The following is a 144,179-nucleotide window of genomic DNA, read 5'->3' on the forward strand; positions in this document are numbered from 1 at the left end:
TATCCAATCATATTCTGGATAAAGTAATAAATGATTAGCAAACTCGTGTGAATTACTATCTCAAAACCACATATGTTTGTAATAAAAGAGACTAGCTGTCCACAGAATCTCTTTAACCCTTTAACCTTCTGCTCCACCATATGGTAGAGCACATTTTGACTCACTAGATCTTATTGAAAACATGTTTTACTTACGACATCTCAACCGTTTGGTAGAGGCCAATATTTCAAAAAATGTGGGGTCTGTTCTTAAAAAAACATTTTAAGATTTTTGTGATTAGTGCCCCAAGGAAATAAAATATATAAAGAATACATTTTTTCATTGCTTTTTTCTTGGTGAGGACGTTAAAGGGTTAAAAGCATTCTCACGTAGATTGTCTACATAACTCGCATGCAACCTTCATCATCGTCATCACCTGGAGTCACTGACAAAAAGTGCAGAAAGATGACAGCTTGAGCCGTTTCATTTTACACAGACTTTGGTCTCTTCTTTGTTTTCTTTCTGCAGAGTAGTGGCTGTTCTTGGGAGGAGAGAAAGCAGTGAACAGTGAAATGCCAACACGCTCTCTATATGCTCCCCCCCCTGGAGGCACTTGGAGGGTGGACAGACGCCAGACAGACATACAAACGCACGCTCAGAATTCAAGAGAGAGAAACTTGCTGTACACTCGTCTGTGCCCCTCTCTGCTTCTGTTTAGGTGCTGCTTTTTCTGTCTCGTCTCTTTTGGCCTTTTACAGTCTCATAAATGCACACTGAGCCGATGGCTGCAGGCTGTTCTTTACCGAACTGTCCGCTGCTTATTGCGTCCATCCCAGAAGACACACCCTTAATCTGCAATGTACACTGAACCTTGAAAACATTGCCATGGGCGAGATGCCAAGCAATTTGAATTGCACTTACGTTGGCTGTGGCTCTGCTGGTGGTGGCTACAGCGCCAGTGTGTGTACGGTATATATTTGTGTGTCGCTGGGGTTTTTTACAGCAGTTAATGTATAATAACTTCAACATTGAGCCAGAAATACAGCCCATTGTCCACTTGGCCTCTCCATAGAAAACACATTAGAACAGAAGGTGTGCTGTAAGGGTAGAGGTTTATCCTCAGCTGGCTACTGTGGTGCATTATTATGATCAGCCAAGTAGGAAAAAGTAAATCTACCAGCCAATGACAGAATGTTTACTGCTTCATGAAAATATGTAAATTATAAAATTATTAGAAATAAAGTGATCTGATTGTTTGTGTGAAAACCAGTTCTCCATCTACTGAAAGCAGATCAGTCATTAAACATTAAATATAAAATGTACATTTCTCTTCTTGGGTCATTTCAGTTGAACCTTAAAGCTGCACTGGTTTATTTTTCTATCCACGAGAATGTGCTCAAACGATGACGTGTGATTCAGAAGGCGAGGCCTGTAGTGCCAGACCCTCAGGGAAGCATCACTAAATCTGCAGTTTTTCTCATTTCTGTGGGGCATTGTAGCCTCTTTTATCTCGTTCTTTTGCTTTTCCTCGCTCATCACCCTCATTTTCAGTTGCAGCAGGCTGCTGCTTTCGTGAAAAAGCTCCGATAAACTGATAAACACTGCACCTTAAACTGCAACTTCATCATCATCAGCAAGGGCAAACGGTCTCGCAGGTGAACAGAACACACAACCTGGAGCATACAAACACAAACAGTCTGATCAGTCTGCATCAGAGTTAGAAGAAGTTTAGACACCTTGTCTTGGTACTTTCATCCGGGGCGGGAGAAGCTTAAACTCTCCGTACAGAGGATGGAGAGGACACTTCGTATTGACTCAACCTTTTGAAGTCGCTCCCTTGTGTTGAATGTGAAATGGGCAGCATAACCCCACTGACATTACTGGCAGCTTAACCTGCCTGCTCTTGTCATCAGTCAGGAAATTAGCAGACCAAGTAAAAACAGAAAAGGGAATGACTGATTCTACCCTGGAATTCTAAAAGGGAGTCATGTGTTTCCCCACATATCCCAAATCAGTTTAGCCTGTGAGGAAAGCGCCGTCGTGCTGACCTTTACGTCTCACACACAATCTGCCCAGCTACCTGCCGCAAAAGAAAATAAACCTAAAATTTGCATTGTGTTTTTCTGTTCTGTCTGACCAGTCAAAGCATCTTAAGATTCACATTCACCCATCCACACAACATTCATACACACTGACGGCAAGGGCTTCCTCGCAAGGCCAGCCTGCTCATCTGTGGGAAGCTTACCGTTCACACACACACACACACTGCCAAGCAAGCAGTTTGGGCTTCAGTGTACCCGGCATGCAGAAAAAACATGTCAAAGTGTACGGGAAACACTCAAATGAATGTTAATGATGCTCCGCGTCTGCGGGGTGTGAAAATGTGCAACTGCGAGCTAACACTGACATATTATCACCTCATAAAGTTGGTGACACGGCAGATGTGCCAGCAATTCATTATACATTTACTCAGCTAACAGACACAGAGCGATATTAGCATTCATTTAGAGTGATGTGTCATGAATGTGTGTCCAATATTCACTTACTTTTTTAGCTAAACTTTGGTGCCCATCAACTTTTTAGTAGACATACTGTATTCAGCTCTTTAGCTGGAAAATACTTCACCATCTAGTCACCAACTTTATCTGGTGTTGGGGAGGGTGCAGTGGATCTGTTAGACGTTCAACTACTGCAGGATACCACACTGATGGGAGCGGTCAGTGGTGGTAATTCTATAGTGAGTTGATAGCTGAAAACCTATAATACTCATTTCTTCTTCTTCTAATTTGCTCTTTGTTATATGCACAGTATGAAGGTATGAAGGCGTTACCCTAATCTCTTTTGCTGTTATGTTTGAAGACGTATTCATCCCGTGCTAGAATTGTAAAGTCACTGAAACAGTAACAACGTAAAAGTAAGGAAAAGTCCAATCTGGTTTTGACTATGTTTTCAGATTCTGCTCTGAGGAATATCACCAAGGTCACAAGTGATAAGTGTTGATTATCATCATGATGAGATGCTGATTATGGAGTGGACTCTCTTCAGGACCTAGAGATGGTGTGCTGCAAATTGGTCTGTAAGAAAAAAGGAATGCCGATCGAGTGACAAATTTACATGGAGGTGGGGACAAAGGGAAAGTGTTGCTCCTGAGGGGAGGTTGGCTAAAAGGAGCACATACTGGCACAATGGCACTAGCAAAATCTCAGGGCAGTTCGTTGGTGAAAAAAGATATCATTTTCTAACCAATATATCTTTACTATTTAGCTAATTTCCCTCACATTTGAGACAGTAAGACATGTAAAACAACATGTTGTATGTAACATGTAACATTGACACAACTAGTCCGGAGTGTGAAATAATGAGCTCAGAGAGGGATGATTTGCTGTTCACTTCTTCCCTTTGCAGCACAGATACAACTACGCCAGTAGCAATAACAGCTGGGTGTTCATGTGTGGTAGCGTGGCTCTGTAAGAGGAAGAATCCCAAATAACGACTGAAATAAAGAAGAACACATGCATTAAACGTGCATTAATATGCACGATGTATTACAATAATCAGCAGTGATGGGATTATGACCACACGTCTCTTCAACCGATAACTATAAACAGAAGAATAATCAAATATTTACAAGTGCATTTCTCTCACACCAATCCAAACACTTGGTACACAAATGGTATCCTCAAACATGTTAGCACTAATAATAAGATACTACTAACACTTACATAACATTTAATCTGTTTAACTCCCACATTAAACAGATTTCTAGAACTGCCTTTTTCCATCTACGTAATATTGCCAAAATCAGGCCCATCATATCCACTGATGATGCTGAAAAATTGGTCCATGCATTTGTCACTTCTAGGTTGGACTATTGTAACTCCTTATTATCAGGCTGCCCCAATAAGTCGTTAAAGACTCTCCAGCTGGTCCAGAACGCTGCTGCTCGTGTTCTGACGAGAACTAAAAGAAGAGACCACATTTCTCCTGTACTGGCTTCTCTTCATTGGCTTCCAGTAAAATCTAGAATAGAGTTTAAAATCCTTCTCCTCACCTACAAGGCTCTTAAGGGTCAGGCCCCATCATATCTTAAAGATCTTATAGTACCGTACTACCCCACTAGAGCACTGCGCTCCCAGAATGCAGGTCTACTGGTGGTTCCCAAAGTCTCCAAAAGTAGTGCAGGAGGCAGAGCCTTCAGCTATCAGGCTCCTCTCCTGTGGAACCTCCTTCCAGTTTGGGTTCGGGGGGCAGACACCCTCTCTACATTTAAGAGTAGACTAAAAACCTTCCTTTTTGACAAAGCATATATTTAAGGGCTGGATCAGGCCTTAGACCAGCCCCTAGTTATGCTGCTATAGGTTCAGACTGCCGGGGGACTCCTATGGTGCACTGAGCTCCTCTATTCTCTCTCCTCCTCTTCCTCTCCATCGTTATGTCTCATGTCAGTCAAATGTCTGCCTCTAACTTGCTATCTTCCCCGGAGCGTTTCTGTGCTTTCTCATCTCTCAGGTTCCTGTGGATCCTGTGGATCCTGGTCCTGGCCCTGCTGATGTGGTTCTCTGGTTCCTGTGGGTCCTGGTCCCGGTCCCGCTGATGTGGTTCTCTGGTTCCTGTGGATCCTGGTCCTGGTTCTGCTGATGTGGTTCCCTGGTTCCTATGGATCCTGGTCCTGGCCCCGCTGATGTGGTTCTCCACCAGCCAATGGATGTGCGTCTGTCCAAGGCTACAGCCTGTCCGTCCTTGGGAGCTGGATCTCTCCTTCACTGTGGTGCTGCCGGAGGTTTCTCTTTTCCCACTGGGTTTTTTGAGTTTTTCCTTCCCGAAGAAGGAGGGTCATAAAGGGCAGGTGATGCCTCGGACTGATCCATCGGACTGATCCACTGGCCTCATCGACTGCTGGACTCTTTATTAGATTGTTTGTTCGCTTACACTTGTTTATTTCAGTGAACTTTGTAAAGCACTATGAGACACTCTGTTGTGATATTGGGCTATACAAATAAAATTGAATTGAATTGAATTGAATTTAAAATTCCTGGCCGAGTGCTTTTTTTTTTAGTGAATCAATCAATCAATCAATCAATCAATCAATCAATCTTTATTTATATAGCGCCAATTCACAACAGCATGTAGAGCAGCACAACATGAAGAGCAGGTCCAGACCAAACTCTTTAATTAAGAGAGAGACCCAACGATTCAGGAATTCAACATTAAGGATTCAAGAATTCCCACATGAGCATCATCAGATATTATATTGAGCAACAGTGGCAGGAAGAACTCCCCTTTAACAGGAAGAAACCTCGAACAGACCCAGGCTCAATGTGGGCGGCTTCTGTAGGGGTCTGCGTTGGGAGGAGGTTGGACAGAGAGAGAGAGAGAGAGAGAGAGACAACACAAACAGCAACCAACGTACTAACAGTGACTGACAATATGTGACTAAAAGATTAGCAGTATGATATTATTATTGAAAAACAAGACGAGACGAGTGTCCGACGATCCGCAGCAGTGATTCATGTAGCAGAGAACCACATCAGCAGTGAAGAACCTACACAGGTTAGTTAGCAAAGCGTCAACAGCAGTGCGAACTTTGTATTCAGCTAAACCATGAACACTTTCACAACGCCAACTGTATGAACGTGTTGCGAATTCAACGTGACAAATGTTTCGATCTGACGCGCTGAGCCAGAAGAGCGGAGGGCCGCGAACTAGCCATCAACGCGGCAGAAGCTCTGAATTCTCAACCACAGTGGTTAAGAGAAGTCTGATAAACGCCACATCAACACAAGGAAACACAGCGGATAAGTGCACAATGTACTTTGAAATCAATCTGCAGCAAAGACAGCGACAGACTGCAGCCTGTGAATACAAACTGAAAGGCAATATCAACACGTAGATATTTTCTATTATGCAGAATTTACTCCACATGATTGTACCAATACTTTCCTTGGCAGAGCGGCAACAATAACAGTGCATCAGCCTCCTGTAGCTCAATAGTATACACAAACACTTAAAGTGCCCCATCTCCACCTATAAGCTTTTATTATGTATATTCTACCATCAGCCACACACACACACAGTGACACACCAGCTGTAGGGATGCTTTTCTGTGGTTTGTAGCAATGAAGAGAGGATTCCAAGTTTCGTTCAAGATGTTTATGTAAGTTCACGAGCTCGGAGTCCAACATCACAGGCATAGATGAGACTAAAGAATACAGGGTAAAGCGGCCGCATGTATAGGATTCTACAAGCGATATCTGGTTTCAGATACACGAGGGGATGCCCCAATATGGACTTGATCTTTCCTTGGACCAACCAGTTGTCCAGACAAAGCGGAGTCGGGAGAGTAGAACGCTGACTTGAGAGTAACATGTATACCATTTATGGTTCAGTGTCATGCCCAAGGACACTTGGCATGCAGGCTTGGAAGAGCTGATGACTGATGGATGGGCCCGCTCCACCTCTGAGCCACGGCCGCCCGCCGTGTGCTGCAAATCAGGATCAGGATCCATAATGTGTGAATGATGAGACCTTATGAGAGAATCCGAAGCACCGCTAGTGCTACGTTCTCATGTGAGTACTCTGATGAGTGAATGCATCCTCTCCTCCCTGAAACAGTAACCTTCGGGGTTTGTGTCCATACAGTGTTTTCCTCTCTCACTGTACGAGCGCTTCGTGTCGTTCCTGTCCGGCACCCTGCCTGTTCAGAGAAAAACGCTGCAGTCTCACAAGTCCTTATGTTCTTGTTGTTCTTGGTGTTGTGTTGGGAAACAGGTGGGGCCTCGCTAAAGGTGATGAACTGGACTGAATTTAATTGGCTTAAAGAGAGAAGCTGACAGATAGCCGAGAGTGTGGGCCAGCAGCCCGCTTGCTTTGACCAGTCAGCCACGCAGGTCTTGATTATTTTTATTAAAAGGTGGGGGTGGGGGGGGGGTGGGGTGGGGTGGGTGCTAGGGTTGTATATTTTTGCGTTGCATTGGCCATAACTGTCAAGTGGTCTTCTGGGAGAACGTCCGGTGCTCCAGATGGCCGGCCCAAGTTTCTGATGCTCCAGGTAAAAAAACAGTTATGCTGCATCAACTGTGTAATTACTTACTGCCAGAGAGAGGGGGGGGGGGGGCACAGCAGGTTTAGATATTATAACTATAGTATATACATTGAAAAAACCAATCACTCTATGGTTTATTGTAAGCATTACAGCCAACCATATATGTGGTTATATAAAATATAATGTAAGCATTATATTTTTTTCATTGGTTGTTACAGGTGTACAGTAACACTGAGCTCATTTTACCTTTTCTGACAAAAGGAATGCCAATGGGAGCAATTAAAAGTTGTGTGTAGACCTACAGTAATGCTTGTAGTTACATGGCAATATTTGAGTTTCGCACAGTCATCCATGGTCCCCAGAGAGCGGATCCAAATCAGTGTGATGTTCTCCTGAGTTTTCCTCCACACTACCACAATAGCATTCACATTTGAGCTTTTGATTGAAATATCTCCATATTTGATGCCACGAAAAAGACATTCATGATTCACTTTGGATCAGTTGTGACTTTGGCGATCTAGTGCCGCCATCAGATCAAAATCGTCTGTGTCCCATTCTGGAGTGTGAGACCAAATACCTAACCTTCCCGTCAGACCCAGCTGCTATTAGTGAATGTTAATAGGCTACCACACTAAACCAAGATCTAAAACACGGTAAACATCATAGCTGCTAAATATCAGCAGATTAGCATCGACACTCTGAGCATCTTAACGTACCTCGATTGGCTTTTAGCTAAAAGTAATGGCGTGTCTACAGCCTCACAAAGTGGCAAGAATGTCTGTAGACAATTAATACGGGGACAGACTACAAGCAGCACTAATGACACCACATTGATCTTGCTATGAGCCTTTGCTTTCCTTTGTATGGTGACCACAAAGTTTGGAAAGTGGGAGCATTTTACTGAACTTCTGACTCCGTGTGAATCGAGTGTGATTTGTTAGTCATGAGACGACTGACTTCGCAGCTGTGCTATTCAAGAAACTCGCGGAAAGTACACGAAACACAAATTCATTTGGGGTCAAGTGTATTTTTCAGCCTAGAGACAAATGCTTTGGCTGTGCTGTGCACACAGACACATCTCAATACACTGATTCCCAGAACAAAGTTTAATCATGTCTTTCCTGCAAAGAAGACTCTGCACTCTCTACCACATATTTTTCATTATGGCTGAGGATGTGGGAGCCCATTCCCTATTAGTAGTGCAATCATCACCCTGGCCCTGGTAAACGCACACACATGCACATGCACACACGTCGGAACAGCTCAGAGATCTTTAATCAGCTGTCTCTCAGCAGGGCTCCTGCTTTGTGATTAGGAAAGCCACTGAGAGTGTGTCAGTATCAGCCTGTGAGTTACAGACTATTACATTATTACACAAATAATGAAACCTTTAACTCTGGCAATTAGACTACAGCAATGAATTCAAATAGAGAAGGTAACTGGAATGACCCAGCCATAATCAACACAAAGAAAACATGCCATTGTATTTGCTTGTATTCCTTTAGGACGTGTGGCCGTATTCGGCATTAATGAGGGGGATCAGGCTGCTCGCTGCAAACCACTTTAATGTCTCTAGAAGGAAATGATCCACAGCGCAGCAGAACTCAAGAGCACACTTTTCTCACTCGTTACGCAGCTCAGTGAAAAGTTCGTGTGATTTACGCTTCTATAGCCGCTGATGTGCGTCCTCTTATATCAAGAGGATATCTCATGTCTCATATCTCGGCTGTAATAGTCAACTCCTGGATGTATTCCCATCACTAGTTTCCATAGTTACAGTCAACATCCTGCACAATTATAGAGAATAAGACACCAGACACAACTCAGATTTTATTATTTACATAAGGTTTTTCAAGCAATGACGTCTCATTGACTGATGTTGTTGTCCTTTTTCTGGTTGCTCCCTTCCCTCCCCTCGCCACAGCAGATGATCCGTTTGTAGATTTTGGTGTTAGTTTTTTACACCGGATGCCCTTCCTGACGCAACCCTTGCCCATTTTTGGTAGCCGGGACTGGGAGGGAGTCGAACCCGGGTTCCCCAGGCCAATGGCATGCGCAATTATCCACTGCGCTACCGGCCGGGTGGTGACGGCCCACAGACTGATACTGGTACTAAATAAACGATGTTTGTATACTACTACTGTTCAACCAATGTAATCCAATGCAGCTCTTGACCCAATGCTTCTCTCTGTACACATGCTGCCCCTTGGCTGTGTAATTCGTTGCTTTGATATCTCTTACCTGATGACACATGTAAGATATAATGACACTAAATTATCTTTTTTTATTGACCTAGATATTGTTAAATTGAAGTTAGACATCTTGAACATTTAGTTTTATGCACAGGTTTCATACTTTTATAATTAGCTTTTAGACTATTAAGTTTCTAATATTAGTTTTTGTACATTTTGGCAAAACATAATACAAAAATGCTCCAACTTGTATTTCTTTGAGCTGAACTATAGCCATGTGGTCAGCACACACAGTGTGGGACTATACGAACCCCTCCACTGTGTTGTTTTTCTTCTTCCATGTCGTCTTTCATTTCTACCACATTCCGACTCTCTTCTTCATCAAAAGGATGGTACTGAGAGATCGAAGATAAGCCGCAGTCGGCTCGTTCTCTATGAAGACCAGTGTGGAGAAATCTGACTGTGTGCTGATCTGTTTCTGTGGTCTTTGCTGTCAGTGAACCAAGTGAGAAATGAGGAGACTTGATGTGTGAATACATATCGGGGGAGGAGTGTCAGCTCAGCGTGCAATCAGCACTCTGTTTCTTCATGCTGCCTCAAGTACTGACACAGAGGACTGTAAATGCCAGAATACATGTGAAACACATGCATGCTTGCATAACAGCAAACACCACAGCAGTGCATCTCAGTTCATTAGAACCACGACCGTAGAGGAGAGCAGCGAGGCCTCCAACATACCAGTAATCACATGATATGTCCCAATACCTGTTAACCTCCATTATGACCTGGAGGGGAGGCCATCTCAGTACTACACTTACAGCTTCGGCAGTTGTTAGCTTAGGTGCTTATGCCCTCCAGAGATTCGTCCGCTCGAAATGCTCGCAGTAATAACACACTCTGAAGTCAACACTTACCAAATTACAAACACTTAAACAGGCAATAAAACACCACGCAGAGGTAAGACATTCAGCATCCACAAGCATTTATTCTGTTCAGGTCATAATTTTACACTGGCCTGACATCTATATCGGTTCACCTGAAGTATTGCTAAGAGATGCTAAGAGTCTGTTCATCTTCTAAACATTACATCCATTAGCTAACACTAAAAACATGCTCGCGAAAGACGCGAGGACTTTGACGAAGAGGGAGTTGCAGCAGTTCGAGCAGGAGATATCTGGATGTGAACGTGGGGCCGGCCTCCCTAGTGAGGAATTGGCAGAATCTCCTGATCTTGTACAGAAAAAATCCACAGGAGCTGCAGCATTGTCAGTGGTGATGAACAGGTCTAAGTGGCATCCCCTCCCTTGAAGCAATACAAGCTCAGCTTTGTCCACGTTGAGCCTTGGGTAAAGCCTTGACATCCGCTGCAAGTTACACAGAATGTCGTCGTATCACAGTATCGGTAGGAGAGGCGTAGTGGAGGAATTCCTGTAACAAGGCTGCGTGGGTTAAACAGAGATCCTCACACCTAGTAGCAGCGACCATCAGGATCTGGTGGTTTAATGTATTGAACAATGCAGACAGGCGCAGTCGGGGAGGGAGTCTAGCAGTGTGGAGCAGCTTCATCTGGTGACTTTATTACCACTTAATGCCTGAAACAGCTACTTCCAATGGCAGAATTTCCCCCTGAGGAAACAGGGGGTCCCCCCCTCTATTTTCTCTACATTTATTACTACCGTGATTCAGATGACAGGAGGCCTGAGCTGATGAAGATGTTGATATGCTTCCCTTTCTTGTACAGAATGACACACAAATGTTCCATAACCATTATTATTGTAACCATGACGGCTAACCTGGAGAAATTAGTCATTTAGCAGAGTGAACAAGTCGTTTTTGTGCCTAAACCTAACCGAACCTCGACCAAAACACTGTCACATCATGAAACAGATGCATTTTTCAACCGTGAACACCGGCCTGCTGAGGAGTATCCGATAATGAGATGCCTCTATGTGACATTCGAAAGGGCATGGAAGTTATTTTGCTTAATGTTGAGTACTTGTTGACTGCACCAAAACAAGGAGAGGAGATGATTAAGGGAGCCTAAGAGGATGAAGTAAGTCTATATACACTTTTGGTTCAGTCAGACAGTAAAGGTCGGTCTTCTTTTTTTACTGAAGATGCAAAAACAACATTACCTTGTGAATGTTTATTCCTTTGTACAACTTGTTTTTTTTCCATCACAATCAAAAGCCTTTTTACACTGCTTTGAGGTATTTAGGGATTACATGACATTTATAGCAACACTCAAGCAGCCCGCTCCTGCCTGTGTTCACCAAAGATTACAGACACGCTGTCAGCCAAACAAGCAAAAACATAGTCTATTTTAAGATCATTGTTACTGAGATCCACTGAAGTGTGCTGCACTGGCCTCACCTGCCCGGCTGTCATCTTCACACACACACACACACACACACACACACACGTTCATAAACAAGCCTGTTTAATTCTCGCAGCTGGCGAAAAGCAGGTAGGTGGACCACATTTTCGTCTTCCTTTGTCACATGTTGTCAGATCCAATAGAAAGTAACTCGATGGTCTGTAAATGTTTTAGCACCGCTCCCTGTGCCTGTGTTGGTACCGACTTCAGTCCTGCGTCTGCGGAGCTGGGAAGAGATGTTTGGGAGCATCTCGTCAGCAGAGCCTGTGCATTGCAGATCAGAGATAATATGTGATGAAATGATAAAGTTGTCCTCTTTCACAAGCACTAACCACCGTTTCTAACACGATGCACGTTGGTATCTTGTAATGATCTGTTTGCATAATGTGTCTGTGTATTTCATTTAGCTGTTTATTAGCTTTATTTTGGGAATGAAGTTCCGTTCATCCATATTTAATGTAACGTTGCTTTGCCCTGTCAGTCAGTGGGGGAAAGTAGCATTTGCCCCCCCCCCCCGGGGGACCGCTGGCCCCTGGTTATTCCACACACAGTGACATGTCTGGCAAAAGCTTCTCTGCCCCATCATTTCTCCTCTTTCACAATTCAGTTTGATGCGTGTCATGATCATCTTAATGCACTGATACTAAGGTTTGCATCAGCCTTATTCCCTCAATAAATAAAATGCATGATAGTGAATGTTTTTCACTCCAAATATTCTAGCAACTGTTTCATGAACTATTGTTGTGATGTGTTTAATCATCTGATCTAATGTGTTAAAATCTGTTCTATCTATGGCATAGTCAGTATACTTATATATATATATATATATAAACAATGGACTAAACTAAGTGAGTACATCAGCTTAAAGCTGCATTAATCAATATTATGATATTAACAATGGATCAAATGAGTTAAGTGACAGTGGCAGCTCCTGACAGTGAGGACTGTCTCTGCAGCATCACTCAGTGCTACTCAGGCTCTCAGCATCTTCCAGCTCACTGCTTTGGTTTCAGGGCCCACAACTATGCTGTTCTGGTACAGTGTCACCGCTTTTAGAGGAGCAGGGTAGACCATGATCAAGCTTTTACTCTCATGTGAAGTGCTCATCGTCAACAATATCATCAACACATTGCACAATAGTGATTCCTATTTTAGAGGGAAGCTTAAGGTCTTGCATTGAAATGGGCATCCCTTTCATTTGTGTAACACATTTTAACAGCAAGTCATAAACCATCAAAGACACACTTGTGTTGTGACAGCCAACCCTGTCAGACACGTCACTGTGCGTAGGATTACCAGAGGCTAGCTGTCCCTGGGTCTTGGCAAGTGCTACGCTACTTCCCTCCACTGACTTTTACAATGTGCAATACATTAAATATGGATGAGCATAACTTAATTCCTAAGATAAAGCAACGAAAAAAAAAAAAAGAAAACTCTTTGCAAGAAGGAATTTTTCATGAAAAATAAAAAAAAACTGAAAATGTAATTTGATCGTGCACTCATTTTAATGAATTTGGCCAAGAGCAAATTCTCCATTTCCTCATTATTTCTCCTTCAAACAGTTAAAACGCTGACGATATCAGATCTATTGAAATCCTCATATTTGAGAATCTAGAACTGGTGAGAGTTGAAGACAATTTATTATTAAAATCCTTAATTACTTTTTGTTGATCAACCAATAGATCAAATCAAAGTGATCACTCTAAGTACTACAGCAATTCTTGAATTGCATTCTCCAAGCAAAATGGCCACAGGGACTAACTCAGACCACGAAGAGGCCGCGTGAGATTTAGTTTCATCGTTAATCATAAATCCCTTGGTCAACATGACCTGCACTCTGACAGACAGAAAAATAGAGAAAATGTGTGTAACATGAATGTGTAATTCATGTTGGATGGAGAGGAGGAAGCAATGACAACTGAGGGAGGACGAAACATTTAGAAAACAACACTCAGCTCATTCAAAAGGAAAAAGGAAACTGATCTAAATTTTTAGGACAAGTGAAACGTTTTCTTCCTTGAACTGGAAATAGTGGATTTCAAATGTCCTCTCGAGCATTCGCACCAATCTGTAGGTTACCGTTGAGTAGAAAACCACTTTCCAACACAGCCCTGGATAAAGAACTAATTTCTGCCAAATAAAACTGACACAGTGTATAGTATGACCCTGTGCAGAGGAAGCTACAGTGTGTTTTTATTGGAGATGGAATGAAGTTTTAAGTTCAGAACAGTTCATGGGGAGCTCAGAGATTCCCAGTATGATTACTTTAACTGAAGTGAACTTTGAGAAATGTACCCAATTTTTCTAAAAAAAAAAAAAAAAATCTAGCGGCACTGATAAAAGAAGTCTGGCTAGGTTTTGTTGAAACTGTCAAATTGATGTGTCTGCGTTGGCACTATGCCTGGCATTCTGAAGATCAGCCCGCATCTAGGCAAGAATTCTTCAGTCACTTCTATTGAACAGGGCTGTGATACTAATAGGGCTGCCACTGAAAGCTGCAATAGGCTTTCTGTCCGTAGTAGAAATCCCTGCAGGCCCTGCCACTGTAAATCATATCTGCTCCATGAGAGTGTTTCTGTGCAGAGACTGTTAACCTTGGTGTGAAATAAGCTGCAGAATGTGAGATATCTCACCATGTAGTGACTAAAGGCCAATGCATGCACGCGGGCCTATAATAAGTTTGATGTGAGAAACACTCTGCAGAGTGTAGTCAGCGATAGCAAGTGAGAACAGAGGGCAATCCAATGCGAAAGTTAAAGTTAAAAGACGGGTTGGATTCATTGACAGCTGACATATTCTGTCCCGTGGAGAGAAATATTTATTAATACACGCATGATACACACAGATCGTAGAAATAAGTTCGGCACAAGGAAGGAATGTGCGAGTCTACGCGGGATAATGTGCTCTGCTGTCTGCTGCTGCCATTTCTAATCCTTTCCACAGGGAACGTCACCAAATATGATAAAACACTGCAACTCCATCAAAGCTTCTGATTCCATTTTCATTTTCTACGCAGTGAGATTTTGCACGGTAGTTTTATCACTTGGTGAACCTTGGGCATTCTGAACTCATTCAACGTTCGACTGGGAAAAAGTCCTAATTTCCATGAAAACTTCACAAAAAAGGCCTTGAATTAATTTTAATAACATGCAGGGAAAGTTAGAAGATACATTCACTCAAGAACTGTAATGAATATTACGTAATAACTTTTGTGTAGTCTGACTGTGAGGGGCTGAGCCAGAGGGCATGAGGAGTCACAGATGGATGCTCAAAAGTGGGGTTTTATTGAACAATTAAGAAACAACAAAAGCTCTGGGCTCATAAAAGAGGAAGTCAGCTTAACGGAACAAAACTCAGGCTATGAAAACTTAGATACACTAACCAGAACTGAGTAGATATATATATATATATATATCTATATGTACACTGTTGCCCATAAAGTTGGAATAATTGTTCAATACCCCCAATTTTGTTAAAGCCTGAATACACAGTTTGCAAAGGTTCATTGTGGTTTAAGTTTCACTGTGATACTTTATTTATCGAGAATAAATCACATTGTCACAATCATTTCATGAGAAGAGGTAAAAAACATTTGATTCCAACTTTATGGGCAACAGTGAATATATATTCCCAAAGTAAGTATATATATATATATATACACACATATATATATATATGATCATACAATAACACTAATCACTAATCATTAAACTGCAGTTACAGCAACACCAGTCAATTTAAATATTTTAAACCAATATCCAAAAAAAGGACAATAAAAAATCCAGTCAATAACAGTTTAAGAAAACTAACTAAAGACAGAGTGAGTATACGGACGTTGTCTTAATGTACAAACTACCAACAGAACTAGCAAGCTCTCAAAAGTTAAATGAACCATAAGTATGGAGGATGAAACCAAGCTGAGCTGAACTAGTTGACCTTTATCTGTTTTCTTATGTCATGCGCATTGTGAATGTGATGTCATCGGGTCACAGGGTCAAAACCAGCCCAAACTTACATAGTGTGAACTACAGAGGACACTTAAGGTGTGTGAGAGCAGGAGAGTTACCCACAAGTTAAATCAGTTTGTGGTTTCTGTGTATGATTTAGGCCCCTCAGCGGAGAAGAGAGTGAGCAAACTGAATCACTGATGTCAGTTATAGAAGCAATATCTATCCTAAGTTTGCTAGCGTTAGTCACCAAAGGCTTCTGGTCATATCAGCCAAGTAAAGCTGTCGTGGTAAAAGTATACATAAGGGTTATTGAACTGAGTGTGAACACTTTGTAACTGTTTATAATTCCTGCTTTTATTTTGCATGATTCACAGGACTTAGTACTTTGTGCTTCCATAAATCCAGTTTCCATAAGTCTCACATGCTTCTGAACACAATGGTTAGTGCACTGTTTGGCTCATCCTTCAGAGAGAGCTCTTTATTTTCTCATAGTTTATGACATTTTATTAAAATTTCACATGTAATGCCGTTCATCGCTACTTTTATTTGAGCAAAGTTTCATCACAAGACCAATCTAAAGATTTTTAGGCGGCGTTGTTCTCGGCATCACCAGATGGGGGCAGCATAGCTCCACTCCACTCCACTCTCTCTTTTTGGTCCTTATCAGGGACAGGGTGACATTAAGGGAAGCAGTTAAAGGTTAAATACTTTTCTCAAGGGTGCTCCACACAGTCCCTCACCATACGGTAAAACCCTCATACAAGAGGCTGCAACCTGCAGCTCACAGCATTGGGGTTGTAAATGTAGAAGGTTGTATTTTCCTGAAGGTGGGGCTGGCAGGACAGTGTCACCACAGTGATACTTAGAGCAGTTTCTAAGTGTGTGTAGCTGCTGACACAGTTGTCTGTCTCGTGTGTACACAGTACATGCCTGCTTGTGTTCTACTAGCTGAAATGAAACCTGCAGCATATTTTACCTACTTTCTTCTCATGGTTCCTGCGGCTCAGTGGTTCCTGGAACTGTTTAAAGCGTTATTACAGCCGGTCTCTGGCTCAGCTGAATCCCCGCATGCATGGATGGCACGAAAAAGCGTCCTGTTTTCATTCCCATCGAAGCCAACTGAGAACGTGGATGCCCAACTTTGATTACCATCGAGTGTTTGATGCTTTGTAAACTCTTTTCATTTGACGGACGTCTCTTTTGTAATTACTGTGTATATAAGAAATAGTGTTTCACATGACCTGCAATTTCACGCCCATATTTCCAGAGGCTTGCATCAGTTGGTTTTACTTTCTTCTCCTGTCACGACATTAGGTAAGACAGCAGTGGCAGCCAATCAGTGAAGAGAACTGAGCATATCACTGGTTTATAAACTGCAAGAAAACATGATGATTTGGAAAGATATTCAAGAGCCCAGTAAGAATGCCTCTATGTTCCCAGTTTGTAAGAACCACTTCCAATAACGATAAGCATGCTGTAGGCTTATGTGCAGCTAACTCTACTGTTGGCCTGGCAACAGTGTAGACAACCATCATTTAGATGCGTCAGGGAGAAGCTTTGCCAGGAAGGCTAGACATGCATGGAGGCCAATGCTCATTTCCTGCCAACAACGACTCCCCAGTTAACCAGTAGGTTCTTCCAGTGCAGTGAACAAGGACATGATCCCCCCACTGATTTCCCAGTGTTGTTGGAAAGAGGACCCAGCCGGCCAGACTTAATGTCTGGCAAGAAAGATTCCGACAAGATGCATATTTGCATGTGTGGCGCGGTTATGATGCAAAAATGCGTCTGTGCAAGAAAATATTTCAACTTGAGCAGAAAATTTGTGCTGATCCCGAGTCTGTTTCATAAATGTGGAGATGGGAGGAAAAGAAAGAGATCCTGGGGGGACAATAACAGAAAGAACCGGAGTATCCGAGTTCACTCAGAGGTCAAGAGGCTGACCTGAACACAGCGGCACCCTCCCCCCCACACACTGCCAACATGAGCTGAAGATTGTCCTCACTTTCTGTCTGAACACTCTTTTACAATTGCCAGGGATTAAACTCCACAAGCATCTACAACTTGCCTTTAAAAATACCTGAGACAAAAGAGAGAATTAATTCAAGAGGACTGCAGTGGGACTTTGGTAATATTTCCCTGGGTGGCTGGAACAAAAGTGTTAACTTTCACACTTTGCGAGGATTGGGTGTTGGGGGTGGAGTACCTTGTTATTCCAGTCTTGTTACTGAGGCAGCATCAGGGCTGCCAGGCTAACTGAGCTGCCATACTTAGTAATACCAGCTGTTGGGCCTACAAGCATGCACTGATGCTCGCTCTCTCACTTTCCCTTTCTCTCTCTCCCTGTCTGCCTCTCTCTCAGATGTTCTCATTAAGGAACAGGAAAAAGCACCCTGACAGCAGGAGCAGCCAACCTTTATTCTGCTTTAAACCATGGGCATCAATTGGGTAAGACCAGATATGTGCACTTACCTTAGCTGACCCTGTGCAAGTTGAAATGTGAACCTGAATTTTTGATTGTCATAACGGGGAGGGCAAAGACTGAGCCGGAGTGACGGAGATCTCGTTAGAAGCCATATGTAGAAAAATAATAGCAGGGGAGAACGTGGCGCTGATGCTCCCATTAAAATGACAAGATGGGTCTAAGAATTTATCATGCTGACCCAATATCACCTCCTGTTAGTCATCACTCATCGCTCCGCTTCCATCCGGCGTTGTAGTTCACGTGTACTGTGGAAAATTTAAAGGAAAACGATACAAAGTGCAGGACTTAAGCAAATTCACAAATTCGTGGCAGTGATATGGGACCACTGAAGTTTCTTGAGCTTTAAGAACTTCCATTAAGTTTTTGAGAGCATGAGGGGAGTCATATTACGCAAAAGCCATCATGATATTAAATCGCGCAAATGTGCCTGTGTTGAGACCCTGTGATGAAACTCTGACAATTACTGATCAACACATTCTGCCACTGTAGCCTCGTGCAGAAAATGATGCCATTAATTGGTGCTATTATTAACAATAGCTTAGTTATTAATTAGCTCTAATTGCGGCCTGGTGACTAGACGATGCTTAGAATCAGATTGAGAAAACCTCAATGGCAGAAACACACAAATATTTCACACATACACATCTTTCCAAACACCACCAAGCTGAATTTTTATCCATTTACCTTTGGTAAAAACTGCCTGATTACACGGTCAAATGATACGAGCAAGGCAGCACAAAAGAAAAAAAAAAAAGGCAGAGATGAAGAAAATTAAAAAAAAAAAAAAAAGAGCAAAGACAGAATAGATCACAGTAATAGAGCGAAAGACAATGATAAAAAAAGATGTGTGAAGAGGAACGCGAGAGAAGTTGGAAGAGGAGAGATGGCAACCAGAGACGGGAGAGAGAGAGAGAGAAGATGAGTGGAGAGGGAAACAACCCACACATGCTGGTGGTGAATAGTGACGGAGAATAAGGCCACGCTCTGCCTCTCTGTCTCTGCTCTGAGGGGGAGGTAGTGTGTGTGCAGCAATTGTGTCCTTGTGTGTGTATACTTATGTACTGAACACGTGTGTGTGTGTGTGTGCGCACAGTAGAAATGTGAATCCTGCTGCTGACTGCACAAACACGTTTGCGTCATCTGCACATTTGGAGAGCCGCCCCCTCCCTTCTCCTGTGTCCTGGGGATGCTGGTTATTACATAAAATACAGGTGCTGCAACGGGGATTAATTTGTCTGCAGGAAATTACACCACAAACATGAGATAGTGACAGATAGAAAGACAATGGCTTGTTTAGCCACAGTCAAGAAAAAGAGGGAGTTCAAATGACTTGCAGTCCGAAATGGAAGGTGTTAATAACGCGGAGTCCACACGTTGTCAGCGATAGACAAGCTGCGAACACTGTCTTCATGAAGCATCGGAAGTGTCCAGCTCAGAGGTGTGTGTGTGTGTGTGTGTGTGGTGGAGCTCATTATACGCTCCAGACATGTACCTAATAGTTTGACCTTCTTGCACGGGAGGCACATATTTGTGAATTTCTATTTGTCTTTGTTGCGTGTAACATTTCTTCTGTGCAGAAAAGAAACACGACTGAGCCAAAGTGCGTTCGCTGGTACGTATTTACAGTCCAGGTCACCCGCTTCTTTATTCTGAGGAGGACGTGCTTTGTGGAGACACGTTATTAAATGCTCTCTCCGTAACCTTGTGCTCCGTATATCATCTTTCCAGATCCTGCCCCGGCCCTTCCTCACAGCCGCTGAGCTTTAAGTCGGCCGTTGCGGAGAGAATCTTCACCTTCGCCCGCAGCGGTCTCGGCAAGGGCCGTTCCTGTGGAGATTGATACAGAGACCAATGTTAGAGCCGCTTGTTTGTCGACGGCTGTCCCATCTACGAGGCGATCTTTTTGCTTGTGCGGCCTGTACAAATAAGATGTCTTGAGTGGATCCACACTAACACCGACCCACCTTACCCGTCCACCCACACATGGACATAAAGAGTCTTTTATAGCGATAACCAACCAACTTAGGGCCACATGAACACTTGCTGTTTGCCTTTTAAGATAAAGGTCTGCCAAAAATATATCTCACTCTAACTCATTTGTAATAACCTTAGTTTATTTTTTCAATGTGTAGACTAATGACTACCGGCACGCCGCTCCGTATTGACAAGCGCGTATAGGCTACAAAAGAAACATCACAAAAACTTTCCATTTGCTTAAACTAATTCATGGTTTACCCTGTTTTAGCCTTGGATTCCATTGTTTAGAAAGGCTGCGAGCATTTTACAATAAATTGGCATCATTCATCCTCTCCGCAGTGATGTAGCCTCTGCTGCTGATGTTAACACACACACTCACTAGTAGAGGGAGGAAGGGCAGGAGGGAATTCACTGAGGTACGTGGCTAATTAGGCTCGACCATTTTTAGCTGGTTCATATCAATACAGCCTCCCGTACTGGGGGATTTTGCTGCACTTGTGGATAATCAGCACTGTAGTCGTGGACTCCGGTAAAAAATACAACCTCACGTCCATTTCAATCTCTTGGCTGTGTCTGCTCGGCTCTGTGCGTGTGTGTGTGTGTGTGTTGTTCCAACAGGCACTAACGCAGACAGGAGAGGAGATAAAGGCACAGAGAAAAAAAAAAAACAAAAAACATTCAGAAATGGATTTGGAGTGGTGGTCCTAGCCTGCAGCCATGCTTTGAATTATCTGTTGGAATTATCGGGACAACAATTTATCCTTCAAATCCAAAATAACACAAATTACTGAAAATCCAGCCCTTTAACATGAACACGCTTAACATCATATTTTCATTTTTTTCAATGATGTAATGTGGTTGTTTATCAAATATTTCTGCTTCGTGGTCTTTAAACATCATTTCCTACAAGCCCAGGTTATTCTAACAGCAAACTCTGTAGTTTGAGTTAGAAGAGAGTTATAGTATAGTATACCCCCAAAACATTTTCCTATCTTTCACAAAGACCAATGAAAGAAACTCAAGAGGTTCCGCTGGCCAGAGATTGCAGTGAAGCAGAGAGGTGAGTGAAATAGCTTGAGGTGGTGACGTCAAGTTCTCTATAGCAACCCGATATAGCAACATCACAGAAAGCATCCAAGCATCCAAAAAACCTCTCAAAGCAGCTGCTGATGTGTAGCTTCAGTATGTTCCAAACAATCCTTTCATTTCCCAATAAATCCAATCCAATCGGATCTTTATTTACTGTTATTTATGGGAGGCCACAATTTATGTCACACTGCTCAGCTTTAGCAGCGCGCTGTGACGCACCTCTTCTCCATCTGAGCCTGTATGGGACGGCAGACTGGACTGTAATATTATACTCTGATATCAACCATACACATACACAGCATTAAGGTGGTCTGTTACTATCAGAGATGAATAAAATCAAGAATGACAGAGAAATATAGATTATTGTAGACAAGCATGAAATGTGATAGTGATGTTAAACGTCACAGGTTGTAGAAGTGAATTGTGCTGCAGATGTTTTGACTCAGAGCTCAGATTAAAACTGTTCTGTCGACCATCTTGGTTGTTTTTTTTTCCACTTGCAATGGCTTCCCACTGGGTAGCAGTGTATGAGATGATGCAGTAGCTTCCACTGTAGTGGCTGACGTGCAACTATGCCATCAAAACTCATGCAGTCAAACGCGCTAGCTACCGCAAAACTCCAGCGAGCGAAGTGAACTAGTTAGCCTTCCAATCTATATCTACTAAAGAAGGGATACTCTGGGATGGGGAATGGGACAGGAAGGGATATTTGACTGCATTCAGTGCAAGTCATCAGAGTCAGGTAGTCACCATAAATGTATTGAATGTTCCAATTCCTCTTGTCACTTGTGTGCAATATTGATGGTTCCATCACTGTTTGTCACCTATGTGCATTACTGCTGTCAGTTTGTATGTGTAATACCAAGGGTTACATTAGCTGCAGTTATGTAGTGTGTGCCAACATATATTCTATGTATAAAGTATACTCAGTATATATGGAAATAAATATATGTTTAGCATTTTTAATGTAGGTAGATCATTTTGACCTGGTCATTTTAAAAGTAGCTCGCGAGCCGAAAAAGTGTGAGCACCCCTGGTGTAGAACCAATCACAGACGGTGTGCTGTGTGCTAACAACAGCATGTTAAGGACGTTTTTTTTTTGTATTGGATCACTTGTAATCTAATCACATTGTGTCAGAATAGCAACTGAGGAAATGCTTTGTTAATTCATTGCCACTGTTTCCTTTGTCATCATCATCATCATCATCATCATCACCATCGTCGTCATCTCCATTATCAGATTATCAGCTCTGCCAGCAGCAGAGCAACAGCTCACTCATGAACTCATTTATATTCCTCGCAAAACAAAACAACTTCTCAAAGGAAATTGCCACATGGAGTCTCATAAAGAGCCAGACAAACAATTTTCAGCATCTATTTTTTTTTAACTGGCATTAGAGAGTGTGACAGCTTTGTGTCTGTCACTGAGTTTCTGGGTTGACATGATTTGTTTCCTGTCTGCTGTGTCAGTATTTCATCAGCTTGTACAACAATGAGTGTGCGAGGCAGGCCAGTACAGTGAACAGCACGTATGGACACGCGGCAGAATACCCACACAGCAATGTACTCCGTCTTCGTTGACAAATCTAAACAAAATGTGTCATTCATTATGACTGTCACAATATCGACTACACCAGCAAAAAGGAAACTTGTTTAGGTTTCTTTGTGTAGTTTAATGGGAAAAAAAAAAAAAAAAGTTTGCAGGCTACAACTTCTGCTCCATTCATTCTTCAGTTCACATTTATTAGATGCTATGTGATATATATCGTTTGATTTGGATTCATTCTCCTGTTTTCGACTTAACAAACTGTTTTCTACAACATTTGACGTATGTTGTGTCCAAAGGCACATGCATGTCTTTAATAACAGGACAAAGCTGAACAATCCTCCTCTAACGGACCTTCCTCTCTGCAGACATTTTGCCTTGTGATGGCAGAAGAAAACACATGTGAACATTAATAACAGCTCAGGTGCTGTGTATTATATATTTGGATTTTGAATGTGTGTTTATTGATATTTTTGTACCTACAGCTTTTATTCATATTTTTATTTTGCACTCTTTACTTCCACTTTTCCCTACTGCAACTGCTGCAGAACAGTTTCCCCCAGGGTAAAGTTCTATATTGTCTTATCTTATTCCTATGCATACATCTAGAGAGTACTGAGTGTAAGAAGAATTGAGAGCAACACCACAGCACAATAATATTTGTTTTTTGTTAGTATCACCTGATTATTTTTCTTCTTTACACTTTTTTGAAAATACGTGAATAGCTTTGTTCCTTTTGCATTGTTAGAATACAGTATTATACAGCATATTATGCATTAATGCAGTTTTTCTCTCTGTTTGAATCCATGTGAATGCAGTAATAAGTACACTGTAGGTGGATGATGAACCCTATAGAATGTAATTTAGAAAATGTGATCATCAAATGATGATCAAAGATCATTACGATTTGATATATCGGCCTTGGCTCCTCTGCTAATTCCACCAGACCAGCTTTAGAAGGTGTGTCTCCTGGTCTCATGCAGCAGATATGTCATTTCACTTCAGCTAACGGCACAGTTCTTTTATAATGTGTCGTAAATCTAAGGAACAGTGTGAAATAAAGACACAACGTCCTGGCAGCTTCCATTGGCTGGCACAATGTTACAAGGGTCAGATAGTGATGCAGCATTAAATGGTCTGATGTCTTAACTGGTGTGGGGGTAGAGCATTGAAATAGCATGTATTCGGCTGTTTATTACCACCTACAAACTACATGGGACTCCCGGGCAGGCCGTGAGGGACATGTGAAGTAGCGACCAGATGTGATCTGACGGTGTCTGGTTTTAGTTTACTACACAGTTTTCTTTTAGCGAGCAACAACTGACCCTGTGAGAAAGTCAAACTACGTTAAATCAAATAAATTAGCTCTCAGTGTTTTGTCATATGCCATTGCATTCGTCTAATTACAGCCTGTATTATCTAATTGAGCAATCACGTTTAGTGATATGCCACTCTAGAAAAGAGTGGCATATCACTACATATAGATTTGCATTGAAAAAGTGGGTGGATAGCAGCAGCAGCAGCAGCCTGCGGTGTACAGGCAGTAAATATATTTTCACCAGATGTCGGTAACAGCCCATGCAATCCACACATGCCAAAATCACACCTGAGCAATGCATGCGACTAGTTTCTCCACACAGGAGGCGTCTTGAAGCTGTCATTACCAACAAAGGCTTCTGTACGAAGTATATAATACATTTTAGTAAGCCTGTTCAATACTTTCTGTGTCATTTCACATTATTACACATAACTTAATTTATGGACATCTATGGTTTGAGTTCTTTGCATGTGTGGATTGGATGGGTTGTTACCAACATCTGGTGAAAACTTCATGTCAATAGCACCTTTTAGAAATAGATTTATATTTACTGAGAAAAATGGTGTTCAATACTTATTTTACCCGCTGTATGAATGAGGTTTTTCCTATTCCTGACACACAACTGATACACAACTACCTATTGTTGAGCTTGTAGACACCAAGTCCCCTTTCAGAATGCCACCCGGCCAAAGATATTACTGTACATATAAAGTACATGTGTGCGCCCTCAAATGTACAAGATCCCACACATTCATTCCTTAGTAACCAACATGCTATTTTGTTGCATGTGAAGCTCTTTACATGCCTTCCAGCGAGGGGTGTGATTAATGACCATTTACAGAATCATGGTTTGATCTTGTGTGTGCATACGTGTTTGCCTGAGTACCATTTTGATGAAGGATTAGAGATGCAGAGGTTGCATATGTGAGAATATATTTCCCTATCTGTCATTTCATGAGTGGCATGCTTTATTTAATGTTTGCAGTGCTTAAGCTTATTCTAATCAATAGCTAGCACCACAGGTCTTTTAACACTGCGCTTAACCCTATTTAACCTGCTTCCTAATCTTGTTCCTTCACGCACTGCCCAAAGGATGAGATTGGTTACCAGCTAATAGACAGCACCTAGTTAACAACTAGACATATAGTCCTGCAGTTCAATGTCAGCCTGTATCTACCTTCTGTAATGTTTTGAAAACACTTAATAGAGAACGTTGGGGTGATGATGATGACAAATATATATTAGTAATAACATGATTTCATTACATGCACAAAGCAATCCACTGCTTTCTTATTCAGCTTACATTTGGAGTTTTTTTCTTTCTTTGCACATCAAGTATATCAACTGTCTTCTCATACCCACATTTTATTTCACCTGAAGTCACACTTCAAATTCCTACTGTCAGATTTTAGGTAGCGTTCGTCGAGATGTCAGTGTTGTTTTGGTTTTTAGACACTAAGATCTGACAGGGCTTGCATGTTAAGTCCTCTCCCTGCAGCAACTGTCTGGTTAACATGGTCAAGCTTAAAGGAAAATGGCAGACAAAGTCATTAAAAGAACAACTCTGATGCGGTAAAATCCTTTGGCCTCCTAGGCGTGTTTGAAGTGGATGGAAATGTTTGGGTGGCGATGTCTGCTGAAATTAACTATCAGACTCTGGGAACATTGCATGCTGGAGAGCTGAGTAGAAGTGTCTTGGCACTTTCAGATTTTCAGTGGTCCAAAAGCCACCCGTCTCCGTGTTTCTCTTTGGCTTAGTTGTTCTCCACAAAGCGAAGCATACTTAATTATTACATGATGCATCGGGCTGGATTCTGCTGTGCACAGACACTCAAGAGTGCAACCTTGGTTGCATATTTCAGTGGGCAATTAATTTTGGATTAACAAGAGCTCAGTGGGAATCTCTCACCCTGAGGCCAGTCCCGAGCTTACTGTGTGTGTTTAAAAGGGGTTATGCAAAACTGAACCACAGTGACAAAATCCAGGGTTAAACTCTGAAACAGAGGGGGCTGGGGTTTGGGGGGGGGAGTTCTGCCCGGTTTTGCAAGACTTATTGATCGATTCTGAATACGGTGATTGATTCTTAATCACATGTCACATTTAGTTTACAGTCATTTCCCTCAGGACTGGTTTAGACCAATAACAGAGTTAAGAGAGAGGGAGTATTAACACACGACTGAAGTGTTAGCCAATAGTTGCTGATTTACACACCCAGCAGGCACGAAGGAACGTTAGCATCCATTTGGAGTTCTGTGTCTGCTCAGATATTTGATTCATCTTAGCTTACTATTGAGATACACCTCGGTCTTTTGCAGCCAAACGCTCCACTTTCACTTTTCACAACGTCTGTCTGCTGTTTGATACTAAGGAGGTAGTGTTCAGCCGATTTATCAGGGCTTTTTTGCTTAGCGTACAGTAGCGGCCTGCTGTGGCTGGAAACAGGGTAGACGAGGGGGGCGAAGTGAAGTTGGGGGCCATAAAACCAGAACAACTAGCTAAAATACACTAAAACAATTTATAGAGCTCAGGGGAAGTGCACAGCTCAGGCGTTCATGGTGTGGAGTGAGGTGCCTTTCTCCCTATTAAGGCAATAAGTCGGCGCACCAACAAAATGATTTTTTATATTGTTATTTTCAGGTAAAATAGTTGCATAATGTTGCTTTAACGGCGAAGAATACTGTCCACTGTCCACTCTACACAGTCGCTCACTGAAAGCCTCTCTTCGTTCTTCAGTTTAACAAATTTACAACTCTGTTAAGCCACAAGCAAAACAGTGGCCACAAATGTAAGGTTACCTTTAGCTCATAACTACTGCTCACTTGGCTCAGAGGCTGTGCTTTATGCTGTCAGCTCGCAGCCTGTCGTGGTCAGCAGCGGTTCTCTCTCATTTTCCGGCTCATTGGGTGTTTGCATGTGTGGCAGGTACGTAGGTAGACAGGCAGGTCAGCCATCCAGTCATTTCAGTCCAAATCAAATGATTGGATGTGTTTTTCAAAGTCCTGTAACCTGTATTAAACTATTTAATTCCGAATTTGGAACCAATATAAGAAAGAAATAAGTTGCGGACCCTGCCTTTAATATAAGACTATTTATTGATGCAGCTTTAAGGACATGCTGTATCATTCATGATACACTATGTTATCCTTCAGCACTCAATAATGCAATTTACAAAAATGAGTGTTGATGTTTCATCACAATCAGCAGTGGAATAATTTTCATACTATAATATGGAGAAACAATTGCTTGTACTTGAGTGGATAAATGGTAATTGCTATCTCTGAGCCTGCATTATGGAAACTTTGATCAATACCAATTGCTGTTTTGGCACATTGATTGATACTGTCGTTAATATTTAATCTGCACTGGGAAACTCCTCTTTACATCCCTTATCTCTTTTATGTCTGCTCTCCAAAAGAGGTATGCATCCCAGGGTTATGGCTCTTCTACATCAATGGCTGTCCATTTGGGATGATTGGTTAAGAAATAAAAGTCACTACATTTACCATCGGCCTGTTCTCAGTGTCAACTGCAATAATGCCGCGGGCTATAAATGTGGAAAACTCTTTGCTCATCTATTTTTCCCAAATGCTCAACTACAGCTCCTCTGGTCCAGTCGGTGAGGTCTCAAGAATTTGGACTCCGTGTAAATGGCTGACAGCGATGAGTTCAGGCCGTGTGCAAAAACGGAGGCATGTTCGTGAAATGATGGATTGCAGACAGAAGTGATTTGTGAGATCACCTGTTAACTGGAGGGCCTGGGATTGATGCCTGCTGGTGTTACACTGCCTATCAAATGAAAAAAGTAAAATCCATCCAGAATTCCTACATGCAGGTATTAATGTGCAAAATACCACATATTTGCTCTTGATACAGATTATCATGATCTACATCTACTTTGTGAGTAAAGATTTAATAAAAGGAAATCAATACGGGGAACAGACCTGTCAGATAGATTCACCTCACCGGTGAACGCTATTGAAAAAAGCGTTCTCACCATTGTAATGGAGATCAGTGGTTCCGTTGCCTTATGTGGTTTGTGGCAGTTCGGTGATGTTTGATTGATAGCGAGCTAGCTCAAACTGGCAGTCCAACAATGAGTTCTTATCTCCTCCTGGTTGTCTATTTAGCAGCGGGCGAAGGCAAAAGGCTGAGGTGTGTTCAAGCACCTGCTCAGAGCTCCAGGAGCAAACCTTTACAATGAGGGGGGGGGCGGAGTAGAGGCGCAATGGCTCGTATATGTGATTACTTGAGCGTTTGTGTTACTGATTTATGGTACAGATATCTAAATATTTATTGTTCATTCTCTATTTTTATGTTATGTTACGTATATATTTAATGTGGCATGTGGTTGTAGTCCCACCTAAGTGGTTTTGCCTGCTTAATTACCTGCAGCCGGGAGGCTATATAAGGCAGCTAGGTGCTTTTAGTTGGTCTTACGGTGTCTTATGGTGTCTGGATTGAAAATAATAAAAAGTCCACATAGGTGTGTTGTATCTTACCTCTGTCTCATGCCTCTCTGAGTGGAATTTAAAGCTACCGCCGGTCAATCCGACAACTATATTGAAATCTCAGCATGAGCACAGGTCAGTCAAACAGGTGTGCACAGCTTAACTGTGTGAGGCTGGAGGCACAGCGAGTGGAATGATAATGTCAGCATGCAAACACTCACAGTGACAGCGCTAACATGCTGATATTTCGTATGTAGCTTTTTTTTTTTTGCACGGGATCATTTTTAATTATTGCAGGCAAGAATGGTGTGAGAAGAAACTGCGACAGTGAACTGTTAAGATTAGCATGCACATGCCATTACTGCCGTTTGTGCAAACCAGCATCAATTCATTAAGGTAAATGCACCGTTTATCGACGCGTTGCTTGAGATTTGCCCCCTTAACACTGCAGTCTTTCACAGTGAAATGTGTGGCTTAGGTCAGTTTTGGGATGTGATCAGCATCTTTTATACTATGCTACTCTGTTTCAGTGGATAAGTGGTACATTCAGTGTGCTGATGGCACTATATGAAAAGTTAGAGGATCATCAAAGTCATTAGGATTGTCTGTATTAAACTGCATTGCACCTCTGCCAGTAGCTGAGTCTGGACCAAAATGATGGACAAACTGCCAGTTGCCATTCCTGTAGCCTAGCAGCTAGTGTGGCTAAAAGTCCATGGACAGGTAAAGTTAAAGCTGTTGCAACAGCTCTGGCCCTCAGCTATACCGCAGTGCTGCTTGAGAGTGATGTCTGAAAAGTTTCTCCTGGTAGCTTAGGGAACTCTTTGCAGAGCTTAAGATATTAGCTACAGGCAATATTTTGTGTTATTTGTTGCAAGCAGGGTTGGATTTACCGCCCCCCTTGCCTCATCATTGAGACAGGGTGAGTCTTGGGGAAACCCACAAGAAAGGGCACCTGTGTTCAATTAACAGCTCTTCCTATCGATTTCTCAGAAGATGCTGTTAGAGGAGCTTCTGCGTGCCAGAGAGGCTGTAAGACTGTTTGTTTGCTGGTGGATGGATTCCAGAAAGAGGAGGAGTGGCTCTACTGCCTGTAGCATGTGCTTAAAATATCATGAATTAGATTTTGTTTGGGTGTAGGTGCTAGGTAACAGACAGAACCTGAAGCGCACTATAGGAGGGAGTTTGAGACCGTGGTCAAACGTTCTGAAAAGAAGAAAAAAATCCTTGCATCATGTTTATTTTGAAATTGTATTGTCATTTTATCATTTCCTTGCAATTGTAGAACTAATCACATATGAACTGTTATCAAGCCCCCCTCACACTGTTTCTCTGCTTATCTCTGGGTCCACTGGGTTTCTAGCATTGAGCTCATACCTCAATAACTCCTACTCCTCCTGCAGTGTAGCTGATAGTACATTTTGATCATGGCACACATGCTGTGTGGCTACAAGACGATGCAGTACTGAACAAGTAATCCAAGCAGGCAGTGCACTTTTTTTTTTTTTGCCTTAAGTGTCTTACAACTATTTCTTTCTTCTTACAGAGGGTGAGAAGGTTGTCTGCTTCCTGCACAAAAAGAGAAAGAAGAATTCCAACTTGTTAATGTGCTAAAGTACATTGTGACCACAGGTGGACTGGCCACGTCCTGCTTAAAAGGCTTTGGTTTGGTCACCCTGTGGGCTCGAGTTGAGTCCCATCACACCAACACACAAAGCCCTGTACCTATTGGCAGTTTTGCAGTAGACTGGTCAGACTGACTGATTCTGGTGTGTGGAGAGGTCATAAAGTCGTTAGAGTTCAAACTTTCTTCCTACCTCTGCTTGGGTAGGCTACATTCAGCTTGAGGAGACTGCCTATGTTGTTCATGACTTCAGCGTAGTGTGTTGACTATACTGATAAAGAAGAATTTGACATCTTTCACAAAAAAAAAAAACTGAGGAACTTCTCCTAAATCTTAGTACTCACATGGCCTCAGCAGGCCTCAACAGGCCCTGCAAAGACTAAAACATGACAAGGGGGTTTAAGTTTAAGTGACCAATGGTTAAATCATGGCTGGATGGCTGTCCTCTGAACTGGTCAACATTAACATCCTCCACCTGAAGGAATGCGGCCACACTGCAAGAACCAAACCCCTCAAGAACCGAAGGAAGAAAGGAGACGGACTGACTTTAACTGATATAATCTACTTAATTAGAAATATGTATCTATAAGTCTGGAGTCAGTATGGAGTGTTGTGTTGTGGTGTTCGAAATGTGCATTTTAATACAGGGAAACAACCAGAGGCAGACATGCCTATCTGCTTATCAAGATAAAAGAAGACGGAGGAAAACGGATGGATGAATGAAAATCGCTTCTTTTATTCTTGGTTACAAAAGAAAACGTGTACATTTATATGTATGTACACACTGTACTTATGTATTTGTTTATTTTGAGTGCAAACCTCCACTGACAAAGAAAATTACTGATATGTGAGAGATGTCCATAAGGGAGGGGCTAAATTTCCCTGCCCTGGCTCCAGACACTGCCCCCAACAGAATATAATCCCAAACCCAAACTTCTGTCTGGGTAAGTTCTTCAGTAGTTCTTCTTGCTTCTTGTTCGTTCCCAGGCTCCCAGGCTTTCTTGCCAAGCTCTTGTTCTTTCTTTTTATGTTGTTTCTTCTTTACCCTCAAATGTGCCTCGGAGCTCGTCCAACGTCCTCGCCATGCAGAGTCTCGGGAACAAAGAAAGTGCAGGATGGCCGACACTTTGCAACCTTCAAGACCTTTTAAGTGCTGCTTCGTTCTGGGCTCTGGCCATCCGTGGGTCTGACTCCACAAATTCAGAACTGAAGAAATGGGCTGCAGGCTGTGTTCTAATTAAAAAAAAAAAATGGCACCACAACGTGCCATCATCCTGATCACCAGCCGCTTGCCAGCTGAGAGAGAGAGAGAGAGAGAGAGTGGGACATGATCAGCTCCAAGAGCATCAGAAAACCTCAGAGAGAAACTGACCTGGGACAGCGTAGGCCTACATCCACTCCTCCAAGTCTCCTCCCCCCAGCACAACTTCTCTGACTCATCTCGTCAGGTCACACTTTACCTTCCTCTGTGCCTTTGGGTCTGATGCTATTGTTTTATTATGAAAGGTTGGGCTCAAAGTAAATGTAGGAATACTTTCAAGAGTTAATTTATCATCTTTGGCTCGGACCTCTCAACAACTGAACTGTGTGCATAAGCTTTCCTGCTCAGTATTGTTAAGGTTCCCAGCCTTATGTCAGTCCCGTGTGGTCCGACAAATGTTAATTGCCAAAGTTCCATTCATCACTTTGTTTGCTATTCTGTCTACGTCAGCTTCAGTTTATTTAAAATGCACAACACCCAAAGACTCTCTGCACACTTTACGTATTAAACATCATACAACATATAGTATTATATAAAACTGGCAGCTGTATTGTGAACAGAACGAAGACCTCGCTTGTACAATGATTTCAGCATCTGAATTTGATAAAATAGTGTATATCTTGACGATGTAACATAAATGAAAAGGCAGAAGTCAAGGAGAATCTTAGACATAATATGCTGTGCTACTCCCCCAGTCCAGCAGCACGGTATGAATTGAAGAACAAACAGGAGTTTATTATACCTCAGACATGAGTGTTGCCAAAAGCAACAAACAAAAGTTCACTTGTAACGAACCTGAAACATCCCTAGCAACGTAAGCTTTAAAAAAAGGACATGATGTAACCTTAATTCATAAACCGACAGGAGAAAAGTGACGCTTCAAATACATTTAGCTAACCTATGGGATTGTTTCAAAACCAGTCTGAAGCTTGGGTTCCTTGCCCCATAGTAAACGTGAGCACCATTTTAATTAAGGTAAAACTGACGGTTTTGTTAGCATGCACCAGCAACACTTTAAATGAGTTCATTAATGTCATTTGATTACATACAAAACCTTTTCGGCTGGTACCGCTTTAAGACTGCTATGTCTTGTCTAGCAAAAAAGGGCCTGCAGCAGTTTGAGAGGAAAACTTTTTATACACATATTTTACATGTACAAGCCAGCAAATGTTAGGAGGAAAAGGAAAGTCCTACGAAAAAGTTGTGCTGTGGGGGAAGATTGTACATCTGAATCATTCAGTATGCAGTTGAGGTTAAGAAGCTGAGCAAAAGTCAGAGAAGTGTGACGAGGAAAAGCCCCCGTTGATGCTTAAACTATATACTTGGTCGTCACGGAAGGTTTCTCTGTATAGATGGCAGTCCGTTAGGGCACCTCTCTTAGGGAAACAAAGATATCCATAATTCTGCAACAACTAGCTGTGCTCTTTGGCCTGAAACTGCAGCCTTCGTGCTTTGGGTGAATTCACTGTTTTGTTTAGAAGGTAATGAGTGATAGCGTAAAAAGTGTTGAGTGATGAAACTGTAAACCTCTGGCAATCTGAGAAAAGATGCGGGATGAGTTCACGGTGAGGGAAAAGGAAACCAGTGTAATGTTAAAAATAACGTGCGAGTATCTATACATTCAGTTAGTTTTCATCAGTGCATCAGTCAGGCAATTTATAAAGGAAGAAACGAGCTGTGGTCAAAGATCTGAAATAGAAGTACATTCATAATTCGGCAGTCCTCCACTTGAAATAGCACTCTAATATAATGACAACTTTGGCATTCGAGCACTAGGCCTCATTAAGCCTCAATATGAGCTGCTTTACTGAAAATTCAAACAAGAAATTAGCGACAAATTTCGAAACCAGCAGCATTAACAGGGGAAAAGAGAAAATGAATAATTTTCATTGGTTAAATTGGCACCGTTTGAGCTGAGCATTATATATATATATATACACACATACATACATACACACACACACACATATACACACACACACACACACATATATATACATATATATACACACACATATATATATACATATATTGGAAAGACAAGACAAGTGGAGCTGCTTGTATGTCTGAATGTATGTCAGCCCACTTCTGCTTCTGTCACAGCTAGTTTGATGACAGACCACCCATGCACCATCTCCCCAAAGCAGGACTAACTCCAGTTGTCATACAGTATATTTGACACGTTTTCCACTCAGGTTTACGTATTACTCCACTCAACCTGACTCTATATTGATTTGAATCCTTTTATCACCTTCAGATTATTTCTGCTACTGTCATGATGCAACATAATACGAGTTAGTAGATGTTTTTCTTTGTTGATAATGCACAAAGAACTCCAATCAACCTGTACACACAGTTAGCAACAAAGCGCCACTTTTTTATTAATATTAGTCATGTTATTATTATACATATATTAACTATTGTCATACTTTTCACTGTTACCATATTGCTCTTTATTAGTCATATTACTATCATCAGTAATATAGTTACTATTATTATGGTTGTTTGCTGTGCATCTCCCCTCCACCCTCTCTCTTTCTTTTCCAACACACACCCAACACGGACCCTGACAGAAAGCCCCCCCCCACCTCTGAGCCTGGTTCTGTTCGAGGTTTCTTCCTCTTGAAGGGGAGTTTTTCCTTTCCGCCTAATAATAATAATAATAATAATAATAATAATAATAATAATAATAATAATAATAATAATAATAATAACAACACATGATGCTGCTCATTGGGGATTCTTGAATCGTTGGGTCTAAACCTGCCCTTTATGGACAGCGTCTTGAGATAACATTTGCTATGAATTGGCACAAAATAAATAAAGACTGATTGACTGATGATAGATGGACAAATCCCCCCCATGTTCACTGCTGATCAAAACATGAGTGATGACTCACAGACTTTGAGCTGAACCTTTACCTTAAAACCTTAAGCTGTTTATTTCATCTTCATAATGATGGTTTTTATTGATGGCAGTGTTAAGTGACATCCTCCTTGCTGTTGCAATTTTAGCAGAAACAAGTCTGTTTTAATCTGAAACTTGCACACAGATCTGCAGTTAAGGAATATACAAACTTACTTCCAAAAACAAGGTTTTCAAATCGGAGTGCAATGATCTTAGTCCTTCTCTGGCCCATGTCAACTGTGAGTTCATGGCCAAATACACGATATATCCTAAGGCTGCTGGGAATACAGTGTTTTGCTCAAGGACACACTGGGGGGGCAACTGCTTTGACAATTGTCAATGTTGCACATTTAGAAAAGCTGCTCATACATTAATGCCAGTGATTTAACGGCTACCAACATGGCTCTTAACCCTAGAGCACTAACGTCGGGTGATTTTCACCCACATGGTTGTGGTCACGTGATTTTCATTGTGTCATTATTTTTTTTCCCCACATTTTTCACTAATTTTATAGGGTCCCCCCCCATGATGCCTTTTTGTATGAGACGTTGTATACGGAAAAGAGTACTTCAATTTGCCATGTATTGTTGTACTTTAATATATTTTGAATGAGAAGTATTTTTTTTATCGGGTAAAATCTACCCGACGTTAGCGACGGTGTGACTGACTGTTAGGTTAGAGTTCTAGGGTTAAGAATGTTACACCTTGTCAGCACCTCTCCTGTAGGACAGACTGATGCCCTGTGAGTGGGCAGCAGTGAATGTCAGAGCAGTGAATACACACACATGACCTCTCTATCACACACACCTTGTGAATAACAAGTTCTTTAATTTGCACCCAGTCAGGGTTCAAATTGGTAGCTGCTTGCTACCTGTGGATTACTTAATCCTAAAAGTCCCTTTGAATCAAATCACTCAATGTTGCTGCTGGCAGGTTAGTAACACACACACACACACACACACTATCATTGATTTCAGTGTCAGGACCAAATACAGAAGAGGTACATTTTGAAATCGGAACAGGCTTCATCAGCTGTGAAGGTCAGCTAAAGGTCTTTCTATCACTTTCTGTACTGCGCACTGCTGAGATATCCCCTAACCTACATTACTCACCCGAAGTCCCTCTGAAAGCATGGAGGCAAAGAGGGATTGATAGACCGATGCAGTTGAGAGCCTTAAAAATCCAATTCCAGTGTTTTACATATTCAACTTCAATAAAATATCATATCATCTGTTTGGGCTTATCTGTGATTCTTTCTGCTACACTAAACTCCAAGTTGCAAACTAATCAGGCTAAAGCAGCATGAAGCCTCTAAGCCCACTGTTCTTCCCTTGGAGAGCACCGCTCCCCGTCTTCAGTATCATGCTGCCCGTGTTCCGCGTTTTAGCGCTGCGGTGTGCAGAGAGCAGGTGACACCGACGGGATCAACAACCCCAAGCTATCGGCGACAGTGGCTCTCACCTCTTTCATGCCCTTGCAGGTAAACACAGACTCACCTCCAGCAACAAAGTGACCCACCAGGGTCGTGTCTGGATTGTTTGGTGCCCTAGGCCAGGCATCCACCGGCACCCTGGGTGGATTGATGTTTTTATTAATATATTAATTATAACTAATTAGCTCTGCATTAGGAAAATATAACCTGCTGACTTCCTGTTTTATAGTATTGTCTCTAATATGTACAGGAGTGTCAGAGTGAATCTCTCGTTGCAGGATGTAGTGTTTAGTCAGTGCTACTACTCAGCTGCATGTCTGAATCCCAGTGGTGAGTTTTATCCTGGTGTTGGATTATATTGTGATGTTGATATGAAACAGAAATATTCTGGTTATTCATCCATATGCAGCACTTTGAGTAAATGAACCGCAGAGGTGACAAAATAAGCAGCAGCCAGCTGCATCAGTTAATGATATAAGCCCCCCTCGGACAGACTTTGCATGCAGTCTCTTCTTATCATCAGCAGTGTGATGCAGTGTGAGCGATGGGTTTATTTAACAATGAAATGCAAGCACATGTGAGACAAACTTTTGGAAGTTGATTGGAAGTCTTTTAATTTCTATTCCTACGACATCTTAAGGCATTAACACCCCAAACTATTGGTTGTGATAACATTGTGCTTACCAAAGTAAGTGCAAACTGAAATAGATCCTCTGAACAGAAGATGATCAGACAGGTTTTAAACAAGCCAACAGATTTGTCAAAGTTATTTGGAAGAGAAATCAAATATAATTTTGTATGCTTGTAAATATTAACATAACATTGGGACACAGACGCACCTCTCTGTACAGTTTATTAATGACTTTTGATGATAACACTGTAACCGTTACCATATGGTATGGAGGCGAATGAAGGACCTAAAGATTCTAGTTTTACCCTAATCATGAAATTTAATCACCACTGAATAATTCATGTTGAAATTCAGTGATTCCAGGCTTGATCCTTGGTTGTCCAGGGTTTTTTAGAATTTAGATTTTTTATATCTTGAATTTGACCAAGCAGATTTATACTTGACCTGATTTTTTTATTTTGGGATTTGAGAATCTTTTTAGTTAACTTTTAAATGAATTTTTTTAACTTAGTCAATTAGTAGTTAACTGCAACTTGAGACTGACTACTGACAATTTCAAAAGGGGGATTCAGATCACATAAATTCTGACATAAGGTTGCTTAAAGAATTCATATCTTTATGGCTTATTTGATGCCATAACTCTTAATCCTTGCCTTTTACCCTAGATGTAGAAGATACAGTACATAATTTTATTTCTTTCATTATAGCATACCTTATATAATGTAAATGTAAACCAACTCGGGCACTTCGGGATGCATAAAGTTCCACCTTATCTATTCCTCTGGTTTTATTTTGCTAAAATAGTTTTCATTCTGTTGATCTAAAATCCTCCTTTTGTTCTTTCTGTACCTGCATTGTAATATTTTCCCCCTCTCTGTACTCCCAACTGACAACATGCTACCAGGGCTTGATTTTATACTGCAGCTCAGATCAGTTCAAATACATACACGACCATTTCTGACATGAGGTGGTGATTGTGTTGAGTGAGTACATACTAATCAATATCAATAGGAGCAGTCCATTCTTCGGCAAATGGTCAACTTTGCAGTATGTACAAAAAATATGAAGCTTTAAATTCTAAAAAAAAAAAAGATGAACAGAGCAGCTAAAAGAATTTCAGCTCTGTTAGAATGAATAAAAATGACTAAATGTTGGAGTAATTAAGTATTCATGTGACAGTGTGCCCTGCCAGGTGCACCATGATGGATGACCTGACTGTGTTGGAGACATGCGCTTCACAGGGAAGAGATCCATTTCGCTAGTATCATATTTCCACAATATGTCCATGTGGTCATCACCTCTTGTTTCTCTCTTCATTCTTATTCCTCATCTTTCTCTCCAGCCTTTTCTTCCTCCTTTCCTGCTGTGATGCCACACTCTGTTGCCCACTGAAGCGGCTATCAAGAGATTGGTTTGACATAAAGCAAAGTAAGCAGTAATGGAACAATGGAAAAATGGAAGGGTGACCACCTGTGGAACTGGAGCATGAAGATGAGCCGGACAGTGGGCTTTTGGCCTTTTTGTCTTATTTGCTTGATTGTCAACGTCTGCAATCAATTGTGATTCATGAAAGAAAGACTGAGCAAAGTCAACGTTAAGTCATGACATACAGTAACTGGTAAAAACTCATGGGTGTCGACATGGAGATGAGTCGGTCAGTGAAAATATTCTTTTCTTTTTTTTTTGGAAAAATGTGAAAGTAAGCAGATTCTGTGCTAGCATACATGTTTTTATAATAAGGAATGGGCTGCTTTGGAAAGGCTTTCTCACACACAAAAAATAATGAATCTAAAACCAGTACACCAATACAGAATATGTCATGGTGAGCTACCAGTGATTTTGGAACACTTTTTCCCATTGTAACACTGGTGGTAGTTAGCTTGGTATTATACAGAAAAGCCATGTAAGCAGGAAAATCTAATATCTGATGCTGCTCATTTGGGGATTCTTGATTCCTTAATTTTTAATTCCTGAATCGTTGGGTCTCTCTCTAATTAAAGAGTTTGGTCTAGACCTGCTCTTTATGGAAAGTGTCTTGAGATAACGCTGTTATGATTTGGCGCTGTATAAATAAAGATTGATTGATTGAAAAGGGTGTCAGGTGTTGTCAATGTTGGTTCCCAGACTGAAAGGCTGTGGATGATTACTGGAAGCATTACCTACCAGTGTAGACCTGGTACATACTGAACTCCAAACAGTATCAGTGCTCATTTTCTGCTCTAAACTCAGGACAGAGCATTTGAACCAGATATTTAGCAGCAATTACCAAACTGCACTGCAGCACCAGTCGTTACAAGGTCATTTAAAATAAGGCAGATGCTATTTGCACCCGCATGTCAGTCGTCAACAACACAATTTGCACTGTGTGCAATATTATATTTGCAATATTTATTTATTTAATCCAAACTATAATCTTCTCTCAAACGTAACTAAGTAGTTTTGGTGCCTAAACCTACTAAACTGTGACTGTGAATAATAAAACAAAACAAAAATATATAAGTTAACTTAGCTGACACATAAATTAACACTGTTTTCTTTTGGTCTCACATGGGATTGAAATCCTATTCTCCTGCATTCAAGTTCTGTAACTAAACCATTCAGCCACCACACCCACATTAACCCGAGTAAGAATTTAATGTTCTTTGTACTGTGCGACTGGATCGGGTGGATATTTGCACCCGGGTGCAAATAGGCACTCTGTTAAAATAATCTCAGCCGAATGTGATTTCCTCATTGGTCTTGGGGGACCGTGCGTGATTGAAGGGCTTGCAGGGTAACACACACACACACACACACACACACACACACACACACAGCTCCTGCACCTCACTCTGGAGGGACGAGATTGGCCCAGCTGACAGTTATTTTCTCCTCGAGGTGCCCCAGCCACTGCAAACAGGAAAACGTTAGCCATGGCAGTGTACCACAGCACTGATTAATCTGGCAAAGATGGAAGACAACACACACTGGCAGGCATCATTGTGTTAGAGTTTGGGCAAATGGTTTGATATTTTCACTGCGATTTGGCCAGGCTTCATTTCACATTTCTGAAACACACACACGACTGCACCAAGCTTTCAAAGGGTTACCGCTGAAGAAAATGGCAGGCTGTTTGAAGTCACGGTTCATCACAGAGACCTGTTGGAGTTTCTGGATACAAATGGACAGACATGGCGCAAACAGCATGACCATTTAACATTCAACATCATGCTGGCTTTTGGACATCAGGAACATTGTGGACGAACGCTGTGCTCTACAAAGAGGATGGAGCAGAGCCTGATTCAGTATTTTCATTTATTCAAATCACATAATCGTCCTCAAACGTAAATTTCCATCACAGAAAAGAGTCATTTCAGGTAAAATCACCTCAGCGCTGAAAGCAGTTGTCTGTGTGGAGAACAATTTAGATAATTTTCATTTATCATCCAGAGAGAAGTGTTGTGACTGGGAGAAACCACAAAGTTTGGGCATATTTCATTATAAATTATAACACAATGACACCGTAATGTGATTCTAATGAACTTGACGCTGATTTTTTTTTTTTTTTTTGACTCAGGACATTGCTACATTTCTTAACAACACAAACAAATACATTTTATTTCCTGGTTTAATTAATGTGCTTGTTAAGCATGACGCAACATGATGTGTTACACGTGATATAGCATAATTGAAAAGATGGCAGGTTCTGATTGAGAAAACCTGTTTTACCCCAAACATTATTTGCTGTTATTTATATATTATTATATTTAATTCAGCTCAAAAATAAGAAACATTGGTGTGTGTATCTTTTCTTATTTATTTTTATTTTTTTACCTGTAATGCAAACAGTTATAGAGACAGAGAAATCAGCTGTGGCAGCAGAGCTTCAGGGTCCCTGTTAGTGACTCAGACAGCTGGCACTGCAGTCATCCAGAAATATTGTAAGCTATAGCGTTTGTCATTGTTGAGTGTAACTGTGTTCACTGTGTGCATACAACCATGGCATGTTAAGGATGAGGTACATTGGTACAAGGAGGAGCCTTTAATGCATTCTAATCAGGGCAAATTAATTGCAAAGGCTGTCCATTTAAGCACATCATCTGCCCTAGCTACAAGCTACAAGGACAAATTGCTGTCTCTCTCTCTCTATTTACTTAGGTTCAATCCTTGAGAAATTCTTTTGTCAGTCTGTGACCACTGGCTGTATGCAACACTATAGCATACATTCGCTTCCTTTGCTAAACAGTGAATGGACAAAGCATGTACGCTCTATTATGGTAGTTCACAGTGAGCTACCATAAAAATTCATTGCTTTTCATTTGTACTATAGAAAGGAGGAACCTGCACTGTCATTCAAAAGCTGCACTTTTACTGCACAAATTCCTTTAGCTATGAGACAATTGAAACATTGATCTATTAGTATTTCCACCATGTCCAACGAGATTAATGATAAAATTGGTCACTGTCACTGCCCTCAAACACTACCTGTATGAGCCTTTTCTGATCTGACACTGTGCCAAGCCTTTTCAAATGGCTAGAGGATCCGTTTCTGAAAGAAAGACTTGTGTTTTTAGTAAAAGTAACCAAGGTCCTGACTTCTGGGACCTCAATCATAGCTACTGTGGTAGTCGTCTTGAACAAAGCTATAACTGGGACGAGGACAGTATTAGTATTTCACACACATAAAGATCAAATTAAGGCACGCGTGCATCGTTTGTTGTGAAAATGAACACATACATGTGTGGTAAATTTGTGGGCCATGTTGTTGAAGAGTGTTCTCCTGCTGGAAATAAGGGTTAACTCACCTCATGAATTATGGGAGAATAGACTTAATTCTGTAAGACCCCATTAGCAGCTCATAAGTCAGTCATCATCAAAACCAAAAACTGAAAATCTAGTCTTTAACAACTTTCTCACTTGTCTTCCAGCAATGCTGGTGTCGCTGTGGTTACACAACTGTGGCTCCCTTATTAAGGCGCACTGTTCGCTGTGATAATGGATCTTGCCTTCGTCGCATCTCAATTAACAAGCTTCTGCACACCACAAATAATTGGCCCCAATATAAGGCTCAATTACTTCCTCAAATTACTTGCTTTAATTACTTACTTGAAAATCAATCACCTTTTTTGATTAAACGTATTTTGAAGAGCAGTATCAATTCCGTTAATATTATCAGGCAACACTGGGGGATTGCGTGCAGCAACTTCACATCACCAGCAGGTAATGCATGTATGTCAAACCCCCCCTGTAGCTGAGTTTGAGTAGGATTTTCTTATAACACGCCATCGGGCAGACATGAACTGTGATTGCAAAGCTTCTGATAACAACTGGTACTCAGAATACCAGTCAAGTGTTTTTAAATAGTAGACTTCTTGTAGGAAGAACCAGATGCAGAATTGTTCAATAACTGAAGTAAATCTTTAGCTGACCGAGCAGACGTACAAAATAGGAGCAGTGAAGGGAGCATCTGGAGACATAAATTATAAGGTAAAGTGTTAGCGGCGCGGTTAAAGTGATTATAGCAGCAGAGTCAGTGTGAACAGTGTACACCAGACTAATATATATGATTAAGTAATGGTAGCAAGTTTGTCTGTATTATTATAAAGATGCAATAGAAATATGATATATATTATGATGGAGAGTCAACATATACATTGTGTAACATATTAACATAATACAGTATAATATGATGCATTATGGGCAGAACGGTGGCACAGTAGTTTGTACTGTTGCCTCACAGCAAGTTGCCTCACAGTGTTTTTCTAAAAATGTTGAACTATTCACTTAACACTATTACACTTAACATTCATTAACGCTACTACATGTAGGATTTGAAAATGTTCAAATGGAATTTGGACCATGCTGGTGTTCACATAATGTGACAGCAATTCATCCACAGTAAGGTTTTGTGGCCACACAGAGATATTCCTCTTTGCTAAAGGTAAAAAATAAGTTAAACAATAGCAATAATATCTACAATGCCGTGTTCTTTGAAAAAAGCTGCTTTATACAGTTTATCACAGCTTCTCTTTCATCGTTTCCTGGAAACACTGCAAGTCGCCCTGTATATGAATACATTCTGCGAGCGTATTCAGTCCTCTGAATCATATTACAGTCACTCCAAAGAAGATGATTAAAACATGCTCTCCTCGTCTGCAGATTGCCGCTGTGTGCGGGAGTTCGCCTCCTAAGTATCTGTGTGACCAATTTCCATTTCATGTCCTGCTGTGACACAAACGGGAATTACTGTGACCTCCCACATTGATTGGCTGGGACATCATTTCCAGGCATCCCATAATTAGGATTGGGGTTAATCCCTCTCTGTCTCTGTCCCCGCTGCAGCCTTTCCTTGCGAGAGCTGACCTCTGTCAAAGATAAGAAGCGCACCTTCCTTGTCTCGCCCTCGTCTCCCTGTTCACACGAACACTTCTGAGCCGAGCTGATAAACCTCTCTTTTGAGGAGGCCGTTTGATGGAACCTCGCCCTCCATTTCTTACTGACTGGCTGTCTCTCAGTCAATCAGCAGCTAATTAAGAATACCTCATGCTGGCTCTCTCTGCTCTGCTATCCTGCCTACCTGCCTGCGTGAATATCTCGTCTGAACATTCTTGTTCACTCGTGGCTGTTAGAAAGAAAGGTCATAATACGTTAAACTTGTAAGGTTGTAAAATCTGGCCCCACGATTTAAAAAAGTGCGTGCATGAGCTTTATTTGAGTGTGTTATATGTGCCAGAAGAACTGACTATTTTTAGCTCAGGTGACAGTTAATAGCTGTGTGTAAATCTTGCAGAACATTTTCAGCATAACAAGCGATATGTAAAGTTGAACGGACACAAACAACTTGTAAGCACACTTTGAAAAAGCCCAGACTCGATTTATTTTATTTATTTAATTTTTTTACCAAGCCACTTTGATTTCTGCCCTGTAGCTCCTTGTTAAGTTGATTAAACTGCCGGAATATGTCACTCAATATCCTATGGTGTAAATATTTATTTCATTTCATCACAATCCATATATTTATATCTATATTTATATTTATATTTATATTTATATTTGCTATTTTTTGTCTTTTCTATTGCTTTGTTCTTTCACTGTCCCTGTTTATATTGTTGCTGCTGTAACAAGAAAATTTCCCCCTATGGGGGATAAAATAAAGAAGTCTAAAGTCTAAAGTCTCAAAAAGCCAAACCTCAGCTGTCATTCAGCACGAGCAACAGAACTGCGCCTGCCTTTTTCTGCTCACACATATCGGAATTTAAGCACTTGAAAAGGCAGCATTCAGCATCATTCCTGTCTTGTTATTCCTTGATATTAAGTTCATTTAAAGGATGGATTATATCCCTCAAAACACAAACCCCAGGCGTAAGTACATCCGTCAGCATGAGCGACAGACATGTGTCTGCTTTTTTCTGCTCACAGCCAACACATCCTCCCTGACTTTACCGTCTGCTTAGTCTCCATTATCTGGAGATGTCGCTGTACTCCTCTTTGCAAAGAAACATTTTGACAAGAGTTTTGAAGCCCAACTTCTAGTGGCCCAACAGCATTCAGCTGTTTCCTCTGCAGGTTTAAAATTCCACGACTGCATATGACGGTTTTTGGTACAATCCGTTCAGCAGATAGAACACATGGGATGTAGAGACATCAGAAGGTGATCCATGAAGATTCCTTTTTAAGAAAAGCTCTGTCTCATTTAGTTATGCACCCAAAACATAACCACATTACATATACAAACAGCCCCTCCACAGGGAAGTGATACGTGTGTGTGTGTGTATGTATGAGCATAACCTTTTTTTCAGGTTTTTTTATACCAACCTTTGGTCCTCCTCCTCCTCCGACACATTTGGATGATGCTGTTGTAAAAGACACGTTTGAAGTGTTTCCACAAAATTACCTGCTACCAGCTGAACAATGTCAACATACAGTTTGACCCTAAATGTTGTCCATTTTCGGTGTGACTGATCGGGCTAAGCCGAAAAGCATGCTCTACCGGATACACAACAGCTGGTGCACTGACAACACACACACACACACACACACACACACACACACACACACACACACACACACTTCCTGTGTAATGTTCAAATTCTTTTGATAGAAACATTTATTCAGTTAAAGGTTATGATTTTGAGATTTTATTTTGAAAAACTTGTAGTGGACACAAGTCTGACTATAAAGAAGTAATGTCAGTATTAATAACTGGGCATTAGGTCATACTTTGGAGAGTGGTTTGTTGGTTCATTGTTCAAATCACAATTTGTCAAAAGTGAGGTCTTTTTATGTGTTGTCCCCTCTCCTGAGCACTTCTCTCTCTCTACCACGTGCAATGAGAGACAAAGCTCAGCCACGGCTGGCTCCAGCTCAAGTTAGCCTCTGCTGGGTGTTTGGTTCAAATGAAAACAGTGCCTCTGGGCCAGACCCACAAAATTGTTGCTTTGGTTGCAGAACAGACTTTTTAAAGCCTGACTAACTTGTCAGCATAGCAATGACAGATTGGCCATCTGGAGCACTATAGGAGTTTTCCTGGTGGGCTGCTTAACAATTGGGGCCGACGCATTGCAAAATATACATATTTTTAAATCACTCCAGCTCCCACTTAAATACAAATAAACAAGTGATGTGTGGCTGGCTGGCCAAGGCGAGTCGGCTGCTGGCCCACTGTGGGTGGGTATTACATCTGTCAGCTTTCTCTCTATTGCTTTTGGTCCAGTCCATTAACTTTACTTGGGCCCCTTTCCCATCTCTGTTTAGTGGTGACTTTTGAAGGAACAGTGGAGTGGAGCGAAATGGGGGAAAAAAAAAGAAAGAAGAAAAAAATAGAAAGATGATGCTGAAAAGAAAAGAGAAGTCCTTTGATGCTGATGCAGCCAAATGTTTTAAAATAACAAATTATTGATCTATTTATTAATTTAAATTGATTATATGAATATACTAACATTAAGTAAATTACTATTATAGTAACATTATATCTTGTATACTGTTTTACATATTCTATACATTACAATTATATACTAATCTATATCAAGCACTCATCTAGGGTGAGAATAGTGTATCTGCAGATGTATACTGAGAAGAACCAGGATAGCAGTGTCACCCAGTTATGATTTCAAGAGACCTTAGTCAGAGGACCAACCCCAGCAGAAGTATGAGAAGTCTGTGGTGCAGACTAAGTGAAGACTAAGTTGCTAAATTGCTCATTTAATGAGGTAGGAAATATGTTTATCTTTATTGTTCAATATTCAAAGAATGCTCTAACAATATGTTTGCTTATAATATACATCCCAGTCATAACTTTTGTTCAGTTACATAGCTGTGCTGCTCTTTCATAGAGTCCTGGACCATTTTTCATTCCCAGTCCAACCCTGCAGCATATCATTGCTCGGTGGCAAGGATTCCAACATTGTCCAGTGGAGTCACACTGTCAGCCTCTGAAGGAGCAAAACATGGTAGTTTTCTGAAAACTGATGTTTTTGCCTGCAGTGTTTGCTCATCTCTGTGCTAGAAGTGTGTATATACACTACAGACAGTGTTCTAGTCCTCAGGTCAATCTGATAATCTTAGACATGGCGATGACAATGAGGAGGACTCTCACACCTCAGTGATCAGCAGCACGTCTTCCCTCTGAAGCAACATTTGCACATGATCACATGGGTGGTTCACTGTGTGCTCGATTTCACAAGTCTCACATGTCTGTTACAGCCACTGAAAGGATGCTGTAGCAAACCACAGAGGTGACACACTGCATGCTGCACTACCCCACATGTATAATGTGCAAGAGTGGTGCCAAATGTAAAATACTGTGCCAAAGAGGTGAATGACACTCTAAGTCTTCTGTATGTTCAAAAAAAAGAACAAAAAAACAAAATGAAACCAAAAAAAATACCCCAAATTTTGAGGTACTTTTACTTCACTTGAGTATTTAAACTAATGTGACTTTATACCTGTGCTTCATTACATTTTGGTGGCAAATCTGTCAGCTTTGGTTACTTTGAATACTTTACTTTGATTGAGATATTTGAAGGTCCCCGGCAGTACACACAGTGGTGGAAATCAGCCCCAGCTTTACAGGCATTACTGACACACATTGATGCATCATTAATCATAATCCAGTGATAACATTTGTTCCATCTGAAATGGGTCACTTTGCATTATGAGTACTTTTACTTTTGGTACTTTAAGCACATTTTAATGCTAAAATGTACACAATATGTTGTGCTGAAATGAGCTTAAATTAATTGCCACAGAGGAAACCTGAAGCTGTAGTATAATATAGTGTAGTATAGTAAAGCTATACGTTATACTAGGAGGATATAACTGGGAAGAAGCAGGTGTGTGGATCAGGTGAGTGAAGCTGGCGGACACAGATGGAGGGAAACTGCTGGCGCAACAGGAAATGACAGGATATGGAATGACAGGTGAGTTAGTGACTGGCAGGTTAAACAGAAAGGAGATGATTTGTTAAAAAAAAAAAAAAGAAGACCAGCTGCATTCTGTTTGGACATGCCAGCATGCTGCTTTTTATGTGGCAGCAAAGGTGGGAAAACTGGACTGTGTGATGTTGAATCATTCTTGGTTGAAAATCAAACGGCAGCAGGTAGAAGCAGCGGGGCCGGCCTGCCTGCCTGTTGGGTGATCAGGAGGTTTAGTCCGCCAGCCTGTAATATCTCAGCCGCTATTGGATGAATTGCTGTGATTATCATGGTCCCCAGGGGATGGACTGTGATCATTTTTATCCCTCAGTCTTTCATGGAGCTCCATCACCGAGTCAGCACTTCAGTTTCCCCAATGCTTTGCTTTACTTTGCAGGCATTTCAGCTCTTAAATTCTTACCAGGATGCCTGTGTGTTGATGGTCTTTCCTTAAATTTTAATTTGCTAGTTTGTCCTTTAGTGGCCCAATGGCCCATGCTTTTTTTTATGCATGTCTATTTCCTATCTGTGTGTGTGTGTGCGTGTGCAGGTGTGTGTGTGATGTACAGCAGCATTAACCAGCATGTCAGATGTTGCTCCCAGCTGAGTGAAGATTTAAAGACAGCTTAATGAACATTGTAATTTCCCTCACTGCTCTGTCAGCACTGCACTCCGTTTCTTTTTACTGTCAGTGTGATGGCGCAGGCTACACACTACTTTTTAATCTCAGTTTTTATGAGTGCAGACATCCCTCTTATCCTAGACTTAATATGCTCAATCATTGATTTTCCTGTATTCCTTCCCTGAATAATGTATAGTCCACCCTCTATAAAGGGACGTCCTGTACCCAGACAATTTGATAATTCCAGAACAAGAAAATAGGCTTCTTAAAGTGCCTCATCGTGTAATAAAGGCATAATCCTTTTATTACAGCAGAATATTGGCGACACGGAAACAAGTACCAATATATAAGTTTAATTGTCAATTATTAGACGTTTACCTCTTGAAGTGTGATGTATCACCGTGCAGGGTGTTTCACACCTTGCTAGCAAGCAAGAAGGAAGCTAGAAAGAGAAATTCAGTAGAATGAACGGGTTCTTCTAAAGAACAAACGATGAGCAGTTTGGCTGGATCACATCCTGACGTGGACAAAGTGAGACATCTGCGGTTATAACGCCGCCTCTACTTCTTCTTCTGCTCTTCTCAGATAACACTGATGGCACAGGCTGCACTTCTGAGCAGAATACAGGTGGAACCAGATGCAGCTGAGATCTCGGTTCATTACCCTGTATTCTTTTTATTTATTCATTTGGTTGGGGAAAAAAACTATTTTATTCATTCAGTATTTTTTATTGAAATTATTTTGTCAGTCTATAAACAAAATGGCAATAATGAATTTCTTTTGTCCTCGTAGGACACCAACTAGCAGGCAGTGTTTGCAATTCTGAATTCTAACTGGTCTACTTGTTAGCATTATTTCCTTATTTTTTGCTGCTGCTGAAAAATCCACTTCTGATACTGGTAGTTTAACAATTTGGGAAATGAGTTTCACTTCACAATGAGTTTTCATTACTTCTTGGTGACAACAGCATGGTGAGAACTCCAAGAAGTTTCTTTGTCCAGCCAAAAAAAATAATCAAGCACATTAACCCTGTTAAATTGTACGAGAAGGCCAAAGGCTCCACACTCACGTTAAATCAGAAACAGTGCCATCTATGCTACGCTTGCAAGCAAGCAACTCTGTGGCACATCTCCGAGCACCAATGAAATCATTTATGGATGCACTGAAATGTGCTAAAGTTTCTTCTCCTTAACAAACAAATGTGGAAGGTCTGTGAGTTTTGAGAACCACTTAATATGAATCCAGTTTTTATTCTTACTTTCATTTCCCCAATAACACAGCACTCCGCTGTCACATGGTTTCAAATAGTCGACAGATTCAAATGAAAACCAGTGCTTTTTGAGGTGCAAATGAAGTGGCCGTAGTCCTGAAATGGTGAGAGTGCATCGGCTGGACTTGGCCTGGGTCCTTTATCTGTGTAATTACAGTGCATATCTCAGCTATTTCTTTTAACCAGTAGAAAAATGAAAATACTTCAAATGCATGTGTTTCCCTGGTGGCGGTACAACAGTCGATTGTTCAATGTGCGGGCTCTCTTCATGTTTTTCCCCTTTTTTTCACACATTTTCTTACTCTGTGTTTCTTTGATTGTCGAGTTGAGTGCCTGCAGCCTGTATCTGTTGTTCTTCTGCTTAATAAATTTGGACGGATAGAGAACACTAAAAAAAAAAAAGACTCTTTCACTGATTCAGAAGTTTGGTGTTCCTTAAAAAAAGGAATAGAACAAAATACTTGGCAAGAATTGTTCTCATTTTGCCTTGGGCAGATAGAACAATGTTTTACAGCTGCTTTTCTTGTCCCTGCATCCCCGTTACCATCCCTGGGCTGGCACAGCGTTTACGGTACAGCAGAGCAATTATTCTCAAATGAGTTATTCGCTTACAACATTTACAGTGAATTAAATTCTCCAATAATTCAGCTAAATAATTGCTCTCCTGTTGTCTGTTGTCTCTCTCTGATGTCTATTTCCTTTCCAGACTCTGTTTGCCTGTCACCCCCACCCTCTGTCTCCTTGTATTTCCATCAGGCTATAAATTGGCTGTTATGAGGTCACACAGGTGGAGTGTGGTTGAGATGAGCACTGCAGTATCTGGAAATAGCCCAAAATGCCCCCACAATGTAGACAAACAGGTCACTGAAAGCCTTTTTCTCTGTTTTTCTATCTTTTCTCTTCTTTTTTCTGTCACACATCTAAAGAACAACCGGAAACAATGTCAATGGAAATCAACAACCCACAGGAGTGCGTGAAATAGTCACGACTTGTAATGATTCAAGGTTTTCCCTCAACACTAATGTATTTCAATTGGATTATCTATCTGTCTGCTTCATGTATTCTGTCAGGGGGACTTTTGTAGGAATTGGGGGCACAGAAGTTGTCATTTCTCATTTCATGTTGTTTTTTTTTTTTTTAACGATAACCGCTGCATTACTCAACATTTAACCACAAGATTTTATCCTTGTTTTCCTCTCTATGTTTCATCACTCCACATCAGTGCGTGGTCGTCCGGAGGCTCCGCTGCTGGTCAACAACCTGTGTTTTGTGTGATATTTATCTTCTGTGTGATAAGTCACCAAGACAACTGGTTAATGCTACGACCATCCACCATTTTAATTCATTTCTCCTTCCACCCTGTTTCACGGCAGTGTTTAACAGTGGAAGTGGCTCGACTGTTTCTATGTAGGTGAAGACGCCCCAATTTTTCTCAACATAAAAACACAACAGTGTCCTTAACAGACTTTCGCTGAGACTTTCAATTTAAATCCTTTCCTCCTCAATTCTTAAAACAATCTTTTTCGTTTTTTCGTGGCGTCATTATCCATGAGCCTAATCAGCTGCTTTGCATTACATGACAAAATATGTATTATTACTATATGATACTATTATATCATTTACATAATAAATGTATTCATAGATCATCTAGATGCAATGTTATTACAAATTCGGCTGTACTAGATATAGGATATATTCAATAGATATATCTTGGTACAAACATATTTTGCTAAATATAAAATTAAATGAGCAACTTCACATTTACATTCAAAGCATTTTCTCAAAAGATACAGGGGTGTTTGGATTTGGCTTAGGGCTGACCAGCAGCAATTCTAAATGGAAATGAAGATATTATAGCCCCAGTCAGATAAAAGAACTTAAAATGAGAAATAAAAAAAAGAAAAACTTTGTGTCCACGAACACGAATCAATACCTTAAATTTGAGGGGCTATCGATTTCCTTTGACATTGTTTCTGTGGTGGTGGCATGTAATGTGTTAAACCTACATGAAATACTGTGTTAACACGTGGATACATCATGCACTTCTGTGAGATCAGTGATTTAGTTGAGTATTATGTTAACAACTTTACTACTTATATTTTCCCCTTCCCACAGCAATAACTAATTTATTTTGCTAAAGCCACAACAGAGAAGTAAACAGTCATTTCCATCATATTGCTTGTGACCACAATTTACCATAGAAGTGTCTGACACACCACACTTTAAGTAATACAATTTTGCAATTGTCAAAAGTTGGGGGGCACATCCTTGTTCCAACAAAATATTAAAACAAGTTAATCAAATTAATTCAAATTAATAGTCAGTCTCACATGGGCAAATTGAATTCTTTTAAAAAAAAATTTTTTATGAATGTACCTCTGTCTTCTACTAAAAGAACACAAGCAGATAACCTCTTCATGCTGATAAAACAGGACTTTATTTATAGCTAAATGCCTGTTTATAAATGAAAAAATACATTAATCAGGATTATACATAATTATATATAAGAAAAAAATAAATAAAAAGTAAAGAATAGGAAAAATGAACCTTAATATAAGAAGTATAAAATGAGAAAGTACAACAGAAAAAAAGATGATCCCATTGATATACACTAGCTTAAAAATCGTGCTGAGGGACTCCAAAAAATGTCCACGGACAGGAATTAATAGATTAACTCTCATGGCTATTTCACAAACCTCTGGGTTCGTAATTTAGTTTACCTTGGATGGAATTCTCTTAAATACAAGGATGTGTTCTGATATTTACTTTTAGTCAGCGGTTGTACAGCGGGGCCGGGTGATGTGACTGATGTGTCTGAGTTTAAATGCTTTTCTTAAAACAGGGTGTAAAGTTGCTCTTTTAAGGTGCAACATGAAATAAAATGTGCCAAATGGATTGTGATAACCTCTTGATTGCTAACTGGCAGATGATAAGCTATATTGCACGTCTGCTTGTCTTTCTCAAAATTGACACAAAACACTTACGACACACACACCTTGATGCCGTGGAAAAGGGTTGACTCAGCTTTCTCACTGCACCTGCTGTGTGTTTAATTGGTATAAGGTTGGAAAAGGGACCACATCCATTGTCTTGACGTCACACCTTTACCTCGATTCACCCAGCAGATTGATTCAATGTGCAGTTAAGATGGGGCCTTGGCAACGTCTTCTTACCCCGGCTGAGACTAAATGACTCCTGAATGCATCTGCTTCTTCTATGGGTGATCTCAAGACTTAGAGGTGATACTTGCTACAGATCATTAGACTATTTGATCTCCTTGAGCACACATAGGAGCTGGTTCAAGGACCAATTACAAGCAAGTAGTTTTGTGAGGAGGATTTTTGTCACAGTAAATGTGTACCGAGGGAGCCAGAGGAGAATATAATTTGGTGAAATAAGTACTGACGTGTTGAGGGCGTGAAGTGTGATGATTCATACAGCTAGGATGCTGCTGCAGCCAGACAAGTGGGGGCAGCCCGAGTAAAACCATGATCCTTGCTATCTGCAACATTTTGTTTTTAAGACGTGCAGGAGTAACTTTTTTTTTTGCCATTTCTGGAGTTTTTCTTTTAAAAACAGGTCACCTCAGTGAAAACTGGCTGCACGACAGAAAAAGAGGACATGCAGAATGTTGTGGAAAAGTTTCGGCAGTGCTCATCAGCACTTTGAGATGTTACTGAAGGATGGCTCTGCTTTCATCACTCCAAAAAAAGACTTCCAGCTGATTATCTTAATGTTTTATGACCAGTTCCCTCTTTATTGGCTCAGGTGCCTTCACATCTTAGGTGCATACAATTTAAAGGTATTCTGTCTAAAGTTGCACCGTAGTTGCGCTCTGTTTGACTGGGATGGACACAGTTTGCCATAATCAATCTTAAACCTCTTCACTCACTGATCTAGTAGTACTGAACTACTGACATTAGCTCATGTAACCAGTGGTTCCACACATATAGCCTGTCTTGTGGAAAGGGTGTGTGATTACAGCTTCAGAGGTGTCTTCTCTGCAGTCAATGGGCCATTTCAAATGTTGTAGCAGGTAACAGTAGAGCTGAAATGGTTAGTTGATTAATGGATTAGTGAAACAACAGAAAATTAAGTTCAGTTTTCTTACTGGTTCCAAATGTGAATTTCTCAGAGTTTGAGGGTCTTTAGACACACCGTACATAATCATTTTGAAAAGACATTAAAAAGTGCATCAATATGTCCCCCTTTAAGTTTTTGTTAAAGGAAACATAGATAGTCTGTCTGTCTGTTTGTCATTTGATTACGCCAGTAACCAAGCAGAAAACACCTTTTCTTCACAAGGACTACATAACACTTAATGTTGCCAGAGAACATGATTTATGTTTCCTCTGAAACATATCAGACCAAATCTTGCAGTTGTATACAAACAGACAGGGTTGAATGTGTGGGTATGGAGGCAGAAAATGTTTAAACAAGTAATGTATAGTAATTAATAATAATGGTAAAATGATGTAAATCAATTATATTTTTCAACTAAAATTGGCCAATATGGATCATAACTCTACAACTAAAAAAATGATTTGCTACCAAGGATATATGACCACGCCCGCCATAGCTGCAGATTAATGTATTTGTGAGTCAGATGGATCCGTCATCACCAGGTTCCAATGTATTTGTGGCAGAACCATGATGGTTCGGATCAATCAACGGTTGGGCTTTAAGTATGACTGCATCAAGAAACAACTGTTCATTTGAAAACAAGAGGTCCTCAAGAGGTTTGCACACGAGCTGTTAAAGCATGAACTGAAGAGCATTTCTTTATTGAAAGAAAGGCAGAGAGGGGATGAGAGGGGTTGATCTGTTTGATTGGAGTTAGCCTATGTTAGATGATGATGGCTTTCCAGATGGTTCTGTGTAAGAAACCATGGCGCATCAGGTTATAAGGTATCTGGCAAGTCCCAATAATGTTGCTACTGAATGTACCAGTAAAATGTTCCCTGACAATCTTTTGTCTTCCACCAAGAAGCCTGAGGCTTGTATTAATCCTACTTTCCAAAAAAAGTGGTATCACAGTATTGATACTCTTGTTATCCTCCCTCACAAACACTGAGAGGATTAGTGAAAAACCCCTCCACCATAGCATCAGCCTGTTTCAAAGAGAATAATAACCTCAGCAGAATTGCTGGCAGCTTTTCTTGGCTTTAAGTTTGCCTTCAAACAAATCTATCATTGATTATTATGGGTTGTTTGTCTTCAAAGAAATGGAGTGGCAGCAAGAGAAAAATGTCGCTCGAGCGCTGTCACCGGCCATGTTGTTGTACATGTATGTCATGAGGTGTTATAGCAGGTTCCTTCATGATGCTGCCCTCAGTATTGCTATTTGGATTACACTGCTGCTGTTGCTTGACCTTATTTGCTTTGTTCAGCAATCAGATATAAGGGACCTTGATGTAACTTTTTGAAAGAAAAAAGTTAGACTCAACATTAAAAAAAAGAAACTGCCTGCCTTGGCTCTAGAATATTTTTCATCCTCCAAGAACTTTCTGCTTCTGAGACACATATTTTATGTGCCTTTGACATTAAAAAAGTTCAACAAAAGCACATATATTGTCAGTACCAAATACACTGTTCACTTAATTCTTGATGTTACTGCTGCCCACAGATTCTAATAAGCAAAGCTGGACAAAATGTAAATGTGTGAGAACTTTTTAATTTAAAAAAAAAAACATACATTGCAGTAGGGTTCAGCAAAACTAACCAACCATAATATGTCATGTTTGTCCAAAGGAGTAATGGCAATATGAAAGAAAACTAAGATCCGAATATTCACTCAAGGCAGCACAAGTCAGTTGGTGTTTGTAGTGAAATAATAACTCTAAAGTCCACTAAAGCGCTAGAAATGATATCAATTAACCTGTCTTAACCTGCCCTGTCTTTCAAAGAAGCTAAATGCTTAGTCTAGTTATATTATTTTAGCTTATATTGTGCTAGCAGAGTAGGGATCACCTACCACCAAGGTGCATGGAGAAAGGAAAAAAGTCTGAAGAACAACTTTATTTGTCAGCTCTTGAGTCTTGACCTTGGCCACAATCTGACACACGTTGGTCTGGCAATAATTCAGTTTTTAATCAAATTACCACAACTAATTGCCTCGGACCAATGTTTGTATGCTTGTTTAGTATATTTTTATTTCGCTATATGCACACCAAGCATCAACATTTCTATCTCATGTGTTTTGTATTTCCTGTGTATACTATCGCACACTGGGAAGTGCCAATACTTTGCACCAATGAGTACCATTACGTTGACCAGCTATGGATGGGCCACCGCTGCCAATCCTTCGTATCTTCCTAACATTTTTGTCATATTTGTATTTTTAGATTGTTTATGGTTCCCTTTCTGCTTGAAAGCCTAATGCTATCAGAGCACTCTCGCTGCTGACCCTACATCCATTGTACACTGATCCAACATCTGCTCCCGTCTTCTCCAGCTCCACACTTGTTCACCTAAAGGTCTTTTGATGAATAATTGAATTGCATTAGTGTACTGACTGCCTAATGGTAGCTGATTACAGTACAGCCTCTCTTTGAATTCGCAGGCCTGACTGAAAGCAGAATAATGTCATTATGGTACACAATGAATACAATGGTATTCATTGTGCAGCTGCTCAATACTGAGGAAAATATGATCAGAGCACCAAGGAAGTCAGTCAAGCATGTACACATTTTGTTTTCAATGCAAATGTTGCAGAAAGTTTAGGTTTTTACTTACTATATTAAAATATTATAGAAAAACATAGTAAAAGACACCAAGGGCAGTAAAGTAAACATGTTCATGAGCGGGTCAACCCAAAGATTGGGATATGTCATAGATTATCATCAGCTCTGCAGACATTTCACCCACTGACACAAAAGAAAGTGTTCTCAGCTTCTGTGGAGTGAAAAGGGGATCTTGTTTGGCTGCATCTTCACTGCCCACAAAAAGAAGAAAATGTAATAATATCCTTATTTATCTCATAGGAAAACTTGGTAGGTATTGCATGTCAAATTTTCATTATTTACACAATCAGTGAGATACCAAGAGTACAAGTACAGGTAATGAACGCACTCATGTTGGGCTGCATAGCTGGTCGATTGGTTAGTCTGTTGGTTGGTCCATCACTTGGGTCTAGAGTATTCAAAAAACTTGACATTCTTTGTTTTTAATGAACTGTCTCAATCACTGGATGGATTAACACCTCCTCTATTTCCTTTGTGCATTGTGGGAGTACACTTTTGATCAAAAACACTCATAAATCAAGTGTTTTAAGTATATATATAGATATGTGTCCTGTCTCCATCAGCGACTACTGATGCTCTATTGACATGTGTGACGAAGACTCTGTCACCGATTGCGGACGGCACATGTTTCAAGGTCTGAAACAGATCCGATCCATAGTGCTGGCTTATATAGAGGCTCCAGAGGTCCCGTGCAGGTGTGCTGATGGCAGAAGGTACCATGTCTAACCTGGTTATAGGTGATGTTACCTAACTGATGAAGTTGTGTCAGAGCTTTGGGGTTTATTTAAGGCCTTTGACTGGGAAGTGGTGATGCCTGTAAGTAGTGATATTTGTGTGATATTTTTGATTCATGTAAGAACTGGCAGTGAAGTTGATTGTTTAAAGGGAAGATAATTGATTGATCAGCAGTTGGTTGGTCCAGGGGGAGGGGCTTAACATTTATAAGCCTCTGGCCACCAAAGCTTGCGAGGAGTCAGTGTGAGGGCGGCTGGAAACCAGACAGGTTTTTTGGTCTTTCTGTTTTTGCTGTGGACGTCCAACTTTTCCTCAGTTTTTTTGTAAATAAAGCACCTCAATAACTTTTGCAACTCAAGCCATTTTTGTTATCTTTTCTTAGACAGGTGACCCACCGATTTTTGTAACAACATGTACCCTTGAGATGACAATGAAATGACTAACACTTTGTACTGACAGGTCAAAGTTGAAAACCCTTCTTTTTCATCATAGACATCACACCAAACACAGCTCGGTGCCACTGATAGTCTTCAGGGGAAGAGTCCAACAGTCTGTTTGTAGCCTTTCTCATGCTGGCTCTTTCATGTCTGATCAGTGTTCTGTTCTAAGTCCAGGGACTCACCTGCCAGCATCCACTCTCCGACTGATGACACTGATCCTGTCCTCTGGAAAGGATCAGTGTCATCAGGGAGCTCCAATGGATTGTAATTATTACCCCAGGACTCCACAAATTATATGTTGTCCAGAACAAAGGTTTTATTTTTTTCCTCCAGCGTGACATCCCGGCTAAACTACCTGTTATTTTTAGAGTTGGCCCCTGAGATCTTTATACCATCCACTACCTCACTGAAACTTTATTATGTACGGGGATAATGTTACAGCTGTCTGCAGTACACTTTAACGAGCGATAGGGGTTTGTCATGAAGTCACACTGGTGAATGAATACTGTAGCTCAGGGACTATATGAAAGTTAGTGGGATAGGGGCAGCACCTTATTTGTCAGTTTGTCAGCAGTGCAGGTTAATACTGTAATGCAACACATACAGCATTGCTGCTGTTCTTCTTCGTGTTCTGATACAAAATGAAGGAGATCAACATGTTTTGTAATTACTGTATCAAACTGGCTGATTGTTAGATTGAGGGAAATGAAACCCTGATAGGCAAAACACCTTTATGATCCATGAAGCACATTTTTATACAAGTCTCATATAGGAATACAATAATAGATGACATGTTTGTCTTCCTCAAGCTCGTGTCTGTGTTCCTTCTGCCTGATGTTGAGAATAAAATTACTTTACCATCATCATTTTGGTAAAATTGCAAGTGAAACGAATGAAATGACTTTCATTTACCACAGATCTGACATCATCTCTGGATCAGTCATATGTATGTGGGTTGAAAATGCAATTTACTGTAGAAAGGGGAAAATGGTGGAAGGAAACTGACTTTTACATTGGTTTTCAGAAGAAAACACACAGAAATAACACCTCTTTCATACTCTCCTCTGTTTCAACACCACATTTCCTTATCCACATTTTGATTCATCCTGTTGGAGATGAAATCAAATTAGACTATTGTTGCTTTTGTAGAGGGAATATAATAGTAACAAACACACATTAACGTCGTTGCATGTGTGTGATTATGGTTTCTGGAATATAAAATTTTTTTTTTTTAATTATTCTAAATGCAACATCCACTCTCTTTTTCAATGTGCTGGAAACAATGTTGTCATGAGAGGGAACCAAAATAATAAAGCTGTGGGCCAAAAAACCAAAGCAACAAGCTGAGGCTGATACCATTTGTTAGGAATTGCCACTATCTAAATAAAGATTGATTGATTGACGGAACTGTGAAGTTTGCTCTGACAACCTTTTAGAGAAGAGTAATTGAAAGCATCCTGACAGTCAGATTTGTAGCAGGTAATTAAAACTGCCCAGAACATCATTGGTACACATCTAGCCAACATCAGTGAGGTGAGGTACCTGCACAAAGCCCAAAGGATATTAAAAGACATGGAACAAAACGTTCCTCGCAATAATTCCCATTGTTATAAATTCATCCCATGCACTCCACCATACATAATATTCTTTGTGTATTATGAAGGGATCACAGCTCGCACTTCATTGTGCAACCTTGTGTTGTAGAAAGACAAATAAATAAATCTTGAACCTTAAGGCATGAAAACATTTCAATTTTCTTTATCTAATTCAAATCTATATTACTTGATTCATGCCTGCGAGGACAGTGACACGGAGCACTTGGCTACTCAGGCCATAAAATAAGACAAAATAAAATACGATCTTCAGGTGGAAGTGAGAAGTTTTAAGACATTTTGAAGTGATTAATACTTTAGGATTTTTTATCACAGTTATTAAAATGGCAGCTCCACTCGTACATTTCTCCAGTGATTGTCTGCGCTTTGCTCTTTCACTGCTCCACCCTTAGTCTTAACGAAAAAAGACAGAAATATGAGATTGCAGACTGATTTATCAGTGAGTAATACACTCTCCTTTATCAGTGAGTAGTACACTCCCCTTATCTTCGCTTCTGTCCTCCTCTGTTCTTCTGTTCTTGCGGCTTAACAAATGAACGACCCAAAAATATTGACATCCTATGAATAGTAATGCATTCAAATGAAGTACAACAAAAACACCTCTCAAATGTGGTGCAAAATGTATCCAGGCTGTAAATGATTAAATAGTTAGCAGCAGGTGAGGGTTATACAGTATTAATGTCTTTCTTGCTCATCGCCCAGTTAATTATCTTCCTGCTTGACAAATTCATCAAGCACACATCAGTGACTCATTTTTTTTTTTTTTATTTGGGGGGGGGGGATGCTATAATGACTGGAGATTGTAATGAAGTGCATTATGTTCATACCGTTTTGTTTCGATGTGCCGCTCACATGACTACTTATTGTTTATTAAAAGCATGACGGCTGATAAAAATCATGTTTCAGCTCTACTCTGCTTTGAGTCGTACGTTCTTCACATTTAGTGGCTACGCCTCGACTCCTGTCGGCTCTTCTGAGCCGGGGGGAGTGCTGACCGCAACACAGCACCTTTTCAGATATTCCAAACTACACTTTGAAGGTCAGGTGGAGTTTAGACAAACCAAAATTACTTGATTAAGTTTAGAATAAGATTATGTTCCTTGTTTGATGCTGGCACGCAAAATTAGAAAAAAATAAACCTACGTGATTATTAGAGTGAACAGACCCACTTGATTTTGCTTATTTTCAGCCAGACAGACTTAGAGCTATGAATTTTCTCTCTGATCCTTTGCAGTGGATTAGCGTTTGGAAGAGATTGCGTCATAGCCAGTTTGGAGGGGATGGGATGATTACAGTGACAGAATTTTCAATTAAAGTCAGCAGCAGGTGAGGTAACTACTCTGTCATCACCACGTTTAAACTTTAAGCAGTCCACAAAACATGTGTTAGAACACTATCAAGTGTGCCTGCTGTGTATTTTTAAAATCTATTAAGTAACAGAAATGAAACAGAACATTATTTGGTTTTAGTTTAGATTTATCTTTTACTCTCCCATTCTCCATCATGTGCTTGCTTTTCTTCGTCTTTCTCTCATACTGTATTTGTGTCTTGGGAGAGATTAAAACAAAAACAGAAAGAAATTGGAAAAAAGAAGTGAACTGGCAAGTGAACCTGTAAACAGACCACTGGGAGAGTCGGTACTCCTCGCAAAGACTGATGCAGTCTACTGCAACTGTCACGCAATACACCCCCCCCCCCCATGAAGGTTATAATGTTGAGTTTTAGTTGAAACTGTTGTAGAAACTATAGAATCAGCTTTATTAGCATTTTGGAGGATGGGGTTTGTGAGGCTGTTTGGCTTTATTTGGACATGGAAGTTTTTGTTCACCATGTACATCAATGAGGTAGGGATGTCACAATATACCTGTATTGACAATAATCATCATATTTGGGGAAAAAAAAAAAAAAAAAAAAAAAAAAAATGGGTGAACAAGTTGGGGATATCAGTCAGCATTTCCTGCAAACTACCAAAATTGTGTTTCCTACAGAATAAAAAAAAACAACCTCCCAACTGATGAGCTGTAACATAAGTAGCCAAACACTGAGCTAGTTAGCGAGTTACTGTGTCAGGTCATTTCATCGTGTGTAGTTTTAACAGAATATCAGTATTTCATTTGCAAAGATATTGGTTAGCTCCGTCTGTGTCCCTGTTGCTGTGGTTACTCATTTGATACAGCGTATGCATTAAATTAGAACCAGGAACACCCTGCAGCCAATCCGAAACAAGTACTGACCCAGACCAAAGATAAGAGATACATTTTCAAAGATAAAGAAGTTCTCACAGATTAAAGTGCCGATCCCTGCTGCCCACAAGTTCTTTTGTGTCAGCTGACATTGTATTAATGTCCGGCCTTGTTGATCTTCTGTTTATCAGTTGGTTTCCTTTAGTTAGAATTACTCTTATGGTTACACAGTTGTTATTTCAAAATTTCTGCAGACATTGAGTTGGTTAAATAACCGAAGCAAAAACTAAACATGTGTTATGCCAGGAGGCGAACAGAACCAGAACCCACACGCACGACTCAAAAGTATCAAAATAAACTTTATTAAGAAAAGACAAAACAAACAAGCACGGTGGCAAAAGCTAATACTATGGAAACAAAAACAACTCCATAAAAGCAGGAGCGAAAAACAAAACTAAATACAATAAACAGAAATACTCTGGCCAAAGGCAATCTATACAAAAATGAGAGAAAGTGAACAAGGTAAAATATCAGACTAATCTATGTACAAAAGTAACAACAAAAGGAGCAAGACAAAGCTTGAGAAAAGTATCAACACAAAGACAAAACTCACAGACACGGATTCAAGATGAGGTCCAAGGAAACAGGAATGCTGGTTGACAAGACAAAGGTACATGACGAACTGGCACAGGACAAGGGGAGACGGAGACTTAAATACACAAGGTAATGGGGAACAGGTGGAAACAATCAAGGCGGGCCACACAATCACAGAGGAAAAGACACAGGAGGACAGGAAGTAAATGTATCTGAAACGAGAGGAGGACAGGGAATTTCAAAATAAAACCGGAAGTGACAAGAGACGAGACAATAACTAAACTCAAGATCATAACAACATGTAAGTGAAACTTTGACACTGATATAATGCAGTCTTATTTTGAAGAGCTACTAAATAATTGATTTTAAGATTGATTTGATATGTTGAATGATAGAATAAAATGTAAATGCAAAAAAAGAAACACTCCCCATGACATGAAAGAGTTGAGCTCGACAGCTCACTGTGTCTGGTTGCTGTTCCTTATGATTAAGTCCCAACAGCTCCCACCGACACACACAGCAGTGGTCAGCTGCTCCAAGCACACACATACACACACCCAGCACAAAATGTCAAAGAGGTTGTGACCTACACACCCAGATATTCCGTATTTTCCAGTGAATTATTAAAGTATCTATCTATCTATCTATCTATCTGAATACTGGACTTGTATTCGGCAGTGAGTGAGAAAGGGTGGCAAGGGCCATCCATGGTGTTAACCATAAAGCACAGACTGTAAAGTGTATCAGTTAAGAGGAGCGAAGAATTATTATTCATGGTGTTCAAGATGGCCATGAGACAGAGGAGCAACATATTCCCTGATATAACTATTTGTGTAATAAAATACTGGTCCAATGTCACTTTTGAACGGGATTGAAAAAGTTAAACTGCAAGTGCTGAGTTTCTTTTGCATCTCTCAACCAGGTTTCACAAAGATAGACTTTAACTATGGGTTAGACCAAAGTAACACAAAAGATGTCTGAATGAATCTGTCGCACACAGCTGCCAACTTCTTGACTGTGTTACAACTAATTTGCCATGAATTCTGGGTAAATTAAGATTCTCTCTCAAACTGAAAAAACATGGCTGACAGAGAAAACCAAGTCTTTCCTTCTCAGAGGGATTCGACAGCTACGAGGACATTTTACGGAGAAAATTCTGTGAATAGTGTAACTATACAGAAACATCCATTAGTACCAAATCCCATCATAGTGCTCATGTGTAGCAGAGCTGAGCTGCTGCGGACTCTGAATGTGGCAGGGCTCAGTACCTCCAGCCGTAACTAAGTCAGCGAGGCTTCATAGTCTTTATGGGTTTAAAAAGTCTGTCATCGTTTTTGTGAAACTGTCTAACTGGGATTAATCTTGGAGCAGAATTAAGACTGGCCTCACACCGCAAACCATCTAAGATGTCTCCGACAACACTTGGGTCTTAGTACTAAAATGCAATCTCTGATCATTTGTTGCTTTCAGTGAGACCTGTGCGGACTGTGGAGCGCTAAATCTACTCTGAGAAGTAGAAACTTTAATTACCAGATGTTGGTCCCTCCATGTGTGGTGTCTCTCGTGGGACGATGTTTCTCAGATGGTACGTTACATCTCCCAGCAGACATCATGTGTCCACGGGGCTGAAACACTAGGTTCTTCTGCTGCTGCTCACTCTACTCTGAAAACATTTGAATTCTTATTTTGGTGAATTAAACTCACACGAAGAAGAGATATTAAAGATTCTTATGATTCTGTATGCTTTGTCCCTATTTTCCCAAGCTCCTCTGCTGCTCCAATCGTCCACCCCCAGCAGATGAGTTGTCTACAGGTGGAGTCTGATGGCTAAGCTGCTGCTTCCCAATCTTAAGGGTCAGGAGCACCACAGGGGACAGCACGATAAATCAGAGGGGTCATTCATTCATTTATTTTTTTATCTCTTCCTCTTTTCTTGTGAATTTTTAACTTTTCAGGCAATCCAGATGAGTAAGTCATATCCATTTGTTCCCATGTCTGTCTGAAAATGAAGATGTGGTTAAGTTGCCTCGAAAAATTAAGTCAAGCTGTTGGAGGACACTATCACTTCCACCTGAGCTTCACCTGATTGTCACACAGTATTATTCACTATTTGAATGTAGCATCAAAACACATGGGAGACAACAAGCAGTCCAACTCAAAAATTACAATCCTAACAAATCTGAACTGCTCAGTAGAGATGAATGGTTTACTTCTCTGTACATTATATACTTAAAATGTAGATTATTTACCTTGTAGAGAAAGTCTAAGAATCACTGCTCTTGACTGTTGGGTTTGGCACAAGCAGATTACATTTTAATCAGGTTTCCTTCTCACACCAATCTGATGAGTTGAACTAGACTACACTGGGGCCAAAATAATTGTTTGTTTATGCGGGCTCCTTCTTGTTATAAGCCGGAGCCAAGTGTGGAACACTATAATACGTATAAAATGAGAGTAGATTGATCCTGTACAGAGTGGAAAGGAACAACTTATCACTGATGCCTCCAATAAGGTTGGTCACATGCTGCACGTGCAATTTGCCTGGCCTGAACAAATTACTAGATGTCAAGAATGTTTTCTCCAAGTGACGAGAAGCTGTTTGCTTTCAATTGATGACCAGTCTGTCGGAGTTTCTCTGCCTCCGTCCATAAAACACATCATCCTGCCTTATGACAGTTTGACAGTTTGTCTCTGCAGTGGGTCTTCAGATCACACTGAATCTGCTGGCCGGCAGGTTTGTGGTTTTGCTGTAAACCATCTTTCATAAGTGGATGTGGTTTTTTTAGGTTTTTATTGGAACTCACTAATGTTGGTTTTCTCCAGTTCTCATTCGTGACCTTCACCTTCACCAGACCTCTTAATGCCTGTGATGCTGTATTGGAATGCTACGTCGTTGCTATGGCTGATAGATGGCCACTTAGTTACTTAAGCTACACAAGCATTTTTTTCTCACATTTAAACAGCTGTGATTGGGGCCATGTTTTTCATCCAGAATACAGAAAGTCTGATTACTCATCTGGTCTCAATAGGCTTAGAAATTTTTGGGGTGTAAGCTCACCATTACCATCATTGTAATTATAGAAATGTGACTTCTGGTAAGCCAACAACAGTGTTTATGTGTTAATGTAATCCATGTCTCTGGGGATACACACTGTATAACGTCCTGCAGGAGATTTTTCAACTAAGTATGATTAAGTATGAATCTTGTTTGGTATTTGTATCTAGGTCACATGATTTGATTTAGATTGTCTGTCATCGTTTTGTCAGCCAGAAATCATCATGACTGCCACTGTAGACATGGTGAGTAATGCTATATTCTATCATAGTTATTCTCAGTAAAACAATATAAACTCATAACTAATTATGACTATTGACTTAATGTGCTTTGAAATGTGTTCAGAACTGGAAAACATACACTAACACACACACACATATATATATACATATATAGATAGATATAGATATATGCATGTAAAATAAATCAAATAAAACATTAACGTGTTTACCAATTAGGCTCTGTTTATGCCTTAATATGCAATGTATCCTGGGAGACACAACTCATTAAACCCAAAATATACTAAATGTTTAAAAAAAAAACATGTGGAAATGTTTTACTTTGGTGCAAATGAGATGAGTAGTAGTACGATTAATTTTACTTTACAACTCATTTTCCACTCTTGCCTGTTTAAGGGATATTTATGATTCTAGCACTGATTCTGAATAAAGTCCGCTTGAGATTTGCAGAATCTGGGTGCTCAAAGAACTAAATTACTAGTCTGTTTGAATGAGTTTGAGTCTTGGGGTGAGACTGCTTTTCTCAACGAGACTGTGTTTGAAAGAAGCTCAAGATCAGTAGTATAAAAATTGTAAATAGGGGTGATGCAAATGTTGAAAAATATGTACATGGAAAGTCATTATGGTTAGTTTGGTGAAGCAAGTAAATATTCAATATAGCATTCATGGTTATTGAGAGAGTGAGGCTCAATAGGGGATTCTGCCAAATTATGTTTTCTCAATATTTACACTCCAGCTGTTTCAGAACTAGAGGCCAAAAATAAAGCTGGATTTCAGTCAGTCAAAAATACGTCTGTGTTTCTTTGTGTGCAAGGAAAGTCCAACTGACTTTTTTCAGCATTAACAACTGCTTCCCAGCTTTTGTCTCTACTCACTCTACAGACAGCGTGTGGGATGGTGGGAACTTATGTGCCTGTGATGATCTGAAGACATGTTCATATTCAGAAATTATCAGGCTGAGAGTCAACAGAGGCGAAAACCCAAATATTTGTTCATGACTAAAATTTTTACAGCAATTTTTTGGAATTACAGTATTGTCGGTCTGTGTTTACACACACACACACACACCATCCCATAGAAACTACACTGTTGCCCATAAAGTTGGAATAATTGTTCAATACCACCAATTTTTGTTAAAGCCTGAATACACAGTTTGCAATTGTGGTTTAAGTTTCACTGTGACATGTTTGGAAGAGTTTGATCAATAAAGTTGAGAAGATATACACTTTATCTATCAAGAATAAATCACATTGTCACAATCATTTCATGAGAAGAGGTAAAAAACATTTTATTCCAACTGTATGGGCAACAGTGTATGTATACTGTAAGTAAAAAAACACTAATCTATCCCTGACCTTTACCAAACACCATTGCCAATCACCAAATAAATATTTTAACACTTTTAGTTTTGTCAATAACAGTGTAGTTCAGAAAAAAGTAGTTATCCCAGTGGGGTTTAGCCAAATGGCCCCAGTAACTTTGTAATACAAGACACACACACACACAAACACACACACACACTGAATGAGTTGCCAGCAAACCCCAAGTCTCACACATTCATGTCAAACTCTCATGTCATTTCAGAGCCTGCCTCCCCCTCCTGCCCTGCAGTAATCCCCTTTCCCACCATCACCTGATCCTCCTATCTGCACAACTCTTACCACTTATTTTCCTTTGCCAGACCATCTATTATGCTCCTGCCTCAGTGTTCCAGCCCTCTGTTGCTACCTGCCTGTTGGACTTCTGCCTCCCAGCCTAATCCCTTTTTGGATAAGCTTGCCTGGTTTGGACTTTAGTCTGTGTCTGGCTACAAATAAATAAAGAATGACTTATCTTGTTGGTCAGTGAGTCTTACAGAGAAGTTCAAAGAAGCATAATGATAGACCATAGACTGTATATAAGAAGTGGATGTAGCCACTTAAACTGACCCTTTGCTAAGCCACTGTGTCACGCTGTTGGACCTGGCATGGAGCCCACACTGTCACTAACTGCACTTCCAAGAGACATATTATCTAATTTTTGGAAAAAGAAAGAAGAAAAAGGAGGTTCAGTTTCTGCATAACTAGACTTCAGGGCTAAAAACAGAGTCCAGTAGTTTCCATTGGTGCTCGTTCTCCTTTTTTGACCAACAAACCTCATACTCTGCTATCTTTCTTTCAAATATCTTCAACCGCCACAGTTGACACGCTGGTTGACAGAGACTCAAATCTGGACATATTTTTACTGCAACTCTTCCTCCAGACACACTACAAATGGTCTGACATGTTGCCAGGTTATGTTTGAGGTGAAACGTCCCAAAAAGTTTATCCATGCATACAGGCTCACTCCAGTTGCATCTTGTATATATATTCTTTTTGACATTTTCACCTGCTGCCTTGCGGACCATTCACTCATGGAGGGATTCCTGTCCACAGGCGTCGATGCTTTATGTATGTAGTCACTCACTGGCTGCCAGTTTCGAATCAAACAAATGATGACTGTGATGATCCTCGCTTGTTGCTCTACCGCAGAAGACTGGCTAGCATTACATCAGCAATAAAAAAAAAATAGCAGCAAGTACCAATCTATGTTGATACACAGGGTTGCCAAGTTAGACAGTCAACAGGAAGTGACATAGCTGTAAATAATCCACTTGGTTTGCTTGTAAAAGATGAGGAAATACTATATACAAGAATGTTTTTGTAACAGTTCCAATAGCAGTGTGGTGGATTACCACCTCAGAGGGTATTTCAACGTTTTTATTGCACTTTGATAAAACTGTGCCAGAAATTGGCTTTCAGTCCCTTGTCAAGCTCCAAAAAAGATGGTCGCTACATTTTCCATGATGCAGCTCTTTAGCTCATGGCATCATTTATAGAATACGCCTGAATCTTTCAAACTCTACACCTCCAGTTTGTAATGCAGCCTTTCTGCTCACATCTGAAACGGAGATAATCCTGATGGCATCACCAGAGTTACAAGATATCACACAGCTCTTATCACAGACTGACTGATTCTCCTCATGACAAGCAAACTGAAGGTCCTGGAATACCAATCTTATGATAGGGGCCTTAAAACTTACTGTCTACCTTATTGCCTGATATTGAAGTAAAATCCCAGTTTCAAGACTCTTATTATTTCAGCTTCCTGCTTATATTTTGCATATTACTAAATTAAGGGCCAGTGTTGCATCTCAGCAAATGGGAACATTTGGTTAACACAATACCAATGCATATGAACTTAATTATGGATGGGTACGAGCAATACATTAATAGATTGACTTGACCTGATCATTCTTTTCTTTTAGTATCCATGGAATGCGATGCCACAAGGCAAAGGTGCCGTTCTAATTTAAGAAATGTGAACACATTTGAAAAAGTAGGAGTTGTATTATATTTAAGGACTAGACAATTACATATTATTTACAGCATCAGTTTTTCTTTTTGGATGGAAAGATCTCCTACAGAGATTTTCATTTAGGGGCGTTTGTTGCCTTATTGTTACCAGGCTAACTAGTTTAATCAAGTCTGTTAATACTGTGGCTAAGTGTTAACGTCCACCTATAAAACTTTCTGAAAGCTTGTAACATGTTTTGGTGCCACAGAGGAAATAAGTTCATGAAGAGTGAAAATGGGTCTAAAGTGTTTCACAGCGCTGACAGCAAAAAAACGTGGACTGAATAATCTTCAAGCAGCCAAGAACTACCACTTGCCAAAGAAGACGAGGAGCTCATAAAGACATTCATTTCTGCTTCTGAGGGCCTGACAGAAGAGAGTGTGAATATGTGACTGATGGGCGAGCTTAGTTCTGCTTTAATTTAATATTTCATGCTTTACTATTATATCTTTTAATCTGGGTTGTCAAATATTTGGGTCAGTCCTGTAGATTTCTCAATCTGTGAAAAACAAGAGACACACTGCAACTACCAGTTTGTAAAAGGCAATCCGATGGTTGAAAGCTTAAAAAAAGTAAATAAGTATAAATATAATATATACTCTCTCATATGTATGTATGTGGACAGCACACATACATAGTAAGTAGCACTGTGGCTAGTTAGTTGACAGCCAAAATAATTTGGCGTATCTGACTGGGTTCTTTTTTTTCTTAATGTTTAAAACATTAACTGGTTGCTTCAGCAGCGTGCACCATAGCCACAAATCGATTTTACCAATGATTGATAGGTAGATACGTTTTTTTTTTTTTTTAGTTCGTCTGTCTCTGAAGTGCCAAAAGCATTTTAGCAATATGGTCATTTGGTTTCATGGTAAGTTAATGGACCAAAAATGATCTCACAGCACAGCCATTAGGAAACTCTGCCAAGGCTTCAGAACATCTTTTCGTCCTACCTGAAGTGATGAGGATAAAATTTATGGTCACTGATACACACAGTGCTTAGTACAAATCAAACACAAGTATGTGTAGAAGCAGCACGCAAAAATGAACAGTTTTAAGATTTCCATATTTATAGAAATATAGATGTTATTTATAGATAATAGCAGAAATTAAGAGAGCACAGGATAGCAAGGTTTGAATCAAAACACTGCCGTATATGAGATCACTGAGCCACTAAAGATAAGGCATTCAAAATAGGAGATGTTGCTAAAGAGTTTTGATAACTTCACTGAGGGGACTGAGCACATCGATTACACTAATACCAGCAAACACTCTGACATTGTCTGGATATTGATACAGCGCCTGCCCTGGACTGTCATGTAATGAGAGCGCAGATCTCTAAACTTATCAAATGCATTCAGTGGTCTGAAGCCATTCATGATAGAATTTCAAAAATAATTTTAAAAGTGAACTTGTCATCCATCCCTATTTGGCATGTCTGCGATTTTAGTGTCATTTTTCTTTGACAGTCGTGCTAGATACAAAAACTCATCTATATTTACCATTTGTGAGCAGCATGTGAACAATTAATACATGTTTGATAACATTTAAAGCCCATCTTCATTAGTTTAGTAAGTTCATTAGTAAAATCAGTTTTTTTTTTAATGGCAGCTTTTAAATGATCTGTATGTTGGGCCTCGCCACATGGCCAGACAAAGAGCGGCCTACATGTAACTACAAAAGCCTAAACAAAGGAACTATCTCAAACAAAGGAATGAGCGCCAAACTTTTCTGTGGGCGGCGCCGTAAGAAACCTAGTTAGGAGGTGGTCCAAGTACCCGCACCTTGGGCCCTCATTGGGAGGAGCAGCTGTGAGACGGCTGTGAGGTCACGGCAGGTATAAGACCGGTGAACGCCACAACCACGTTCTCTTTCCATCGCGACACAAGTTGCTACAGGAGGTGAACTGAAGAGACGTCTTCTCCCACTCTTACCTAGACAACGGCTTTTCCCCCGCTCGCTGGATGAGTAATGCTGTGTTTCCACCGGCTCGACTTGGCCCTACTCGACTCGACACGCTTTAGGTAGCGTTTCCACCGGCCCTAGTACCAGGTACCATTTTAGTACCTCCTCGGCCGGGGTTCCAAGCGAGCTGAGTCGAGCTGTGAAGGCGACGTCACCAGACTGCAGGCCACTGATTGGCCAGGGAATCGCGTCACTGGATGAGTCATGAGAGCGACTCGTTCACAAGAATCAAACCCGCCATTTTTAAAACACTTGCAACAGCGACCAGGCGTTTATAATCACTCAACGAGTAAACGTAAACGTGAAAAAACACATAAAACACATAAACCAACACCGCGGTCTAATGAAGAGGTGGCGGCGTTGCTGTGCTTGGTTTCGCCCCGCCTTGCTATGGCGACCCCGCCCACGTTTGAGGTGGTACCTGGTGTAATGGAAACACAACTGTACCGTGTCGAGTCGAGTCGAGTAGGGCCAAGTCGAGCTCTTGGAAACGCGGCATAACTAGCCGTTCTTCCCTCGTTTTTGTTCCCTTGTTTGTCTCAGTTAGTTTTGTGTCCTCACCGGACACATCAGGATCCTTAGGGAAATTACAGAGCAACCTGTGGTTTTTCCCCACACTTTTGCCTGCAGAAGGGAGAGACAGTGCGCTGTCCTCTCCAGAAAGAGAAAGAACTTCACGCCACGTTCTTTCTCACTAAAGTCGACTCCCACTGCTCCCATGCTGCCATTCACGGACCAGTGTGCCCGGAACACGCCAGAGACGCGTTTAACGGACTTTCTCCTTGCTGCTATTCCAAGCCGGACCAAGGCACGCCAGGGTTGCAACCCGTGCAAGGAATTCTTGCGGTGTTAGTAACCAACACGTGGAGAGCCGGTAACGCTGTTACATCAATTAACGGACCAGCGCCGCCGTCGGTGAACTAGAGTTATCGACCGTGCTGCTGAATAGAACAGCTGGTTATCGTGTACACCACAACAGTTAAAACCATCGCTTCTGTACTCTCCTCTTTGTTTCCTGTACTAACCAACACTCTTACACTCACATACGTGGTTGGCGCCATTACAGTCAGCCTATTGTTCAGGCTTGTTATGATAGTCGCTAAACGCACGTGCCGCAGTAACCTGCCCCATCGTTTAAGCCTGTAACTACAGCCGCTACGACACACTCAAGGCTGCCCTGTACCCTAGTGCCTCAGGTCTGTAATCACAGTCACTGTTACACATGTGGTAGTGTCCTGCCCTAGTGTTCAGACCACTAATTACAGTCCCTGTTGTGTACTCACCCCCTCCCTTTAACTCTCGCGGGCTCATCCACCGTCTTAGGAGTCGGAAGTGACTATGTCACCACCCGACGTCAACCCTCTCTCTCCCTCTCACACAGACACACACACACCCTCTCTCACACACATCCTCTCTCACACCCACACACACTCTCTCTCACACGTACACACACATGCTGAATGTTTGGATTGTGCTGTTTATAATAATCTGTTAATAACTGCTGATGACTTTGAGACTTTGAGACTTTCTTTATTTGATCCCCCATAGGGGGAAATTTTCTTGAGGGGTTGTCCATGATGGACTTGAGTTTTGTTAGTGTCCTCCTCTCACCCACCTCCTCTATGGAGTCCAGGGAGCAGTCCAGGACAGAAGCGGCCCTCCTGACCAGCCTGTTCAGTCTCTTTCTGTCCCTCTCCGTGCTCCCTCCTCCCCAGCAGACCACTGCATAGAGGACTGCAGATGCCACCACAGAGTCATAAAAAGTCCTGAGCAGAGTCCTGCACACTCCAAAGGACCTCAGTCTCCTCAGCAGGTGGAGACGACTTTGGCCCTTCTTGTACAGGACGTCTGTGTTGTGAGACCAGTCCAGTTTGTTGTTGAAGTGAACACCCAGGTATTTGAGGGTCTCCACCCTCTCAATGTCCAGTCCCTGGATGTTCACTGGTGCAGTCTGGGATGTCTTCCTGCGGAAGTCAATCACCATCTCCTTTGTCTTGCTGGTGTTGAGCTGAAGATGGTTTAGCTCACACCAGTCAACGAAGTTGGTGACGACCTCCCGGTACTCCTGTTCGTCCCCCTCTGACACACACCCTACGATGGCTGTGTCATCGGAGAACTTCTGGAGGTGACAGCTCCCAGAGTTGTAGCTGAAGTCCGAGGTGTACAGGGTGAAGAGGAAGGGGGAGAGTACTGTCCCCTGTGGGGTCCCTGTGCTGCAGACCACCATGTCAGACACACAGTCCTGGAGCCTCACGTACTGCGGTCTGTTGGTGAGGTAGTCTGTTATCCATGCAGCCAGGTGACAGTCCACTCCCGCTCTTTCCAGCTTCACCCTGAGCAGTGACGGCTGGATGGTGTTGAATGCACTGGAGAAGTCAAAGAACATGACCCTCACAGTGCTGCCGGTGTTCTCCAGGTGAGTCAGGGATCTGTGAAGCAGGTAGATGACTGCATCATCCACTCCAGTGCTCGGTTGGTAGGCAAACTGCAGTGGATCCAGATGTGGGCTCACCAGGGGGCGGAGGTTTTTGAGGATGATCCTCTCCATGGTCTTCATCAGGTGAGAAGTGAGGGCCACAGGTCTGAAGTGGTGGGGCTCCCTGGGGTGCGTTGTCTTTGGAACCGGAACCACGCAGGAAGTCTTTCACAGAGCTGGTACCCTCTCCAGACTCAGGCTCAGGTTGAAAATGTGCAGGAGCACCTGACAGAGCTGGTCTGCACAGTACTTCAACAGTCTGGAGCTGATGCCATCAGGACCTGCGGCCTTCCTCGCCTTGGTCTTCCTCAGCTCACTTCTCACCTGGTCAGCTGTTATGGAGAGGCATGGGGTGGAGGTGGGGGTGTAGGGGGAGGGGGGTGTCAGAGTGCTGGGATAGTCCGTGCTTTGATGAGTGGGGGGAGGGGTGGGGGCAGAGTCAAATCTGTTGAAAAACAGATTCAGTTCGTTTGCCCTCTCCTGGTCTCCTTCCAGCCCCCTCTCATGGCCTCTGCTGTGACCAGAGATGGTCTTCAGTCCTCTCCAGACTGCCCTTGCATTGTTAGTCTGCAAGTGGCTCTCCATCTTGATCCTGTAGCTGGCCTTGCACTCCCAGATCTTCTTCTTCAGCTCCTTCTGCACCCTCCTCAGCTCCTCCTTGTCCCCAGATCTGAAGACCCTCTTCTTCTCCTTCAGCAGGGCCTTCAGTTCTGAGGTCATCCAGGGTTTGTTATTGGAGAAGCACCATACTTTCCTGGTGGGTACAGTGTTCTCCACACAGAAATTGATATAGTCTGTGATGCAGTGGGTCAGAGTGTCGATGTCCTCTCCATGGGGGCTGCACAGCACATCCCAGTCCGTGGTGTGAAAACAGTCCTGCAGCGCCTCAGTGGTCTCCTTAGACCACTTCTTCACATACCTTTTGGTGGGGGGTTGTTTCTTCACCAAAGGTATGTAAATGGGCTGCAGTCTCACCAGGTTGTGATCTGAGCGGCCCAGCGGGGGGAGGGGTGATGAAGTGTATGCATCCTTGGTGTTTGCATACAGTAAGTCCAGGGTTTTATTGTCTCTTGTGAAGCAGTCCACATACTGGCGGAATTTGGGGAGAGTGGTAGACAGCGATGCATGATTAAAGTCTCCTGATATGAGGATGAGGGACTGGGGGTGGGATGTCTGCAGCTGGGACACAACACTGTGGATGATCTCGCAGGCGGCAGCCGCGTCGGCAGAGGGGGGGATGTACACAGTCAACGCAATGACATGTGAAAACTCCCTCGGCAGGTAGTATGGCCGCAAGCCGACTGCCAGCAGTTCAACATCCTTAGTGCAGCGCTGTTCTTTGACGCTGACTTTCCCCCGGGTTACACCACCGCTCATTCACGTACATCGCCAGTCCCCCTCCTTTCCTCTTACCACTAAACTCTTACCACTTGCATAAGAGGAATTTGTTTGAACAACGTATTATTGATTGTGATCGATGTGCTGAGTTTAATTAAAACCTGTTGTGCATTTAAAGAGTAGTTGTTTGTAGTTATTGTGTTTATGTGTTGTGATAACAGCTGGTTGTGACAGTCTGTGCTCGAGTTCAATCCTTCAAATTCACTTATAGGAATGTAAGATAGTGTTTTAAATATCAACATTTTAAGTGAACTTACCTTGAGACTAATTCATAGATTGGTTATTGGTCCCTGACCCCAGGGTGGTGCCCCGATATTGTTAATTAAATTAATAATTTTTGTGATATTAATAAGGACACTTAGAAGTGTCCAGTCTTATTAATAATCAATTTTTATAATTAGCCAATAACCAAACTAGCCCTTCCAGTGCCCAACATGCAAACGAAGCCGAGGCACTAAAAACAGACAATCCAAAAAAATACTTACTGACAAATATAAACCTGTCTAGACTCTAACACTCTCAACTAGATACTAACACTGACTAGGATGCTGGAACGCTCGACACAAATGCCCAAGACGATCTGGCACAGGACAGGGGTAAACACAGACATTATATACACTAGGGAGGGGGGGCACAGGTGGAAACAATCAGGGTGGGGCAGACAATCACAGGAGCAGGAAACACACAAGGGCAGGAAGTCAAGGGGCCTGAAACAAGAGGGAGAATTTGAACACCACAATAAGGCAGAAATTCCCTTTTTTCAAGATTTCTTTTCTAATCTTAGATTGAAGTTCTTGAATATGGCCCATGGCATCACTGCTCAATTAAAAGCTGTTGTAATGTCATTTACAGCTGCATTTGAGTTCTGCGAGATCACACAAGCCCCTCACAGCCTCTACATTTAACGCATACAAACTGAGCGCCCCTGCGGAGCAGCAGCCACGTCTCCCTCCCATTGTGAACAAGCCTCATTTCCTCTCCCACAGGTCGCTAGAAATGGAAGCAGGAGCGCCCTTAAACATCTGTTTGCATATTGATTCTCGCGCCTGTGTGAACAACAACAACAAGTGAAGAAGTGAAATTTCACTCAGATGTTCTGTAACAGTACCAAGAAAGCTGTCATTACACACGACCATTATCCACGAGTGTTGTGGCCATACCTCTAATTCATTCACGTCCCTGTAAACAATGTTTTTCTGTAAGTCAGTGTCTCTCACCTTATACTTCACATCCATCTTGTCATTTCGCCAGCAGCTATCTCAACTAAAACCGTGTGTATTCTGGTCTGATGTATGCAGTGAGCTGCTTCAGTCTCACTGCTCATTCTTAATTTGTAAATACCAGTTCATATGTGGGAAAAAGCATTTGCATGGCTTTTGTGACTATGCTGACCGTGTTATTGCAACTAAACACAGGGGCTTAAGTTTGTAGTTCGGATGGTAGATTGTTCCGAGAACCAGGTTTTACTAATTTTGTGTAAAGATTTGTTGATTTTTAAATGGTTAGTTATTTTATAGACCACTAAAGCATGATAAGCTTTGTGATAAGTGTAGAAATAGTAAATCGTCTCTCTGAATCGATCATTTTCTAGAAATGTGTATTGAAATAAATACATTTGTAAGTAAGTAAAAGATGTACTTCTGTGTCTAACTTTATTTTATATAAATAACTATGAGATGAGTGCCTTTATTTTTCGCTTGAGCACCCGCTAAGACTTCTGTGCACGGCTCTGCGCCAGATATACAAACTCATGAGAAATTAAATTCTCCTCGCAATCGTAGCCGGCATGTAAAATGTGTGGGAGATGATTGGCCTTGGGTGAGACAAACATTTAAAAGTGTCATATTGTTAAAACCTTTTTTTTATTCTCACAATGACCAGACAATATCTACACATGACGCATTACCATGACACACACACACACACACACACACACAGCCACCCCTCTCTGTGGTAGTCTTCCCTGTGTTTAGAGTGAGCTGGAAATGAAGAATTACCACATATTAATCAGTCGCATTCCAATGATCAACCATCACAATATCAAAGCCCTGATTTCTATTTAATCCTTTTGAAGTATAAAAACTGTGCACAAAGGCTCACTTGGGAGAAGATCATATTCCAGCATTAAACAAAAATTACATTTGATCACACTGACTGCCTTTCTCCGATTCCTTTTGTAGCTGAAATGTTTTAAATGCATCTTCACATCGGCTCCATAAACACTTTACCCCAGAGAGGCAATTAATTTCACATATTCTTACGTGATAAAAAGGACTCTACTCAAACATTTGCCTGTCGTTTTTTGGATGTTCTGTGCTGTGTAATTTGCTGCTCCTGGGAGCTGAGGCCACCTGCTGGATACTCCTAACGCTCTAATGTGATTTGGCAAACGGAGATTTGTGAGCTGCTATGCGTATATGAATAATAAATGAATAAATAAATGTCCTTCCAGCTTGACATCAATTAAGTTGTATTTCTGTTTTTGATTAAATACTTTATTTGGTGTTAATTAAATTGAATTTCAGATTAACTTAACTGAAGCTGTCCTTGCCAAACACTCTATGCTGTCACACTGCAGCAGTTTTATGGGGTTGTGAACAGCAGGAGAGTTCAGCTCATCATAACCAAACCAGTCCGACATGTTGTTCTGTATATTCACACATCAGGAGGAGTCTGATGTCTGGGGCAGAGCATGAACGAAATACTTTGATATACTTTGTTTGAAATAACAGTTGTATCCGCTGCCAGCCACCCTGAATGGTTCAGTTACAAAAAAACGTGATGCTAAAGCGCTGTTGGTGAGTGAACACATGATCTAGCAAATGTCATGTGGAGAGGATGTAGTTACAAGATACATTAATGCCAGATTTGAAGGGTAAGTCTCCGTCTCTGGAGGGCGATGCAGTTCCCCGGCTACACACCTGCTAATCAGTAAACCAGGAAAAAGACATATGGGCATTAATGGGAATCTGGAACCTTTCTGTTCCCCCTGGGGACACACTTTAGCAGAGTCTTAGGATTTGGGGATCACAGACTCGGCTGTTGCTCTGCGGCAACACCTACTTTTGACTAGGATGGAGTCTAGAAAACAGGAACATGCCACATATATACACTGTTGCCCATAAAGTTTAGGAATAAAATGGTTTTTTTACCTCTTCTCATGAAATGATTGTGACTATGATTTATTCTTGTTAAATAAAGTTTATATCTTCTCAACTTTATTGATCAAACTCTTCCAAACATAGCACAGTGAAACTTAAACCACAATGAACCTTTGCAAACTGTGTATTCAGGCTTTAACTAAGGTAGGTATTGAACAATTATTCCAACTTTATGGGCAATAGTGTGTCTGCAGAGAGCGGTGTCATTCTGTCAGGCTCAGTTGAGCTAAAGCAGCAAAAAAAAAAAGCCAAATATAAATTATTTTTGCATTAATTCTCCCGTCAACTTTTAGCATCTCTGTTGAAGACATTAATTAGAGAAACACATTGTTTTGCCCTCTGGCTAGCTTAAGGATGGACTGCTCCTTAGCGGCTGCCACAAGGCAGAACTGCAGAACACACAGTACTGTTCCTGTTGAATAAATGTCCAGGTCAATGATTGATTTCAATGAAGTCTTTGACTGCCAAAATATGCCCTTACCTATATTTTTGTGTGTGTGTGTGTGTGTGTGCTTGTAGGGGAAACTACTTCATGAGCAATGTGCAATAATAAAAGTTAGTGTTAATGAAAAAATCATGCTTATGTATTATTAATTGTTTAACATAGAGCCCTGCACATGACTGTTTTATTAATCCCACTATTGCCTGCTCCCACTCGATATTCTCACCATTACCGCCCCTCCCTGCAATGTGTATGTTCCAGACCACCTTTTTTAAACCACTCAATCCTCCAAGTGGTCCCACTCCATCCACCAATGTAGCACTGTAGTTTAACACTCCAACAAGTATAGTATATGTATGAATAAGCCCATAAACTCATTTTTCTACTGTTTTGGTTCAATCTGACAGTTTTAATCAACCTCATTCCGACCTGCAGCAGGCAGAAAAAGCCGTAGGATAAACCCACTGTACATTACAGCACTACAGACACACTGCAGCATTTAACAACATTTTTCTAGCTAGGTGGAGACGAACAACAGAGATAACAAGGAGAGCGAGTATTGGACTTGCATTCATCAGGTGGTCACAAACACAACTTCACAGGAAGAGGCAATATGAAATTGTTGGCTAACACATTAACCAAAAGGTCATAATCCATCCATCCATCCATTATCTATACTGCTTATCTGTCAGGGTCATGGGGGGGGGGGGGCTAGAGCCAACACCAGCTCAAATGCCATAATGCATATCCCTGATACATTATGGCATTTGTGACAGTTTGTTGTGGAGTTCCTCTTTCCCCCTGTGATAAATCAATTCATTTGGCTTGAAGCAACTAAAGACACAGCAGGGACAGAATATTCTGTCAGGAAAATGAATGTTCACCGCAGTCTTAATGAGTAGCAGACTGTTAGACACAACTCCAAGGCAACAAGATTATCTGCACAGCTGCATCCACCTTTTCTGAGGCTAAGAAACAGCTGGAGATTAAAACTGTGATAGCCTTAGCCTTAAACCCGTGCTATACTGTATGTACGAGTTGCGTTTGTGTCCTGCTGACCGACTAAAGAAAGGAAATGATTGTACATTCGTGGAAGCTGCATGACAGCTGTGAGTGACTCTCACCATCCAGTCTGTTGGAAATCTCTCTCCTTCCTTTCTCACAGGACACAGTCTCTCCCTCTTTCCGTGCACACTCCTTCCCTTCCTCCCTCCTTTTTCCCCCTTTCATCATATTTTCATCATACCTATTTTTCTCCTGCTTTTCTCGCTCTGCCCGTCTCGGCCTTGAAACTGCAGGGAATCAGCAAGAGCCGGCGTACACACAAACAGTGGGAGTCGTCAGTTGCAGCCATCTTGGCAGCACTGAAGTACAGACAGACACAGTTTGGCAAGTTTGTTAAGATTCACTTCTTCAAAGGGCGATGTTAAGGAGGAAAGTGTTTCTTTTCTCCAAAAAAAACCAGTCAAAACGCAGCGGAAGTCAACAAGCAGGAGCGTTATTGCATCTGTCATGTCCCGTGGTAATGTTAGCCTTTTTTTCCCCCTTTCAGTTTATTACTTTCTTCTTTATTTTGAACTGTAGCAGCGGGGTGCACATTCAAGCAACTCCTTCTTAATTATATGGCTTGTAAATTTAATTGATTTAACAATCAAGAATTCTTGTCTTGGGGAGTTTTACTCACCGCCTGAGCTTGGAGAGCAAAGGAAAGTCTGAGTTACAAGTCGGGGGCATGGAGTTTAAATGTTTCTAATGAAAGACGGTTATACGTTCTGGAACTTTTTGATAAGACTTTTTAAAAATCAGTCTCTGAACCTCCCCCAGCTTTGCGGAAGTGCTGTGCTAAAGCTCGCAGGTGCATCTGACACATGAAAATATAGAATGTACTCGTCTCTCGCTGGAACCACCTGGTGTCACTTTTATTTTCTGATCAGATGGAAATACTTAAACTCACTGGGATTGTGCTTTACTTGAGTATTCCTGTTTTCTGCCGGTTTATACTTCTACTCCGCTACACATCACAGTACTCCAATACATTGTTTTGATGATTTAGTAAGACTTAAAGCTGAAATTATTAGTGACAGAAGTTTCCAGGTTCCAGCCTCTCAAATGTGAGGATTTGCTGCTTTTTCTTTTAATCATTTCAATAATTGTAATTAATTTCTATTATTGTTGAGGTTTGGTCTGTTGCTTGGACACAACAAGCACTATAAAAGTGTCACTTCTGTCTGGGGACAGCATTTCTCAGTATTTTCCAAATATTTCTGAACCATGGCACCAGATCATTTAATTGACTAATGGATTAATGAGCAGATTAAGCCATCATGAAAAAAAACAGTTTTCCAATACCACCCCACCTACACACACAAGAAACACGAGGAGGGAAAATAAGGAAACAAGACTAGACAGACCCATAACATATACTTACACACCTAAGAAAAAGATCAGAATAGAATAAATCATTTCAGTGAACACATGAAAAATAATAGCCTCAGCCTTCACCGCAATCAGCATTCATATGATTGGCTGAGATCTGATCATGTGTGTCATGTCTCGTCGTGTGTGTTAGTTTGTCTAGGTTCACTTGTGTCTAGTCTCGTCTGAGCATCATAGGTCACTTGTGTTTTTGCAACCAAGCCATAGATTGTCATGCCATGTAATAAGTATCCTGTCCATGTAAGTATTGTATTGTATTAAAGAGTTTGTCACCAGATTAAATGTGTCTTGCTTTGTGCATTTGGGTCCATCCTGCCTCTGAGCCCTGTGCGTAATAGTACAATCTGGCCAGACATGGACCCAGCCGAAGTGAGCTCATTTAAGACAGCTCTGTCAGCCCAGGGCTCCATGCTTTCCCAGCATGAGGAGCAATTTAGGGATCATCCACTGCGGGGTGAAGGATCTGGTTGACCGCCAGGGGAACTTCCAGGAGTCGGTGACGGCGCAGGTGCAACAACTGGCGGAGCAACTCCACCGGGTTCTAAGACGGCTGGAGCCTGCACCTCCTTCCCCAGCTGCGCCATCACCCACAGCTCCGCCGACCGATGCACCGCTGACCCAGTCACCTCCCCTGTCTGCTCCACGCCTCGCCTCACCGGAAAAGTTTTCAGGGGACTCAGGTGACTGCAGAACATTTATTGTGCAGTGTGACTTACACTTTAAACTGAACTCTGTCTTGTACACCACAGACCAGGCCAAGGTGGCATTTATGGTGTCACACCTGACGGGGAGGGCTGCAGCATGGGCCACAGCTGAGTGGTCCAGGCAGGCTCCTTGCTGCCAAGACCTAAGACTGTTTCTGAGTCGAATTTTCGACCACACCTCTCCGGCAAGAGAGGCTTCACGAGCCCTTCTTCAGCACAAGCAGGGGATGGGTTCAGTGATAGACTATGCCATTGGTTTCCGCACGCTGGCTGCCGACTGTGGCTGGAACACACCAGCGCTGGTAGACGCTTTTTTTAATGGACTCGTGGAACCAATAAAGGACCAGCTGGCTCCGTTTGAGCTTGAGTCTGAGCCTGAGTGCTATAGGGATCTTAGGGAGGTATTCAGCAAAAAACGGGCCACATCTCTGCCTCCCCACAGACCCCATGACTGTGCCATTGAACTGCTTCCCGGCGCACCCATCCCCAAGGGACGACTATACTCCATCTCAGGGCCCGAAAGAAAGGCCATGGATGAGTATATCGCTTCGTCCCTCCAGGCTGGGATCATCAGACCATCCTCCTCACCCGCTGGAGCAGGTTTCTTTTTTTGGGGGAAAAAGGACGGTTCCCTCAGACCTTGTATAGACTATAGTCCCCTCAATGCAATAACCGTGAAGAACCGCTACCCACTCCCATTATTGTCCTCTGCCTTTGAGCTGTTGCAACAGGCTACTGTGTTCACCAAGCTAGATCTCCGCAACGCTTATCATTTAATCAGGATCCGAGAGGGCAACGAATGGAAAACAGGGTTTAACACCCCAACAGGTCATTATGAGTACCTGGTAATGCCTTTTGGACTCACAAACGCTCCAGCGGTGTTTCAGGGTTTTATCAATGAGGTGTTGAGGGAATTTTTGAATGTCTTTGTGTTTGTTTATTTGGATGACATTCTCATCTTCTCTCCTGACTTAGACTCGCACCAGTCAGGTTAGTCTTGTCTCGCCTATTGAAACATCAGCTGTTTGTAAAGGCTGAAAAGTGCGAGTTCCATGTTTCCACAGTTTCCTTCTTGGGCTATATTGTCACAGCTAACCAAATCTGCATGGACCCTGAAAAGGTTAGTACTGTCGCCAAGTGGCCAACACCAGGTAACAGAAAGAAGGTGCAACAGTTTCTTGGTTTTGCCAATTTTTATCGGAGGTTTATCCGAAATTTCAGTTCCATTGCTGCTCCACTGCATACTCTCACCTCCTCCAAACAGCCGTTCGTGTGGAACCCGCAGGCCGAGGAGGCCTTTAACCACCTGAAGCAGGCCTTCACCACTGCTCCAGTCCTCTCTGTTCCTGATCCACAACGGCAGTTTGTGGTAGAGGTCGACGCCTCCAACGAGGGGGTGGGCGCCGTTCTGTCGCAGAGGTCTGTGGCAGATGGACGAGTTCATCCATGTGCCTACCTCTCCCGGAAGCTATCCCCAGCAGAGAGGAACTACGACGTAGGCAACCGAGAACTGCTGGCCATAAAAACAGCCCTGGAAGAGTGGAGACACTGGCTGGAGGGAGCAGAACAGCCATTTTTAGTCTGGACGGACCATAAGAACTTGGAGTACGTCAGGAAAGCAAAGCGACTGAACTCTCGTCAAGCCAGGTGGGCTCTGTTTTTTAGTCGTTTCAATTTCACTCTGTCCTATAGACCAGGCTCCAGGCTTTTCAGAATCCATGGATTTCCCGTTGATATTGTGTCTGACCGGGGGCCTCAGTTCGTGGCAAGGTTCTGGAGAGAATTTTGCCACCTCATAGGGGCCACAGTCAGCCTGTCCTCAGGATATCACCCTGAGTAAAATGGCCAAACGGAGCGCATTGACCAAGAACTCGAAACATGTCTGCGGCGTCTTATTTCTCAGAACCAGACTGCCTGGAGCGATCATCTGACCTGGGTGGAGTATGCCCATAATACACTTCCTACCACCGCCACTGGACTCTCTCCCTTTCAGGTAGTTCATGGGTACCAGCCACCCCTGTTTTCTGCCTCCGAGAGGGAAGTCACCATACCGTCAGCACAGGCTATGGTGCGCCGCTGTCAGCGGACCTGGGCCGCAGCTCGCCAGGTCCTGCTAAGGAGCCAGGGCCGGATGAAGACCGCAGCAGATCGCCGACGCAGACCAGCCCCGGATTATCAGCCAGGACAGAGGGTCTGGCTCTCCACGAGAGACCTTCCCCTCCATGTACATTCCCGGAAGTTGGCCCCCAGGTTTGTGGGGCCATTTCCCATCTCAAAAGTCATTAATCCTGTCTCTGTCCGTTTGAAATTACCCAGGTCTCTCAGAATCCATCCAACATTCCACGTAAGCAGACTGAAACCCGTCAAGGACAGCACTATGGTGCCTCCTCCTCCACCTCCTCCACCACCTCGTCTGGCCCAAGGGGGTCCAGTGTATGCGGTCAAGCAGCTACTGGCTGTTCGGAGGAGGGGCGGGGGCGCCAGTTCTTGGTGGACTGGGAGGGTTATGGGCCAGAGGAACGGTCCTGGGTCCCGGCCAGTTTCATCATGGACCAAGACATAATTGATGACTTTTATAGACGCCACCCTGACACTCCTGGGCCGTCAGGAGCCGGCCCTAGTGGGGGGGGTACTGTCATGTCTCGTCGTGTGTGTTAGTTTGTCTAGGTTCACTTGTGTCTAGTCTTGTCTCTCACTTCCTGTTTTATTTTGAAAACTAAACTCTCCTCTTGTTTCAGGCTGTTTGACTTCCTGCCCTTGTGTGTTTTCCCGCCAGTGTGATTGTCTGCCCCACCCTGATTGTTTCCACCTGTTCCCCATTACCTTGTGTATAAGTAGTCTGCGTCGCCAGATTGTCTTGTCTCGTCCGAGCATCATAGGTCACTTGTGTTTTTGCAACCAAGCCATAGATTGTCATGCCATGTAATTAGTAAGTATCCTGTCCATGTAAGTATTGTATTGTATTAAAGAGTTTGTCACCAGATTAAATGTGTCTTGCTTTGTGCATTTGGGTCCACCCTGCCTCTGAGCCCTGTGTGTAATAATGTGATTGCAGTTACATGAGGCGATTGTGTTGGGAACCTTCCCAGCATGCACCGAGGCAACCGGTTCATGAACATAACTCTCATGTTGTGTGTGCTCCTGTTGTTGTTACGGTTGGAATTTATTCTACATTGTGCTCAACGTTTCCACTGCTCCACAATTTGTTTGGTTCATTTTCAGTGTACAAACTTATTTTGTCATGGATGAATATATTTAACTCTTCATTGTAAAAATTAAATTGTGATAATTACACCAACAGATCGTAACGACCCGTGTGCTCCCTCTAAATACCTAATTATATCATATCTTTCATTACAAATCTGAGGGAATGATTATGTAGCCTGATAGTACTTCAATACACCATGGAGGTGTATTTCACTGTGGCAAGACAGACGGCACTAGTTATATTACTTGTTTCATTACCTGTGTGGATAGAGACAAGACGAGTAAGGACCAGTCTTATCCTTGGCATTGCTTTTAGAAACAGCTCGGGTCTGTCCTTGTCTCCCCATTGATCAACTCTCCTCTTTTTCTTCTGGCTCCATCTCCCTTCCTTCCTCTCAATCTGTGACTCAGAGTAATGTGGTTGGAAGAGAAGGATCCAGTTGAATGACTGGATCAGAAAGGCCAGATGGGAAAGAGAGCACACTGAGAGCTCTTGGGGAATTTGAATGAGCGGCTGGGGGATTTGCTCCTTTGTAAAAAATCAAATGTTTTTCCCTTAGCTAAACGTTGATGCACACTGTTACACAGATGGACGAGGCTCTGTAAATGCACACTTAATCTGGGAAACACACACGCAGGCTTGTTCTGAATAGTGCTCAAGCCCTTTAGATTGGTGTTTTCACGCCAACATGAGGCAGCTATCTGTCAAAGCTGCTGGCTGGCCCTGTGGCACTTCAGAGGACATTTGATGGGGCAAAGAGTGAGAACGTGCTGAAATAAAAAAAAAAGTGCAGAGACAGACCGAGGACAGGAGCCTTTTCGGGTGAATTAGTCACACCATCTTTGTCAGTGATATGACTGCACAAATTAGCCGAACTGTTGGAGATTTGCTTGTCTCCGTTTCCCCCTCGTCATACTCTTTATTTCCAAAAAAAAAAAGCAAATGAGAGCTGGATGGAGTTAGAGGGAAGAGATTAACTGAGAGTTTGTTTGCAAAAGTGATTATTTGTCTTTAGGGGATTCATACAGGCCTGTTGAGATAACAGGTCTTCATGCCTTAACAGGCAGCATCGCTTCAATACCTAACCCAAGGCTCTTCATTTTAATTTTTTTCCTCCACTGAAATATATCCAGCATGTATCAATCACTAGGTGGTATCCCAAGCTGGGTTTTAAGCCTCGGTGTGGTTGCACTTTAAGAGGAGCAGGCGGGTTTGACTGATGTTCACCTGGATTGTTTTCCCCATTCAACCAAAGTGTTGGTTGATTAAGTTAGATTAAGCTTATTAATAACAGTATTCCATCTATACCCCCCCCCCCCCTCCCCCCACACACATAAGTAAAACAGTAGAAGATTGCGTGGTCCCTTGTGTGTGACTGTCCCAGTTCTGTAGACGTAACAAAATACTACAAATGCACAGTCGTTATTCGCAGCGCCTGCAATTCAACACGAGCAGCACTGTGTTTCCAGCCTCTAGTTTTTTTTAGGTGCTACACTGACAAGTTTCCTTGGGGAATGGGTGGGGTCTGGTTTTATGTAAGTGTACACATCTCCTAACATCAGCTAACATTGAGCTTTAACTGTGATTGGTTTTCACAGTAAGTACAGGGCAGTTCAGCGAGCTGAAGTTTTCTTTTTTTTCCCCCAAGACAGGTAGATGAGGCATTTTAGAAGTCTTCTTTTGATGAGATGTTTTTCTTTGATTCACCAGCACCGTCTGACCCTTTTTCCAACCCAATTTCTCCTCAAGTGCCCGGTTGTACCAGTGAACACCAACGTGACTCACCTCTTCAACCATTTTGCTCCTTTTAAAAACAGATGCCCTGTCATTAAAATACTTTCAGTATACACTGGAACCCTTACAAACATGTTATATCATACCCCAGAAAACGAACCTTGAGTTTCCATCTCCTACCGTGCTGCTGTTATCTTTAAGATTAACGCTGTAATTTCTGCTGAAAAATATGAACTCAATCTTCAAGGGCCATTTTAACTCAAATCTAGCTGCCTTCCTCTTTTATCAAGGCAAGAGGCCTGTCCTTCACCGCAGTAAACATCTGTGCTTTTGGTGCATTACTTGTTTCAAGAAAATAAACACAGACTGCAAAAGCACTCCAGCAGTCAAACTGGTACAAATACGGTTAGCAGAGAATCTCTCTCTTACTGTAGGTTTGTCTTTGTGTTGGATCTTTGTTTCCTGTGTCATCATGGGTTGAGGCACATCAACACGCCATCTGCATGGGGGTTTATATAGAAAACAAATAGATGCTGGTGTCTTAATGTACATCATAGGCTGCCAGTGTGTCTTTGATAGGTATCGGTAGGCACCTTCTGCTCATCTTCAGGTTCATGTCTTTATATGGGGGTTCTTATTGTCTAACACTTTTTCTCCTACTGCTCTTTTCACTCTTGTGTTTTCGTTTTAGCTCTCATCTCTGTTCTGATTGGTCAGCTCCCACAGGCCTGAGCAGGCACCGCCCAGCATGCTCAAATGCAATAGGCTAACCTGCCAAATAACCAGCAAAGCAGCATAAACGTGGAAAAGTCAGGTAATGGACAGCCAGTTTTGATCCATTCCTGTGTTCGCACCATCATCATCCCTCGTTGAGAAAGCAGTCAGTGTAAAATACAGATGGGCAAACTCATCACAATTGAAAAGGCGACAAAGATGCAAACCCATGGCATGGCTCCCTAAGGAGAACATTTCTTAAATATTAACTTTAAAGTCTGGGTTTAGAGATATAGAGAAAACATCATTCTACAGTTAATGGAATTAACTTATTTTAATAATATAAGGGGAGAATTGGGTTAGAGCAAAAAAAAATAAACGAAAGAAAAAACCACAAGGTTGAACATGGTGTTAAAGGACATTGATCCATCAAACTGAACAAAACACAATGTGCACAAATCAAATGGAAAACACAGCTTACGTTTTAGTTTGGTAGAGAGAAGTTGTTCACTGAATGAATGACTCTGTCCCTACTAACAATCCACAACATAACTGTTAAGTCGAGAAACGTATCAATATGGCTACACACACACACACACTTATCCTATCCACTCTGTTGAGTCAAAAGGCTGAACATGGGCCTTCAGTGTGGTGAACAGGAACAAGTACAAGGCCTGGTCTCCAGTGTGAGTGAGTTCAAAAACTGGCTATAGGCAATTACCCCCTCTGATTTCAGCAGCAGACAGTGTTTCAGACACACAGTCTCACTGAAGGTTCAGTGGATTGAATTACACAGACCTCTAAGGGAGTGCCACCATGTCACTGCTTATCTTTCAACCACACACACACACACGCACAGTGAGGAGCCCTTAATCACTCCAATAAGTTGGAGCCTTAAATGGTCCATGTCTGTGTTGGCCTGGTACAGTACACTGTTGATGTTGGTGTGAGGTAGACAACATACATTTGATGGTCTCCATTGATGTCAGCATCAGTGAGAGAGAGAAAGAGGCAGCCGTCTGATAACAGAGAGGTGCAGCGCTGGGATAATGGTGTGGAGCTATGCTCATTAGCAGTACAGTACGTTTGGCAGATGTCATAAGACAACTTTCAGCACTGGAAAGATCCATGTGTACCTTCCATTTACACATATCTTTATTCTGATTATAGGACAGTCTGCTGCAATATCAGCAATCAGATTAGAATCAGAATCAACTTTATTGGCCAAGTTTGTACAAGCAAACAAGGAATTTGACTCAGGTGAAACTTGTCTCTCTATGTACAGTAAGAAAGTTAGAAATAAACTACAACAATAGATAAATGACAACAATGTAAGTCCATTTATCTCAATTTTAGACTATATGGGCTCCTTACGTATGTCTATAGGGCATTCTCATCGCCATTTGATTTTACCGGACACCTATGCCAAAAAAGATTGGGATTTAGATTCTAGTCTATTGTATTAGAATTCTACCTGGGCCCAAAACTAAGACCTAGCTGAATCTAACTGGTATTGTGTAATTTGAGATCCCATCAACCATGAATGACTGTCTCTCTTCCCACTGGTCATTCCAAATGAATGACATGGATGAATGCCGAATTGTGACACAGACAAAGAGAAATGTTATTACCTTTGAACATAACTAAGCCAATACTGATGTGGGTTTTGCACCATGACGGCACGTTCCCACGAGGATCCATTGGGTTTGCGTTGGACTGCAGATCTCCATTACCGCTTGATTTGATACATGCCAGTGGTGAGGCTAAGCCACACACTTGTATCACCCCCTGACAAACTGTCTGGGTAATGTCCTAGCCTGCACATGACCAGAATGTAGAAAATGTCCATGTTTTTGTAAAAATGCTTTGGGGGCTTTGCTCGTTCTATGCAGAAATGTGAAGGTGCTTCAGTATAACCCTGGCTGTATTGCTGCCAGTGGCGAAGACAGACACAAAACACGGTCTGACTGCCAATATGATCCAGTTTTGGTGAGGCGATGTGCACTGCAGTCTGCTGTAATATTAATGGCTTATTTTGGTGGGCCCTGAAACATTCAGTGCATCCATAATTCATTCAATGTTAATTCAGCATTCCTGTCTTTATGTGTTTTTCAGCAGGCTTTCTTATTCTTTATCAACTTTAACTCGCTCTTTAACTTACATTTTCCCAGAGCAACCACAGGACTATGGAACCACCAATCTCCCACATCCACCCCCTTGCACACAAACATGATGCTTCCACTTCCCGTCGTTTGCACATAACTCACCCTGTTCTGTGCTCCTCGTGCTGGGGCTTTTCTGACCACTCTGGTGTCCTTGGCCTGTCTTTTGACTTGTTGGTTTGTTTCTACAGTAAATAAAACTGATACTTTGGACACAATGGACGGTGTTTGTCAAATAAACAAATTATAGCAAAATCAATCCCGTCCTCTACGGCACCCCTCCTTGCTGGTGACACTGTATCTGCAGTTTACTAATTCACCAAGATCACAGACAGAAAAAACCTTGTTCGGTAGAGGGCAGTCGAGTCTAGCAGTCAACTATAACAGATAATCCCTAACTAATAACTTTGGCAGAAGTAAAGGAGTTTACTGGCTAAGGTCTTTGCTTGGACATTGTGTGACTTGCTATAATGATCTAAAGTACCAGTAGTTCATTAAGACTGTTGACAGCTTTATTAACATGGAGTCATTACTTCGGTGTTTTACACTCGCTGTTGACAAAAGCCCTGCAAACTGGAATGACGAAGACAAAATTATTGTGCTGCCCCCTAAGTGGCCAAAAAAAGAGTAACTTTACCCTAAAGCCACTGTTTCAAATTGTTAGAAAGTTCTACGTACAGTCACTTTCAAGTGTTTATTTGTTCATTCTAACAAAAAACAACCTTGAACACCAAGAATCGCTCATGACAGCACAGCTGGACTTCAGGCTGAAGCCATCCCTCCTTAACAAGGACAATGTCGTCTGTTTTTTTTGATTATCCCTGCAGCTTTTAGTAGGTGCAATTTGTAGTGTCGCATTTACAGTTTCAGTGCAAGAGAAATATTTGAGCATCAGTTTCAAAGTGAGAAAAAAGTTAACTCTGGAGTGTTCACTTTTCCTCCTGCCATAGGGTGCGTCTCGCTTTTAATGAATGACGTGTGTCTGATGAGCCCACTTTTCAACAGCTTAGCTGTGGCAAGTTAGCAAATACTTGTAGTGTTTTCAATTGGTCACCTGCTTAACATGTGGTCTAGACCTAAAAATGTCAGATCAACTGCTAATATGGATCAAAAAGCTTGCTACTAGACTCAATCCTATAAAAAATGATCTATAAAAACTAGTAAGCAAGTATAGTAATCAAGTATTATGCCCATAGTGTTCACTTTGGGTCTTGTCATACAGACAACATGCATGACCATGGTCATTTTTAAAAAAAATCATGATCGCCTCACGTCAACCAGGCTGCGTCGGCTGGATACCTGAGGCTGGTGCTCCATGCACACTGAAATTATGATAGAAAAAAGGTCATTTTGTCTAAATGTAAAACAAACAGTCTCCTTGATGCTTATGACAAGCTGCCAACATTGAGCCGGCAAGATGCATTGGTGAGACTTGGTGTTCCTCAGGTAACCTTGTAGCTACTGTCTATTCAGACCGTTGGAAACAGTCAAGGCTGATTGTGATGATTCACCAAATGAATGCGCACGGGCTCAGGCAAACTATCTTGGTGCACCATGGATCCACGTGAAAACAGGCTTGTGTTGCGCTGTGGACGCTCCCACAAAAAGCCTGCCACAGGAGCACAGGTGTACCGCCATGTGCAGGGGCTGAACACTGTACAGCCTCTGATGACAAAGAAGACAATGAGCCTATGTGATCACTTTCCACTGAATAGGAAAGATGACAGACTGACACAATGTCTATTTCTCTGTGTAAGTTAATAGGACACCATCACAATTCAATTGATAGGATCACCCCGCAATATAATTTCCTCTTGGGTGTCTGAGCTCACACACACACACTGAACTGATGCCCATTTTCATTTCAACAGCCGTATTTTGCCTTTCTCCGTGGAAAAACAAGAAATAACACTTAAAAAAAAAAACATAGTAAACAAACGTGAGGAGTTTGTATTTGGAAAACTGAGAAGTTTGAAAGATCGAGGGTGCACAAGAGTGTGGATTGTGTGTGAAATAAAAGCCATTACTCTGTCAGTATAGACAGATGGATTGATTAAAACTGAGACAGACGACTGCTGACACATTTCCAGTATAAACACGGGATAAGACAGAAGAATGATGGAGCAACATGCTGTCAGAGCTTTGAAGGGCTGCAAGAGTTGGTAGTGTATTCAGTTGCGCTTTAAGCAAATATTGTGTTTAAACAAATGAGGAAAATATACAGTTTTTTTGTTTTTTTTTTCAGAATTAGCTGTTGGATCTCACATCTACCTCCTTTCTCACAGCGTGTGACATCATCACAAGACTAATACTGCCATGGCAAACATTTTGATTCATATGTGTAAGTTCTAACTTCACTAATGGCTTCATTCCACCTGAGTCTACCAAGGCCTTTGTATCTTACATGACTCTGGCTCTCCAGAGGGGAGACATCATTAATAATGCTAATGAACGCTCCTCCATGCATGGAATTTACATTGAGTACCCTACTAATCCATTTTGAATAGGGGTGCAGGTTCCACTGATGACAGTCATCTTTGAAAAGAAACCCAGGATAACAACTAACATTTAATGTACCAACCAATGCCAGCGATTTTCATACTGTTGTGTTGCATGTTTTTGAGTACGGTGTGAGCATGTTACAGATATGAATACAATCCTACCAAGAATTACCAACCTCTGTTTTCAGTTAGTTAAGATATCTCCTTGTTCATAATGTTCCTATATATTTTAATCGCTTGGCTCTTAAAAAAATGTCACCAAATCCTGCAACACACCTTGCTGAGCCTCTGAAAATGTTAAGAACTGCTGCCTTTATTATTCTTTACAGTTTGATTGACTGCTCTGCAATAAAAGAAATATAATACAAACTATAAAAGTAAAGGTATTGAATTCAGCTGACTGCGTGATAGATGGTAGCGGTAAAATGTAGAACTGCTGTATAATAAACCGTCTTCAACATCATGAGAGTTATTTTGACATCCAAGATCACACTTCCCTGAGAGAGTTAGTGTGCCAGAAACAGCCCGACATGATATTATAGCCGAGGGGGACACGGATAACTCTGTGTTCACGAAACTTAAGTAAAACAGCAACTTGGTAGAAGCAGTGACTTTAAAAATCCAGCCTGAATAAGTGAGTCAGGATGTGGTGTTCGTCTTGATTATGCATGCCTGAGGCCTCTTTTAAGGCGGCATTAAAAATGTTTGAAATAGCAACGCAGTGTAGGGTAACACACATGTTTGCCCCAGATAACAGCAAAAGGTAAATGTTTTAAAGATGGGAATGGAAGTTTGCAGAATTTACGTATTTTTCCATTTTTTTTGAATTATCATATTTTTATGTACACCTCATTCTAAAGGAGTCTCTTCGCTCTTCACTTTACAAAAAATGATCCTTCATAATGCTATGAAGAAATGCTAATTCACTTTCTGACCATTACCTACTAACTTTCATAAGGATTCCCATTTGCTTGGTGGTACTTTGTGGACTGTTAGACGTTTTCCCCCTGTATTGATTGAGTGAAATGGTCAAACCTCTATTACTTTGCTAATTACTATACAAACTGTGTTTGTAAACCTTTGGCCAGTTGCTCATTTCCTTTGCTCATTTCCAACATTTGTTACTATTGACAATGAAATAGTTTAGAAAAGTGTTATGCAGAACTAGACTGGCTGAACCCACAATGCAGACAGACACTGAGACGAAGGTTAAGAGACACTGAGACGAAGGTTAAGAGACAGGTACGTTTAATCACAACTCGGCAGGGGGAGGAGACCGGGAAAGGCAGGCTGGTGGAGTGAGGCACTGGACCGGGGTGGAGACCAGCAATAGGGAATCTGGAAACAAGGAGCCTGAAGTAACCATACAGAAACTGGACAATCTGGCAGTGAGTTAAAGGGTGAACTGAGTTTATGAAGACAGGGGAGGAGTAGGTGGCTGGATTGCTGATCATGAACAGGTGTGTGGAGACTACAGGTGTGAGAGAGACAGGGGAAGCAGGAGAGAACACAGGATCATACCAAAAAGTGGGTGGGACTGTCTGGCACCATGTTAAACTGGTTCAAATTTTACAGATGACACACAACTCTACGTTACAGTGTCTCCACATGACTACAGTCCCTTACATTTGCTAAACAAATGTATCAAACACATCAATGATTGGATGTGCCACAATTTCCTACAACTAAACAGATAAAACTGAAATAATTGTTTTTTTTGCCCCAAAGACAAAATATTAAAAGTCAGCGCTCATCTTGACTCCATGAAATTTAAGCCAACTAATCAAACCAGAAATCTGGGTGTTATAATGGACTTAGACCTAAATTTCAATTCCCGCATCAAAACAATCATCAAATCAGCCTCCTACCACCTTAAAAATACAGCCCGAATTAAAAGATGTTTGTCTAAACAAGATACAGAAATACCTATTCATGCATTTATCTTCAGCAGGCTGGACTACTGCAATAGTGTCTGCTGCAGGTTTACTCAGCGTTCCCAGAATCAGAACCAAGCAAGGTGAAGCAGCTTTTAGTTTCTATGCTTCCCACCTATGGAACAAGCTTCCTGAACACCTAAACTCTGCTAAAACTGTCAGCGCATTTAAATCAGGCCTCAAAACATTACCGTTTACTGTGGCTTTCCAATAATAGAGCTACATAATGTTCATTTAATTTGTGACTATTTATCCACATGCTTTTATTGTCTTTTAATGCATCTTCTCTGAAGCTTTATCGGTTTATTTACTTCTGCTTTTATTATCTTTTAAATGCAGTTTTAATGTTTCTGTGTCTTGTTTTTATTGTATTTTATGTCCCTGTAAGGAACGGAATTGCCTTGTGTCTAAATTGTGCTATATAAATAAATTTGCCTTGCCTTGCCTTACAGATTGGAGCAAACGTGCCACAATAGCTTCAGACGGGTCAGACCAAGAAGCCTGAATCCCATTAGATTTCTGAAAACATCCCTTAATGCTATTCCTGCTCTCAATGTTAAAAATGGGGTTTACTTCTTTTAAGGAGGAGTAAGAAGTACTCCAAGATGTTTCAGGCTGGGAATTTTACCTGATCCCATGCAGCTCTGGTTATGTTACCACATACACATCTTTGTTCATCTGTTTTGGAAATATATCAAACTGTTCAGAATGAAGCGAGTGTTGATTTCTATAATACTAACTTTTTAAGACTTACACATCACTTGTGCTTTGCTGTTTTGAACCTTCAACTTATTTTTTTCTAGACATGACACTAATACTTAAGCTATTTTCATTAGGTTAAAATAACCATCTATCCATCAATCCATTGTCTACACATCTTATCCTTAAGGGTCGCTAGGGAGCTGAAGCCAATCCCAGCTGACACTGGGCGAGAGGCAGGGGCTGGACTGGTCGTCAGTCAATCACAGGGCACCAAGAGTCACTAATTAGCCTGTATCATAACTCCTAACCTACATGTCTTTGGGGGCAGCACGGTGGTGCAGTGGTTACTACTGTTGCCACAACAAGATGGTTTGGGTTTCAAAGGTCTGAATCTGGTTCATGGGGTTCTGTGTAGAACGTGTGCTTGTGGGTTGAAAATATGATAAATACCAATAATACTGGGTCAAAACAGCCCATTTTCATTGGTGTAATTGGTGACCCAATGGTTTTCATACCCATGGTTAAAGGGTAAATTTTATTCATCACAGGGTAAACTAAATGCTATATTGACCCAAAATGGATTCATTTTAGCGTCATATAAACATTTCAACAATATGTTGGAATCATCTCATCCTAATGTTCAGGCTGCATGATTCATTATGCAACCAAGATGATTATGTGATTAAATCTTAAAAGGATAAGTGTCATGGCTTTGATATTCACCCTGCACAAGTCATTTATTCAGCTTGGTTGTCTGCACATACATGTTCTAATTCTGTTGCCATATCAGACTGTGCCACTCCCAATTGCCTGCCCTTTACGCCCCAATAATCAACTCACCTGCTCATTCTCCCCACTCACCTGTTTCCCATTCCCACATTAACTACAGAGCTCTCTGCCAGAATGCCTTTGTGCTACACATATTTTGTCTCTGCCTGTGTATTTCTGAGCCCGACCACTTTGTGCTCTGTCTGACTGCCTGGGTTGCTGTATATGTGTTGTAATATTTTGTATTTTTTGTTTTAGTCAACAAATCCCATAAAGAGACCAAAATCACAAATGTCCATTATGATCCATTGTGGTTTCAGGTTTCACACAGGATGTCACACATTCTCAACAAAACCATGGACTTTGTGACTTTGCAGCTTCACGACACATCTGTCGAATATAAAAACACAGCAGTTTAAGAAGAGCAGTCTTAAGTTGAGGAATGTGGGACTAAACAAAAGTCTGTGCATTTAAATCTCCATGTGCTAAACCTGTGTGTGGAGGGATTTGGGAATTGCAGAGTTGTGAATCTCACTTGTCACCCATAAACTCCCCTGATGCAAGGCATTTAGCAGATCCCAAATGTGTCTGTGTGTCTCATATACTTGTGAGACACACTTGTGAGACACAGAGACATGAGCTGACATTTTTATCATAGTGGTTAGTATTCAACCACATTTTCCTGCTGGTACATGGCCTTTCTACAGTATTAATTATACCTCAGAAACCCTGCTTCATTTCAGTCACTGATTCTTCCACTTCTGGTGTCTCTGACCTGGTAGGCCACTCAATATACACTACAAAATGAGCAAAGCGGTTTGCTGTCCATTAAGACCTGTTTACATGTTTTAAATGCCTAGAGGACACCAACACACACTTTTGTTGTGTTTGTTATGTATATTCCCATGAAAACACAAATCAATTTTTCAGTTCCATAAGCTGAATCCAAAACACCCCTGTTTTATAGCCTGTGATAGTAAAATGTGAAGTTACTTGTTTAATTGGTGGATGCAGTGCATCAAAATGCCACAGATCTGCAAAGATGGTGGCACTAATAAAACCACACAAATTAATAGTCTCCAAACTTAAGTCATATTTCTGTCTCCTACTTTTTATCAACCTTTGCTTTTCATCATTTAATTTATTTTCTTCTTGATTGAACAGCTTAAAATGTGTGTACATAACTCACTGAATGTTTGAATTCTAACCCTATCTTTTCCTTTGCTGAAACCCATTTGTTACAACATCTAAACTGAAGCCTGAAGCAGCAGCACTTTGCTTAAAGCTTTGAGTCTAACAGAGCACATACAGTCACTTTCTGTACTTCCTCACATTGGGGAGGTTGGAGGCATGTGAGTAGATATTCAAATATTTAAAGTTAGCCAGAGGGCAGCATCACTTAAGAATACAATCTCCTAAAATTGGCATGTTTGATTTTTAACATTGCCTTTTTCTGAAGAGATCGTAAACCAGATGCATTTCTGCTATATGCAGCGGTAGTATTAAAAAGGAACTAGCTGCTGAACATAATGGAGCATTTAGCAGCTAAAGAGGCAGATATTTTTCAGTTGGTGGAGGCCCAAACAGAGTTCAAAGAGGATAAATATTGAACTTACATTGATCAGGTGAATCAAAACTCCAAATGCATGCTGCTCTTTGTCTGCTGGATGCGTAGATAAGCAACCGTTTACTAACATGTCCAAAATATCAATTTCATCAGGTGATAATATGTAAGTGCTGTGTTAGAAACTTATTGTTTCGTCCCCAAGTGGCCAAAAGAATCAGTGATAGCTGCTGAGAGCAGCACAGTGACAGAGGGAACAGAACCTGCCTCATCTTTGCTGTGTTTGCATGCTTTCCATGGGATAAATAATTCACCAGTTTTCTCTATTGACAAAGGACTTACAAATAATCCATCAGTCCAACACTGGCCTTTTGTTTTAATTCCGATTATGGACCAAGAGGAACTTCAAACAAATCTCAGCATCTGTGTAATTAAAAGTAAAGCAGTGTAAATGTTTAGATTTTTACCTTTGGGTGAGGTGTAAACCAGTCCCCTAGTCTATCTATGAACTAGTACAGTTAATCAAACAAGGTTTTCACCAAATATGAGTGTAATTGTGCGTTTCCATGTATGCAAATGGCTCATTGCCTGATTAAAGGCCATTTGAACAGCGTTTTTTGCTATTCCATCTGCAAACAGAACTTAAAAGCTACTGAATTTTAATTCTTTGTCTTCTGGCCTTCTGTTTATCTGAAGGAAAATTTGTCTGAAGCCATTTGGTGTGAACATGCTGATTACAAGCTCATACTAAATCATTGATTTTTATTCATCAAAGCCTCTCTTGCAAAGCTTTATACCCAGTTTTTTTTTTTGTGAACTTACATGGATGGCACTTCTGTGAAGGAGATCTATCTATCTGTCTTGCACCTTGCTTCTGAAGCTCCTTGTGTGAAGCCCCATGAATGTGAACATCTGTCAAACAAAAAAGAAATAAACTTCACATCTACGTAATCTATCTGTCAGTGGTATCACAGTTATGCACCAGACTAATAAAAACACCTCAGTGAGCCTTATTACCATGAACACACGCACTGTATTGTTTATTTAGACTTAATCTCACAAAAAAATAGTACCTAACAAATTCATTATTCCATCCTTTTTGAGGAAATTACTGGGAAAAAAAGAGACTAAAAACCCAGTTGGAATGAAGGGGCTTGGGGCTGACTGCCACAAACAGGGAAGGGAAGTTGAAAAGAATTGAGAGATGGACTAACACACTGGTGTGAAAAGCTGCTGTACTGTGTATTTGAACCAGCCACTGTAGAGGTGATAGTACTGGGTTTATACTGCTGATGCAAAACACACAAAAATGCGAAACACAACACCTCCCTTCATGCCGGCTTTTCCTTGACTTTATTGGCATCAGCAACCAGCACAGGTGCAATAAGCTGAGAAGATAATGACATCTTTCAATAGCAGAGTGGGCTTTTTTTTTTTTTATTTAATACCCCATGTTTTAACTCCTCTGCCATTAAAAACTTGATGTGGAACACCCTGACAGTGATAAATGCTATGGACATGCATGATGCACAGGAAGAAGGCAGTACATGCACTCAGAGCAGCATAGTAACCATCAGTAACAAATGACTTGTGAAAGCAAAGTGACAGCATGGGTGACCCCATGGTCTGTGACTCGCGGGTGAAGAAATGAAAGTTGAGCTTTTTGTAAAAGTCCAACTGTCCAAGAGTCCAAAATCTAAGTTCATTCTGGCTGTATCTTCTTTCCACTTTCAAGTTCATATACTGCTGCTGAGCTTTTCACTGGAGAAACTCTTCAGGGTTACATAGAAAATATTTTCCTCAGAGCTCTGACTTGACTGGGCTAAAACTGCCATATATGTGAGTGGGCTTATAGAGACAATTCATATGGGTTGACTGGCCATGTGTCACGCTGTTGGGCAGCTTACTTAAATAAGATATATTATGCTGGTTTTCAGTTCCTACTTGTATTTCGGGGTCCTACTGGAACATTTTTTACATACTGCAATTTCAATTCAATTCAAAAAACATTATTTTTCTCATACTGCATACTGATCTTTCTAAACTCTCTGTTGTAGCTCCTGTTTCCTTGGTTCCCCCTTCCAGAAAGCTCAGTCTGCTCTGATTGGTCAGCTCACTCAAGCCTGAGCAGGCACCATCCACCAACTGTCTTTGAGGAAAACCACATTAACTGAGCAACATGACATGAGACAAACAGCAGAACCACATGAAATATGGCCAAACTTACAGGTTCCACGTCTTATGTTGGGTCACAGACCACTTGATCCATCCTATTCAATTCAATTCAATTCAATTTTATTTGTATAGCCCAATATCACAACAGAGTGTCTCATAGTGCTTTACAAAGTTCACTGAAATAAACAAGTGTAAGCGAACAAACAATCTAATAAAGAGTCCAGCAGTCGATGAGGCCAATGGATCAGTCCGAGGCATCACCTGCCCTTTATGACCCTCCTTCTTCGGGAAGGAAAAACTCAAAACTCATCCTAGAGTTTGTGCCATTTACAGCACTTGTTAAGAAAGCAGTCCCAAGTGAAATAAAATTAAACAGATATTCCAGGAGAATGAATGGAGTGCCACGCCCACTTAACAAACAAATACACACACGCAAAGAGGGACACATAGACACAAGGGGGAAGCTAATACACAAGTAACACAAGAAAACTGGAGGCACCGCCGTGATGTGGCAAAAGGTTGACATGTCACAGCAATAAAGAAAAGCTGAAAAAAAAAAAAAACAAGCCAAACCAACCAAAATGACATTATGCATATCTGATATTAAAAGCCCAATACACATGAATGCTGGAAAGAATGATGTTATCTAAAATGACAGTTGTAGATAGGAAGAATGTCATTGTGGACATCTGAAATGTTCTTTTTGACCAAAAAGAATTGAATTACTGATATCTGCAATAGATTGCCAATCTGCCTGAAATGTTAAAGCTGCCACTTATTAAGGATTTAAAGGTATCTTGAATTTACTTTGGACTAGTACAATCACAGTTGAACACATCTTGAAATAGTTTGCATTTGTAAGAATTCTATCGTGAATATATTTAATTACCAGTCTGATCGGTAAGAATACAATTAAGGAAGGATGCTGTCATGGTTATCTGAAATGTAATTACAGATATGAGTGTGTGTTTGCCATATGTTCTGCAGCACGCTCTGCACACATGGCATCTGATCCGCTTTGTAACATGCATCTATCAAAGACTTGAAGAAACCTAACCTTTTGCCAGTACCCCAATAACAAGAAACTGTAAGTGATGGGTGGATAAATATCACCGACAAATTAACTCATGAGGTAATGGTCCACAAGATCCACAACCTCAGTACCCTCAGCTGTGGGATGATTTGTTAGGGTGAAGAGGAAGAGCTAGAGCCTGCTGCAGGACATGATTTAAATGAATAGTCAGTTGAAGTGCACATTATCTGACAGTTTGTACTCACAGCATGCATCCCCAGCTATCCTCAAACCATTACTGATGTGAAGAATACAGCTGAGGGTCTGTAGCGGCGTGTGATTATGAAGTTTGTGTTTGATGACACCCATTTGGCTGCACAGTCTCTACCTCAGCATCAGCGTGTGGAAGAGAGAGGATAGAAACCACAGCCATAGCCCAAAGTCTTCTTTTCAATTCAGGCCTTCTGCATCCCCCATGTGTCTATCATTCCACAATGCTTTGGTGTTTGTTGTTTCCTCCTTTTTTCAGGGAATGAATAGAACACTGAATTATTTGTCAATTGTGGTCAAGTAATATCCTAGAAGGCGTGAGTTTTGTCATGTTTGACAGGCTCTTGTTGTACTTCACTGTCTCCCCAACATTGAACAGAGGCATGTGCTCAAGTATCTTGCTCTCAGTTCATCCACTAAGGAGATGGCATAGCTTACATCTCCCTCTCACACAATCCTCCTCCTCAGGGTGCCGGCTAAGCTCTGCTGCCTTGGACTCAAACGTATATCGCAGGTATGGCTTGGGGTAGATGTATCCATCAATCCCTCCCGGAGTACAACAGTTTTTGTCATCGGCTTCTTCTCATTGGGTGTGCTGCAGACAGATTTTGTCGGGCTGATGAAACACAAGCGGCGTTAGTCTGTTTCCTTACAAATGCAGTAATTGCAGACTGCACCATTACTCATTAAGTATGGATTTTAAAAATGTGAGGTAAAGGATGTTCTGTGGATCGCTGCATGTACATCCCCTTTCTCCAGTTTAACCAGGAGTAAGTAAGTGGAAACCATATTTGCTTTGTTCTTACTAAAATATTGATCTACAACACCAAGGTACTTTGAAACACAGTAACATCAGTGTTTTTGTTGTCAACAACATCTGCCAGGAGAAAATGGTGCCAATAGAAATTAATCATGTCCGTACAATAAGTACGAGGCACCTAAAAATATTTGGCTGCACTAGAATCGGGAAAGGCAGCCTTCCACACCTGGCCGATGTTGTCACATAATAGCATGCATGCAGTGGAAATTGCCATGATTTAATCTGTTCACCGGTTTGAAAGTATCTTTTATTTGTAGAGATTGGTAATGTGGATTGCCTCGCTCTATTAAACGGTTTTGATTTTTCAGTATGCTTTGGAACTGACACATTGTTTTTAATGTGTAATGATAACTTGGTACAAAAGTCTGTCGGTCTTGCAGTAAGACCAATGTGCCCCTTGTATCATTGTTTGTACCCTTTGAATTTAGATATTCTTAAACTTAACTGACTAGCTTTATTATCAGGTATAATCGTACCATAATCAGCTCATCATTGTGCATGTAAATCTACTTGTAACTCATAATGTAAGCTGTTGTACAGAACTTAAGTGTCATAAATAGTGACAATCCAGACACTAGAATAAACTCACTCTGCGTGTTTCGAGGAAAAATACTATAAAATGATCAAGTTAAATAATTTAAAACAAAAGTTAATCAGACAAACGGGAATCATTGATTATTTCACACATTCACAACTTATTGATGGCTCTGTCCGGCTGCTGATTGGTCAACTAAATGTGCTACCGTGCCCCCACCCCACCCCACCCCTAGCTGAACACAATCAATAGTAATAGCCACATTTAAACACATTTATTGAGCTGTATCAGCGAATCTTCAAATGAAAACAGTTAACACCTGTCAAAAAAAGTTGCTTCATCTGTCAAAAAGTTGCTAAAGCGGCCTTAAAGGTCGTTAAATTTACTGAGAAAGTCACCAAGTTGGTACTGAGCGACTTTCTCTGAGTTTGGCAGCTTGGCCTCTGTCTGATCTCAGAAATCCCCCAGAAACACCTCCTCTTTCTGCTGTTCCTAGTCTAGTCTCACCCACTTTTCTTCTCGTCTCTGTACGCTTGGAAAGTAATATTAGATTAATTAAATTCACTTGAGGTCAGACATTTTCAACTTCTGCGGTAGCATCTTGGCCTCAGCTTGTGCCTCCCCAGGAGAAGTAATGTCCATGTGGCAGATTGTCTTCCCACTTTACTGTGTACGCAGTCGTGTCGTGTTTTAAATCATCAGCATTCGGCAGTATTTGGTTTGTTTTCTCATTGCTTTCACATGATGCGACGTTAGGAATATTGAATCCTATATTGCAGCCTGTAGTGGGGCTCTGGACATGCTGATGTTTCACAAATGGAAGACAACCTCAGTGCAGTCCACTGCATCATCCTTGTTGCAGCACTCTTTTCCATTTAATCACATAAACAGTGGCATTGGAATTGTAGTTTGATTTTGTGTATTTTAGAGCATGTAATGATTCATGTTCTTTTCATCGACTTCCGTCACCCTCAGGCCTCTGTATGAACCCTGCAGTTATCTCGTATTCTCATCGCTATCATGCCTTCTACCCGTCTTTGCATTTCTACAGCAGCCTGCAGAGTGTAAATTATAATTATCACCTTGCAGTTCAGAAATACCCACGCAAACCCTGTGGTGCAGAACATCTGAGGCTTCAGAGGGTTTCACAGACAAGTGTGTGCACTGTGTGAACACTGTCTACGCATTCCCGTAAAAGTGAAAAAGTAAACTAAGTCACTTTGCCATTTCTTATCAAACTCGTCAACATACTTTCACCATAAAGTATAACTGTTTATTGAAGTCTTATAGCTCCAGAGGCAGTATTGAGCACTTTGGACCTCTCTACCATCCTGTACAGTATATGCAGAGTGTATAAATGAGTTTTTTGGGGATGTCTTACTTAAAGATGAACTTTAAGGCTAAATATCCAGTTTAGAGTTTAACAAGCTGAGAAAGAACCTCATTACATGCTGTTGTTGTCTTTGAGTTTTGGCGTAGTCATTAAAAGTACATTAGATTCTCAGAGGTTAACAATTGATTTGCGTCAGGTGATAAGGTGATAAGGTGGATAAGTTTAGACAACAAAGTGAGTATATCCCAAGAATGCTGTGGGGTTGAGTCTAACTCAAGTCAATTCATCATAATCAATATTATTCACTGAGAGGCACTGTAGCATAAAACAGCAGGTGAGGCAGCAGTTGGTGGTTGCATCTGCGGGTCAGTCTGTAAACAAACTGAGCTGATGATTAAGCTGAATGTACCAACTCTCTCCTGCTTTCTGCAAAACCATTGTTTTGTTTCTCATGCTTTACCACCATTTACAGAGCACGGACTATTACTAAACATCCCCAAGTCCAGTTCTCCAACACAACACCACTGCTGACTCAAAATATATACTGCTATAGAGTTGAATCCCTCTGAAACAATGTCAACAAAACTAAACCTAATAAGATTCACAATGATAAGGTTTGGTGCAAGGCCTTTGCATTAGATTGCATTATACTGTGCAGGCACACTATGTGCTCACTGGATAGGGAGTTGCCTCTGGTCACTGATGTGTACCATTTATACAAATGATCTTCAAATAATGCATGTTTGGGGATTACACAACAATAACAGCATCAGCCGATTCACAAATTCAGGGACATGAATTTTATGTGATTATTATATGGTTGGACTGGAATACAGGGTTGAATGCAAACGAAACCAAATTTATTACACTACAAACAACAAGGAAGAAAAAAAAATTGCAATGCAAAAAAATGTTCAAATTGAAGGGGTCACATTAAAGACCTTTTTAACCCTTCAGAGTCTGGGGTAAAACGGCGTTTTTTACTACTTTTCATTTTACCTTTGTGCTTCCCATTAAAACTGCTTAGCTTGCCTTTCTTTGTGTCTTTCTTTTCAGCACAACCTCACCTATGTGATTCTACAAGTATTTATTTATTTTGACATAATATATGGACACACTGTATGTAAAAGTGCAAAAGAAACACAAAATCCGAGTAGGAACTAGTTGGATCTTTGGAGGAGCGGGGGTCTGCGCGGACACCTCCTCTCACGGCAAGGTTGGTTGGTTGGTTGGATCTCAAGCATCTTATGAAATGCAAGCTTCTCATATTCAGTATATGGAAATGGAGATGAGAACCACACATTTGCGAGGATAAAATGGGCAGATGAACCTTCATTTAGAGGACAATTATACAGAGTGTCAGCAGATTGACAAAAAACAACATTTAGAAATTTTAATTTGTTGAGAAAAAACCTGCTCATCTGGGAATGTTGCACAATCTAAAAGCACAGAGGCTGTGCATACAATGAAAGGAGAGAAAGTTATTGACAGCAAGACTTAGCCTCAGCATACTGAACATGATTTCAGTGACAATGCTAACATGCTGATGTTAAAATGTTCACCATTTTTGTTTGGCCTGTTGGCACACTGACATTCACAAATTAGCACTAAGCGCAATAAATAAACACAAAGCGCAGCAGAGAGGGATGGGAAAAAAGAGTTTTGCAGGTATTTAGTCTTAAAGTAGAATATTGGATGCTGACAGCAGGGTACACCATGGGCTGGCTGCCAGTCAATCACAGGGTCAACACATGGAGATAGACATGCAAATTCCGCACCGAGAGACGCCAGCCATCTGGCAGGCTTGAACCTGGAACCTACGCGTTGTGAGGCAGCAGTGCTAAGCATTGCAACGCCGTGCTGCCGAATTTCCAAGCCATCAAAGATTTGATCAGGCAAAAAATTTGGAATGCTCTAAATTCAGCCAGTCAGTTTCAAGTCTGCTGTCATCAATTTGCGCAAGGTATCAGGTTTCATTATTTTCAGTGTTACCTGTTTTTTACATGATTGCATAGGAAACCTGACAAGAGCTCATTGGGATTGAATGACTGATGAATGTATTTAATTTTCCTAAATGGAAAATAGTTGTGGGGAATTTTTGTGTCTTTGTAAATTAAAGAGTTTGGTATTGACCTGAAAAAATGTAATTTTGTGTAAACAAAAACAAAATAACTTTAGTCATAATTTGCCTCTGTATAAATAAAATTCACTTAATTTCACTTGAGTGTAAATTCAATTGAGTAGTTATTATTCACAAAAGTGTACAGTGTCAGTTCATTTAGTACGGTGGAGTTGTGTGGTTTAGTAGCTGGGGGTTCATAGCAATTCCTGCAGCTGGACCTCTTGTGAATCTCTCCTGTCACTGACATCCCTTTAGGAGTGTAGACACACATCCACAGATGAAGGAAATTACATTAAGCATTCAATATTCATACTCTCCCCATTCACCTTCCACCCCTCTCTCCTCCATCGTCTCACTCTCTCTCTTTCTCACCTCTTCCCCCTTTGTATTCCACAGTGATGGGATGAGGTGTTGTGCCCCTACATGCCATTTTGATGTAGTGTGAAGTTACTGCTGGTCGGGCTTAAGCGCAATTGCAGATGAATGCAAATTGCAGGGGAAGCGATGGGCGGCTCAAGGTCACCTGGGAGGCTCATTTCAGAATGTGGTTTCATTGTTGATCCAGTAATGAGAGAAGGGACCTGGATTACAGTGCTGAATGAATGCTACCCACCCGTCCACTGTGCACAGCTCAATCATCACTCTGGCTTCATGCTCTCACCGCTGTACCTCTGCTGCTCATGCAGTCTCATTGCTCATTGTTATCACTTGTGTCCTCTAACTTTTGAACAGCAGATTATGTCTGTTTAATTAAAAAAATCCCCAGTTTTACCCCGTACACAAGCACTGTATGTTCATGATACTGGTATGCGTTCACAGCTTGGTTGCAACATGTCCAACTGAGGGCTATGCCAAGGGTTATCATTGATCTAATAAAGAACTGCTTTGGAGCCACATGGCCAAACAAGCAAAAACATTATAGTGTCATTCTATAGATGATGTTACAGAAACTTAACTTTTGGCTAAAAGCCTTAGTGGGAAAATGATTGGTCTAAAATCGGTCAGGTACTGTAAGCAAAATAACTTTAACCTGTTGAGCCCTAGCCTCTATTTTGGGCCTCTGCTCAAAAATGACATGCCCAAAGTTAATAGGACACATCTCTACAACCACAGGGTAAGACATCATTTATGGTTATGGCGTCTTAAAACGGAGTTGAATTTTTGCTGTTCTCTGGCTGTTAGTTTGCCGAGTGTTGGTCGTATAGCGACATTGGAGTATCCGCTTTCATACGACACCTCGTTTGTGTTTCTAGCATGAAGCTACATACCGGCAGTGGCGAAAATGTTTCGATACGTGGCGCTATGATGATTTTTATATGTGGTCGTTAGTTTGCTTGGTGTTGCAGTTGGGTTTGGTTTAGGTAAAACTAGTTCACATGAGCTTGTAGCCGAGTTTGTGTCTGTTTAATTTGATGTGCAACATGCATATGTTCATACATGATGAGTGTACTGCTGGCCGCTGTGTTTTAAAAGACTTGCCTGCAGAGCCCGATTGGGCTCCGCTCGGGTTCAACAGGTTAAAGTGTGCTTTTCTATCTCCATTGAGGCACGTTTGTCACAACTGGACTATTGTCATGAGATATGCACTAGTGCAGCTAAAAAGTTACAGGACAGAAGTGTTCTTTTAGACTGGAGGCAGAGAGAATGTGCTGCTGTGTTGTCATCTTGTGTGTTCTTGGATACATACAAAACTACACATCAGATAAGATCATTCTCCCACAATGCAGTACTACTGTAACACCTTAAACAGAACTATACAGACGTGTGGTAATTTAGTGGGATCATTTACCGTCCTTTATTATAAAAGCCCCACATAAAATGACTCCAAAAACAGACAAGATTTCAACTGTGCAATAATTTAAACTTTTTTTTTTTTAAATTAAAGGTTAGATGAGCAGATTAATACTACTCTTATGTCTGTCATTTTGATACAACAGGCTTTATTTTTGAGGTAAAGTTAGCATCAGAAGTTGAAGTATGAGTTCAATGGTTAATTGTTCATTTCTCTATGGTCTCACCATTAGTCTAATCACTGATAGGAATTGTTTAATTTGCATTTAAGTCTACAAGGATAAAAAGAGAGATAATACAAAACATCAGTAGTGTCTTTTTTTTAAGACACAAAAACAGAGCAGACTCTTTTTCTAACCTCTGTCAATTAAGGACATGTATTCCTCATTTGCTAATTAGAAGTGGACCTTCAGGCCGTAGCAGGCAAAGAGATACAGAGAGAGAAACAACCTTTCACTTGATATTGTTCTTTATTCTGTGATGATGCAGCCTAATTAGATTTTTTTTCTTGGCTGTACGAGTGTGCAAAGTACACAGAGAAAGTTTATTTTAATAGCAGCTTTCTGGAGCAAGTTTCACAAGTCAAAATACAGCCTAGTATTGATGAAAAACAGACTAAAATAACAGAACATCCCTGCACTTGCACTCATGACTAAACACAGACAGAAATATCTCAAGTTCTGTAACCAAAGACAGATATACAGTACTTGCATGAAGAAAAACATTTGTGAACAAGCAGTCGTATTATTGTTGTCAAGACTTCAGCCAGTTCCTTCTTATATTTTTTCTGTTGCCTCCTTTGTTTATTCTGCTGTTCACTAACTCTCCCTGTCAGTACAGATTGTGTCACTGCCCTGTAACACCTTTCGCTCACCTCACCTTCCCCGCCTACTTATTTAACCTGTTCCCCATTTCTCTAGTAAGGAGTATAAAAATTGGCCAATCTTCAGTCAGTCTGTTACAAAAAATCGGTTGGTCATCTGTCTAAGAAAAGATAACAAAAGATGGCTTGAGTTGCAAAAGTTATTGAGGTTCTTTATTTACAAAAAACAGTGAGGAAAACAGAAAGTTGGATGTCCACAGCAAAACAAAAAAAACCTGCCCTCACACTGACTCCTCGTGAGCTTTGGTGGCCAGAGGCTTATAAATGTTAAGCCCCTCCCCCTGGACCAACCAACTGCTGATCAATCAATTATCTTCCCTTTAAACAATCAACTTCACTGCCAGTTCTTACATGAATCAAAAATATCACACAAATATCACTACTTATAGGCATCACCACTTCCCAGTCAAAGGCCTTAAATAAAAGCTTTGACACAACTTCATCAGTTAGGTAACATCACCTATAACCTGGTTAGACATGGTACCTTCTGCCATCAGCACACCTGCACAGGACCTCTGGAGCCTCTATATAAGCCAGCACTATGGATCAGCGCTGTTTCAGACCCTGAAACGTGCCGTCAGCACACACAATCTTTGCCAGCTCGTCTTGTTGCGTTCGCCTAGCTTCCCAGCATTTGTTGCTTGCCCGTCCGACTTTATCTTCCAACCCCCATCTGGATACGTTTGCTTGTGTTTGACTGGCTTTCTGGTTTTGACCCCTCCCTGCTTCTGACCTCAGCAAATGCTGACTTGCTTTCCATGCAGATTGGAGATATTTAAAAGTCAGAAATCTCACTAAAAATAAACCATCCACTGGTAATCAATAACTTCACCCACCTCACACAGAAGTCACGGCCTCTTGGATGTGAGACACTGGAAGACAAATGTTTTGTTATTTTCAACAATTGTTAAAAAGATAAATAAAAAAACTCTTGCAACTTTTGGAATCTCAGCTGTGACTGGAACAACCAGAGAAATGCCCACAAGCGCAGCGTCCCCTTGAGTGTTGGCGCTCGCAAATGTAAATCCCACAGGGCTTCCAAATGCAGCTGAGTCAAAGCAGAGAGAAGAGACTCCTCAAATGAAAATGTAACTCCTGGCTACAAATTCCCCAGTGAAAAAATTGGGGAAGTTCTTTTCCATTTGGCATAATGCAGTGAATTATGACATACAGGATTCACCATTGCAAAATATGTGGGCTAACAGGGCGACTATCTTAAAATCAGTCACAGCTTTTGAAAGGTTATTTGTGGACTCTTGATATCTCTGAAAACATACAACACAACAGAATCCACAAAAAAAATAATCCCTCAGAAAACGTGACCAAAGCTTGTATTAACATGAGTCTACAGCCACCCTATCAGCTCTGAGTCTGTACTTAAGCACAGCAGTGCTTTCAGCCAAACTCTAGTCTGAACAAGTGAGATTTAAGGGATCTTTTGAATGTAAAGAGGGTAGGGGCCTCTAGAGAGAAACCCATGTCTGTCCATGGAAAGATCAAAAAAGGATCTTGCCACTGTGGACAAACACAAGAGTTATACAATACCATAAATTGAGAAATGTCAAGTGTTTGTCCACAGTCGGTTCAGGAGGTGTTACACTTGGCATGGGCTTATCAACTGTCATGGCCATATGGAATCTGCCTTCATAATAATTTGTGGATATTCCTGATTTCACAATGCAGTGCTGGTCTTCAGACTGCCTCAGCTTCCATCTCGGCCCTGCCGTTAAATCTATGTATCCAAAGATGGAACGTTTGCGACACACTCCTCATATTCTCTTCCTGTCCCCTTTGAATCTTTTACAGAGTTTTAAATCCAAGAACTGTTTCCTCAGCTGTTGATGAACAGCCCTTTTGTTAATGAATTGCACACAATTAAAGATTTACCCAGAATTCTTTTCTCTTCTGATTATGGGTAAATTGATATAAGGATAAATGAAGTGGCAACTTAACAGCTGGTACTTGGCTTTTCTGAGGGTTCTGGTAAATTAGGCTAAGTGCTCAAGTCCAGCAGAAAGTGTCTTGTTAATGTGCTGTGTGGCAATGGAAAAAGACGTTGGCACAAATCTGTGTTTATCATTTTGGATGTAACTTGTATTGACACACATGCAGCTGTACTGAATTAGAGACTCTGGCTTTCACAGTTCCACACGTACATAAGACACTACAAGGGAGAGGAAATGAATTAGATTCTGTACTGAAGCTGAAGGAATGGGCCACTTAAGACAATTTTGATAAACAGTTTCTTTCAAAGTGCTGTTGCATTATTACCTTGAATTATTCAAAATTTTGTTGAAGAAGAATTCATTGAGTCAGAAAGAAGCTGACGGGGTAATTCATTCATCAATTGTCTATACCGCTTATCCTTAACCCTTTATAGGGCACTCATTGAAATACTTAGAAATTAAAAATTTCAACCCTAGATCATTACTGGTGGTCATTACAAGACTTTTTTTCTTTTGAGTTTTTCCAAAAAATGTGTAAGTCAATGAAGTTACCATATATGGTTTCTTGCCGGTCTGACATGTAGCCTGATTGTTGCTTGATTGGTTTGGAGAAATCTCATAGTTCTACTGCCTCATGGTGAGGCAAGGGGCGGCATTTTGAACTCCCACTTAAGTTACCAAATATGGTCCCTTGCCAGATAAAGGGTTAAGGGTCACGGAAGGGGGGCTGGAGCCAATCCACCTGACATTGGGTGAGAGGTGGCATACATCCTAGACTGGTTGCCAGTCAATCACAGGGCTGACACATTAAAAACAGACAACCATCCACACTTACGGGCAATTTAGAGTCACCAAACATGCATATCTTTGGGTGGAAGCTGAGATACCTGGAGAAAACCCTCACAAGCACAGGGAAAACATGCAAACAGAAAGGCCCCAGGCTCAAACTGCAAGCCATATCTATTATTCTAGCCAGCAGATTTGAACCTGGAACCTTCTTGTGTGGCTGCAGTGCTAATCACCTCACCGCTATGCTGCAAGCTGGCAGGGCAATGAATACAGAAAATGAAAAAAGGCATCCATACAACTGTTTACCAGGTGGATAATTATGATGTTTTTCTTTTTTATAATACCAGTGTACATTTTTTTGCTTTCTAATATTCGTACATGAGAACTACAATATGGCTATTGTGTATAGGTAAATGTTGAGTGTCCAGCAGTCTATGAAGCTTGGACTCGCTATGTGTCCATTCATCACCTCAACCTCCACATCCACACTTCCTGCCTCACTACATATAGGGCACAATACTTAAGTGCTAATATGTATGTTGGCACTGGGCATAAATTGTTAGGTGCAAAATCATACAATATGGGTGTATGGACACAGGGCTTTACAATCACCACCCACCCACAGTATGTATATGTGATACTGGTAGAACAGAGGGCTTTCTTGTCACGCCACAGTAGGTACACATGTTGCATATTTAAAATATACTGCACATGCATTACAATTACATACAAATGTTTATTTCATAATAATAATATTTCTGAATTTATTATGTAACTTAACATGGAAAAGAGATTCCAGTTTATTTCATCCACGCTGCTGTTTTTTCCTCCATTACTTGGTGCATGAGTTAAGTTCAGAGAACTCCCAAAATAAACACAGCTGAGCGACAGTCTTAGAACTAGGATTTGGCCCATTCATTGTCAGTGCAGTTGGTTACTGAAAATGTGTAAACATAAGGCTACATCAGCAAAGAGACTGTCATCATTTCCCTTCATTTCTTTATAACAAACTATAATAGACGCATTTTACATTGTCACTCAGAGATGGTGTGATGTGTGCATGTTTTACTGAAATTTGGATGCATAGGATGTTCACACGCCATGCATAGAACCCTGGACAAATCACAAGCCTGCCACTGCGCTAAATTCAGCACCAATTGGGCAATAATTTATGGGAAAATATCCCATACTCCCATTCATATTCTCTGCACCAGCAATCTGTATGGGGAAAAAAACAGCTACACTCCAAATGTAACTATACCCACAGACTCTGTTCCACCTAGACCATGCATTCTTTTACACTACATTTGTCTTCCTCTATTGGTGCCATCAGCAGGTACTGAGGACTGTGATGGCTAACAATATGTCAGACTCAGTGTGGATTGAACGGATTAATGCTTAGCTCGTGTTTACACATCACTGTGCTTCTGATGCTGATTGTAAAGCCTCACCATTCAGGAGTTATCAGTGAAAATATCAAGCACTTTATGAATGCCACATGGCGGTGCTACAAACACCGAAACCTAATTAGTTTCTGCTTGGCCCATGGTCACATTTTCCATTAATTTTAATCAGATAGACATACTGGACGAAAGACAAAACCTCCCTGGCAGTGCTAATTAAGACAACATCTAAATGTTTTATGCTTTCAGGAACCACTCAGAATTCAGAATTACATTTTTGTCATTTCATCATCCATGGCCCACCATTTGGTGAGGGAGATTAAGTGCCAGTATGTCTTCTGGAACTGTCAAGTTGTATCAAACTGTATTTCTATTTAAATGATGAAGAAGTATGTCTGTAAAACAAGAAAAACAGTTATTTTTAGCACAAAGGCTGATTTGGCAGCCTCACTCTGGCTGAATTTTTGGCTTTTGGATTTTGGATTTAATTGCCAAAACACGAGTTTAACTAACTTGCACATGCCTGCAGCTGACTGGTGGGTACTTTAGCTGCAGTGTGTTCTATCAATTTGCCCCCTTTTGTAAGTATAATACATTATGTGCAATATCTAACTCTGTTACAGTATAGGTTCTCCATAGTATGGTTCAGTTCATCATAAACAGTTAAACGCAAGCCCTGAATGCCAAGAACAGATTAGTTAGATCTGGAATCTGTCACCACTGAGGAGTGAATGATCATCCCCAACATCAAATTTGCAGATAAATATCTTATTCTCAAGTATTACAGTAGATCTTATTGAAACAGCACACAGTCTACATGCTTTATGTGCTATTGGAGTGACTATAAACAACAAACTAGTAAAGGAACACTCAAACAAATGTTGCAGGAAGGTGAACGTGTTAACATTTTCTTTGAGTCATTTCAACTACTCAAAGCGCTTTTTCATCACATCCTCATTCACCCATTCGCACATCATTCATATGGGAGGAATCAAAGTTGGAGATTATTCTTTCATCCACATTCACACGCTGAAGCTATGCTTCAGGAGCAAGTTGGGGTTCAGTGTCTTGCCCAAGGACACTTCGACGCGCTGACTCTGGCCTCAAGCCTGGGATCGAACCTGCGACCTTCCGCTGTACCTCTGAGCCACAACCGCCCCATCATCCTTAACATTTGCAAAACAGCGAGTGCGTCTCTCAAATCAATGCATCCAAACAGCAACAATAGAATGCAACTCGCTGAAAGTCGTCAGTTTCTCTCTCAAAAGTAAACATTTATGTCAGTGAACATTTCAGTACCATCAGAAAGTCCTCGTGTCATTGTTTATACACAAGATAGACAAAAGGCTGAACAGTGTTAACAACATAAGAGTGTACTCAAAGTTTTTCTGATGGAAACCTTGGATTGATTGAGAATGCACAAGGCTGTACATTTCCTGTATGGCATTTATCAATTTCAGCATTAATTGTATGAGATTTGGTAGCATTCACATTTATGCTTTTACTGTTTTTATGGCAATTTGCCAACAATGCCATTGTGACATGGAAAAGAAAAAGACAAGACTATTACACAGCCCTGCATAGCACAGAGGGGAAAATTAGAAATGTTAATATATATTTTCTTTATTGTCGATTAATATTGAAGACATCAGAACTAGGAAGGAACACATATGGAATTATGTCTTAAACAAACACTTTTAGTGGCCCAGTCTGTATTTGGGACTTACCTTTATTCATTAGTGTTGACCATGTCCCTGGTTTATACATTTGTGTGAATATTGTCATGGCTGGCTCCCAGGCCGTAACACCCCCCCCACATAAAGTCAGGGTCCCCAAAGGAACCCTGGCACCTAAACAAATCGGTGCCTTGTCCTATCTATTTATACCCTTACCTTAGCTCAAACTGAAATATATTCCAAAAAACAAGAAAATCTCACCATTGTTGACCCTCAGAGACCAGACCATCGCAGACGAGCCCCCAATTTGTCATGGCTGGCTCCTAGGCCACAACAAAGGAAGAGGTGCAAAAAGCTCCACTACAAGCAACAACCATTTTATTTACAGAAAACAAAGAGCATGTATGGCTGGATGTGCGAAGAGAGAGCGATCTGGTTCTCCAGGCCGGCCTATGTACCCTGGTGCACTGGCCAGGTGTGCCAGGTTAGCTGATTGCCTGCACCCACCATGTCTTTGTGAGACATAGAAATGTGAGTGAATGGTTTCTACTTGTGTGGTTCCCACTGTGAAGCATGGAGGAGGAAGTGTGACGGTGTGGGGGGGCTTTTCTGGTGACACTGTAGGTGATTTATTCAAGGCACACTTAACCAGCATGGCTACCACAGCATTCTGCAGCGATGTACCAACCCATCCGGTTTGCTCTTGCTGAGAAATCATTCGTCAAAAACACCTCCAGGCTGTGTAAGGGCTATTTGACCAAGAGTGAGCAAGTGATGGAGTGCTGCAGCAGGTGCCCTGGCCTTCACCTCATGAAGCTGATTGAGAGAATGCCAAGAGTATGCAAAGCTGTCATCAAAGCAGAAGGTGGCTACTTTGAAGAATCTAAAATACATACAGTACTGTGCAAACGTTTTAGGCAGACGTGAAGAATGTTTTCAAAAATATCAAATTTAATTGTAACAACAACCTCCCCTTATTCTGGTTCCAGATGTGCTGTTTCAAGATGGTGACCCCAACTTGTAGCGATGTAGCTACATCATTAAAATAATCTAGCTGGCTTAGCTACTTTTTCCGCTATGTATAGCTACTTCCAAATGAGCTCAATTGATCGTATTAGCGTTGATATTTGGTTACATTTTGATGTAACTGCCAGCACTTGAGACTTTGCAGCAACTTGCCACAAGTTTGTTGACACTTCTGCAGTTATTTTCACCAAGTTTTATATATCTTTGCTGTCAGAAATTCACAATAGCTCTGACAAACTATAACTCAGAACCTGAACCTGAATGTTTTTTTTTTTATCGAAATGGTTGCTTGGTTGGTTGAAATTACAATATGAAAGATATAATGTGAATGCAGTATTATTCACAGGGAATGAGGCCCATTATTAAAAATTAAGAGGCATTTCTGATTCAGTATTTGATATGAAAATATAGAAATAATACATTTATTCATGTGAAGTATTATACATTGGTTTAATCAAATCCTCAGATGAATTAAGTCCTGCTGGATTAGCACTGAACTACAGTATATTTTACTGTTATGAATTAATCTGTATGGTTTAATATTTACATATTGAAATGTCTCAGAGGAAGCGATTCCCACCACCAACATGTGGTATACAGTTTACAGCATACTCATATCACATGTTTGCACAAGATGCATGTTCCGTGTGCACTTGCAGATGTTGCTGCTCTTACAGGTGGATGTTAATGCGGCTGCATTGTGTTTTCCTGCTAATGACTTCAATCCGCTAACACAAATTTTATGAGCTTCAGTAACTACAGAGCACTTATGTGAAACCACGAAGAGATCGTGATGGACAAAAAGCCTGATAAGACCTCCTGCTGAGCAGCACTTTATTATGCTCCGCTAGCTAGAGCCCCCTGCAGTGTGCAGTATGTTTTGCTATCTTTGTGGGGACTTCTCATAGACACAATGTACACTGTAACTAAAAACCTACTCCTGACCCTGACCCTGACCTTAACCTTAACCATCACCAAACTAATGTTTTGTCAGTAACAACTATACAATTCAGAAAAACCTTGTTCTGCTAGTGGGGTCCATCCAAATGGCCCCACAAAAGATGGTGGGAACCAAACTGTGGGTGTTCTCCATATTACCTGTCACCCCTTAAGGGTGAAATACAAGGGCACACACACCAAAGCAATACATCTACAAACGCACACTGTAGCTGGATAGATGACAGGTGTGTTTGTGTGTGTCCAGAAGGGATTACACCGGCTGGGCAGACAGGTCTTTGTATGCAGGATAAAGGTGTGACTTGGGAATTTCAAAAAAAAAAGGTAGAAAAAATAGTTCATGCTTCAGTTTCTTGGTGTGACCTGCTGCCACGGAGCAGGAGCGCGTGAAGCACAAGAATCGAAATATTTGTTTTTCCAAAGCATAATGTGTGATGTAGAGACATGACACCTTTCATGCATTTACGTTGAGAAATAAGCTTTTCAGTGAAGTAGAACACATTCTGTTATTAGAAGTTAAACCTTTTTAGATTAGATAGATTATCCCAAGCAGTCAGAAATCAAGTGTACAGTGTTTGCAGAATAGTCAATCATGTTTTCATTGTTGTAAACCATTTAGCTTACATTGACGAAAGAGAAAAAAGCAATATCATCAGAGGCTATGCACTTTCTTCATATAATACCACACCCATCAGCCCCCAACTGACGATCCAAACAATCTAGATTTGAATAGAGAGCAATATAATACGAGGAGGAATATGCATATCTAATCTGTGTGACAAACCTGACAGTTAGTAGTCTTTGAAATGTAGTCACAGTTCTGTAAATGTATATATTGTATATGTACATTGTAAATTGTAGATAGACAAAAATATTAATACTGACTAAAATCACAAACACAGAACTTCCTTCAGAAAGCCATGGTCTTGGTCTATTTACTGCATAACAGACAACATAGACCTAATGATGTTATGTAACTTAACTTCTTCTCTATAATTTCTATATCTTATAAAAGTATCCAGCACTTTCCCTACTTATATCTGTTTTTATTTTGATCAATGTTTTGAACCGTGAAAATCGGGTGTTTACTCTGGACGAAATTATCTTTTAGCCTTTTTGTCATCTATATTATCCCATGAGTCTAATTTCATTTTAGCAAAGAGCTACAAATTTGATAATAGCAGTGTCTGTGAGGAAAAACATTTATTTCATCAGCGGAATGTGAGAAAGAAATAATAGACTGCCTCGCCTGTGGGCCAGCTGCTACATAATGCATCTACATTATTGAGTCAGTGGGGGTTCGGTGTATTTGGCAGAATATAGCAGCGCAGGGTTTGGTAGATCTAAGTGCTGTAATTCATCTGGTAATGATTTATCATTCTCATTTACTTAACTGGCTTGACTACCTCCTCGAGCTAAAAATAGATTCGAATTTCAACCTGAGCTGAATGAATTGAAATGTGGTTGTAGCTTATCCCGATCATGATAATTCCCTGCTGGCTCCGCGAATTATGGGGATGGCAGGTACACGGTGGTGAGCCAGCTACCCCTTAAAGTTTCCTGAAAGACACTTCTTAGGCTTGCTCATCAAGCTGCATGTGTGCTGGCTTATCGATCTTTCCCAGGCTTTGAGGAAGAAAGGGAAAAAGAGACCAGGCGGAACATTCAAGCTGTGCTGCCACAACAGCAGGACGAGCAGCCATGAAAGAGGAGAGGAAGACCAGAACCTGACGACGGAGAGACAGGAAGAGTGAAAAGAGATGTGCGTGCTCACAAAGATGCATGTCTGGCTTTTCATCACTATTGCCTGTGTTGCAGGGCTGCCAACTTTTCAGTTCAGTTGAGGAGTTGAGGAGTGAGATTCAGGTATCTGTTAAGTTATTGTATTGTATGACCAGGCTCTTTTTGATATTACTCACTGCTCGAGTCAGGATCAACACTCAAATACCAATATTCTTATTATGCACACACAGATATAAAATAGTCTAGGTCAGGAGTGCCCACAGTTTTTCGGCTCGCAAGCTACTTTTAAAATGACCAGGTCAAAATGATCTACCTACATTAAAAATGCTAAACATATATTAATTTCTATATATACTGAGTATACTTTATATATACAATATATGATGGCGCACACTACATAACTGCAGCTAATGTAACCCTTGGTATTACACATACAAACTGACAGCAGTAATGCACATAGGTGACAAACAGTGATGGAACCATCAGTATTGCACACAAGTGACAAGAGGAATTGGAACATTCAATACATTTATGGTCACTACCTTACTCTGATGACTTGCACTGAATGGAGTCAAATATCCCTTCCTATCCTGTTCCCCATCCCAGAGTATCCCTTCTTTAGTAGATATAGATTGGAAGGCTAGCTAGTAGCTAGCGCGTTTGACCGTGCATGTCCCTGCTGGGGACCCGTAGCAGAGAAGAGATTACAGACTGGCAGCCCTGTAAGTCAATCAAGTCGCAAACGCAACTTTTTTTATTTATTTATTTTTTAATGTCAGGGATCTACCGGCACTACCTATCGACATATTGGGCACCCCTGGTCTAGATCATAGGATCAAAAAAACAAAAATAAATACCTTCCTCTATTTAAAGTGAGAAACTGATGAAAGCCCCAACATATTTAAATTCAAACTATGGACCATTGAGTTTTTCTACAGAACTGAACTACACGAGCTGGCCAGCATGTGAATATCATGTGTGTTACAGGGTTAAATAGGACAATAGAGGCTTTGTATCAATGCAAATATATGTGTGTGTGTGTGTGTGTGTATATGTATATATATATATATATATATATATAAATTAGTTTTTCACCACATGAGAAGTGCGTGAGAGTTGGCAGCCCAGCGGTGTTGTGCCCTTCAGCTAGCTAATGATTTGATGGCCCAGCGATGTTAGCTTGACCAAAAACTTTGGCTCAATTTCAGTGTAAAAGCTACCAACAGGGAGTAACAGCTTAACTGAGTAGTCTGTTTTAACATCTTATAAACACCAAAATACAAACATACATTCTTGATGAGTTGAGCATCGGAAAAAACTCAAGCTAACAGATAAGTACCCCTCCAAATAAAACACAGCACATGACTCAATATTGTATGGGTGTATAACAACGACTTTCGGTCAGTTTGGGATCACAGCAGAGCTTTTTTTATATGAGCAGGAACAAGGATCATCACAGTGTAAATTTCCACTGAAAATATATGCCAGAACTACCCAAGTCAGCATGTTTCAAGGCCTTTTTGAAAAGTTTTCAACCCCATGCTGAAATTCCTTAGAACAGTGGAAGCTTACAGAGCAGTCAGACAGTCGTGTTCTGCTGATAGAACAAAGATGGTTGGAAAGTTTGCTCTCTATTTACTTTTATTGACTATTTCTCCAGGGCAAAAAACATACAAGAGGTAGGAGGAACTACAATACAAAAATAAAAGAAAAAACAAAAGAGTGATGGTGAAACCTCTGGAGACATTGGGTTTTTTCTTTATTGAACCAAAACCAGATTCTTTCCATCACCATTACTCATTATTGAAAAAAAACAAACAGTTTTTGGGGTGTGAAAAACGGTTTTTGATGTCAGACTCTTTTGATTTGTATCCCGACCATCCACAATGACCTCCTATATATAAATTCAGTGCAGCATAACTGAAATACACACAGTGTTTCAGAAGCAGAGCATCTCTTCTTCAGCAGCCATTTAAAATACAGTAAGGGTTCGTTCAACAACATGGTTTGGTTTACATGCATAAATGATCTTTGCAGCTCATTTGGTGCACATTTTGACATCGTCCTGCATATATGCACTGAATTTGGTACATGTAGGTAAAACGTAGCCCGGGGCTAGTTCGTCAAAGTTTTGTAGGGAGCGCCGTAGAGCCATTTTGCCCCACCCAAACACATGAACTAAATCAGATGACTTATTTTGGGCCTCCTGACGTGTGCCAAATTTGGTGAGTGTGCATGGATGTGTAACCTTCAAAACAAACTTCGCTTTTCATGGCGAACAAGGCGTTGCCACGGTGACAGCGTTTGACGAAACCTCAAGAGCTTCATAACTTTGCATCATCCACGTCTTGAGAATGTTTGGCCCAAATGTGAGGTGTCTGTGGTTAACCTGCTGAGAGAGAGACGTCCGAGAAAGAAGACATGCACTTCCTCCTGCCACTAGGTGGCGCTATGACTATGGTTCAAAATGGGCATGTACATGTCTTCAGAGCCGAACAGTCATCAAACTATATAAATTTGGTGAAGATAGGACCTTGTACAGTGGAGTTACAGCACTTTTAATTCTGATGGCGAAGGAAAAATTTCAATCGAAGGTCGCTGCGTCGCCACGGCTACAGCTTTTGACGGAGACTCACGGTGTTCGCTCCAGACCAACATCAATGTCTTGAGGCTTTCCTGACCAAATGTGAAGTGGATTTGATCAACTGGCTGGTCTTGAGCCATCATAGCGTAAAACATAGCATTTCCTGTCACCACCAGGTGGCGCTGTGACTTTGAATGAATATTGACATGTAGACGTCTTCAGGGCGGGACTCTCATCAGACATGTGAAGTTTGGTGCTGATTGGATCATGTACAGTCAAGTTATTACTGCGAGACACTGGAGTTTGACAGCTCGCCATGCCCAAACCGTTAAAGTTTTGTAGAGACCTTTAATTACTTTTCATCATTGATATTGTTTCTACCAGCTGACCAAGTTTGAAGTCGATCGCTTCAACCCCCTCGGACTAGTTCGTTCATTTATAACCCCTATTTGACCAAATTTTTACGCGCAATTCAAAATAGCCGACTTCCTGTTTGGTTTAGGTCAACGCTCCAAGAGACTTTTTTGTAGATCTCATCGTCCTGCATATAGTTCACCGAAATTTGTAGGGGGTGCTGTAGAGCCATTTTGCCACACCCATTTGTTAGACCAATAAAATATGAAATTTTTCGCCACGACTGATGAGTTTGGAAATTTTCCTGACTTTTCGTGCATATTTAGGCACCCAAATTTGCATTTGTTTTGTCTAAAGAAGAAGACTAATAATTCCTTGCATTTCAACTATGTTTTCGTCCCCCTGGTGCTTGGGTTCGACCCCTTGGTGCTCGGGCCACATGGGGTCCTCATACCTCTTGATGGTTGTGCCCCTGATATGTTTCCTTCCTTGCATGTCTTGCATCCACGAATTTCAATAGGGTCCTCGCAAGGCGGTGCTCGGGCCCTAATTAGAAATTCAGTTATTACAATAGAATAGTTACTAATTGGGAAGAGGCTTGTTTGCTGTGAGTAGCAGGGTTGATATCATATCTGGAGGTATACAGGTAAGGGGCAATAAGGTAGTGTTATACAGCATGGAAACATTAAAACAACATTATAATGAGGACCGGGTGTTACAACAATGAGCATCTATTTAAATCTTTAAGAACTTGTTCCAAGATATGTGGATTGTACCCAGTAGCTTCCAGGAGGAACGAAGAACAAAAACTAAATTGCAGGTAAATTATTAAAAGTGAAAACATCCTCCCTCACATCATCTGTAAGACTTTGTGAAGTTACAATCTGCTGGCAGACACAGATTGGTACCTTCACATTTCCTCCACACATAGAGAAAGAAACATCTGGATACAGTCATACACAAGATCACACACAACCACACATGCAGGTGCATGTGCACAGTTAACAGATGGTTAAATACACGTGCAATAAGTGCAATAAGATTGTGTACACATGCTTATTCTGAGGCCATATTTATATAAACACAGTTTAAGGGGTATTTATCAACCTATGCTTCCGTTGGATTCATACAACACCGCTGAGAGCAGCAAAGGTTTTAATACATTTTAAAAGAGGTGTAATTGACATACAGTATATTTGGCACTTACCCACCACCCCAGGTATCTTGCTTCAAAAGAGCAGCTGGTGACACCATATGCCACTAAGGTAATGCATGTCTGTCTACACACTCACACTAAAAATAAGAGTTAGAAATGATGAGGACTGCAATGCATCACAACTGGCCATTCCCAACTGGGTGGGAAAACTAAAGAAATATAAACAATGCTTGTTTTCTGAATAGATGAATTGGTGAACACAAAGCAGCAGATGTAACAGGCCTAAAACAATACAGCCACAGTAGCAGCTTGATGAAGATTTGTGCTTTCATCCGTCCTCCCTCTCATCAGCCAAGTACAAACGTATGCATGCTAATACTTGAAATGATGATGCTAATATGTGGTTGCAAGGTATGTGTAACCTTGTTTAAAAAAAAAGTAAAGTTTGCTAATTAACACCACCAACAAAGCAGAGCTGAGGATGACAAGAAAATGATTATCAACTATTGGACAAAGTTGAAACTTTACATGACCTAGAGAATCATCCCGAGGGCACTGCAATCCATCCTTTAGTCGTCTTTCATTAATAACCACAAATGTCAACCTGCTGGTGGCACTAGATAAAAAGTCTGGGGATCAATGTCTAGAACAGACTTTGTGTTGATTCATCTATTAAATGTAAAGATATTCTGCAGGATATAAGTGGAAACTTTGACCTGCTTGTGGCATTAGATCAAAAGATTTTAAGGATTGCCAAAGTCAGTCAATTTCATCCCCTAGACACCAATGTATATATATATTTAATCTCTGTAATGCATGCAGGCATTTTATTAGCATTTATCTTTTTGCAAAATGAAAAGCTGGAACATGATGGAAATACACTGTAAGACCAAGCACCAACAATACACAGAAGTGACCTGCTTCCAAGGCTACATGCTGCCATTCCATTTAACTTTGTGACCAGTAGATCCAATGAACTTTCTAACACCTTTGAAGGTGAAATACACCCCTAATATAGCTTATCTTTCAATGCCATTAAACTGACCTGCCATCCCCAAAACAATTACAAGTACCTACAAGAGCCATGTGCTGCTGCACTAGGTGACATATTTCTTCATTACAGTCAGCAGAGCCGAAGCAGTTTAATTTATACCAAGTTTGTGACTGTTCATTGTAATGAAGGAATATGTAACCCAGCAGAGCAGTGAGCTTTTTCATGTTCAATGATTTTTGGATGATAATAGCATCCTGTGGCACAGAGGAAGATGCAATATCTGCCTCTGACAACACGTGCTAGCGGGATCAGTTCTATGTTAGCTGTGTTTGTTGTGGGATTTGTTTATTGTGATTGAAAATGTAAAATTAGACAAGAAGAAATATGCACAGCAGGGTATTTTGGAAATTACTGTAATGATTACAGAAATGAGTTGCTCCAGTGTGTTAGATAAATCCACTACTGCGAGGCAGCAATGATGAATTCTGCATAGATAATTAATCCAACGTAAATGCTGATGTGAACAGTTGAAAATAATTTAGTTGATAGTTTAGGCCAATATTTATCTAAGTGGTAGAAAACATGCAACCAAACACTATATGCACTTGTACATATATATATATACAGTACTGAGCATCGATGACCTAGATGTTTGGATTAACTATAGTCCCATTTCCATTGTCATTTCAAGTGTCTTGCATCCAAACAAATCCCAGTTGATTTGCTACACTCTATATACACACATATAGGCTTCTCTTCTGGCCACACCAAGTCCAGCCCGGTCATCACTGATGCTGTTTGGTGGCAACCAAGAACACGTGTGCACTTAAGCTTTTTGTTGTTTGCTTGCAGCTGTTAAGTTCTAAAATAACCACAGAGGTGAATCGCATCGATGGACAGAGCAGGGCTGCTCTCTCACTCTCAGATCATTCAGTAGTTGCCCTGATCACATGCAACAACAGCATAATCATAGTGTATGAGCATGTGTGACAGGGTTGTTTACAGGGCTCAGTCAATAGGGATGGTTGGCCATTAATTGGTTGGTTTGATCCCCGGTCAACGGGTCCACATTTTAAAGCATGTTTCAGAGAAATTCCTCTGGATGTATGAGAATAGGCTATAGACTATATTTCACTTTGGAGAAAAGAGAGAGAAAAGCTTCTGCCAATGTAATGTTATGTAATAGTTCTATTGGGATACTGTAGGTCACAAAAATGTATGTAGGAGCAGAAAAACAACATTCAAAGGCCCATAGGCAAAATATAACAAGAGAATAACAAGATATTTTACAATCCCTATGCATATTCTGCATTTTCTGACATGCCATGACCTCGAGTAATGAAATAAAAGTGCATATATTTAAATTCAAAAGTTTTGAGGATATTCACTTGACTTTTCTTTGGGGCACATAATAGGTATGATGCATTGTACTGTGGGACCTGTGAAGCTGCGCTTCTGTATGTTACAGTAACTTTACCAAAGAAGCTGAAAGAAAAGTTTGCAACATTTATTTGTGTCGTAGTGGCTGCTCTCATCTCTGCCTCCAGTTATAGAAGGACTTAACTGAAGCACCAACTGCTGCTCGCTGCTGAACATCTGATTTAGATGTCAAGACAGAGAAGAGACATGGGGTGAGGATTGGAAAGAGAGACAGAAAGGCATAAATGGACCAAATCAAGTCAAAGAAGGGAGAAAAAGATGCCTTGAGAGTTTTCTCCTGCCCTCTAACTGGTGTGAAAAAGATAATGCAAATGGAAAAAGTGGCCTGCTGAATGATGATAGAAGCTTAAACCCGGTTTGCGGCGTATCTCGTCTCCACTGACGGCACTGTTTCTGCTTTGCTTGTGAAATTAGGGAGGAGTTCTTATAATCTGGCTATTCAACACCTTCGTGTTTTAATAAGCTTAGAGTCGCCTTTATCCTCTTCCTGCCTAAACCCCTTTACTGACAGCTCAACATTCCCGTCATACACGGGAAGAGTGCAAACATGTTTTTTTTCTTTCATGCTTTTCATTTCCTGATGCGTTTCTATTTCAATCTATTAGAACACACAATCCTGCACGCTGTTGTGACAGATGCTGGCACAGTTATTTATTTATATTTACAAAATGTTCTGCTCTGATTGGTGCGAAGTGGAGAGGGATTGTTAGAAATCAGGGGGTGGATTATGCGATACTTTGAAGATGGACCACATCAATAACAATTACAATATGAATGTCTGTGAGGGAGAGTTTTATTGGTGTGATAATTCAGCCATTTTTTTACCAGTTCAATAAATTGACCCAAACACAATCATAATTTCAGACTGTGAAATACAGTTCATACCTACTAAAACCTGTTACATCAAGATGGCGCCACGGATGGCAGTCTTGGTGCTGCACTCTCTGTGCTACTTTTTCTGTTTTTCTTTATTTGTTCAAGCGCTCCCTCTCTGATTCTCTCTCCGGCTATTCACCAGACAATCTTTTCCACTGTTTTTCATTGAGACGGACAGCGCAGCTCTCTACAGGATTTGCAGGAGACGCCACCGGGGTAAGCGCACCGGAGCTCTCGTTATACTGTAGCAGAGGGGCTTTGGGACTGTGACCCCGTCTATCCACCTGGTCAGTAGCCGTTCACTGGCCTACAAGATGGATGGACTGCTGCTTCTAAACAGAACCAATACGGACATCAGAAGATCCACTGTCCTGTGCTTCACAGACACCTGATTTGGTGAGCACATACCAGACACCGCACAGTGTTGAAGAAATCATGCAGCCATGATTTAAAAACCCTCTTAATTCACTGTAAACCATTTTATTCTCCACGTTATGGTTGTCGCTGTTTACATCCCCCCTCAGGCCTCTGTTAGCGAGGCCCTACACCTGGCTGACCAGATAACAAACAAGGAGCACAAACATCCTGACTCCCTGCTCATTGCTCAAGGGGGCTTCAATGGAGTAAACCTCAGCCACAAACTACCAAAATAAAGACAGCAAATCAAGTGTCTCACCAGGGACACAAACACTCTGGAGCACTGTTACACCACAGTAAAGGACACTTATTGCTTTGTAACCCGTGCAGCTTCGGGACTCTCTTATCATTGTATAGTTCATCTTCACGCTTGCTGGCAGAAACTAAAATCTGCCAAGCCTGTGGTCAGGACTGTGAGGAGATGGGCAAATGAGGCAACGACCAATCAAGAGACTGCCAGTTAAACTCCTGAAGTTTACAGACAACACAACAGTCATTGGCCTCATCTGATCAAAACTGTGGAGATGACAGTGCACTTCAGGAGGAGCCCCAACACTGGCCCCCCCTCACCACACTTAACAGCACTGTGGCGGCCATGGAGACCTTCAGGTTTCTGGGATCCACAATGTCCCAGGACCTGAAGTGGTCACTGAACATCATCTCCATCCTCGAAAAAACCCAGCAGAGGACTTCCTGCGCCAACTCAGGAGGTTCAACCTGCCCCAGGAGCTGCTGATCCAGTTCTACTCTGCAGTCATCCAGTCTGCTCTCTGTACTTTCATCACTGTCTGGTTTGGATCGGCCACCCAGCAGGACAGGAACGGACTACAATGGACTGCCAGGACTACAGAGAAAATCATTGGGGCCAACCTGCCCTCCATCCAGGACTTCCAGAGTCAGAAAACATCACTTCAGACCCATCACACCCTGGACACACAACCTGTTCCAACTCTTCCCCTCAGGCAGGCGCTACAGATCACTGCATGCCAAAACAACCAGACACAAAAACAGCTTCTACCCACAGGCCATCGCACCACTGAACACTTAAATCTTTCACAGTGTCAGAAACAAATCCCTGTGCAATAACCCTGCTGAACTGTACCTACTGTCTGAAGTATATTCTTTTCAGTCCAGAAAACTGTTTTTGTTAGCATACCATTACTACATTGTATACACCCATATCCTACCTACATCATGTATATAATGGAACCTGTCCACAGTAATTCAATATTTATTCCGGCATCTTTGCGCTCTGCATCATTGCAATACTGTCTTCTACACACACACACACACACACACACACACGCTGTGGAAAAACCTAAGCCAAATTCCTTGAAGTCAAAATACTTGGCCAATAAAAGCTGATTCTGTTTCTGATTGATTAAATAAATTGGTCTTAACCACTCACCATATAACTCAGCCTTCACTGAGGACTTTGATACTAAAAGGCTACCAAGAATGGTAGCTCTTGATGCCCTTTGAGGCACTAGCAGAATTTGAATTTGAATCATGCTGCTGGTGGAATAGAAATGTATTGACAGTGGCTCAGTTGATTCTGAGGGGGACAGGAATATATACCAACTTAAATGTCACCTAAAATCACAAACGTCAACCACATGGGGATGCTAGAGGAAAAGCTACAGAATCTCCAAAATCATTAGGATTAATTCCATCAAGACAGTGAATGTGTGTTCCATATACTATGAAAATCCATCTATTAGTTCTTGAAGTATTTCAGTGTGGACCAAAGAGGTGGATTGAATGACTGACTCACTGACAGATTGACACTGACATCCCTTGAGCCATGTCACTAGCGTTGTTAAAAGGAGAAACTCAGAGCGACAGTGTGTTACGTATGATATGATTTTGTTGCTGCCTGCTGTAGAAATGTACATTATCCTGAATTTATCACTTCATTAACAGCAAAGCAAATGAAAACAGACGAGAAACAGGGAGGGACCTGTTTTGCTGAAATATGATAGAATACACTTGCAAAGTTGTGAAAAATAAGAATAAGGGTCTATCTCTATGATCAGAGAGATTCCAATAAAGACCTAATTCCCTGTTCAGCTGAGGTAAATAAAGGCCCCTGGTAGTATTTGAGAATTTTCAGCAATTGAAAAAGTGTGGTATTGACTCTCAAAGCTTAGCTAGATTTTCAACTGTATCCTTGTTTCCACAGAGGACATGTTACTGTCTTCCTCGGGTTATGTTAGGGAAACAGATCCTGCAATCAGCATTTTAATTTAGCAAAACAGAAAAAAGCCAACTCATGCACGGTTTTGTACCGATAACATTGTCAGCCAGTTAGACAGTGAAATGAACCTCAGTCTTGTCATTTCTGTGCTTTAAATGCCCGTTGGGGCTGGAAATAGTCTTTTACGGAGTTGGGGATTTAAAACAAAAAAGGTTAAACCTCTTGTAAAATCTTTAATCGAAATGAAGGCAACTTGGAGTGCAGAGGAGGAAGGCTACAGATAGTGAGAAAGAAGGCATGCTGCAGGATGACTGCAGGTTAATTAAATACTGGTTGGCAATTTTACAGAAAGCAGAAAATCTGCAAAACAAAAAAAAAGGAATGAGCTGCATTTTATGTATTTTCATAAGCTTGCAGAGGCACTACTTAGTCACCAGAGTAGTGGCACCTTGAAAAGCTGCATACAGATAAAGATAAGGACAGAGCAGTAGGTTTATATCTAGATATACCCCTCATCGGGGCAATAGACCAGCCAATGAATGTTAAATCCCCCATTTTGAAAGAGGTCAAAATGTCAAGGTTAGTATCAGCCCATGGGCCTAATGATATGCCCTAAAGGCTGTATAAAAGTGCAGCTCACAGTTGAGGTACATGGAGCACAGACGCAGCGCGACACGTCTGCCACAGAATGCCAGCAGCAAAGCATGTTCATTATAATCAACTCAAGCAGCTACACTGACTGTGGGAATCATGTGCACCTGCACGGGCATCACACTGCTCTTTATTTTTACTCGGCTGGTCTATTTTTTTCTTTACACATTTCCTCACATCTCATTTTTTCTCTCCAACAGTTTAAGCACAACAGAATGAGTACAGAGCTTGTCCAGTTACCGAGAAAGAAATGAGCTAATTGACACCAGAACCTCGGGTCTTTCTGGACGCTTGGAGCACAAGTATGATGTGACATTGAATTCAGTCAGCTAAGAGGGAAACAAGAGACTTACACATGTTATTCTTAGACTTAGCAAATGCATTCGGTTCTGTTCAGCACAAAACTGTGGGAAGCACTCAACTACTAAAAAGTAGACATAGGGTGTAGGAATGTTAGGGCATAGGAATATGACATTGACAATATAGACATTTAGATATGTTTCACAACTGCAGGATGAAATTACATCAGGCAGAAAGATAACATGGTCTGATCCATCCAGCAACACTCATCATTATTATTAATGAGACAAAATATTTTATGGATTACAGAGCAACAGAGACCTTCAATGAGGAAGTTAGATCGACACTGTGATCTAAGGATAGGTGAGAAGACTGTGCAACAAGAGACCTGCAAAACACCAGCAAATGGTCAGTGATGGTAAGGAATAAATATAAAAATGGAAACAAATGCAATATATGAACTGGACTGAACTACATACCTCAAACTGGTAAAAAGGGAATATATGAGGACATGGGTTATCGATATAAATGGACTGGACACAGGACTAAGGAAGTACCCTGGAATAATCAAGATTAAAGTACTTGAATTAAAAATGTGGAAGGGCGTCTCAGGAAAATTAACTTGCTACTTCATTTAAAATAAGCTATTTCACTTCATGTATTTAGAAAAGTAAGGTCTAATCTTGTTTTGCCTGACAAATGTGAATTAAAATTCAAACTACTTCTACTAATACTGTAGTCTACTTGTATATCTGAGTAAAGGTAACAGATTTTATTTAAAAATTGTTACATGATATCAATGCCTCAAAGCCTAGTTAGTTGTATTTTGTTAAATTATAGAGCACAAGTATGTCTTCTTAAAGCAGTTGTGTTTTTGCTCTTAGAGGAATTTTACCACAAATTGAAGAATTTGTTTACAATAGCTTTAGCGTCATTAACACAAATTTTTATGTTGCAATACAGGAACATTGTCAGGAATAACGTTGTATGAGCTGCAACAGTATTAAATTAAAAAAATGTATTTGAAGTTCCCGCTAATTTACACTAAAGGAACTAGGAAAACAATCGGAGCCACTTTACACAGGTACAGAATCTAGTGAATCAAATGACATGTCTAGAATATTAAATACAGAAAAAACAAAATAAAAGGCAACAGCTGCTTTACATTGTTTCAAGCTTCTATTGGTGGTTGAAGTGTTTCACAACATAACATGTATAAATAAATAAAACAATGCAACATAATTTACATGACAGTTAACCCGCCCCCACAGGGATGGCTCCTGATGGCCCAGGCCAGAGCTGGTTGGCGCCTCTGATCTACTGCCCTCTTCATACGCTCAGAGGGCCTCATGAGAACTCTACACTCAGCCCAGATGTGGCATCCATGCCTAACCAGGTCATGTGTAGATAGGACTGACCTCCTTCTTGGTCTCAGGGAACAGCGAGGATTGATAACCGTAGGCACACTGAAATGAAGTCAGACCGTGGCAGCCATTCACAACAACCTCTAGGGACTCAGTTCTGTGAGTTACTTGGAATAATGAGTGACCACATAAGGCGCTGGCCTCTAAAGACAGCAACAAGGGTTCTGTCTTCATGTTCCATTTATTTGCCAACTCCCAATCCATAAAGTTCTCTTCTGCCCAAGAGTCATGGGTCAAGGTATGAAGACGGAAATCAGAGGGAGAAAGTTAGCTAGCCGGAGTCCTCCCCATCACTGGGCAAGTCTACAGCAGATGTCCTTGCTGACCACAGTAGAAACACCGCCCCTCCTGAAGGTGATGTCAATGCTCTTCCATGGACAGTTTGACACAGCCCAACTGCATGGGTTCCTCCAAGTAGCTGGTTGGCGCTGCCTTATGCTGAGGTGGGAGTGATGAACCATGATGAAGCCTCCATGATGAATGGGTGGACAACAAGTACCCTCTGTGGCAGACCTGGTCCACTGCAGCTCTGGATTTCTCACTCATCCTTTCCCTTAAAGGATTGTCAAATAGCCATGACTAGAGTCCAAATCAGATGGGAACTAATTGAGTCAGAAAGTTAATGTATGAATGCGTTGGAGAGCAAAGAAGTTCCAGCCACTGTCAGCAGCTATGGTCCTGAACTCTGAAACCCTGGCAGCTTCTCTACCGGGACGGGAGTGGTCAAAAAACTCTTGGAGAGTTTATGAACATGATGAACTACATACCCTTGGCCCAGAGACCACTCCGTAGTCTACACAGCTGCTCTTCTGCTGAGGTGGGAGATCATGAATGCCATCTTTGTCTGTTCTGTGGGAAACACTGCCGGCTGATGTTGAAAACGTAGGTCACACTGAACGATGACCCGACTGCAGTCTTCAGATTCCACTGAGAATTTTTCAGGAGCAGCAGGATGTAGAGACAAGGTGTGTGGAATCAAGGCAGAAACAGCACCAGTGGCGAGTTTGTAGTCTGAGATGGAGTCGAAGGACCAGCTTTTAGGTGACACCAAGCAATGAGCCTCCAAAGCGAGGTGATGTATTTGGTTGTGACAAGTGACTGAAAGTCTTCCTGATGATTGGTGGTCTTTCAGTCCCTGCTAGACGACAGACCAGTTGAGTGGTGCCATTTGCACTCAGGGCCATCGTTTGAACCAACACAAGGAACAGATGACTGAGTCGGCTGGGTTCATGTTTTTGACCAGACTCTGAGGTATGAACCCAAATGCACAACTCAACGCATTGGAGTTAAAAATAAGTGTTAAAACATAGAAAATATAGTGGTAATACATAGCACCACTATTCCAGTTTTACTCAAAATTAATAGTATATATATATATATATATATATATATATATGTTTACAAGGCATGAAGAAGCAGTGGAGTTAGATATCTCCATTTCAAACCCATATACTTTAATTATAGTTACCCTCACAATTATTCAACCCCCATTGCAAAATTAGCTGTATGGGCAAAATGCCACTTTTAATGACTACTGCAGTCTCAAAATTATTCAACCCCATGAATAAAATACCTCATAAGTGTATTCATTTGCACATCAGGTGTTTTCTCAAGCACACCTGAGGCAACTAATCAAAGGCCCTTTCAGTTGCATCAGGTGTGCTTGAGATAAAACACATCAAATACACGGACGCTGAAAGTTTGTAGATTTTGCCAGTGCACCTAATTTGCGCTGGGAATTGAATAATTTTGAGAGCAACTGTTTATCTACTGCATAGTCAGTGAATAGAATTCGAACAGATGGAATGATCGGCAAGGGTGTGAGAGAGAGAGTCCAACTGGAATAGTGGTGCTATGTATTACCACCATATTTTCTGTTTTAAATGTACACAGTATATTGAACTTTATTACTCTTACCCCAACCTGTATAACTCACCAGGTAGGGAAGCTGTAAGAACTACAGATGTTGTACCTGGAATCTCCTGGAGCCACTCTCCCAGTTTGTGGGTCACAACTGCACCACTGGCACCACTGTTTTTTTATTCCCCACATCTTTTTTTAGCCCCTTTTGAGCCCTTGGTATTTCTCAAGCTTCTCATGTTCCTTTTACCTGATGTTGCTGTTGCTCGAGATTGCTACATCCACCACCGCTGCCTTCTTCTGTTTTTTCAGTACATCAATCCTCCATTCTGACCGTAGGACCTCCAGCACGTACTCAGTGCAGATGTTCCTGTACACTATGCCAGTCACTTAGTTATGATGTCCCATGTACACTGTTCCTGCCTGCATCTTCCCCTTGCTATTATGTGCTAGACTGTTTCAGGAGCATCTTTGCACAGCCTGCACCAGGGGTCCTCTCTGGTGTGGTAGACCCCTGCCTATATTGATCTTGTACTAAGCGCCTGCTCTTGTTCTGCCATGATTAGTGGTTCTGTACTGTCTTTTAATACAGCCTTTCTAGCCACTGGTAGAATTTCTTGATATCAGCCACTTCTTCTATCCATTGGTACATGCCGTGCAGGGGCTTGTCCATTCATAAAGCTCCATCCTCTTCTGCATTATCGGGTTTCTGCTGAAAAAAGGTTTTCAAGAGTTTCCACAGTGGCCAACATGACGTCCTGTATCTTGAATCCCACAGCAGCACCACCAGAATGCATTGCATGGCTGTGAATGGGAAATGAGTGAGAAATGTGCAAATGGCAAACCTGTGGACACATGCCAAATTCGGAGTTTGATAGCATAAAATAATAATGCTGTGTTGCTGCTATTGCAGCTATTAGGAGACATCATAGGAAAAAAAAGGGTTTATGGGTGTCTTAACCTGTGCTGCAACATTAGCCACAAGTACATGTGTTGACTGGCCACTGTTGGTGATCCATTATATTCTGTAATACACTTCTCATGTCTAACCCTCACCAACACTGCAAGTTACAGAATCTGATAGGTCAAATATGGTGTAACACCATGTCCACCAGTTTACCGTTTTCATCCTATGTGTGGATGGCCTGGGGCCACAGATCTTTATTGTCCTTTGGAAGTAAAAAAAACTTTTGTTTGATGTGCAAAAATGATGCAGCAGCTTTATGCATGGTGCCACTAGTTTTTCATTCATTCATTTAAAGCATTTTTCCCCAAAAGAGGGTGTAGTCATTTCATCAACAGCAGACTGACGTTTGATTCCTGCTCTAATTTATCATATCTGAGGCAAATATTAAGTCCTGTAATTTAGACTGAGGATCCTTTCCCAATCCCCAAAGCCAATTTGAGAGGACCTAAGGTAATTGTGAATGCAAAATATATCTAAAATATACAGAACCTTTTAAGAAGTCATTGTCTGGAGAACTGCTAGCAGCTTGGGTATTTATAGCAGTATCTGTTTAGAGAGAATGTTTATCACTGAATAAGGCTGTCACCAACAGGAATTTTTCATTTTTCCACTTAGCCAAGCTAATAAACCACTGTTTTGATGGTTCTGTTGTAGAGGTTTTAATAAATGTGTCCAATGAGGATATTAGGTCTCAAAAGGGATCTTCACCAGCTTTTGGGAAGACTTGTGCATCATACCATTTCCATTCAATGTTTTCACATTTTTTCAGGTTATATTATTACGGGCAGAATCTGCCTTTCAAATGCCTTTAAAATTCTACATGTCATAGAGATTAACAGGAAATGATGCATTCATGTTCTCCAGCATCACTGCCAAGTAATTTTATCTAATTGTAGGAAGTCTCCTTGTTGACTCACTGGACAGCAATATAACAGTACAGTTACTTTATGCTAATGCACCCTACGCCGCTTCTTCACATTAAGAGGTTCAGTTGATGAACCACAGGGAGACCTTTATTGTGGAGCAGTCACAGTAAATGCAATGTATTTGCAACCAAGCTGACTGCTACAGATCACCAACAAAGGTGAGTTCTCCTGCTAGTGCAGCCATGCCAGCAGTGTCTACATGAACAAGGATGTATTTTGAGCTTCAGATGCTCATCTCTCACATCCTTCCTAAATCCATCCAATTGGTACAGGTGGGTATTTCAATCATGGTTCAAAATGAAAAGTGGCAAAGTGCCACACCAAGTGTAAGCAAAGGTTAAAGTTGACTACACAGTGGCATGATGGGTAGTTGGATCCATGTAGACACATACAGCAACAGGCAGATAACAAGTCAGTCCTGCAGTATTTCTTTAGTCTGTCAGTAAATGGGGCCCAATTTACTATCCATTTGCTGTGCACTGTTATTTTTCTGAACTCTCTCACACGGAAGAAAGCTTTCATTTTCTTACCTCTCTCTCAGATACAAATACAGTCCACACACCAATTGTATGTATATGGCTGAGACTGACCTTGACAATGTCCAACAAGCTTTCGCTGTTCATTTTGATAAGCCTCTCCCAACTTGCCACAAGTCTTCACCTACAGCAACCCTCCTCGTCACCCAAGGCCAATTAAGTGTTTTAAAGACTAGCTGGAGACTTCTTACTGCCCTCTCTGTAATCCACTCTGCTATTCAGCCTCTTACATTACTCTCTGTCCTTCATGAAAAAACTATGTATGGGATTTATATATATTTTTCTTTTTATTCGTTGACCATCACAAGTGATTAGATAATGTTAGGTCATGATTTCAGATTCCTTTGCTGAATTCTGAAAAGTATATGCTGAAAGTATATTTCTACCTGGAAAAGAAAAAAAAGATAAAAAAGCTATGTATGGCAAAAATAAAAAATAATTACAGAATGGTGAAATTCTGCCTCTCGCCCAGTGTCAGCTGGGATTGGCTCCAGTCCCTTGTGACTCTTAAGGATAAGCGTTATAGATAATGAATGGATGAATTGATTCTGAGCTACTTAATTGCTGAGATAGTGAGTCAAGATTTACTGTGTCGTAATTTTGAATTAGTATCTCTTAGGAGTTGGGGGGGATTTGGGTGAACTGTATGAAAATAAAAATACTTACCAGACCAAAAATGATGACAAAACTAAGTTAAAATCTGGACTCAGTGTTTCATCATTTTCATGTATTTACTTTTTTTCTTTTCATGGCAGAGTCAGCTTTCTACAGAATTTTTCAACTAAGTGGACTACATTTTTGCTGTTGCCTTCAGTCAACCTTACTACTAACCTTAACCTTAACTTAATACTAACCTTTTTTCTATTTCCATCCATTTTTTCCCCTTTCCATCTCCCCTAATACTCTCACCCACTCTCCTTCCAAGTACTGTGTATCACACTGTCACTGTTTACTTTGCTGTCAGAGCTACCAGATTGCTTCAGCTATTTGCTCCTCTGGATGAGCTCATTTTGGAGACCAGGGTCTCTGATAGGCGGATGGGAAGCAGCAGCCTTTCGTTGGGGAGCTAGTTAACCTGCAGCACCCCCAGCATCTGCTCTTGTTTTGCTTCAACTAGACCTTTGACGGTGTATGGTTGTACGGCTCACACTCAGCTCACTCAACTGTTTCTCAAAGACTCCACAAATGAGAAAATGCCAATTGTCAGCAAATATCAATTTACTTTCTCCATTCTGCACGTCTCAGAGGAAATTTACACCAGAATAATTGACTGTGGTTTATGGGTGTCTGAGCACAGAAGCAGAACAGGGCTGTGGAGAATATATTGGCTTCAACTATAACAATAAGAGATAGACTGCAAGACAAAAAAGAGACACTTCCTGTTTAACTGACATCTAAATAGCACAGCAACCTCAAGGTATCAAAAGTAACAATGGTCGGTGAAGAACATTAGCAGAAGATGGAAGTGACTGATCTCAACATTGTTTGCTCTTATAGACCCACCTCTCCTCTTTTTTATTATCCTCTCTTGCCTTGTCTCCTTATTTAAGCGTACATTATAAAGTGCAGCAACTGCTAATACAGACACATTCCACTAAAATGCTACGTGGGTGCAGTTCCAGTGGATTATTTGCTATGAATCTATTTTTTTCTTGGATATGTGAGGCATTTGTCACTGTGTGTCACTGTGACCTTTCAAACTGTGGGTCTGAAAAAATGCCAGTGTCCACTCTTTGAAAAACAGATAGAATCTTTCATCTTAAAAAAGGTCTCGTCTTTCTTTGTTGCTTTTGATGTTTGATTTATCTTCCTGTCCAGACCTTTAGAGTGTGACTGGGCAAAGAGGTCACCAATATTTAATAAGTGCTGTCCCACAGTAAGACCTGCAGGTTTTCATAGGATACTGATAAAAGGCTGATACACACTGCTGGTAAAATTGAGATTGTGGAAGCAAGTAAGTGTCGTGGTCCTAGGATAGTTTTGCAGCTCAGTACACCAGATAATCTTCCCTTTCAGTTGCAGCTAATGGCCACCACAAAAGTGGCCCTAAACTACAAGACCAAGACCAAGTGGAATGCAGAGACACTGCTTTAAAAGACAAATAGAAGTTAATATTAATGGAAACCTGCTAAGAGGATTCTAAACAGTGATTAGTAAGCAGTCAAAAAGATATTCTGGTGGGACCCTCCATTCACCTCAAAGTGGCACATAGGGAGTTTGTCCTTTTAGTCATTTCACCCAACAAACAGGTACTCTCTGGTGGAAAGTTTTAAGATGGGTGTGGCCAAAAGGTGCACCTGTAATCATGTCCAAGAATGATTTCACAGGGTCCTGGAGAATACCTGTATATCACTGCAGCAAGGTGAGAAGTACAACCGCTGGAACTCCAGTGGTTGTACTTCTCACAAGAGGACACATCGCTTAAAACAGTTTGGTGCTGACTCCGACTGTTGGACGTTTAGAGGGTCGTGGCTTTGGTAAGGTTTTTGATTAGTTACTCAGGTCTGACAGCTAGTGAAGATATCTTTTTCCAACAACAGTCACAATGGGTTATTCTGGGAGTAGAGTCAGCAGTAATATGAATGTTTCTGAGCTCATAATGAATTTAAAGCCTAATCCCCTCAATTTTACAGAAAAAAAGAACGATACAAAAATCCTCACATTTATCAAGGGAGACCTAAAAGCACTGGCCAGGAGGGTTGATCACTAAGGCAATGGTCTGAAAAAGAACACCTCGATTAAATTGGAGGCAACTAGAGAGAAGAAATCGAACAGTCAGGCCTCCTACACTGCACTCTCATAGGAAGTCATTAGGTTTTGACGAGAGAGAGAGATTTTTGTTAGAATTTTTTTTCCCAATTTCTTTCAGGGTTCCTACATTTTCTTCTAAAGACTCTAGTGGGGTCATTAAGCCAAAGAGAGGTTTCAGGAACCACACTTGTCTTTAAGAGTTGCAGTGGGATCGGAGAAATTACGACAAGAAGTGTTAAAAGTCAAAAGTATGTCCTCTGCGGACAGATAAGGGAGTACTGAGGCACTAGAACAAACAGCTCGATATATATGAGAAGCTGATGAAACCCTTCCTTTGAAAATCCATGTTGAAATGGTGAATTAGTTTCTGTTTTGAACTTTTGGTTCCTTATATTTCTAAGCTGGATCATTTAATGTGATTTAATGCAATAAAGTTTACTGACTTTGATGTGAGGGACCTACGTTTTGGTTCCACTCTACCAAAGGAAACTCCCTTCAAGCTGCCAGTGCTATAACCCCACACAGAGTGTAGCATTTGCAATTCTAAAAGTTGTAAAAATGAAAAAGAAGAGGGTCTCTGACTCCCAAGGAACTAAGGATAAAAAAAATCTGGGTTAAAATACCAACCCAGAACGTGAGTGGGACACCTTGACGCCTTGACAAGAGCTTAGGAACACACTTTCTGCTCCGAGAGGCCACAACACGTCCCATCCATGTTTATCCACGGGGAACAGTGGTAAACTCAGCCAACACTTCAGAGATGGCAGTGTGTGAGCGCGCATATATGTGTGTGCACAAAAAAAAACTGCATTGGGTCCCATGTTGACACATTTAAAAATATTCATGGCAAGTCAAGTTATTCAGGGGATGTGGAGTGCTCAGGGCATTTCAAGAATGTAGATGCACAAGCAGCAAAAAATATCTAGACAGAACAGAAGTAGATGTAGAATACCTTTGGGTTTTTCCAGGATGCATCTATACATACTGAGGTAGACAAATGTGTAAAATGCCCAGGGCCTTCTCATGAGTGGAGCAATAGGTCAAAATCATGCTTGATGGTTGTGAGGTCTCGTCCAGATGGACTCAGTCGTCAGATTTCACACTTCTCTCTTGTCTGTCTGCAGTCCCAGCAGGGATTTGTCATCCAGTGGACATGGTTGTGTGCTCTTGTTTGCGAGGCTGTGTTTTTGCATCTTGTGAAATCCAACTGGGTTTTTGCCATGAATATGAGTGTCTTTTTGGGGTGTTTTATTTTTTCTTTTTTGTGCGTTATTCATGATTTATTCAACCTTTACTCCTGAAAAGTGTGTTCATACACTGAAATGTTGGATTTGCAGATATGTTTTGTAGGAAACACAATACTGTCTGGATTAGATTTTTATCAATATAACAAGGACCATAAACTCAGACTACCCAACACTGAAGGTAGGAAGGCTGTGGTTAATAAAAAGGTAAACGTTAATGGCACATGAGGTGAACTCTGGTCTCCTGTATGAACGTCTGAGGCATCACAAACCCATACACAACCCTTTCCTCCACACTCTACCCACACTTTCTTCTTTGCTGGAATTGGGCCACTCTACTCTCTGCATTGGCACTGAATGCAGGAAGTGGACGTAAATAGTGAGGTGTGAAATCATCCAATATGAGCATGATTCCTAGGAAAGCAGACTGCAATTTCGTCCTTGGGCAAGGCTCATTAACTGACAGACAAGGTCTATTAAGATCTCATGCATAGCGATGTTGTGGAGCAGTTTTGTTGAGCTGCCGTTGGGCTGAGCATGCACCTGATAGTCTATTTTCTTTTTGTTGAGAGGTTAACCTCCACATTTAGTGTTTTTTTTTAATCTTCATTTTTAATTTTTTGGATAGGTAACAAGCCTAATAAAGTTTTGTTGCTATGTTTTGTCATTTGGCCTGTCCATTTTGTTGGGTTTTGTTGAGCTTGCCCGATCAAGATAAGCCCCAAAACAACACACTGCCCACTAGCACACTTTATGCTGAGTGATAACAATTCCCAGACATTGAAAGATTCATTAACTGATGCAGTGATGTACATCCAAGGTGTGTAACATCACTGTTGGGTGTGGCTACAGGTGCAAACAGGGTACACATCTGACCGAACTGTTCAGAACAAACACTGCTTGTCATCGCGGTGTTAAGTTGCTCATTTGTTCAGAACTTACTGCCTGTCATTCTTCTAATATGCTCAACAACTCACCCTGACCTCCACTTCTCTCCACTTTCTGTTAGTTTGAAAGTAGGCCCATTCATCTTAGTTTACCATGGAGGAGAAAAGAAGGTCTATCAGTGTTTTGGAATATAGATGTTTGAAGAACCAAGAGAATATGAAGAGCCAAGCGGTGGGCCATGACACCACTGCAGGAGGTATGGTTGTGAACAGGGACCCAAGGGCAACACGAGCGCACTGTGCTTTGATAGAGTGTGTTGATCAATTGGTGAAGAGGCCTTTGAAGCTGCAGCAAGTGTGTGTATGTGTGTGTTGGTCAGGAGTTGGTGCAGTAAAGAAATGAACAGCTGACACTACCTGGCTGTGACACACAGGATCAAAAGACAGACAGAAGTAGCGAACATATCTACAGTATTTCCCTTTTTTATACGGATGAACATGATCACATACAGCAGGCTCAAGGTTGACATGTTGACGTGTCCCTAACGGCACTCCAAAAGAAGCACTCCAGGCGTGTAACTGCTGAAAAGAACTGTCAGGGACACATGCAGACAGTGACGGCAAACAAATTTTAATAATTTCAGTGCTAAAGTTCTGAGTGCTAAATATACCGTTCCATTTGTCTGAGATAAACCCATCTGAAGTGCAGAGAATAGACTGAATTCAATAAAACTCCATCTGCATTATGGCATATTTAAGGCCTGCCTCTGTAACTATAATTCCAAGTTTTGAAATACCACACAGACCTTTTTTAAATCTCAATGATCAAAACTCAATCCCTCCATTTTTCTCTACTGCTGGCAGGTCGGCTAGTATTAATCTGTATTCAGTAATTGCTGACAAGTGAAAAAACCCAAAACAATGGTGAATATACTTGTTGACTTTCCTACCGTGTCCACAGCACTCAGTCCCAAGCCCATTGTGTCTTCCTGAGGACATAAATCCTTAAAAGAAGATTGGGATTATATTGTTTTAATTTTCAAAAAGGTTTAGTAATTTCTAGCAAAAAGTTTTTAGCAAATGTTACTCAAACAGGAGTGCTTAGTGCATTTGATGGGGACTATTTTGAGTTGTGGAGAATACACATTTGGTATTTCAGTGACTATCTTAGGCTGCAGGATGGCATATGTGGGTTTGAGGCTCTCCATCTTGTCAGTACCTGTTGCTTTTAAATCACAATTTCTTTGTCCTCCATTTTTCTGGCTCTGGCGCAAAAAGGTCATGTCCTCATTCCAATGGGCACTGTTGTTTTTCCAACCAAACAAGTGTCAGTGAGCACATCAACAAAGCTTTTGAATCATTAAACAAATCAGAGATGTGGCAGTGATTCAGAAGTCTGGAACCAAGATATAAGAATGTGGGTGACACAAGTTTGTGCCAGCAGAAGTTGGAGATTATAGCAGAAGCAATGCCTTTTATTATTGCTATTCTGTCATTGATTTGCGCTGTAGGAAGTAGATTGGGAAACAGAGTAGGGGAGACCTGAGAATGAAAGCTCTGGTGTGATTTGATCTGAAGCCAGTGGGGAGACTCAAGAATCCAGAGCCAGTCAGCTATTTCAGTGCACTCAAGCTGACATGTAAAATATTGTATCCAACAGGGAGAGGGGGATTATGTTTGGACATGATCCATCTCATTGTAATTGCTAACAACCGCATGAACAAAATCCAACTTGAGCGATTGTACTGATTGCACTTTGAACCTGAATGCTGCAACAAATTCATTAGTCTTTCTCAGAGGAATCTATGCATAATATAGTGTTGTACCTAATGCACTGGCAGGTCAAATACTACCAAATAATAACTGCCCAACATATCATTTACTAATGAGCAAAGGAGCATGTAGTAATTTCTGCAATATATGTGCTATTAGTGCTCTCCAATCGGGGAGCAGATAATTAGTGAATCTGTAAAGAGGCAGAGGGCTTACTAAAAAATTACCTTAATTTTGCTACATCAGCCTTTGAAAAACATCACTCTCTGTGCCAAATTAGGGTTTTTCCAAAACAACTGTCTCACCACTTAACACCTTGCAGTGTCCATCATTTCACTGAAGCTACCATTCTCAGTCAAACGTTGTGAAACTGTAAAAAGTCCTAAATGAACTAAAAAATATCTTACTGACATACATACATACATACATACATGTTTAGCTTGATAAGAAAAGCTGGTCAAGGTTTTTATTAAATACGTGTCACAGATGTGTTAAAATTGATTTATAATTCACCAGAAGTCCATCCTTTGAATTCTCTTTCTATTTTGCTTTATGTACTTCATATAATTATTTGTTTTATGTGTAGTTTTACTTTGGCAGAGTTTGTTTTATTTTTGTTATAAATGGTCTTGCGATGAGGTCACATCCTGTAAATTGGCGTGAACTCCCCTCAGTCAGCCCAACAGTGTAAAAGTATAGTTAAACTGTTAAGTGGTGATTCAAGTTGCACTTTGCCAGGCTCATAGACTTTGTTACTTGATAAAATATGTTTGTTCCAATTATTTTAAGTGTTTCAAATAGAGTACAGCCCCTTGATTTGATATGCTAATTAATTCAATCCCACGCTAGAGCATGCAGGTGGTTTCTCATGTGGCCCACTTTCTCCTTTCAATTTTCAATTTCCGTTCAATGGATTTATTTCATTTTGAACAGGTATGTGAGCTACCTTCTTGTTTTTGTTGTTGTACACATTAAAACTTATCATGTTGCCATTCTTGGGGAAGAAAACAGTCTGTTAAATAACTTTTGAGAACGGAATATGTTTATACAGACCTTAAACTATACAATCAGAATCATGCAGAAATGTATTTCATTTCTTTTTGTGTTAGATGAGGTGAATGGATGTATTAAAATTGTACATGTGCAATTATTTAGTCGTTAGAGACCCTGATGAGGAGAAGCCGGGTCACGTGAACTTGCCGTGCTGAATTTATTTTGTTTTGAACAGTGCTGGAAATAAACCCCCAGTTGGGAAGAGATCATTGGTCTTCATTTAATCACTCATTCCAAACAAACAAGACAGAGAGATGTTTTGCAGCAAGACAGAGTGTCAGGCCTGACCGGCTACACATGCACACCACAAGGATCGCGAAGTCGGGCTAAAGACAACAAGAAAAATGTGAAATAAAATTGAAAAAGAACAAAATGTCAATAAGTAAAGCTGTTTAGTAATATTTGTAATTATGTAAGAAGAAATATTTGTTCCAAAGCCTGAATAGTGCTAGCTGTCTCAGTCATAATGCATTATACTTGACCTGCTGTGTAAATTCATAATGTGCCTTTAAATGTGCGTGTCTTAATTGCTCCACATCTTCCTGTCTGTCGTTCTCTCCTACTGTTAGGACCAGGCTGTGGTCTCTCTCCCACGTCTGATGAAACGGTGGCACAGATTTTACTCAAAGCTTTTTCAAATGTTAAATTTCAGACACAGTTTTTTCTGTAGTGGTGGTAAGTCCCTCCTAAGATATTTTCACCTCTGAGGCACACCTTAAAATGAATATTGCATAAGACCAAACATGCAATTTTCACAATATGACTGCTGCCTTTAAAAGGGCACCCAATGCTTCATAAATATCCCCCTTTGAGTGCTGGTTTTGAAGCTGTGGAGGTTTCTCACTAGACCACAGCCACTGAAAGTGGTCTCATGGTATATACTTACACCTCCTTTACACCTGCAATCTGGATGTGGATCGTTCATCTCACTAAGGATTTGGATAGCTCACAACTTCATGACTTCATTTTATGTAATTGTGTTGATCCTACTTCTTTTTGTCAGTGAACTGCAGTTGGACGTCTAATTGATCATCTCCAAATGTGGTCTAGCTTGTGTTGTGAGAAGATCTCAACCATAAAAGAGAAATCCACCCAACAAGTTCAAGGTCATGTAATTCCACCTCTTCTTACTGTGGCAATCAAGCTCGGAAACCTTCATGCAAACCTTTCCTCGGAAAAGGGAGATAGGTTGAGTCTATACGCACCATTCCAAACGTTGACCTGCAGTGCCCCACCTGCCTCATCTTCATCTGGACTTCCATTCACAATAGAGGATAACAAGAACACTTACCATTACATGTGTAGTTGCAAATGCATTCTGATATCAAATGAAATCCTGAAGCATCAAAACACTTTAAATGCCACATTTGACAACACAAGCTGCAGTGAAGTACAGTTGTACAGCTACGGCATGAAAGAGCTCGATGAGACGAGAGTGGAACCAAAAGTAATGATGAACAATCATAAAAAAAATAATAAAGCCACAATGACCTCTGTAGTCTCCTGTGATCAATATTCAAACCTCTTAAAGTTCAGGTTTGAAACACTCAACTCCAAGTTAGCTCAAAATTCTGAACATTTTAAAGTTAAAATAATGGTTTGGATAAGGTCTCTGTGAGAGAACAAGTGGGTTTGTAATATTGTAGCGATGCTCTGAAACTGACACATCTTAATTCCATTCCAACCCTTCATCCACCACTCCTGCTGACAAGTGGCACCAAAAAGTGGATTACATTTCCAGACCCTGGACTGTAATCAGAGAGGACACTGCCAATAGAGCCAGGGCTGGCCAACTGACCAACAGGCAGTGGCCTTTTTCATCATCCATTTAAAGATCAATATGAGGAACCTCAAGCTCATCAGCTCAACTTTACTGAAGACAGGATGAAATAAAATTGAATCACTGTGGCTAGAGGAGAATGAAACAGTAGCAAGAGTTAGAAAAAAAAAAAACCCTTGATAATAATGAATGTTTTTTTTCTCTCTCTCTCTTGGGTCAGGTACAAGGAGAGAATAGATTGGAGTGTTTCCAGTGAACAGCAAAGATTTTATTATGAATCTCAAGAGAGCCGAAGGAGGAAAAAAGCCCATACCTTAGAGGAGGAAACACAGACAGTAGAATGGGAAAGAAAAAAATAGTAAAGTAGTTATGTTGGACCTAGATGTTGATATGATGAACGTAAAAACTGATGTAGGACACGTATAAATGAAGGACAATTACATTTGAAATATTTTTTGTCCCTTTTTTCTTTTTGTTTTGTTGTTTTTAAAGGCAATCCCAAAAAGCCAATGACAAGTCTTTGCCAAATGATGCATTTTTAACTATAGTTTGCCCAAAGTAGCAAAAGGTATAAAACAGCTCTAAAGTGCTACTTCCATCACTTTGTGGAACTGAAATCTAAATACATGGTTAAACATTCGGACTGTTCTATTGTAACAGTCTACATCAGCACGGTCAACATTATTTTTCGTATTTAGTCGTGCTAGCTGCGTGGTTCAAGGTTCCCCGGAGGGTGAATGGCACCACCATCAGGGCAAATTTTCACTTTGTCCAGTACAATATGATTCATGACCATAAAGCTGCAAAACTAATTGTGTTGCATAGTGTTTGGTGCTAATTATATGTTAGCATGCACTAAACTGTGATGAAGCACATGGTAAAACATTGCAGCTGCTCAGCATTGTCATTGTGAGCATGCTAACATTTTGTTGTTACATCTCTGTTTGTGTACAGATTAAGCAAACTTTAACCAGGCTAGTTGTTGCTTAAATTTTTTATGTTAAGCTCACTCCAGGCGCACTCCAGGTCACTCCAGTGTACAGCTATTCAGAAGCTGTTTTCTTGTATATGCATGAGTTTTGATGGCATAGTTGCACATCAGCCACTACAGTGGATGCTACTGCATCATCTCATCCACTGCTACCCAGTACCAAGAAAAAAAAAATAGAGTGAAACCAAGATGGTCGACAGACAGCCAGAAACACCTAGTTGCTAATTTTTTTCTGTTCAAACCTTCTATAAAAAGAAACTCTTGCAGGTAAGTAACATCTAAGGAGTCATGCAATTGCTACATTTTCCAAGTAATGATTTTATATTGGGAGGAAATTATGATTAATCACATGTCCACTGAATTGTACAACATGCATCAGTAGCTATATTTCAACTACTGGACATGCAAATATATCTTTTTTTTTTTTTCCCAACCCATATTCTATAAAGTTCAAACCTTGTTTTTCATGCCTAAAGATGAATAAAAACACTTAGTAAAAAAAATCCTGACTGAGATTATCATAATTCATGCATGAAAGGGTTAATTGCCTCTGTGTGGAGAAAGATAGTTTTGATTATTGTTTTGAGTCCTTTAACCTCCACTGTATTTAGGTGGAAGCAAAGATCTCGGGGACACATCAAACTCAAACTAAACTCAATGTTGCAGTTGCTAATGTTTTTCATAAAATGAAAACTTTAGGCATGGCTAGAAGTAAGAAAATATGTTTTTGTAGTTTGGGTGAACCAATCCTTTAAACTTGGTCCCCTTTATTAAAATTCTTCCTTTGAAAAATTTTTTACAGAAGGATTATAGAAAAAAAACCTTTTTGGCCATGACTTCGGACTTTTGTTCTTAACTTCCAAGTAAATGAAAAGAGCAGAAATGATAAAACCTTCCACATTACTTTTTTTTTTCTTTCACAGGACAGAGTGACCTAGCATTCCATGCATTCTTGGGAGACTATTAAAAGTGGAAGAACTGGCTGAACACCAAAACATTAAGAAAGGTACTGACCCTGTCATGGATGATAGAAAAGTGTGCTGTGAGGAGAGATGGAGGTGAGGAAGGAAAAACTGCTCTCCTTTTCGCTCCCTTCCTGTCCTACATCTCCAATCTACACGGAGAGGTACTGAACGCATTCCATCTTCTCAT

The sequence above is a fragment of the Pempheris klunzingeri genome, chromosome 15 (assembly GCF_042242105.1).
Source record: "Pempheris klunzingeri isolate RE-2024b chromosome 15, fPemKlu1.hap1, whole genome shotgun sequence".
In the NCBI taxonomy this organism is placed as follows: domain Eukaryota; kingdom Metazoa; phylum Chordata; class Actinopteri; order Acropomatiformes; family Pempheridae; genus Pempheris; species Pempheris klunzingeri.